General features: G+C 46.3%; 1 protein-coding gene across 4 annotated transcripts; it reads right to left on the bottom strand.

Annotated features, from left to right (window-relative positions):
• Positions 1-52,291: 52,291 nt before the first annotated feature.
• Positions 52,292-115,744, bottom strand: LOC141065415 (uncharacterized). Of its 4 annotated transcripts, XM_073557890.1 has the most exons (7): positions 115,532-115,741; positions 92,678-92,830; positions 72,154-72,330; positions 60,946-61,137; positions 60,682-60,846; positions 55,816-55,939; positions 52,292-55,350 (listed from the first exon to the last, which is right to left on the bottom strand). In XM_073557890.1, exons 1-7 carry the CDS (start codon positions 115,595-115,597, stop codon positions 53,438-53,440), a joined length of 2,790 nt encoding a protein of 929 aa, XP_073413991.1. In that variant the 5' UTR covers positions 115,598-115,741; the 3' UTR covers positions 52,292-53,437. The 4 variants fall into 4 exon arrangements, with proteins under 4 accessions (XP_073413991.1, XP_073413990.1, XP_073413992.1 ...); XM_073557889.1 differs by having other exon boundaries at positions 60,682-61,137; positions 115,532-115,742; XM_073557891.1 differs by lacking the exon at positions 115,532-115,741 and adding an exon at positions 74,469-74,612 and having other exon boundaries at positions 60,682-61,137; positions 92,678-92,798.
• Positions 115,745-116,462: the final 718 nt, after the last annotated feature.

Raw genomic sequence — 116,462 nt, forward strand, 5'->3', positions numbered from 1 at the left:
AAATGCAATCCACATTCTCAATGCGGCGACACACATGAAGGTGATGGCAGCTAGCAATAGAATCCCGCTATGTGCTGCACTCATAGTCTCTAAATACAATGTTAGAGGGAACTGCCTGGCCAAAATGAGGACAAGTAGACTATTACATCTCCATACAGTCCAGTCAAATACTGATACAAGCGGTCGCCCCGTCATCCAATGGTCAGCCATGCGGCAGAAGCGGTATGAGGAAATCCATGTGTTCCGACACTCACCTTGAAAAAGACACCTCTGAGTGTCGGAACACGTGGGTTTCCTCATACCGCTTCTGCTGCATGGCTGACCATTGGATGACGGGGCGACCGCTTGTATCGGTATTTGACTGGACTGATGTATGGTGATTAGTGTTGAGCTTTCCGATACCGCAAGTATCGGGTATCGGCCGATATTTGTCGTATCGGAATTCCGATACCGAGTACCGATACTTTTTTTCGTATCGGATACCGGAATCGGAAGTCCAAAATGCAATGAGCCACTTTTGTGGCTCTGATTGGCTGCCGAAATGACATCATGATGCGCCGTCAGTTCGGGCCTTTGGGGGGGTCTGTGCCGACTGTCCAGGGGTCTGTACCGACTGTCCGGGGGTCTGTGCCGACTATCCGGGGGTCTGTGCCGGCCTGCCGGTGGTCTGTGCAGGCATCGTCCGATGGGGCTACAAGTCCCATCGGGCGATGCCTGCTACCATGACAGTGATTGACACATTAGCCAATGATGGGACAGTAGTAGTCCCATCATCCGGCTAATGTGTTGAATGTTAAAAAAAATTTTTTACATGCTACATACATACAACATGCATACTACATATATACTACATGTAACATACATACTACATATATACTACATGTAACATACATACTACATACATGCCACATACTACATACATACTACATACATGTTACTACATACATGCTACATACTACATATATACTACATGCTACATACATACTACATACTTGCTACATACATACAACATACACTCACTGGCCACTTTATTAGGTACACCATGCTAGTAACGGGTTGGACCCCCTTTTGCCTTCAGAACTGCCTCAATTCTTCGTGGCAGAGATTCAACAAGGTGCTGGAAGCATTCCTCAGAGATTTTGGACCATATTGACATGATGGCATCACACAGTTGGCGCAGATTTGTCGGCTGCACATCCCTGATGCGAATCTCCCGTTCCACCACATCCCAAAGATGCTCTATTGGATTGAGATCTGGTGACTGAGGAGGCCATTTGAGTACAGTAAACTCATTGTCATGTTCAAGAAACCAATCTGAGATGATTCGAGCTTTATGACATGGCGCATTATCCTGCTGAAAGTAGCCATCAGATGTTGGGTACATTGTGGTCATAAAGGGATGGACATGGTCAGCAACAATACTCAGGTAGGCTGTGGCGTTGCAACGATGCTCAATTGGTACCAAGGGGCCCAAAGAGTGCCAAGAAAAAATTCCCCACACCATGACACCACCACCACCAGCCTGAACCGTTGATACAAGGCAGGATGGATCCATGCTTTCATGTTGTTTACGCCAAATTCTGACCCTACCATCCGAATGTCGCAGCAGAAATCGAGACTCATCAGACCAGGCAACGTTTTTCCAATCTTCTACTGTCCAATTTCGATGAGCTTGTGCAAATTGTAGCCTCAGTTTCCTGTTCTTAGCTGAGAGGAGTGGTACCCAGTGTGGTCTTCTGCTGCTGTAGCCCATCTGCCTCAAAGTTCGACGCACTGTGCGTTCAGAGATGCTCTTCTGCCTACCTTGGTTGTAACGGGTGGCAATTTGAGTCACTGTTGCCTTTCTATCAGCTCGAACCAGTATGCCCATTCTCCTCTGACCTCTGGCATCAACAAGGCATTTCCGGCCACAGAACTGCCGCTCACTGGTTTTTTTTTTCTTTTTCGGACCATTCTCTGTAAACCCTAGAGATGGTTGTGCGTGAAAATCCCAGTAGATCAGCAGTTTCTGAAATACTCAGACCAGCCCTTCTGGCACCAACAATCATGCCACGTTCAAAGGCACTCAAATCACCTTTCTTCCCCATACTGATGCTCGGTTTGAACTGCAGGAGATTGTCTTGACCATGTCTACATGCCTAAATGCACTGAGTTGCCGCCATGTGATTGGCTGATTAGAAATTAAGTCTTAACACACAGTTGGACAGGTGTACCTAATAAAGTGGCCAGTGAGTGTATATACTACATGCATGCAACATGCATACTACATATATACTATATATACTACATGTAACACATACTACATATATACTACATGCTACATACATGCAACATACACACTACATGCTACATACTACATGCATACTACATACATGCTACATATATACCACATGCATGCAACATGCATACTACATATATACTGCATATATACTACATGCATGTAACATACATATATACTACATACAATACATACATATAGACATACAGTACATATAACAGAGTACATACTCACCGTCACTTGTCACTTTGATCCCCGAAGCCATTGTCGTCTGAGGAATAAATATCAAAATAAAAAACCACCAATATACTTACCCCGATCCGCAGAAGTCCACGAGGGTCCCACGTCGATCTTGCGTGGAGAACAGCAGCATCAGCTGATGCTACCGTTCTCTACCAGCTCCAGGAATACAATGATGGAAGGTAGGTATCCTTCCGCACTGTATTCCTCCACCACTGTAAATAAAAAAGTCCCTAGTCTCACTTTATGCCATTGCTGCGTGGGAAATTCATGTTGCATGTATGTAGCATGTAGTATATATGTAGTATGTATGTTACATGCAGTATATATGTAGTATGCATGTTGCATGCATGTGGTATATATGATGTATGTTGCATGTACGTAGTATATATGTAGTATGTATGTAGGATGTATGTTGCATGTATGTAGCATGTAGTATGTATGTAGCATGTATGTTGCATGTAGTATATATGTAGTATGTATGTTACATGTAGTATACAGTGCCTACAAGTAGTATTCAACCCCCTGCAGATTTAGCAGGTTTGATAAGATGCAAATAAGTTAGAGCCTTCAAACTTCACACAAGAGCAGGATTTATTAACAGATGCATAAATCTTACAAACCAAAAAGTTATGTTGCTCAGTTAAATTTTAATAAATTTTCAACATAAAAGTGTGGGTCAATTATTATTCAACCCCTAGGTTTAATATTTTGTGGAATAACCCTTGTTTGCAATTACAGCTAATAATCGTCTTTTATAAGACCTGATCAGGCCGGCACAGGTCTCTGGAGTTATCTTGGCCCACTCCTCCATGCAGATCTTCTCCAAGTTATCTAGGTTCTTTGGGTGTCTCATGTGGACTTTAATCTTGAGCTCCTTCCACAAGTTTTCAATTGGGTTAAGGTCAGGAGACTGACTAGGCCACTCCAACACCTTGATTTTTTGCCTCTTGAACCAGGCCTTGGTTTTGTTGGCTGTGTGCTTTGGGTCGTTGTCTTGTTGGAAGATGAAATGACGACCCATCTTAAGATCCTTGATGGAGGAGCGGAGGTTCTTGGCCAAAATCTCCAGGTAGGCCGTGCTATCCATCTTCCCATGGATGCGGACCAGATGGCCAGGCCCCTTGGCTGAGAAACAGCCCCACAGCATGATACTGCCACCACCATGCTTGACTGTAGGGATGGTATTCTTGGGGTCGTATGCAGTGCCATCCAGTCTCCAAACGTCACGTGTGTGGTTGGCACCAAAGATCTCGATCTTGGTCTCATCAGACCAGAGAACCTTGAACCAGTCTGTCTCAGAGTCCTCCAAGTGATCATGAGCAAACTGTAGATGAGCCTTGACATGACGCTTTGAAAGTAAAGGTACCTTATGGGCTCGTCTGGAACGGAGACCATTGTGGTGGAGTACGTTACTTATGGTATTGACTGAAACCAATGTCCCCACTGCCATGAGATCTTCCCGGAGCTCCTTCCTTGTTGTCCTTGGGTTAGCCTTGACTCTTCGGACAAGCCTGGCCTCGGCACGGGAGGAAACTTTCAAAGGCTGTCCAGGCCGTGGAAGGCTAACAGTAGTTCCATAAGCCTTCCACTTCCGGATGATGCTCCCAACAGTGGAGACAGGTAGGCCCAACTCCTTGGAAAGGGTTTTGTACCCCTTGCCAGCCTTGTGACCCTCCATGATCTTGTCTCTGATGGCCTTGGAATGCTCCTTTGTCTTTCCCATGTTGACCATGTATGAGTGCTGTTCACAAGTTTGGGGAGGGTCTTAAATAGTCAGAAAAGGCTGGAAAAAGAGATAATTTAATCCAAACATGTGAAGCTCATTGTTCTTTGTGCCTGAAATACTTCTTAATACTTTAGGGGAACCAAACAGAATTGTGGTGGTTTGAGGGGTTGAATAATAAATGACCCTCTGAATAAACTTTTCACAATTTAAAAAAAAATTAAACAAAGAAATAACATTCTTTTTTGCTGCAGTGCATTTCACACTTCCAGGCTGATCTACAGTCCAAATGTCACAATGCCAAGTTAATTCCGAATGTGTAAACCTGCTAAATCTGCAGGGGGTTGAATACTACTTGTAGGCACTGTATATGTAGTATGCATGTTGCATGTATGTAGCATGTATTTATTTTTTTTTACATTCAACACATTAGCCGGATGATGGGACTACTACCGTCCCATCATTGGCTAATGTGTCAATCGTTGTCATGGTAGCAGGCATCGCCCGATGGGACTTGTAGTCCCATCGGACGATGCCTGCACAGACCCCCGGCAGGCCGGCACAGACCCCCGGCAGGCCGGCACAGACCCCCGGGCAGTCGGCACAGACCCCCGGGCAGTCAGCACAGACCCCCGGGCAGTCGGCACAGACCCCCGGCAGGCCGGCACAGACCCCCGAAAGGCCCATACAGACCCCAGAGAGGCTGTACAAGGCAAAAATAGGGTTTTTCTTATGCCGATACCGGAAGTCCCATAGACTTGAATGGGACTTCCGGTATCGGAATCGGCGATACCCGATATTTTTTTTAGATCGGCCGATCCATTCCGATCCGATACTTTTAAGTATCGGACGGTATCGCTCAACACTAATGGTGATGTAATAGTCTACTTGTCCTCATCCTCATTTTTCACAGTCTTCTACTAGGCATTGCTCCTACTGGCCAGTTTCCTACTCCACACTGATGAGGGGCAATACCCCGAAACAGCTGTCTGTGGATGGATACCATGTTTTGACATAGGTGGTTTCCTTCATTGGAGACTGCCCTTTCTGTGGTTGTTCCTTCCCGGGGAAAGACCTGGCTAGTCATTGCTTGCGTTGAGAAACATGTGATGGTGTCTCCGCGGCTTGTGTTTTGCATATTCTCTGAAAGCGAGGCCGAGTCGTTGCCGCCACATAGACCCTTTGACTGCGCTATCGAGTTAGTCCCGGGGGCTAAATTGCCTAAAGCCCGTCTGTTTAATTTGTCTGTCCCTGAGCGCTTGGCCATGAAAGAACTCCTTTTGGATAAATATTTAGGCTTACTGTGCGCTGCTGAGACCAGGATAAAGTCACCACATGAGAATCTTTTAACTCTTTATTCCCAACGCGTTTCAAAGTGAAAAGCCACTTCAGGGGAAGTCATCCCCTGAAGAAGAAGTGGCTTTTCACTTTGAAACGCGTTGGGAATAAAGAGTTAAAAGATTCTCATGTGGTGACTTTATCCTGGTCTCAGCAGCGCACAGTAAGCCTAAATATTTATCCAAAAGGAGTTATATTGGCGGTCACGGTTGTGAACCTCGGGCATGCAGCAGGCTGACATTGATTTACATGCTTTTATTCGTTCTGGGAAAGGTGAGTAGATTCCATTTGAATTTATTCTATCTTCCACTCAGATAAGACCCTATTGCGCTCTTTCCTTCCTAGTTTTATCCTGGCCATGAAAGATTACATTGCTGAGAGTCTTCGCAAAGGACACATACGTCCCTCAGTCTCACCTGTGGCGGCAGGGGGTTTTTTTGTAAAGAAAAAAGATGGTGGTTTATGTCCCTGCCTCGATTTTCGTGAGCTCAACAAGATTACTGTACGATATACGTACTCCCGTTGATTCCCGATTTGTGTAACCAACTTTCAGGGGCAAAATGGTTCTCCAAACTGGATCTTTGGGGGGCATATAATTTGATAAGGGTCCGGGAGGGGGATGAATGGAAAACCGCATTCCTCACGACCGAGGGACTGTTTGAAAATTTAATCATGCCGTTTGGTCTTACCAATGCCCCAGCCATATTTCAAAATTTCATCAACGTGGTATTCTCGAATCTCATTGGTCATTTTGTTATCATTTACTTAGACGATATTCTGATATACTCTCCCGACAGTCAATCTCATCTGAATCATGTACAAACCGTTCTCCAAAGACTGAGGGAAAATCATCTATATGCCAAATTGGAGAAATGTGTTTTTTGTTCAAGAATTGTCTTTTTTGGGATTAATTGTGTCCTGTGAGGGTTTTCGCATGGACCCCAAGAAGGTGCAGGTCATTGCGGATTGGATGCAACCCTGAGACCTTAAGGGTCTTCAGCACTTCTTGGGGTTCGCCAATTATTACCGCAAATTTATTCGGGGGTTTTCACAGGTGGTCAAACCACTCACAGATCTTACATGTAAAGGTGTGGATGTGAGAAACTGGTCCACGCTCGCAAAGAGGCCTTTGCCACCCTGAAAAGAAGCTTTTTGTCTGCTCCCGTGTTAGTACAGCCAGATCCCTCCAAACCATTCGTCGTGGACGTGGACGCCTCCGAGGTGGGGGCGGTGTTGTCCCAAGGGCCTGCCACTCTAACCAACCTCAGGCCATGTGCTTTCTTTTCCAAGAAGTTCTCTGCTGCGGAAAGAAATTACAACGTAGGCAATAGAGAGCTTCTTGTGGTCAAATTGGCGTTTGAAGAATGGAGGCACGTTTTGGAGGGGGCCAGTCACCCGGTTACGGTGATCACGGATCACAAAAATTTGTCATACATTGAGTCTTCTAAAAGACTAACGGCCAGACAGGCCCGTTGGTCACTTTTTTTTTCCGTTTTCAGTTTACTATTAATTTCGTCCAGGGTCTAAGAATGTCAAGGCTGATGCCTTATCGCGCAGATTTCAGCCGGTGTCTCCCCCTGAGCCACCGTCCTCCATTCTTCACCCTGGGGTTGTGATAGCAGAGGTCTCGTCTGAATTGGAACGGGAGATTCAGGGGGCCCAGAGCAACTTCACCTGAAACTCTTGCAGGAGTTCCATGAATCCAAGCTGAGTGCTCACCCTGGTATTTCAGCCACGTGTCTGGCGGTGGCTAGGATCTTTTGGTGGCCTACCCTTGGTTCGGACATAAAAAAAATTCATTGCTGGGTGTGGGGTCTGTGCTCGCTCTAAAAGCTCCCATAGCCAGCCGGCAGGGGAGCTGATGCCCTTGGCAGTGCCCGAAAGACCATGGACTCACTTATCCATAGATTTTGTTACCAATCTCCCTCCATCGAAGGGTAATACAGTGGTATGGGTAGTGGTGGACAGGTCTTCTAAGCAGGCTCATTTTGTACCCCTGTCCGCACTACCGTCATCTGAGACTATGGCCAGGTTGTTTGTGCAGCATGTGATCCGGTTGCATGGGGTACCCCTGAATGTGGTGTCTGATCGTGGTGTGCAGTTTGTGGCTAAGTTTTGGCGTGCGTTCTGCAAAAAATTAGGGATGTCTCTGTCCTTTTTGTCTGCATACCATCCCGAGAGCAATGGTCAGACGGAACGCACTAATCAGTCCCTGGAACAGATCCTCAGGTGTCTAACTTCTGCTAGACAGAATGACTGGTGCGATGCACTGCCGTTGGCTGAATTTACCTTCAATAGTCGGGTGAGTCAATCCACGGGTATGACTCCTTTCTTGATCAATTATGGGTTCAGTCCTCATTTTGGTGAGTTTTCTCGTCTGGACTCGGGGTGTCCCGGGGCTGAGGGCTCTGTTCAGCGATTACAGAATACGTGGGCAGAAGTCCAGCGGAGTATATCTAGGTCTCAGGGCAGGTATAAGTTTTTCGCTGACAGGAAACAAACACCAGGGCCCACGTTTCAGGTTGGAGACAAGGTTTGGCTCTCCACGCAAAACATTAAGTTGAAGGTTCCTTCAGCCAAGTTGGGGCCCAAATTCATTGGCCCATACAAGATTGTGGAAAAAATCAATCCAGTGGCGTATAGGCTGTGCCTTCCACTCTCTTTCAAGATCCCTAACGTCTTCCACAAATCTCTAATGAAACCTTTTGAAGCAGTCCGGGGAGACTCCGAGTCCGCTGCTCCTCCTGTTTTGGTCGAGGGGCAGGTGGAGTACGAGAGTGGTCATATCGTAGATTCCAGGTTGGTACGGCGGGCGGTCGGTGCAGTACCTGGTTCATTGGAAGGGGTATGGACCGGAAGACAGGTCCTGGGTACCGGCCCGGTTGATGCATGCTGATCGCCTGGTGCAGGCTTTCCATACTAAGTACCCGGGCATGCCTGGGGGTCCAGAGGCCCCCCGTTGAGAGGGGGGTAGTCATGATCTCAGTGAGGGTTTGACTCGCACATGTGGGGTTAATGTCTGGAACCAGTGCTGATGACTGGCATTTCTGGGGTTAAAGGTTGTGATCCCAGTGCAGGCTTACCTGCACACCTGGGGCTTATGATTGTGGCCTCTCCCTGGTTCTGGGAAAGGCTTCTTATAGCCTCAGGAAGCTCCTATCCACATCAGTTATACTTTCGCGTTTGGCAGTGTGGTGACCCCTGAGGGTGTTTGTGCTGTGTTCTTGTTTATCTGATACTCTGTGTACTCGGTCTGTTCTCTGGATATTGCTTGTTAGATTCTGCTTAGTACCTTCTTTGTCTTTTTGGCTTTGACCACTGCCTGGCCCCGACTCTCCGTTCTGTCTCATCCCTGGTACTTTACTGTTATCTCTGTGTATGACCCGGTTTGTCTGACTTTGAGAATTCCTGTATTAGTGATCTGCCTATCTCTGATAACAGGACGCTAAGCCCCGCCTCCTTGTAGTCACATGACCATAGGTCCTTCACTGCTCACTGACTTTAGCTTCTCCAGGTCCTGTTTGCCTGAACTATCCGGCCGTGTCTGACCCCGGGCCCCTCTGCAGTGTGGGTGAGTCCTTGCTCAGAGGTGGCTGCAAGCCGACCTTAACAGGACCGTGACAAATAGGAGTCTGTGAATCATTGATGGTCTTGATGCATGACCATTCACCGTAAGCCGACTCCTTGGAAACTCCTAAACCCCCTGGAAGGAAGGGGATGCTGGGATGGAAGAAGGCCCTAGAGTCATCATTTGTGTTGAAGTTAGAGGTTCTTAAGTATTAGCTACCCCACTTGTCATGAGGCTTCACAAAGTAATAGGAATCGGCAATACCGAAATAGTAGAGTCCGTTCCTACCATACCATAATTGAAATGCACATCCAATAGTTAATAATTTCTTATAATTTTTTTGATAGTCCATTTGGTCATGAAAAACTGGATGAGTCATAGTCTCTATTGAGCCCTTTGGCTCCAAAGTCTGCAAAGTGAATATCCAGTATGCTTCTCTCCTTTTGAGGATCTTTTGTCTTGGCCTCTCCTGTTCGGGTCAACCTACTCCAAAACTTGATGAAACCTAAGTTGTGCTATGTTATGACCTTGCTCTTGGAAATGATAAGGAAGGGGAAGGTGAACGTTCTTTCATCTAATGTTTGATTTGTCTTGAGATATTCTGTTTCTAACAGCCTGTGCTGTTTCCCCTACGTAGGCTAAAGGCACTCAATAGAGACTATGACACATCCAGCTTTTTATGATCCTATTCTTCATGATCCAGTTTTTCATGACCAAATGGACTATCAAAAAAAAAATTATATTTTTTTTAATGAACTATTGGATGTGCATTTCATTTATGGTATGCTTGTGTATATACTGTATTGTAAATAATATTTCTCTCCTATCTCCAAAAGAATCTAGTTCTTCTCTTTCATTCGCTGGGGCACCCCGTCTATATATGGTAGAGTATATACTGTACACTTGCTAAACTGATATTTCATAATAGTTCACTATGTAATGGCGTGTACTAATATAATACCATATCTACATAATAACTTATTTTCCTTATATGATTTAATAACATGTAGTATTACGGAAGTGCATGGAGCGATTAAACCATTCCATATCTTGCCAAAGATATCCATCATGCCCCGCTATGCCTAGGATATACTGCTCTTCCGCGTAAACCATGTAAATAAATGCAGGTGTCCACTGCGCACTCTGGATCCTCATGACCGCGATGACGCGGCTACAACATGTGACAAGGACCTTGCCGGGTCTTAAACCCTGTAGCGCTCACCTGACACCGCGCTCATCCCCAAGGGCGGCAAACGCTCGCCGCAGACACGCGGATCAACTCATACAGGTAAAGCGAGGCACTATCTGCAATTTCCAGTATGAATATTGCTATTATGAGTGGATAATCAATTTCATATTATATATCCAGCGCACAACCAAATTGGTCGCAAGCATCAGACGCGCTGACGTCGCATTGTTAAAAATACTTATTTTCGTATATTTATTTAATTCAGTACTTGTTACCAGATGTGATACTCGAAAGAAAATGTCACGATGTTTCTTATAAAAAAAAAAAATAGTGGTTTACTGGATTTCATTACAGCAAAACATGAAATTAGGTAAATTAGTTACATTGTCCATTTCAAAGTGTGTACGCTTCTTTCCTGAGATCCTGAATGGTAAATGACGTCTGTCTCTGTTAAAATTATCTCTGGAAGCAACACATGGTTAATTTCCATATCAGCTGTCCATTCAAGGTAGTGTCAGCGCAAGGAGTGTAGAAGAGACCCCGCTCCTCCTGTGGGTCCTGTGTTATATACATCCCACAAAGCACGTGGTCTCGATATGGGGTTGACATTTACTATGAACTAAATTTACAGAAGCAACATCTGTAGTGTCAGCGAGAGTGTAATAAGAATAAATCCATAACCAATCATTAATATTTAACACGTATATACAGTATTATTCCACCGCATCCAGGTTAAAGGATGAGGGCACAAGATGGGGTTAATGGTAGCCACTTTTTAAATAATATACTCACCATAATAATATGGTTATTCAAATGTCTTGTGTGTACTATATAGAAAGTACAGTATATATATTTCATGTAGATCTCACTTGCATATATCTAATATATAAAGCTCATAGTGTGTGTATGTGTGTGTGTATGTCCGGGATTGGCATCCGCACCGTCGCAGCTACAGCCACAACATTTGGCACAGTCACACGTCTGGACCCCGAGAGCGTCCTAGGCTATGTTGTGAGGCGAAATTTTAACCCCGCGCGTTCCAATTCACCAAACAATTTTGCCCCTATATACATACTGGAGAAAAAGTGTGTGCGCGTCAAGCCCCGCCCCTCATTATGATGTCACAATGGTTGACTATGGGATGGAGGATATGTATGATGGGTATATGGGCATGGGATGGAGGATATGTATGATGGGTATATGGGCATGGGATGGAGGATATGTATGATGGGTATATGGGCACTGGACTATGGGATGGAGGATATGTATGATGGGTATATGGGCATGGGACTATGGGATGGATGATATGTATGATGGGTATATGGGCACTGGACTATGGGATGGAGGATATGTATGATGGGTATATGGGCATGGGACTATGGGATGGATGATATGTATGATGGGTATATGGGCACTGGACTATGGGATGGAGGATATGTATGATGGGTATATGGGCACTGGACTATGGGATGGAGGATATGTATGATGGGTATATGGGCACTGGACTATGGGATGGCAGATATGTATGATGGGTATATGGGCATGGGACTATGGGATGGAGGATATGTATGATGGGTATATGGGCATGGGACTATGGGATGGAGGATATGTATGATGGGTATATGGGCACTGGACTATGGGATGGCAGATATGTATGATGGGTATATGGGCATGGGACTATGGGATGGATGATATGTATGATGGGTATATGGGCATGGGACTATGGGATGGAGGATATGTATGATGGGTATATGGGCACTGGACTATGGGATGGAGGATATGTATGATGGGTATATGGGCACTGGACTATGGGATGGAGGATATGTATGATGGGTATATGGGCACTGGACTATGGGATGGAGAATATGTATGATGGGTATATGGGCACTGGACTATGGGATGGAGGATATGTATGATGGGTATATGGGCACGGGACTATGGGATGGAGGATATGTGTGATGGGTATATGGACACGGGACTATGGGATGGCGGATATGTATGATGGGTATATGGGCACGGGACTATGGGATGGAGGATATGTGTGATGGGTATATGGACACAGGACTATGGGTTGGAGGATATGTATGATGGGTATATGGGCACGGGACTGTCACGGCACCGCCAGACTCAGGGCCTGCTGTCCCGGCCTCGGCCAGTAGGAGGCGCCGGACTATCACATCACCGCCGGACTCAGGGCCTGCTGTCCCGGCCTCGGCCAGTAGGAGGCGCCGGACTATCACATCACCGTCAGACTCAGGGCCTGCTGTTCCGGCCTCGACCACTAGGAGGCGCCGGACTGTCCTATCACCGTCTGACTCGTGGCCTGCAGTCTCGGCCTTGGTCTCTGGGAGGAGTTGTGCTTCAACCCCGAGTGGTGGCGGCGATAGTCATGAGGCTCCTGCGCAGGCGTCCGCTGGACGCAGGCTTCGCTCCTCGGTCAGTCATGAAGGGGCTGGTGCATTACCATCCAGCCTGGTCCTGGGGGCAGTCCGGATGACATCATCGGGCCACGGGCCTGTAAGGGATGACCTGATCCCTCAAATACCTTGGGACTGCTCTTGCAGGCCGCCGGATATATTCTTGGTTCCCCTGCGTGTTACTGTGTGAATTGCTGTTTGACTGACTGACTTTTGCCTGGACTTCTGACTTTGCTTCTGCCTAACGATTCTGTACCTCTGCGACTCTCCTGGTTTATGACACTGACTTCGGCCTGGATTCTGACTCTGCTTCTGCCTAACGACTTTGTACCTCTGCTGCCCTCCTGGTTTATGACTCTTACTTTGGCCTGGATTCTGACTCTGCTTTTGCCTAACGATTCTGTACCTCTGCTGCCCTCCCGGTTTATGACTCTGGCTTCGACCTGGAATCTGACTCTGCTACTGTCTACTGTTTTTATACCATTTCTGCCTGACTGGTTTAGTCTCGGATATCATTGCCTCTGTGTCCTGTATTGGAACACCTTTCTGGCGACCGTCCTGCTCTGGTCATTGCTCCTATTCAGACAGCGCCTCCTGGGCTCTGCTATAAATCCAGATCCCTGTATAGGGGTAAAGGGTCTCAGTGTTTCTCGGGGTGCTGTCTGGCTGCAGTCCAGACCGCAGGCAGACGTCACATTATATCCGGCCATAAAAATAAAACGGCTTTTTGTGTCTATACTTAACACAGATAAAAGCAGTTTTCCTCACCTTTTTTTTTCCTTCCTCTTGACTGAGCTGATTCTTGGCCCAAACACCTGTTACATTGCTCAGCCTGGGAAGTCACTCTAAGGCTCAAACATGCTGCAGCCTGGAAGCTTCAAGGAAAATGCTGGCTGTTGGAAATCCACATTCCTGGACCATCACCCCCTGGACAGCGTTGGGGGTCAGGTATTGCCCGCAAATGCGGCCAAACTGTTGTTACCAGTTTCCCTTTCTTTTGCTAAGAAACGTCTGTGTGTGAAGGCTTATGTGGATTGTGGTGCTGCCGTCAACCTTATGGATTTTTTATGTGCTAAGAGCCTTGGTGTACCTCTGTCAAGGCTTAAAGCGCCTATTCAGACTACTGCTATTAATGGTACATCTATATTCCAAGGAGGCGTGGAATTCGTTACTGCCGAAATTTCTATGTCAGTGGGGACGTTACATAACGAACAAATGTCATTTTTTGTTATATACAATTTGTCAGATCCAGTGGTGTTAGGCATGCCATGGTTGCACCAACATAATCCGATTATTGACTGGCGCATAGGTGACGTTGTGCGCTGGAGTCCACGGTGTCAGAGTAACTGTATGTCTTTTTCAGTGAACCAGATTAAAATTAAAACACCTTCTATTCCATATGCGTTTAGGGATTATGAAGATGTTTTCTCTATAGTGGAGTCGGAGAAACTACCTCCTCACAGAGAATACGATTGTCCTATCGAATTGGTCCCTGGTGCCCGTCTCCCTAAGGGGAGAATATTCAACCTCTCTGGTCCGGAGCGTGTAGCCATGAAGGAATACATTGCAGACAGCCTTCGAAAAGGCTTCATTAGACCTTCCACCTCACCTGTAGGAGCTTTGTTTTTCTTTGTAGAGAAAAAAGATGGTGGACTCAGACCATGCATTGACTACCGTGAGCTGAACGCCATAACGGTAAAGAATCAATACCCGCTGCCACTCATTCCTGATCTGTTTAATCAGTTACTGGGAGCTCGCTGGTTTACTAAGCTTGACCTCCGGGGGGCATATAACCTGGTCCGCATAAGAGATGGGGACGAATGGAAAACGGCCTTTAATACACCCCTTGGCCATTTTGAGTACCTGGTAATGCCCTTCGGACTCAGTAACGCTCCTGCAGTCTTCCAGCACTTCGTCAATGATATTTTTAGAGATATTTGTGGGGTGTATGTCGTCGTATATCTGGACGACATTTTGATTTATTCTGCTGATCCTGTGACTCATGCTCAACACGTCCGTTCAGTACTGCAAAGACTGCGCGAAAACTCTTTGTTCGCGAAATTTGAAAAATGTGTTTTTTTTTGCCGAAGAGGTGCAGTTCTTAGGATACATGGTCTCAGGCAAGGGGTTCCGCATGGATCCCGCCAAGATTCAACCCATTAAGGATTGGGTACAACCCAAATCGCTGAAAGCACTCCAGCGATTTTTGGGATTTGCGAATTATTATCGCAAATTCATCAGGGGATTCTCAGAGATTGCCAAGCCACTCACGGACCTTACCCGGAAAGGGGCGGACGTGACTAATTGGAATCCTGAGGCAACCAGGGCTTTTTCCACACTAAAAGGGTGCTTCGTGGCCAACCCGGTGTTGATTCAACCAAACTTGGACCACCCGTTTATTGTGGAGGTGGATGCCTCCGAAGTCGGAGTGGGAGCAGTGCTCTCACAAGGCTCTGCATCCCTCACTCAGCTTCGTCCATGTGCCTTTTTCTCCCGCAAATTCTCTGCCACGGAGAGAAACTATGACATCGGCAACCGAGAATTATTGGCAATTAAGTGGGCCTTCGAGGAATGGCGCCACTTCCTCGAAGGCGCCAAACACAAAATTACTGTTATTACCGATCACAAAAACCTAACCTACCTAGAGTCGGCTAAAAGACTAAACCCTAGGCAGGCCAGGTGGGCCTTGTTTTTCTCCAGGTTCGATTTTTTAATCACCTTTCGCCCCGGAACCAAAAATGTGAGGGCAGATGCCCTCTCCCGCAGCTTTTGTCACACACACACCGAGGACTATGAACCAGCTCCCATATTGGCAAATGGCATTGTTGTGTCGGCAGTATCTCTGGACCTTCTGGAGGAGATCCGTAGGTCATCAGAACAAGTTCCTGACTCTACGCCCCCCAAAAAATTATTCGTCCCAGCTACTTTTCGCTTACGAGTGTTAAAAGAATCTCACGACTCCGTCCTGGCAGGCCACCCTGGTCTTAATAATACCACTAGGCTGGTAACCAGGAACTTTTGGTGGCCAACGGTGGCCAAGGACTGCAAGGAGTACGTCTCAGCGTGTGAAGTCTGTGCCCGCGCCAAGTCCCCCCATAACCGTCCTGCCGGCTGGCTTCAGCCCTTGCCCACCCCTGAAAGTCCATGGACCCACATCTCCATGGACTTCATTACAGACCTGCCACCTTCCAAGGGGAAAACTTGTATTTGGGTGGTGGTGGACAGGTTCAGTAAACAGTCTCACTTTGTTCCCCTGTCCGGCTTACCCAACTCTGAAACCTTAAGCAAGTTGTTTGTTCTTCACGTTGTACGTCTGCACGGCGTTCCGGCAAATATCGTATCCGACAGGGGTACCCAGTTCGTCTCGAAGTTCTGGAGGGCGTTCTGTAGACGTATTGGTGTTGAGTTGTCTTTTTTTCCTCGGCATACCATCCCGAGACGAATGGTCAAACTGAGCGTGCCAACCAAACGCTGGAGCAATACCTCCGCTGCTATGTCTCAGCACATCAGTCAGATTGGGTGGAACATTTGCCATTGGCAGAGTTCGCTCTCAATAATAGATACCAAGACTCCATCAAAACCACCCCCTTCTTCTGTAACCTCGGTCTACATCCGCGCTTTGGATCATTTTCGGCCAAGATGTCGGAAATCCCAGGGGTTGAGCAAAGTATACATCGTCTAAAGACTATTTGGTCCGAAGTAAACTCTAATTTAAAAGGGGCTCAAATTAGACAGACTTCGGCAGCCAATAGACGACGATCCCAGGGGCCGCACCTGGGAGTTGGTGACAAGGTTTGGCTCTCTACAAGAAACATCAAACTTAAGGTACCGTCAGCCAAACTGGGTCCCAGGTTCATCGGACCATATGAAATATTAGAGGTAATTAACCCAGTAGCGTTTCGGTTAAAACTCCCGCAGTCTTTTAAAATTCCTAACGTTTTTCATAAGTCCCTCCTCAAGGTATACCGCTCCCCAATTCGTCCCGTCCGGTCCCCTCCTCCAGTTTTGGTCAAGGGCGCCTTAGAGTACGAGGTCCAAGGCATATTTGATTCCCGTCTAGTGAGAAACTCGGTACAATACTTGGTGCATTGGAAGGGCTACGGCCCAGAGGAGAGGTCCTGGGTCCCCGCTAGTGACATTCGTGCAAAGCGGTTGATTAGCAGGTTTCACCTCCTCCACCCTGACAAACCGGGTTTTGAGGGTCCGGAGGCCCCTCTTAGAGGGGGGGGTACTGTCACGGCACCGCCAGACTCAGGGCCTGCTGTCCCGGCCTCGGCCAGTAGGAGGCGCCGGACTATCACATCACCGCCGGACTCAGGGCCTGCTGTCCCGGCCTCGGCCAGTAGGAGGCGCCGGACTATCACATCACCGTCAGACTCAGGGCCTGCTGTTCCGGCCTCGACCACTAGGAGGCGCCGGACTGTCCTATCACCGTCTGACCCGTGGCCTGCAGTCTCGGCCTTGGTCTCTGGGAGGCGTGCTTCAACCCCGAGTGGTGGCGGCGATAGTCATGAGGCTCCTGCGCAGGCGTCCGCTGGACGCAGGCTTCGCTCCTCGGTCAGTCATGAAGGGGCTGGTGCATTACCATCCAGCCTGGTCCTGGGGGCAGTCCGGATGACATCATCGGGCCACGGGCCTGTAAGGGATGACCTGATCCCTCAAATACCTTGGGACTGCTCTTGCAGGCCGCCGGATATATTCTTGGTTCCCCTGCGTGTTACTGTGTGAATTGCTGTTTGACTGACTCTGACTTTTGCCTGGACTTCTGACTTTGCTTCTGCCTAACGATTCTGTACCTCTGCGACTCTCCTGGTTTATGACACTGACTTCGGCCTGGATTCTGACTCTGCTTCTGCCTAACGACTTTGTACCTCTGCTGCCCTCCTGGTTTATGACTCTTACTTTGGCCTGGATTCTGACTCTGCTTTTGCCTAACGATTCTGTACCTCTGCTGCCCTCCCGGTTTATGACTCTGGCTTCGACCTGGAATCTGACTCTGCTACTGTCTACTGTTTTTATACCATTTCTGCCTGACTGGTTTAGTCTCGGATATCATTGCCTCTGTGTCCTGTATTGGAACACCTTTCTGGCGACCGTCCTGCTCTGGTCATTGCTCCTATTCAGACAGCGCCTCCTGGGCTCTGCTATAAATCCAGATCCCTGTATAGGGGTAAAGGGTCTCAGTGTTTCTCGGGGTGCTGTCTGGCTGCAGTCCAGACCGCAGGCAGACGTCACAGGGACTATGGGATGGAGAATATGTATGATGGGTATATGGGCATGGGACTATGGGATGGAGGATGTGTGATGGGTATATGGGCACTGGACTATGGGATGGAGAATATGTATGATGGGTATATGGGCATGGGACTATGGGATGGAGGATGTGTGATGGGTATATGGGCACTGGACTATGGGATGGAGAATATGTATGATGGGTATATGGGCATGGGACTATGGGATGGAGGATGTGTGATGGGTATATGGGCACTGGACTATGAGATGGAGAATATGTATGATGGGTATATGGGCATGGGACTATGGGATGGAGGATGTGTGATGGGTATATGGGCACTGGACTATGGGATGGAGGATGTGTGATGGGTATATGGGCATGGGACTATGGGATGGAGGATATGTATGATGGGTATATGGGCATGGGACTGGGATGGAGGATATGTATGATGGGTATATGGGCATGGGACTATGGGATGGAGGATGTGTATGATGGGTATATGGGCACAGGACTATGGGATGGAGGATATGTATGATGGGTATATGGGCACGGGACTATGGGCTGGTGGATATGTATGATGGGTATATGGGCATGGGACTATGGGATGGAGGATATGTATGATGGGTATATGGGCATGGGACTATGGGATGGAGAATATGTATGATGGGTATATGGGCATGGGACTATGGGATGGAGGATGTGTGATGGGTATATGGGCACTGGACTATGGGATGGAGGATGTGTGATGGGTATATGGGCACTGGACTATGGGATGGAGGATATGTATGATGGATATATGGGCATGGGACTATGGGATGGAGGATATGTATGATGGGTATATGGGCATGGGACTGGGATGGAGGATATGTATGATGGGTATATGGGCATGGGACTATGGGATGGAGGATGTGTATGATGGGTATATGGGCACGGGACTATGGGCTGGTGGATATGTATGATGGGTATATGGGCACGGGACTATGGGCTGGTGGATATGTATGATGGGTATATGGGCATGGGACTATGGGATGGAGGATATGTATGATGGGTATATGGGCACGGGACTATGGGATGGAGGATATGTATGATGGGTATATGGACATTGGACTATGGGATGGAGGATATGTATGATGGGTATATGGGCACGGGACTATGGGATGGAGGATATGTATGACGGGTATATAGGCACGGGACTATGAGATGGAGGATATGTATGATGGGTATATGGGCACGGGACTATGAGATGAAGGATATGTGTGATGGGTATATGGGCATGGGACTATGGGATGGAGAATATGTATGATGGGTATATAGGCACGGGACTATGGGATGGAGGATAATTATAATTTGTTATAACTAACCACAGTTAGTTACTATGCCCGGGCCGCGCCGGGCTCTTCAGCTAGTGCTCATACATAATCACAGCTAATATATACACTATAATCCACTGCTTTAACCCCTTAAGCCCCAAGGGTGGTTTGCACATTCATGACCGGGCCAATTTTTACAATTCTGACCACTGTCCCTTTATGAGGTAATAACTCTGGAGCTTCCATGGATCTCGGTGATTCTGACATTGTTTTCTCGTGACATATTGTACTTCATGTTAGTGGTAAAATTTCATTCAAATAACTTGTGATTATTTGTGAAAAAAACGGAAATTTGGTGAAAATTTTGAAAATTTCGCAATTTTCCAAATTTGAATTTTTATGCCCTTAAATCACAGAGATACGGCACACAAAAAACTTGATAACTAACATTTCCCACATGTTTACTTTACATCAGCACAATTTGGGAACCAAAATTATTTTTTGTTAGGAAGTTAAGGGTTAAAATTTGACCAGCGATTTCTCATTTTTACAACACCATTTTATTTTTACGGACCACATCACATTTGAAGCCACTTTGAGGGGTCTATATGATAGAAAATACCCAAAAGTGAGACCATTCTAAAAACTGCACCCCTTAAGGTGCTCAAAACCACATTCAAGAAGTTTATTAACCCTTCAGGTGCGTCACAGGAATTTTTTGAATATTTAAAAAAAAAAAAAAAGACTTAACTTTTTTTCACAAAAAAAATACTTCAAGTTCAATTTTTTTTATTTTACCAAGGGTAACAGGAGAAATTGGACTGCAAAAGTTATTGTGCATTTTGTTCTGAGTACGCTGATACCTGATATGTGGGGGGGAACCACTGGTTCGGCGCATGGCAGAGCTCAGAAGGGAAGGAGCGCCGTTTGACTTTTTCAATGCAAAATTGGCTGGAATTCAGATCGGACGCCATGTCACGTTTGGAGAGCCCCTGATGTACCTAAACAGTGGAAACCCCCCACCAGTGACCCCATTTTGGAAACTAGACCACCCAAGGAACTTATCTAGATATGTGATGAGAACTTTGAACCCACAAGGGCTTCACAGAAGTTTATAACGTACAGCGGTACAATTAAAAAATCATATTTTTTCCACAAAAATCTTTTCACCCCCAATTTTTATTTTCCCAAGGGTAACAGGACCCTAAAAGTTATTGTGCAATTTGTCCTGAGTACGCTGATACCCCACATGTGGGGGTAAACCACTATTTGGGCGCATGGCAGAGCTCGGAAGGGAAGCAGCGCCATTTGACGTTTTTGGATGGAATTGAGATTGGACACCATGTCGCGTTTGGAGAGCCCCTGATGTACCAAAACAGTGGAAACCCCCCACAAATGACACCATTTTGGACACTAGACCCCCCAAGGAACTTATCTAGGTGTGTGGTGAGCACTTTGACCCCTCCAGTGCTTCACAGAAGTTTATAACGCCCGGGCGTGAAAATAAAAAAAATCGTATTTGTTCCACAAACATGATCTTTTAATCACCAATTTTATAATTTTCCCAAGGGTACCAGGAGAAATTGGACCCCAAAAGTTGTTGTCCAATTTGTCCTGAGTGCGCTGATACCCCATATGTGGGAGAAAACTACTGTATGGGCACACGTCGGGTCTCGGAAGGGAAGTAGTGACGTTTTGGAATGCAGACTTTGATGGAATGGTCTGCGGGTGTCATGTGCGTTTGGAGAGCCCCTGATGTGCCTAAACTGTGGAAACCCCCCATAAGTGACCCCATTTTGGACACTAGACCCCCCACGGAACTTATCTAGATGTGTGGTGAGCACTTTGAACCCCCAAGTGCTTCACAGACGTTTATAACGCCCTGGCGTGAAAATAAAAAATCATTTTTTTTCCACAAAAATGATATTTTTGCCCCCAATTTTATTTTCCCAAGGGTAACAGGAGAAAATGGACCCCAAAAGTTGTTTTGCAATTTGTTCTGAGTAGGCTGATACCCTACATATGGGGGTAAAACACTGTTTGGGTGCATGGCAGAGCTTGGAAGGGAAGGAGCACCGTTTGACTTATTCAGTGCAGAATTGGTTGGAATTGAGATCAGACGCCATGTTGCATTTGGAGAGCACCTGATGTGCCCAAACAGTGGAAACCCCCCCAATTCTAACTCCAACCCTAACCGCAACACACCCCTAGCCCTAATCTCAGCCCTAACCCTAGCCCTAACCATAACCCTAGCCCTAACCCCAATGGGAAAATGGAAATAAATACATTTTTTTAATTTTATTATTTTTCCCTAACTAAGGGGGTGATAACGGGGGGTTTGATTTACTATTTATGGCGGTTTTTATTTTTGGCAGCTGTCACACGCTAAAAGACGCTTTTTATTGTAAAAATAGTTTTTGCATCACCACATATTGAGAGCTATAATTTTTCCGTATTTTGACCCACCGAGTCGTGGGGTCTTATTTTTTGCGGGATGAGTTGACGTTTTTATTGGTACCATTTTCGGGCACGTGACATTTTTTGATCGCTTTTATTCCGATTTTTGGGACGCAGAATGAACAAAAACCAGCGTTTCAGTAATTTCTTTTGGGGGGGCGTTAACACCGTTCCGCGTGCGGTAAAATTGATAAAGCGGTTTTATTCTTCGGGTCAGTACGGTTACAGCGATACCTCATTTAGGTCGTTTTTTTATGTTTTGGCGCTTTTATGCAATGAAAACTATTTTATATAAAAAATTATTTTTGCATCGCTTTATTCTGCGAGCTATAACTTTTTTATTTTTTCGCTGATGATGCTGTGTGGTGGCTTGTTTTTTGCGGGACAAGATGACGTTTTCAGCGGTACCATGGATATTTATATGCGTCTTTTTGATCGCGCGTTATTGCACTTTTTGTTTGGCGGTATGATAATCATTTTTTGCTTCGTTTTTTTTTTAAGGCGTTCGCTAAAGGGGTTAACTAATGGGACAGTTTTATAGGGCAGGTCGTTACGGACGCGGCGATACCTAATATGTGTTCTTTTATTGTTTTTTTTTTTATTTCCAAAAAATGAATTTATTGGGGGAATATTTTTTTTTTTTTCTAATTTATTTGGCGATTTTTTTTTTTAATTATTCTAACACTTTGTTTTTGTTTTAACTTTATTACATTGTCCCAGGTGGGACATCACTGTCCTGTGACAGATCGCTGATCTGTCACATCACAGATCACTGTAACAGATCAGCGATCTGTCACAGGGAGTGCAGCAGGCTTCCTCGTGCCTGCGCTTTGCAGGCACTGAGGAAGCTGGCTCCCTGCAGGCCCCCGAAGGTCCCCGTCGCCATCTTGGATTCGGGGGCCTGCAGGGAAGGAGCCCCCCGCAGCAGCGCTGCACATTGCACTGCTGTGGGGGGCTCAGGGAAGCACGGAGGGAGCCCCCTCCCTGCCGATGCTTCCCTTTAATCCCCGGTACACCGCGATCGTGTTTGATCGCGGTTTGCAAGGGGTTAACGTGTCGGGGCGGTCTGTGAACGCCCCTGACACATTGTGCCGGGTGTCAGCTATGATAATCAGCTGATACCCGGCCGCGATCAGCGGCGCTCACCACGTGGGCGCCGCTGATCGCTATGACGTACTATCCCGTCCCAGGGAATTAAGTCCCAGGGCACATGGACGGGATAGTACGTCATATGGGATTAAGGGGTTAAAATGGCTGCCATGAACCAGACAGCTCTTTGGGGCTTTCCAAGATAAGAAAAGAGGAACAACACAAGATGTGCTGAAGTGATGAGTAGATGTCTCAACTTTGTCCTGGTTCCAAAAGGCGACAGTTAGACTTTAGTTACTTAATCAGCATCTTGCCCTGCATTAATCACGATACATTACATACATATATTTAGATCGCCAACAACAAAGGAGCTTGACCATATGGTAACTAACCACCCCTTCCTATACGCAATTATAAAACAATGTATGTGCAATAAACCATCAGTATTGGTGGAATGTTATTCTGTCACCTTGGTGTACAGTGTCATTCTTAATTCTTGAGCACTCAAAATACTCAGTTAATTGGGGTCGGCAGCAGCACAGATGGATAGATTTATCTTAACCAAATTTCCATAACATCTGGCACCTGCACACGGGGCAATTGGCAAAATGCACGGGGACCCTGCTGACCAGAGACGGGGGTGCCGATCACGGCCTTGGCTCACGGGACTGAGACTGTGCAGCTCCATACGTAAGGTAAGAAATTCTTGTCATCTTACCTGAATGTCCCCTGTGCCCAGTCCGGGTCTATACCTCTTGCTGGTCAGGTGTGGTCACGACCGCATTCCCAGGTAGTGTAAAAAGCCCACGCCCTTATCCAAACCCTGAGATATAAGCCAAGGTGTCTGCTGCGTGCCGTGTATGTGTTTTATGTCTGTGTAGATCCGGGAGCTAGTTGGAACAGTGACTGATTTTGCTTGTGGTTGCTGGGAAACCGATAACAGGAAGTCAAATCACTCGATAAGTTATCACAGATTCCCATGCACCGGAGGGAGAGGCGCTCCCAGATTTCCAGGCACGGATGGTGATAACTTAGAGGGAAATCACAGATTCCCGTAGCCAGTGAGCCAGGCAGGACTGGAGCGGAGAGTGATACTCCAGGCACCTGAGTGCCCTGTGGGATTGGCAGTTGTCGGTTGCCAGAATGGCTTGCACGCGTCACAGAATAATATAGAGGGCGTCAATTTATGTTTGTTCATGTTTGTAATGTAATGTACGTACTGTCGCTTTAAATTTTAGAGTTATAACAGAATGCATTTTTTGCACTTCCCCTTGGCTGATAGCACTGTCACATCTGTTTTTTGCTTTACTTACTGTTTTTGTATTCTGAGATTTTTAGCTGTAGTATAGTGTAGAAACTTTGAGGAAGTGAAACTGAGCTGTACCCGTGACTGTGCTGTGTGCTACCTGTTTTTAGATACATGACTTTAGTGACTATAAATACACCAGCAGTGAAAAAAGGGGATGTGCCAGCAGTGAAAAAAAAGGAAGCGAGTGCGTCCGAGCACAGACGAAGTGTAGTTAGAAGGTGTATCAACTTTTTTGAAGTTTTTGCAATAGGCACAGTAGGTGAATAAGAAGTGTGAAGAATTTTAGACGGTTGATTTAAGCATGTGGATTTACAGGCAAGGCAGTCTTCAAGCTGCAGAATGGCATTATGTATTGAAAAGGAAAAAAGGAAAGTTAGTTTGATGTTAAGTTGCTGACTGAGGCAAATGCATGGTATAGAGTAGCTGTTACGGTGGCGGAACACGCATAAAAAAATATAAATAAACCGTGTTCGCCACCCGGGGTCCACCGTGCGGCAGGTGTAATAACCGCTGCTAAATAGGCAGAGCACAAGGACGGTAATGTGCACAGGGAAGAACTGCACCTGGTGCACAAAAGCAAACTCTGTTAAAAGACTCACAGAGCTGCACACAAGAACACAAACACAAAAACGCTGGGTCTGCATTAAGTTCACAGACACTCAGCGGCACACGTGCGGTAGCCAAAGATCAGAGTAGTTATAGACATCACTACAGCCGAGAGGACTTACCGTGACTGGACGTGTGCTCGGCGTCGCGACTGCGGACGCCAAAACGACTGCAGGTGCAAGGTAGCAGGCGCAATGCAAGACGCTGGCTGCTGTAACAGGTGGAGCTTGAGCGCACTGGCGCCAGCGCGCACACTGGCTGTATCCCAATCACTCACACAATCGTATTATCAGAGGGAAGGGGTTTCATAATAAGTCATTCACCAGTCCAAGCATCCATCACCACACAGCATCAAGTATGGAAAATTCTAGCGCATGGCAGAACAGCCATGCGCACTTTTTATAGCGTACGGGACCTGCCGGAAATCTCCAGAGCCCCAAGCATAACCAATCAAATCAGGAGCAGTACCTGAGCACCTGACTCCTGAACTCCAATGAGAGCTAGTCATAGAATCATAGAATCGTAGAGTTGGAAGGGACCTCCTGGGCCATCTGGTCCAACCCCCTGCTCAAAGCAGGATTCGCTAAATCATCCCAGTCAGATGTCTGTCCAGCCTCTGTTTGAAGACTTCCATTGAAGGAGAACTCACCACTTCTCGTGGCAGCTTGTTCCGTTCCACTCATTGATCACTCTGTCAAAAAGTTTTTTCTAATATCTAATCTGTGTCTCCTCCCATTCAGTTTCATCCCATTGTTTCTAGTCTTTCCTTGTGCAAATGAGAATAAAGATGATCCTTCTACAATGTGACAGCCCTTTAGATATTTGTAGACAGCTATTAAGTCTCCTCTCAGTCTTCGCTTTTGCAAACTAAACAATCCCAAATCCTGCAACCTTTCCTCATAAGACAGGGTTTGCAGACCGGTCACCATTCTGGTCGCTCTTTTCTGAACTTGCTCCAGTTTGTTGATGTCTTTTTTAAAATGTGGTGCCCAAAACTGGACACAATATTCCAGATGAGGTCTGACCAAAGAGGAGTAGAGGGAAATAATGACTTCACGTGATCTAGACTGTATGCTTCTGTTAATACATCCTAGAATTGCATTTGCCTTTTTTGCTGCTGCATCACACTGTTGACTCATATTCAGTCTGTGATCTATTAGTATACCCAAGTCTTTTTCACATGTGCTGTTACTTAGCCCTATTCCTCCCATTCTATATATGCTTTTTTCATTTTTATTGCCCAGATGTAGTACTTTGCATTTTTCCCTGTTAAAAACCATTCTGTTAGTTGCTGCCAACTTCTCCAGTTTATTTATATCTTTTTGAATCCTCTCTCTGTCTTCTCTAGTATTAGCTATCCCTCCTAGCTTTGTGTCATCAGCAAATTTAATCAGTTTACCCTCAATTCCTTCATCTAAATCATTGATAAAGATGTTGAACAATACAGGGCCCAGGACAGAGCCCTGTGGTACCCCACTTGAGACATTCTTCCAACTGGATGTGCAGCCATTTACGACCACTCTTTGGGTCTGATCACTAAGCCAGTTATAAATCCACCTAACAGTTGCCTTGTCCATTTCATACTTAGTCATTTTTTCAATAAGGATTGTATGAGATACTTTGTCAAATGCTTTGCTGAAGTCAAGATATACTATATCTACAGCATTTCCTTGATCCACCCAATCAGTGATTCCGTCATAGAAGGAAATTAAGTTAGTCTGACATGACTTATTAGTTACAAACCCATGCTGACTCTGTTTAATCACTTCATTCTTATCCAGGTACTGACATACATGTTGTTTAAGAATTTGTTCAAAGATCTTTCCTGGTATAGAAGTCAGACTCACAGGCCTATAGTTGCCTGGGTCCACCTTCTTCCCCTTTTTGAAGATAGGAACAACATTTGCTCTTCTCCAGTCTTCTGGGACCTCCTGTTCTCCAAGAATTTTCATAGATTATGGAGAGGGGTTCAAAAATTTCTTCTGCTATCTCCTTCAGTACTCTGGGGTGTAATTCATCTGGACCTGGAGACTTGAATTCATTTAGGTTAGCTAAGTGTTTCCTCACTATCTTTCTGTTTATAGATATCCTGGATTCTTCTATTCCTTTAATAGGACAGTGAAGAACAGTTGATGTTTCATTTCCTTTCTGAGAGAAAACAGATGCAAAATAGGAATTTAAAAGTTCGGCCTTCTCAACGTCCTGTCTTACCATTTCATCATTTTCATCCTGTAAAAATCCTATAGCATCTTTGACTTTTCTTTTACTTTTGACATATCCCCAAAATCCTTTATTATTGCTTTTGACATCTCTTGCAAGCCTCAATTCATTGTCAGCGTTAGATAATCTGATTTGTGCCCTGCGGGTTCTGCAGACAGCATTATATTCTCCTTTAGATATGCCTCCCTCTTTCCATTTTATAAACATCTTTTTCTTCCTTTTTAGCATGTGCTTAAGTTCTGTGTTCATCCATCCTGGCTTCCTTAAATGCTTCCTATTCTTCCCTCTTTTCGGAATTGTTAACAATTGTGCTTTGAGAATTTCATTTTTCAAGATTTCCCATCCTTCCTGGACATTTTTGTCTTTAAGGATATCCAGCCATTGGATCCCTCCAATTCTCTTTCTGAATCCCTTAAAATCTGCCTTTCTGAAATCTAACCTTGACGTCTGAGTCTTCACAGGTCTTCCTCCTCTAGTTATCCAAAATTCTAAAATAGCATGGTCGCTACCTGCTAGGGTCCCAGCCACTTTTACCTCCTCAACCATTTCCTCCCTGTTTATAAGGATTAGATCCAAGGTAGCAGTTCCCCTTGTTTTCTCCCCTACCTTTTGGAAGATAAAGTTGTCAGCAAGAGAGGATAAGAATTTCCTTGACCTGTTAGTTTTGCCTGAGAGAGATTCCCAACAAATGTCTGGATAGTTGAAATCTCCCATGACAACTATGTCATATTTTTTGGAGAACTTGGCCATTTGATGCATAAAGAGTTCATCCATATCTTCAGCTTGCACAGGCGGCCTGTAGTAAATGCCTACAATGGTGTCCTTTCCATTGTTCTGTCCTTGTATTCTTACCCAAACTGTTTCCACAGAACTCCCAGTCTCTGAAGCTTCAATCTCTGTGCAGATATACGCGTTTCTAACATACAATGCGACACCTCCTCCTCGTTTATCAAGTCTGTTTCTTGCAAATAAGTTGTATCCTTCTAGTCTTGTATTCCAATCATGTGTATCGTCCCACCAAGTTTCAGTGATTCCAATGGCATCATATTTCTTTTCCTGTGTTAGTAGTTCCAATTCTCCTTGTTTGTTGCCCACGCTTTGTGCATTAGTATAGAAACATTTTAGTTTGTGATTGGTTTCTCTTTCTCCAATATTTTTATTAATTAGATTCTTTCGTCTTTGTTCTTCCTTTCCACTTCTAATAGCAGAGTTCTCAATAGCATTTGTCAGGTGTTTGGCTTTTTCTGTTTTTTTGCTTCCCTTCCCACATTGTTCTAGTTTAAAGCTCTCCTTACAAGTGTAGCAAGGCGACTTCCAAATACATGCTTTCCAGTCTTCGTAAGGTGCACCCCATCTCTAGCAAGTAGTCCATCGTATAAGTAATTCACTCCGTGATCCAGAAATCCAAATCGTTGCTGACGGCACCATCGACGTAACCAGTTGTTCACCTGCAGAATCTTATTCCACCTCCTTGTTCCATGGCCATCCACTGGGAGGATGGAAGAGAAGGGCGGTGCGGCGGAAGGGTCTCCGCCGCCTTCTTGGAGAAAACGTCTGCATACTGCTGGTAAGGCTTGGGAAGCGAGGAGAGATCTGTGGGAACCTCAGAGGTAGCGACCTGTATGCAGTCCCTCAAACACTTACCCTCGCAGGACTTGCTCCAACCGAGGATTTTTCCCGAGGACCACTATGTGAGGAGAGTGAGCTCGTAACAAGGGAACTTCTAGGAGGACCTGGTCGATAACTTCAGGCATGACCAGAAGAGACAGCATCTCCTGATGGGAAGGAGACAGTGAGAGTCTCAGTGGAGCCGTCTGGTGGGTGATTTGGGACGGAAGTATCGCACCATTCACCACTCTGATAGAATCATAGAATCGTAGAGTTGGAAGGGACCTCCTGGGCCATCTGGTCCAACCCCCTGCTCAAAGCAGGATTCGCTAAATCATCCCAGTCAGATGTCCAGCCTCTAACATAGTAACATAGTTATTAAGGTTGAAGGGAGACTTTAAGTCCATCTAGTTCAACCCATATCCTATCCTAACTTGCCCTAACATGTTGCCCTAACATGTTGATCCAGAGGAAGGCAAAAAAAACCCATGTGGCAACAGTAAGCTTCACATTGGGGAAAAAAATTCCTTCCCGACTCCACATACGGCAATCAGACTAGCTCCCTGGATCAACGCAATATTAAGGAGACTAGTGTATATACCCTGTAATATTATACTTTTCAAGAAAGGCATCCAGTCCCTTCTTAAATTTAGTAGTGAATCACTCATTACAACATCACATGGCAGAGAGTTCCATAGTCTCACTGCTCTTACAGTAAAGAATCCGTGTCTGTGAGTATGCTTAAACCTTCTTTCCTCCAGACATAGAGGATGCCCCCTTGTCCCCGTCACAGGTCTAAGAGTAAAAAGATCATTAGAAAGGTCTTTGTATTGTCCCCACATATATTTATACATTGTAATAAGATCACCCCTAAGCCTTCGATTCTCCAAACTAAATAACCCCAAGTGTAATAACCTGTCTTGGTATTGCAGACCCCCCAGTTCCCTAATAACCTTGGTCGCTCTTCTCTGCACCCGCTCCAGTTCAGCTATGTCTTTCTTATACACCGGAGACCAGAACTGTACACAGTATTCTAAGTGTGGTCGCACTAGTGATTTATATAGAGGTAAAATTATGTTCTCCTCATGAGCATCTATGCCTCTTTAATGCATCCCATTATTTTATTTGCCTTTGCAGCAGCTGCTTGACTCTGGCCACTAAATGTGAGTTTGTCGTCCACCCATACACCCAGGTCTTTTTCAGTGACTGTTTTGCCCAGTGTTTTACAATTAGGCACATAATTATACAACTTGTTCGTTCTACCCAAGTGCATGACCTTACATTTATCCCCATTAAAGCTCATTTGCCATTTATCAGCCCAAGCTTCTAGTTTACATAAATCCTCCTGTAATATAAAATTGTCCTCCTCTGTATTAATTACCCTGCAGAGTTTAGTGTCATCTGCAAATATTGAAATTCTACTCTCTATGCCCCCTACAAGGCTAACCGTGACCCAGTCCGAGTGTGCTCCATTAATAACCACCCTTTGTTTCCTATCCCTGAGCCAGCTCTTAACCCACCTACACATATTTTCCCCTATCCCCATTGTTCTCATTTTATGTATCAACCTTTTGTGTGGCACCGTATCAAAAGCTTTTGAAAAGTCCATGTACACCACGTCCACTGCATTCCCTTGGTCCAGTCCGGAACTTACCTCTTCATAAAAGCTTATCAGATTAGTCTGACAGGAATGGTCCCTTGTAAACCCATGTTGATATTGGGTCATGAGGTTATTCTTCTTCAGATACTCCAGTATAGTATCTCTTAGAAAACCCTCCAGAATTTTACCCACAGTTGAGGTTAAACTTACTGGCCTATAATTTCCAAGTTCAGTTTTTGTCCCCTTTTTGAATATTGGCACCACATTTGCTATACGCCAGTCCTGTGGTACAGACCCTGTTATTATGGAATCTTTAAAGATTAAAAATAGTGGTCTATCTATGACTGTGCTTAATTCCTGCAGTACTCGTGGGTGTATCCCATCCGGGCCCGGGGATTTGTCAATTTTAGTGATTTGTAGATGCCGCCGTACTTCCTGCTGGGTTAAGCAGGTGACATTTAATGGAGAATTTTTATCCCTGATCATGTTATCCGTCATGGGATTTTCTTGTGTAAATACTGTTGAAAAAAAGTCATTTAGCATATTGGCTTTTTCCTCATCCACCATTTCACCCAGACTATTTTTAAGGGGACCAACACTATCATTTTTTAGCTTCTTACTATTTATGTAGTTAAAGAATATTTTGGGATTATTTTTACTTTCTCTGGCAATGAGTCTCTCTGTCTCAATCTTTGCTGTCTTGATTTGCTTTTTACAGAATTTATTTAATCTTCTGTATTTAGTTAATGCCTCATCACTACCTACTTGCCTTAGTTCTCTAAATGCTTTATTTTTATCTCTTATTGCGCCCCTTACAGCTCTATTTAGCCATAGTGGTCTCCTCCTATTTCTCACATGTTTATTCCCATACGGTATATATTGTGCACAGGTCCTATTCAGGATGCTAATAAACGTCTCCCATTGTCTTTGTGTATTTTTATGTCTCAGGATATCGTCCCAGTTAATTGCACCAAGATCATCTCTCATCCGTTGGAAATTTGCCTTCCTGAAGTTTAGTGTCCTTGTAACCCCTCTACTACACATCTTATTACAGGACACATGAAAACTTATTATCCTGTGATCACTATTCCCCCAGTGACCCCCAACCCTTATATCTGATCTGCGGTCTGGCCTGTTGGTTAATATTGGGTCTAGCAGTGCCCCCCCTCTTGTTGGGTCCTGGACCAGTGGTGAAAGGTGATTGTCTCTCATAGTGGTCAGACACCTATCACCTTTGCTGAACTGCAGGTTTCGGTTCCCCAATGTATTTCAGGGTAGTTGAAGTCCCCCATAATAATGACTTCTCCTTGAGTCGCTGCTTCATCTATTTGCTTTATGAGGATATTCTCTGTAGCTTCCATTATTTTTGGAGACTTATAACAAACCCCTATCAGTAATTTATTATTTCCCCCCCCTCCCCTTATCTCTACCCACAGGGACTCTACATTTTCATTAGATTCATATATATTATCACGAAGGATGGGTTTTAAGGATGATTTTACATATAAACACACGCCCCCCCCTCGCTTATTTGTTCGGTCATTTCTGAACAGACTATAGCCCTGTAAATTAACCGCCCGGTCACGGCTCTCGTCCGGCCATGTCTCAGATATCCCCACCATGTCAGAATCATGTTCCAACAACATTAACTCCAATTCCTCCATGTTCTTGGCGAGGCTTCTGGCATTAGTATACATGCACTTTATGTATCTCTCTGTACCTCTATTCTTTCTTAAATTATTACCTGTTCTAACCCCACCCCCCATGCCACCTCCACCCCCAATGTCATTATTTGTGCCCAGGTCTCTAGCTGCACTGTCTTCCCCTCCTATAAAAGGAATACCCTCCCCCCGTCCCTAGTTTAAACACAACCTTCTAGCCATTTTCTCCCCCAGCACAGCTGCACCCTCCCCATTGAGGTGCAGCCCGTCCCTAGCGTAGAACCTGTAGCCAACTGAGAAGTCGGCCCAGTTCTGCAGGAACCCAAACCCTCCTTCCTACACCAATTCCTGAGCCACTTATTAACCTCCCTAATCTCCCGTTGCCTCTCTGGCGTGGCACGTGGTACAGGAAGTATTTCCGAAAATACCACCTTGGAGGTCCTTGCTTTAAGCTTGCAGCCTAATTCCCTGAAATCATCTTTAAGGACCTTCCACCTACCTCTAACTTTGTCATTTGTGCCAATGTGCACCATGACTGCTGGATCCTCACCAGCCCCTCCCAGTAATCTGTCAGCCCGATCAGCGATGTGTCGGACTCGAGCGCCAGGTAGGCAGCACACCGTTCAACGATCCCTGTCTTTGTGACAGATTGCCCTATCTGTTCCCCTAATAATTGAGTCTCCCACTACCAGAACCTGTCTGGCCTGCCCTGCTCTCCTATTTCCCCCCTTACTGGAGCAGACACTCCTCCGGCTTTCAGAGGACATGCCTTGCTGCAGCAGTGCTACTCCTGCACTAACACTCCCCTCATCTGCCAACTTATTGGGGTGTGCCAGATCAGGACTAGCCCCCCTGGTGCTCTTCCCTCTACCACACCTTCTAACTGTCACCCAGCTAGCTGCTTCATTGTCCTGCAGCTCCAACCTAGCATCCCCCCCCTCATCTATCCCATTGAGCGTCTGCTCAGTGAGCAGAAGACTCCTTTCCATATTGTCTATGGATCTCAGTGTTGCCAGCTGCACATTTAGATCCAGAATCTGGGCTTCCAAATGCACAACGTGCTCACATCCCGCACAGCAGTATGCACCCTCGACCGGCTGTTCAAGGATTTCATACATGCGGCAAGACGTGCACTGGATGGCATTGGCAATAGTGGAGCACATCCTAATGGGGATTGCACCAGACAATAAGATAAGTTTGAAGACTTCCATTGAAGGAGAACTCACCACTTCTCGTGGCAGCTTGTTCCACTCATTGATCACTCTGTCAAAAAGCTTTTTCTAATATCTAATGTGTCTCCTCCCATTCAGTTTCATCCCATTGTTTCTAGTCTTTCCTTGTGCAAATGAGAATAAAATTGATCCTTCTACAATGTGACAGCCCTTTAGATATTTGTAGACAGCTATTAAGCCTCCTCTCAGTCTTCTCTTTTGCAAACTAAACATTCCCAAATCCTGCAACCTTTCCTCATAAGACAGGGTTTGCAGACCGGTCACGATTCTGGTCGCTCTTTTCTGAACTTGCTCCAGTTTGTTGATGTCTTTTTTAAAATGTGGTGCCCAAAACTGGACACAATATTCCAGATGAGGTCTGACCAAAGAGGAGTAGAGGGAAATAATGACTTCACGTGATCTAGACTGTATGCTTCTGTTAATACATCCTAGAATTGCATTTGCCTTTTTTGCTGCTGCATCACACTGTTGACTCATATTCAGTCTGTGATCTATTAGTATACCCAAGTCTTTTTCACATGTGCTGTTGCTTAGCCCTATTCCTCCCATTGTGACTGGCTGAGGTAGCAGGACCAGGGGGAGTGCGTGTTGTAGGGCAAAGGCAGATGACATGAAATTGCCCTCCGCTCCAGAGTCCACACAAACCTCCACCACCAGAGTGGAAGAATTAAATTCTAACATCCCTTTAAACAGGAGCTTGGAGGAGAAAGTCACTGTGTCTAGTAGGCCCCCTCCGATCACCACTAGACGGGAGTGTTTCCCGGGCGCTGTAGGCACTGGTTAGCAGGTGCCCAGTCTGCCGACAACGGAAGCAAACTGAAGGTACCCGCGCGGATCGGGCCCTGGACCCCGTGCGAGACACCTCCATGGCCTCTGGAGGCTCAGGCGGCTGACTGAGGGGTTTTAGCGGCCTAACAAAGTTTGGAGCCAAACTATAATGTTGGCGGCACTTGGAGCGCTCTAGCCCTCGCACAGTGAAGCGAATATTTATCTGGGTGGAGACCATAATGAGCTCCTCCAAGGTGGTGGGCACCTCCCTGGTGGCCAGCGGGTCTTTGACATGATCAACCAGGCCTCTCCAGAAAATGGGTATGAGAACCTTATCCGATCACTCATCTGAGGCCAGCGTTCTGAAGAGGATGGCATACTGACTGACCAGAGACGAACCCTGGGTTAGGGCCAGCAACTGCAGTGCGGTGTCGTGCGTGACCCGAGGCCCCAGGAACACCTGCTTCAAAGTGACCAGAAAATGGGTGGCACTCTGTACCAGGGGATCCCCATGCTCCCACAGCGGGGTGGCCCACTCCAAGGCCCTGCCCGACAGAAGGGAGATGATAAATCCCACCTTGGCCCGCTCAGAGGGAAATCGTGTGGCCAGCAACTCCAGGTGAATGGAGCACTGACTCACGAAACCCCTGCATGAAGCACTATCACCTGCAAACTTTTCGGGCAGCGGGAGGCGAGACAAGGTCGGGGCGGGACTAGCTGTGAAGACACGGGCGACAGCCTCTCTAGCTGCTTGAACAGCGACCGAAGTAACATCCGCAGCTGAGGTGGAACGCTCTAGCGCTGCCAACCTACCCTCCAGCTGCTTGATGTATCTATGCAGTCGTTCGTCCGCCATTATGAGCCAGACCCTGGCGCTAGGATGTTAGGGCTGGCGGAACGCACCAAATTATAAAATAATAGTAGGTGCGTTCGCAGCCCGGGGTCCACCGTGCAGAGGTGGTACACTGCTGCTAAGTAATGGCGGAAGAATTAAGCAGTGTGAAACCAGTCACATAAGGGTTACGTCACCCAATGTGAACAGGGGCGAACTCTGTTAATGCACAGAGCCGCACAACCGCTGAACGTAGATGCTGGAGCCTGTTAAGCTCACAGAGCCCGGCCAAAAGAGCGCACAGTACGGCCACAGAACTCTACCCCAATGACACGGGGTTAGAGTCCTTCTAGGCCCACTGAATGCGCGGTGTCGCTGCCGCGAATGCCGCTATAGATGCTGGCTATGGAGCACGTCCACTGAAGCGTGCCGAGTCCCTGGTGAGGACTGATGCCTCACTCAACCTCTGTCCTACCTATGCCTAAGCCTGGGCGCTAGTAGGCTAGGCTGCACAACACATGCGTACCAAGTGTAGGAGTTTCTTAATTAGTCATTCACCAGAGACATTCATGCGTGCATACATCACTCACTCCACATAGTCTGTAAATACAGTCTTATCCTAGCGCATGGCCGAGGGGCCATGCGAACCTTTTATAGCCGCGAGCGTCCGGGACCTTCCTGGCTTCTCGGATGGGCCAATCCGAACAGGAGCAGGACCTGAGCACGTGACCTTCGATCTCCAATGGGAGATCACACCACGGGTATTCTCAGTGGCCCAATATGGGGACTTAGTCCCTGGTGAATCTCGCTGCTGAGCAGCATGTATTGTCATAGCTGCGCCAAAGGTAGCAACAGCAAGCAAACCCACGTAGCTGGTCTGGGCAGAGCGCCTGGACCGACGAGTTTGCTGAGCAACCTCCTCTGCAGCTGGAGAGGAATGGGAGGCCGCTGGAAGTAAGGCTCGGGATTCTCGCTGTGCAGCGACAGAAATCTGACGTCTAACAGATGCATCCTATACCATTTTACCGAAGAATGCAGCAGAAACAGCGAACATATGCAACAACCAGGAATGATCTTTGGGCTGTAATGGAAATAAAAGCAGGTGATGCATTCTGGCCAATCATGAAGAAACACTTCAAACTTTCAGCAGAACTAGATGTACATGCTTGGGAGTCAGGACCAAAGCTAATTGAGCAGCTCAGAGAGGGGGCCAAAGGCAGATTGGCAGAGCAAGCTCTCAGCTTACATGACATGAGCCGAGACAAGATAGAGTCTGTGGAGAAGTTTCATGGCAGAGTAATGCAAGTTTTCCAAGACTTAGGCTACTTTCACACATCAGTTTTTTGCCGTCAGGCAGGATCCGGCTATTTTTAGAAAACACGGATCCGGCATAAATTTTGGAGAACTGTAGAAACGGATCCGTTTTTCTGCTGGATCCGTCTAGCAGGTTATATCTGTTTCCAGGGGGCTGGCCAATTGGATCTGAGCATGCGCAGACTTAAAAAAACGGATCTGGTGGCTGGATCCGTCTTTTTCTGGATCCGGCGCATTCCAGCGCCCATAGACTTTCATTGTGGCAAAAAGCCGGAAGCGTCGGATACGGCGCTTCCGGCTTTTTCGCCGGAGACAAAAAACGTTACAGTAGCCGTTTTTTCCAGACGCCGGAATGAGACAAGTAGCCGGATCCGGCAAAAAACGGATGAAACGCAATGCCATCCGGCGCTAATGCAAGTCAATGGAGAAAAGCTGGATCCGGCATTGCATTTCGCCCGATCCGGTTTTACAAAAAAAAGCCGGATCGCGCCTGACGGCGAAAAGCTGATGTGTGAAAGAGACCTTAGGCTTCACTATTCCTGATTAGATACAGAGACAAATGTTGGCACAGGTCTTTGTGTATGGACTAAGAGAATCAATTAGGAAACCACTGATAGTGGCCAGACCGGACCGGAGTACAGGTCAATAGCAGTGGACACCTGTTGTGAGTTCATTTTCCCCTTCACCATTGAGGTCTGATGAACTCCCTCTTCTGGTGAAGGAAGGTAGTGAGGCTGATTACCAAGCACCTGGGCAGGATGATGATGACTGGGTGATGGGAATTACTGACTGGATATAAGGCAGCTGACGCCCTTCTGCCTTGCTGGTGATCTCTCTGAGGGATTCTAGACCAGTCTGATTCCTGCTCCTCAAAAGCTAAGTTTTCTGCTCTACTTTTTGCATTTGTGTTTTGGTTTTGTTTTGCATTGTTTTCCTTGATTTCTGCCATTCCCTGCTGGGGTGAGCTGAATTCCTTTTTGCTCTGTCTTCAGAAAAATACCTGAGTACTGATATAGTCTTTTTGAAGCCTAGCATCTTCAGGGCTTTTTTCCCTATCAGCTGTTGGCTCTTGTTTTGATAGGGTTTTGGCGGATTACAGACAGCAGCTTTTCTATCCTGTCCTATCTAGTTAGCTTGGGCCCCATCATTTGCTCAGCCTATCTTTCTATCTGTGTGAGTGTTTTTTCATCTTGCTTCACCGGCATTATATGTTGGGGGCTGCCTATTGCGTTGGGGTCTGCTCTGGGGCAGTTTAGATTTCCCTTTCTGTCTTTAGGCTATGTAGTTCTCTGGCTGTGATCGAGGGGTCTAGGGCACCGTAGGAACCCCCCACGGCTACTGCTAGTTGTTGTTGATAGGTTCAGGGGTCTGCAATCCGATAGCTGCCAACTTCTCTGGTTTTCTGGACTTAACTAGTATTTCTGTTTTTGCCTCCTACGGTGACTCATTCATAACAGAATCACCAGCCATAAACAGAATCACCAGCCATACCGCAGATCCTAGGGTACTCAACAGCAGGAAAAATTGAAAAAAAAAAAGTGTATATTTTTTCCTCTATATCTCTGAGGCCGTAGGGGGAATTTTTTTTTCTCTCAATGGAGATAAAGCAATTGTCTGATCGTGTGGAGCAGCTCGCTGCAGAAGTGCGGGGAATTTCCGCCTATCTTGCTCATTCACACGCTGCTGAACCAAAGATCCCTACTCCTGATGTGTTTTTTGGGGATCGGTCTAAATTTTTGAATTTCAAAAATAATTGTAAATTATTTTTTGCCTTGAAGCCTAACTCGTCAGGGAGCTCTGCGCAGCAGGTTAAAATTGTCATCTCTTTGCTGCGTGGCGATCCCCAGGATTGGGCGTTTTCTTTGAAACCAGATGATCCTATTCTGACTAATGTGAACGCATTTTTTCAAGCCTTGGGGTTGTTGTATGACGAACCTAATGCTATTGATCAGGCTGAAAAGACCCTGTTGGCATTAAGCCAGGGTCGAGATTCTGCAGAATTATACTGTCAAAAATTCCGAAAGTGGGCGGTCTTTACTACCTGGAATGATAATGCCTTGGCAGCTCTCTTTCGGAAGGGTTTGTCAGAAGCCGTAAAAGATACTATGGTGGGATTTCCTGTTCTCTCTGGTCTTGACGATTCTATGTCATTAGCCATTCAGGTTGATCGGCGTTTACGTGAACGCAGGACTGCACGAGAGGTGTTGCCACCTGTTGAACAAGTGTCTGAACCTATGCAATGTGATAGAGTTTTGTCCAGGGAGCAACGTCAGGAGTTCAGAAGGCGTAATAAGCTGTGTTTTTTTTTTTGTGGAGATGCCTCGCATATTATTTCTGTCTGTCCTAAACGAGAGAAACGTTTTGCACACACGTTTTCTGTGGGTGGTGTTCAACCTAAGTTTCTTCTGGCAAATACTCTGATCTCTCCCTGTCCATATTTTCCGCCAAGGCTTTTGTGGATTCGGGAGCAGCCCTGAACCTAATGGACTTGGATTTTGCTAAACTTTGTGGATTTCCTATGACACCTCTGCGGACGCCTGTCCCTTTGAGGGAGATTGATGCTACTCCTTTGGCGAAAAATAAACCTCAGTTTTGGACCCAGGTGGCAATGCAGGTCGCCCCAGACCATCAAGAAAATTGCAGATTTTTGGTGTTGCATAATTTGCATGATACCATTGTTCTGGGGTTTCCCTGGTTGCAAATTCATAATCCAGTTTTGGATTGGAAATCTGTGTCTGTGGTGAGTTGGGGTTGTCGGTGTGCCCTTAGTGAGGCTCCGTTTTTTTCCACCTCTCCTCAGTCGCATGATGTTCCTGACTATTTGGCGGATTTTTATGATGTATTTAGTGAGAATGAGTCTGCGTCTTTGCCTCCTCATAGGAGTTATGACTGTGCAATTGAACTGAGCCCGGGGTGTAAATTTCCCAAGGGTCGGCTCTTCAATTTATCTGTACCCGAGCACGAGGCTATGCGATCCTATATTAAGGAGGCGTTGGAGAAGGGTCATATTAGACCATCCTCTTCTCCCTTAGGTGCTGGTTTTTTTTTCGTGGCCAAAAAGGATGGTTCATTAAGGCCTTGTATTGAATATCGTGCCCTCAACAAAATTACTATTAAATATCAGTATCCGTTACCCCTGATTTCGGATCTATTCTCCAGAGTTAAAGGTGCTTGCTGGTTTACCAAGCTTGACCTCAGGGGGGCGTATAATCTTATCCGCATTAAGCATGGGGATGAATGGAAGTAGGCGTTTAATACTCCGGAGGGACATTTTGAGTACCTGGTGATGCCTTTTGGGCTCACTAATGCCCCTTCTGTCTTCCAGTGCTTCATGAACGATATTTTCTGAGACTTTGTGGATACATTTTTGATTATCTATCTGGATGATATTTTGATCTTCTCCAAGGATTGGGATTCTCATGTGGAACATGTTCGGACTGTGTTCTGGATCTTGAGGGAGAATTCCCTGTATGTCAAAGGATCGAAATGCCTTTTTGGGGTACAGAGGATTTCTTTTTTGGGATTTATTTTGTCTCCATCAACTATTGAAATGGACCCGGCCAAGGTACAGGCCATTTATGATTGGGTTCAGCCCACTTCTTTGAAGGCCCTCCATAAGTTTTTGTGTTTTGCTAATTTTTATCGGAAATTTATAGCAAAATTTTCTAGTATTGCCAAGCCATTGACTGATCTGACTAAGAAGGGTGCTGATGTGTTGAATTGGTCTCCGGAGGCTGTTTCTTCCTTTCAGGAGCTGAAGCGAAGATTCACTTCTGCCCCAGTTTTGCGGCAACCTGATGTCTCACTCCCGTTCCAGGTAGAGGTGGACGCTTCTGAGATTGGTGCAGGAGCTGTTTTGTCCCAAAAGGATCCTGTAACATCTAAAATGAATCCCTGTGCTTTCTTTTCCCGAAAGTTCTCTCCATCTGAACGTAACTATGATGTGGGGAATCGGGAACTGTTAGCCATGAAATGGGCATTTGAGGAGTGGAGACATTGGTTGGAGGGAGCTAAACACCAAGTCGTGGTCCTCACTGACCACAAGAATTTGATTTACCTGGAGTCAGCCAAACGCTTGAACCCTAGACAGGCTAGGCGGGCCTTGTTTTTTACACGTTTTGATTTTGTGGTCTCTTTTCTTCCTGGCACTAAGAATGTCAAGGCTGACGCTCTCTCTAGGATCTTCTTTGCGGATTCTCCTGTGGTGACCAAGCCTGCTACCATCTTAGGTGAAGGGGTAGTTCTTTCTGCCATCTCGCCCGATTTGAGACGTGCTCTGGAAGAGTTCCAGGAGGACAAACCTGAGCGTTGTCCCAGTGGAAAGTTGTATGTTCCTGACCAGTAGAAGAAGAAAGTGATGTCTGAAGTTCATTGCTCTGCATTGGCTGGTCATCCAGGTATTTTTGGTACTAGAGATCTGGTGAGTCGGTCTTTTTGGTGGCCCGCCTTGTCTCGTGATGTCAGGAATTTTGTGCAGTCCTGTGGGACTTGCTCCCGGTCTAAACCTTGTTCTCGCTCTAGTGGGTTGTTGATGCCTTTGCCGGTTCCCAGGAGGCCATGGACCCATATTTCAATGGATTTCATCTCTGATATGCCGGTCTCTCAAAGAATGACTGTTATTTGGGTGATTTGTGATAGGTTCTCTAAGATGGTTCATCTTGTATCACTCCATAAGTTGCCATCTTCCTCTGAGTTGGTGCCCCTGTTTTTGCAACAGGTGGTTCGCTTGCATGGGATTCCTGAGAACATTGTATCTGACAGAGGAGTTCAGTTTGTGTCTAGATTTTGGAGGACTTTCTGTTCCAAGCTGGGAATTCAGTTGTCCTTCTCCTCTGCTTTTCACCCTCAGACCAATGGCCAGACGGAGAGAACAAACCAGACCTTGGAGTCGTATTTGAGATGTTTTATTTCCGCTGATTAGGATGATTGGGTTTCATTTTTGCCCTTGGCCGAATTTGCTTTAAATAATAGAGCTAGTTCTGCCACTTTGATGTCACTTTTTTTTGTAACTTTGGGTTTCATCCTCGATTTTCTTCAGGGCAGGTGGAGCCTTCTGCCTGCCCAGGTGTTGACACTGTGGTGGAGAGAATGCACCAGATCTGGGACCAAGTGGTGGATAAGTTCTCTCTCTCCCAGGAAAAGGCCCAGCGGTTTTCCAACCGACATAGGACCACTGGTCCCCAGTTTAAGGTTGGTGATATGGTTTGGTTATCATCAAAAAATATCGCTATGAAGGTGGCTTCTCCTAAGTTTAAGCCTAGATTTATTGGACCTTACAAGATTTTGGAGATTATTAATCCGGTCTCTTTTCGTTTGGCTCTTCCTGTTACATTTAAAATCCATAATGTGTTTCATAAGTCCTTGTTGAAGAGGTTTGTTGAACCAGTTGTTCCTGGGGTGGCACCTCCGGACCCTGTATTGGTTGAAGGTAACATGGAATATGAGGTAGAGAAGATACTGGATTCCCATCTGGCTAGACGGAGACTCCAGTATTTGGTTAAGTGGAAGGGTTATGGTCAGGAGGATAATTCCTGGGTCTCTGCCTCTAATATTCATGCCAAAAGATTGGTGCGTGCCTTTCATCGGGCTCACCCTGATCACCCTGGTGGCGTGTATGAGGGTTCGGTGACCCCTCCTCAAGGGGGAGGTACTGTTGTGAGTTCATTTTCCCCTTCACCATTGAGGTCTGATGAACTCCCTCTTCTGGTGAAGGAAGGTAGTGAGGCTGATTACCAAGCACCTGGGCAGGATGATGATGACTGGGTGACGGGAATTACTGACTGGATATAAGGCAGCCAATGCCCTTCTGCCTTGCTGGTGATCTCTCTGAGGGATTCTAGGAGACCAGTCTGATTCCTGCTCCTCAAAAGCTAAGTATTCAGCTCTACTTTTTGCATTTGTGTTTTGGTTTTGTTTTGCATTGTTTTCCTTGATTTCTGCCATTCCCTGCTGGGGTGAGCTGAATTCCTTTTTGCTCTGTCTTCAGAAAAATACCTGAGCACTGATATAGTCTTTTTGAAGCCTAGCGTCTTCAGGGCTTTTTTCCCTATCAGCTGTTGGCTCTTGTTTTGATAGGGTTTTGGCGGATTACAGACAGCAGCTTTTCTGTCCTGTCCTATCTAGTTAGCTTGGGCCCCATCATTTGCTCAGCCTATCTTTCTATCTGTGTGTGTTTTTTCATCTTGCTTCACCGTCATTATATGTTGGGGGCTGCCTATTGCGTTGGGGTCTGCTCTGGGGCAGTTTAGATTTCCCTTTCTGTCTTTAGGCTATGTAGTTCTCCGGCTGTGATCGAGGGGTCTAGGGCACCGTAGGAACCCCCCACGGCTACTGCTAGTTGTTGTTGATAGGTCCAGGGGTCTGCAATCCGATAGCTGCCAATTTCTCTGGTTTTCTGGACTTAGCTAGTATTTCTGTTTTTGCCTCCTACGGTGACTCATTCATAACAGACACCCTTCTCACAGTACCCCAAGGGATTGAATCCCAACCAGGAGTGTGGAAGACAGCCCCTCTTATGGTGACCACTGACTTGGAAGAGCAACCACCCCACAAAGACAGAAGAAATGACAAGTGTTACAACTGTGGCAGGTTTGGCTATTTCCAGAACCAGTGCAGAGCACCCATACAACCCGAGAGCTTGCTCAGAGGAACAGGTCAAGGAAGAAACACAGAAAGCAGGGAAGAGCTCCACCCATAGGACAGGGGCAAGCCATGTCCACAAGACACCACGCTTTTAACAAGCGAAACCCCACCGGTGGGACCAATACCTCAAATTACCATGAAAGTGGATTGGGTTGTCAGCTCTTTGCTTGTGGATACTGGTGCAGCCAAAAGTGTGATGAGACATGAGGAACTCCCTGACCCCACCTGCCTATCAGAATCCTCTGTGTCTTGCGTGGAGATTGATGGTCAAGTCAGACGTTCTCAGCTTACAAAGCCCCTGAGTGTGTGAACTCAGCCAGGACACTATATTCTGTCCCAGTTTGTGGTGCCAAGGACCTGTCCTCTTAACCTGCTGGGAGCGGACCGACTAGAGAAGCTGAAGGCAACCAGGAAGATGGGACTGTGACACTTTGACCCCTGACCCAAAAAGAATCAATCATGCTGGCGGTCCTACAAGAACCTCAAACAACTGATGCAATCCTACCCAAGGAGGTACTGGACATAGTACCAGAAAGTCTATGGTCCAAGGGACCCCAAGATGTGAGAAAACTTCAAATTGCCCGAGTATGGGTGTCACTCAAGGCAGGAACCCCGTACCCTCATAAGGCCCAATATCCCCCGCTTTTCTCGGTCAAGAAAGACTGTAAAAGGAGATCCAGCCGAGTTCAGAATGATGCATGACCTGAAGGCCGTGAACGAGGCTACGGTATTTGAAACCCCAATTGTACCAAATCCACATACTCTGCTCTCAAATGTGCCAGCCACAGCAACAGTGCTCGCGGTGGTCGATCTGGCCAATGCTTTTTCAGTGTTCCCCTTCACCTGGATGACCAGTACCTGTTTGCCTTCACGCACCAGGGAGCGCAGTACACATGGACAGTGATGCCCCAGGGGGCCCAGAACAGTTCTTCACAGTTCACCAAAGCAATGTCCTCCATTCTCGTCAAATATATTGCAGAACATGCAGAGGTCACTCTTCTACAATGCGTGGTTAAGCTTCCCCTTTGTGCAGCTGATGTCAATACCTGTGCAGCCCATTCCTTGTCTCTCCTACTCTACCTGGTGGAGTAGCAATGCAAGGCCTCGAAAACCAAAGTCCAGTGGTGTCAGAAGCGAGTTACATTCCTGGGACACTATATTGCTCATCAGACGAAACACCTGACAGATGACCGGAAGACCACTGTGGAGAAGATGGCTCTCCCAACAACGCCAAAGACACTGCAGGCCTTCCTTAGCCTAGTTTTGTATTGCAGAACTTGGATCCCTGAAGCCTCGGTCTTAAGGCAGCCTTCAACTTGTTCAGGAAACTGAAAGACTCCATAGTCTCCAGCACTAGGCCTATCTGACTAGGAGGAGCCATTTCATCTATACCCGATGGAAAAAGGCCATGCCACTGGAGTCCTGACGCAGATTTATGGGAGAAAGCAGAGACCTCTAGGCTACTTTTCAGATTGCCTGGATCCAGTTGCAAGAGGGCAGTATTTGGAGCGCATACCCCCTGGACAAGACTGCTGACATCGTTCTTGGACATCCGCTGGAGATCCTGGCTCTGCACGACATCTCGACAATCCTCCAAAAACATCTCTCCACCGCCCGGCATCTTCGCCTCCAGTGCTCTCTACTCTTGCCTGACAATGTCACCATCTCCAGATGCACGGACCTCAACCCGGCCACTTTACTCCCACTCCCAAGGGTGATTTGGACTCTTCAGAACAAAATCTGCAAGATACCTTTAACAAGGATCTGGACTTGCTCCATACTGATGACAATGATTGTTTCAGCATCATGCAACAGGATACAGCAGGATTACCCAGTGTGGTGGCCACTGACCAACCCAGAGATGATCCTCTAGGTAGATGGCTCCAGATTTGCAGATGATGAAGGAAGATTCCACACGGGATGTCCAGTGACCAGCAATCAAGAAATCCTATGGTCCAGAAGTCTGCCGCCTAGCCTGTCAGCCCAGGAAGCAGAACTGATAGCGCTGACAAAGGCCTGCCAGATTGCAAAAGGCAAAGCTGCAAACATTTATACCAATTCCAGATACTCGCATGACAGCACACGACTTTGGACCCATCTGGGCTGCAAGGGACTTCATGACAACAAGAGGGACAACCGTGAAGCATCATGGAGCCATCAGAGACCTGCTGGATGCACTCCAACTTCCAAAAGTGGTGGCAATATTAAAAGTCAAAGCGCATGGAAAACTGAATACAATAGAGGCACTGGGCAATAACATGGCGGACATGGTAGCCAAAGAAGCAGCCAAAGGAAGACAATATGAAGAGGTGGGAGAGGTTATAGAGCCGAACGGCTACTACATGATGACTGAAGACAAGAAACCTGACAAAATGACGTCCTGGGATCTGTTCAAGAAGTTGCAAGATGAGGCTCCGAAGAAGGAAAGCTGGATGTGGAAGGGAGCAACACATGAAGAAAGGGTATACAAAATGGACTCCAAGCCCTGTCTGCCTAGAAACATGTACCCTATGGTGGCTTATTTTATATTGGTTTGTGGCTGACCACTTCTTGCCGTGCGCACTGGGTTATGCACACCATTCTTTCTGTCTTTATTGTGATTGATCTCGGCTGCTGTACACACATACAGCAGCCCTACCCTCCCTCAGGATCTATCTGATTATACACCTGTGTCTGGGCCTGTTTCACCCTTCATCTATGGTTGCTGGATTGGCAGTGTGGAGGTCAGATCTGAAATGTCCATGTACGGACCTGGTCGGCCTTTATCTGCACTCGCCTATCTGGTGCCATGGGAGTGATTCAGAAATGCTTCATGTACATTTGGCATTTAAAACATCCAAATAAAAAATGAAGACAGCGCCTCAAAAGCGGGTGAAAAATTCTTTCAGCTTCTTTATTCTGCCATCTGTGGCAACATTTTGATCTTACATAATCTTTTTCAAGCACAGCACATGTCACAATAACCTCATTTAAATAGTCTCCAAAACCAAAACCACCCCTCAATTAGCAATAACCAATCACCAGCAAACATTAACAATTACATATCAACAATACACTTAAAAACATCCCAACACATCAGGGGATCATAAGAGCATGAATGCAGCGTCAGAAGCGGCCCCCTGATCCTTCCTCACACTCATATACATTAATATTTATGCCCCAAACACACACATAGAGGCTGGTGTCACTCCACCAATCAATCTGTAACCTGTAGTGATCATCCATTGTGGAGCCAATATCTGATTTATCTAACTGATCTTTTAAATTTCAACCTCTCCTAAAGGAAAATAATGGTGGTAACTTGAATTCTTCAACATTCGTATGACCTTTACTCAACAACGGCCAATGTCTCACAATAATCCCCGTAATTCTCCTATTGAAGTTGTTATAGGTCGTTACAAGAGGTATCCCTGATGTGTTGGAATGTTTTTAAGTCTATTAACTGTATTGTTGATATGTAATTGTTAATGTTTGCTGGTGATTGGTTATTGCTAATCGAGGGGTGGGTTTGGAGACTATTTAAATGAGGTTATTGTGACATGTGCTGTGCTTGAAAAGGTCATGTAAGATCGAAACGTCGCCACAGAGGGCAGAATAAAGAAACGGAAAGAATTTTTCACCAACTTTTGAGGCGCTGTCTTCATTTTCTATTTGGCTGTCTGGATATTTTCCGGGAAGGACTCTCTGGAATTGGCGTGCGCCTCTATTGTGGGTACAGTTGACCCTATTGCTATGAGGTGCGGTGGATTTTTTATTATTTGATTAGCATTTAAAACAGTCTTGCTTTTAATACATTTAGGAGGCCATAATGGCACAGCGAATATGAAAAACGGACAGTAGGACTGCCCCATATGAGAATGCCGTGATGTAGCGGCTCAAAGAATTGATCAATTCTTTGCTAAATGTCTCATTTTAAAGTACAGTTAGAAATCAATATGTGCATATGCACTTTATGTATTGCGTTCTCACCATAGGCAGCGCTGGCTTCCCCCCTTTTTTATTATGTCACTATGGTGGTTCAGTGAGCACATGAGCCCACACACAATTCGAAGAGACAGATGAATGATCTGCTTGGTACTTACTGGTTCGCTCCGGGGATTTCCACCCTAACAGCTAAATTCAAATGTAATCCTGGACGAGTGAAAAAAAAGCTCCCCCACATCATCTGGCCTGACCACTGTACCCCTTCCAGAGGATACAGATAGACCACATCCAGATGCCACGAAGTGGAGGATTTGAATATACCCTTGTGGTCATAGATGTGTTCTCAGGATGGCCAGAAGCTTTCCCAGTGAGAAGCCAGTCGGCGAAGACTACTGCAAAGAAGCTGCTCTCAGAGATCGTGTGAAGATACAGGACTCCAAAAGTGAGAGAGTGAGCAGGGACCCGCATACACAGCAAACCTGACACGAGAGATTTGGTCAGCAGTAGGGTCAGATTTAGGCCTACACACTCCCTACCATCCCCAAAGTAGCAGGAAAACAGAAAGACTAAATGGGGCACTTAAGAAAAAGTTGTTGAAAGTTGCCTAAGAGATAAACCATGGCATGAGACAATCCCAGTCACACTGTTTAGTGTAAGGCACACTCACTCCCAGAGGCCCAGAAAAGCTGTCACCATATGAAATTTTGTTTGGGTCTAGTCCCAGGTTAGGGGTATCCTTCCCTCAGCAGCTGACTATGCAATATAATACCTTGTCTGCTTATGTAATTGAACTCACCAAGAAACTTGCTAATGTCCATTCTTGAGGTTTTTTTTTCATTGCCAGATCCAGATTTGGTACCTGGTACGCACTCCCTGAAGCCAGGAGACTGGATGTTGGTGAAAAAGTTTGTAAGAACACTCGATCCCAGATTTGATGGTCCTTTCCAAGTGCTGCTGACAACACCATCCTCGGTGAAACTAGAGGAAAGACCCACTTGCATCCAGGCATCGCATTGCAAGAACGCTCCCATACCAGAAGATACACCTAGGATAGAATGATGCTGTGGATGCCCTGCCTGACCGGATAGATGACCTACCTCATGAAGAACACACACTGCTGACTACGCAGGCTGTTGACTAAGAGACTATGATTGCAATGCCATGAACCCCTGTTAGGGACAGATCTCCTGACCGCCCATTTGCGAAAGTCTGTACGGAGGGGGTGTATGTACTAGGCATGCGTCAGCCCACCGACAGCACAAAAGAGTTGCAGCGCTTTGGGACAGGAGGTTAGGATTAGGGCAAGTGATACCCAAGGGGGGATTGTGATGGAAATATATATATATATATATGTATTTCATGTAGATCTCACTTGCATATATACTCATATATAATCACAGCTAATATATACACTATAATCCACTGCTTTAAAATGGCTGCCATGAACCAGACAGCTCTTTGGGACTTTCCAAGGTAAGATAAGAGGAACAACACCAGATGTGCTGAAGTGATGAGTAGATGTCTCAACTTTGTCCTGGTTCCAAAAGGCGACAGTTACACTTTAGTTACTTAATCAGCATCTTGCCCTGCATTAATCACGATACATTACATACATATATTTAGATCGCCAATAACAAATGAGCTTGACCATATGGTAATTAACTAACCACCCCTTCCTATACGCAATTATAAAACAATGTATGTACAATAACCATCAGTATTGGTGGAATGTTATTCTGTCACCTTGGTGTACAGTGTCATTCTTGATTCTTGAGCGCTAAATATACTCAGTTTAATTGGGATCGGCCGCAGCACAGAGGGATAGATTTATCCTAACCAAATTTCCATAACACCCTAATTCCAACCCCAACGGGAAAATGGAAATAAATACTTTTTTTAAATTTTATTATTTTCCCTAACTAAGGGGGTGATAACGGGGGGTTTGATTTACTATTTATGGCGGTTTTTATGTTTGGCAGCTGTCACACACTAAAAGACGCTTTTTATTGGAAAAAATAGTTTTTGCATCACCACATATTGAGAGCTATAAATTTTCCATATCTTGACCCACCGAGTCATATGAGGTGTTTTTCGTGGGACGAGTTGACGTTTTTATTGGTACCATTTTCAGGCACGTGACATTTTTCGAACGCTTTTTATTCTGATTTTTGGGAGGCAGAATGAACAAAAACCAGCATTTCATGAATTTCTTTTGGGGGGGTGCCCTTACACCGTTCCGCATGTGGTGGAATTGATAAAGCTGTTTTATTCTTCTGATCAGTATGATTACAGCGATACCTCATTTATATCTTTTTTTATGTTTTGGCACTTTTATACAATAAAAACTCTTATAGTTCTGCAAAAATAATTTTTTATACAATTTTTTTTGCTGACGACGCTGTATGGGGGCTTGTTTTTTGCGAGACAAGATGACGGTTTCAGCAGTACCATGTTTATTTATATCCGTCGTTTTGATCGCGTTATTCCACTTTTTGTTCGGCGGTATGATGATAAAGCATTGTTTTTTGGGCTTTTTTAATGGTTTTCACTAAATGAGTTAAGTAGTGAGACAGTTTTATAGGTCGGGGCATTACGGACGCGGGAATACCAAATGTGTACTTTTGTTTAGATTTTTTTAATTCAAAAATTTATTTATTGCTGGAATAAATATTGATTTTTTTAAATTATTTTTAAAAAATATTTTTACAATTACCGTATATACTCGAGTATAAGCTGACCCGAGTAGAAGCCGAGGCCCCTAATTTTGCCACAAAAAATGGGGAAAACTTATTGACTCGAGTATAAGCCTAGGGTGTAACCAATAAAAGTAAAATTAATTGAGACATCAGTAGGATAAATGTTTTTGAATATCCAAATTGAATCAGGAGCCCCATATAATGCTCCATACAGTTCATGATGGCTCCATACAAAATACGCCCCATATAATGCTGCACAAAGGTTAATAATGGCCCCATAAGATGCTCCATAGATATATATGCCCCATATGCTGCTCCATAAAGGTTGATGGCCCCATAGGATGCCCCATATAATGCATTAAGGTTATGGCCCCATAAGATGCTCCATAAAATATGCCCCATATATTTTGATGGCCCCATAAGATGCTCCATAGAATATGCCCCATATGCTGCTCCATAAAGGTTTATGGCCCCATAAGATGCCCCATGTAATGCATAAAGGTTATGGCTCCATAAGATGCTCAATAGAATTTGCCCCATATGCTGCTCCATATATCTTGATGGCCCCATAAGATGCTCCATAGAATATACCCCATATGCTTCTCCATAAAGGTTATGGCCACATAAGATGCCCTATAGATACATATGCCTCATATGCTGCTGCGATTAAAAATAAAAAATGACATACTAACCTCTTGTCGCTGGTGGCCAGGTGCCGGTGTCCTGAGCAGGCAGGGACACCAGTACGCTATGGGGGCCAGGTGCCGGTGTCACCACTGGCTCAAGGCCCCAGCACCTGCGATATTCACCTGTCCCCGTTCCACCACCGCGCACTGCTCTGTATTCCGGGTCTCTGCAGTGACTGTTCAGGCAGAGGGTGAGAACTAACCACGTCATCGCTCCCTCTGACCTGAACGTCACAACCAGAGGACGCAGAAGACAGAGCGGCACGCGGCGGTGGAACGGGGACAGGTGAATATCGCATGGCTCCCCCTGGCATCCCAGTCATGCTCACTCCCTCCTGGAGCAGTCTCCTGTGAAAAAGCGGAACGCGCATCGGGACTCCAGTGATTCTATGGACAGGCGATATAAATGGGTATGTGTTAACAATGATTTGGCTACCGGCACATTTTCTTTATGGCACTTTGCACTTTAATGACCATTATGGGTCGGTTTGGATACATGCTGATATGCTGGTGCATTTATTAACATCACACATTCCCATAACCTGTACCTATTCCCTTAATCTTGTTTGTGTGCACTTTACTTGGGTCTAAATTCCTTTCCTCTTTAATGTGCATGTTGTTAATTCATGATTTGGATATTTTATATGAATTATATTCAAATAAAGTTTATCACTTTTCTAATACACTCTTTTTTGTGAGTAGTGTGCTTACGATACGCTGTATACATCCGTTTGGTAACTATAGACATACACGCCCCCATACTTTATGCATGCTGGGAATTCCTCTATGGTGAAGGTCCCTTTATAATTGCAGTAGTATGTTTTTGGACATTTTTGTACTTCTCTCTCCCTCCAAGTAGCAGTCATATACCGTCCCCCAGGCTCTCCCACCCACTTCCTTGAGCATTTTTTCTGCCTTCCTGCCGCACTTCATGTCCTCAGAATTGACAACCCTTATCTTGGGAGACTTCACAGCTCCACCTCCCCAACTACATCCCAGCTTTTATCTCTAGCCAATTCTCCTGGTCTCTCACAACTTTCAAACTCTGAGACACAAAGACTGTAACACCCCTTGATCTGGATTTGGCATGGCTCAGTTCAATCTCCTACCTAGATGACTCACTTCTTACCATTTCTGCCCCATGAAGTTAGGAGTATAATTACAACTTAGACATTTTTAGGCGCTCCCTAAAAACACATCTGTTTATGGCGGCCGATCACGATCCCGATCCCTAATCAAAGCCCTTTTCAAATATATATAGCCTATTCTCTACTTCTCTGAAAATAATTCGCCATCAAACTCAACCGTACCCTAAAGCCTCACGCAACATCATTGTAAACAAGCACCTGTAATTGGTGTCACCTCCATCTCACTGTAGACTGAAAGCTCTAAAGAGCGGGGTCATCATTAGTTTTGCTTTGCTTTGATTATCTTGGTAAGTTTTGACTGTTTTATATGAACTGGTGCCTTGTAAAGCTATGCTGAATGTGTTTGCTATATATAATAATGGTTATTTTTATTATATTGAAGATGGTGAAGTTCAAGCTGTTAGGTTTGCCATGTGTAGGAGAATCTTTTACATGACCACAACTGCACAAACGAGGGCTGGTTGCTATGCTGACACAGGGTGTAGGATGAACAAGACAAGCTGCTGGACTGTGAGAGAGGTGCAGGCAGGGATGTTATGGTGGATTGAAAACTATATGACGTGATCGGTGTCTGAGATTGGTCAAAAACAGCAGCCAATCCCACCCATATTGGACAGCTAGAAAACCCGGCCCTGGACACGCACTATATGTACTAGAGTCTGATTACATCACTGAGGCTATCAGCCTCGATGATACATATCTCCCCTCGAGGACCTGTCCAGTGACCATCTTACAACAGCGATTCTGCATTAATGAAATGCGGATAGAAGTTATATATACTCCTGAACAGAGTAGACTTTATTCGAAAAGCCAAGCAACTGTTTTCTGGGAATTAGACATAAATCTGGGTAGGTGTCTGGGTTTGATTCAGTTTCTCAGGCACTTGGAATGTGTAGAGGGATCTGTGTAGAGATGTTGCGTAATGGATTTAGAGCATAAAATGGAGACTGACTTCCCACAATACATACACACGTTTGTCCGGAATGCCTACTACAATTTAGTTTTTACTTAAACGATTGGTTCATGTGGAGAATCTGCCATGTGTACCGGCACACCGGCTCTTCACGGTGCACAGGAACAGCACCGGTACCTATAGAGCGCTCATCTGAACGAGCCACACGGAAACTAATCACGGAGCCGTCGGGAGGACGGACACTCGACTTATTACAGAGGAAGAAGACAGATTGCAGCAGACATGGAGAAAGTCTTCAATGCTTTATTCTATAATGATTACAATATTGTTCTAATATCCGCGATGGTGAGTGGGAAGGCTCACCCTGACGCGTTTCTGGCGGACCGCCCTTAGTCACAGAGTGTATCAGGGAATCATGGGATATACCATTTAAAGCAACCAACCACCAATCATGAGAACCGCAGAAAACCACGTGGACATAGAAATTATAAGAATAAATGTAACAAAATGCAATTAATACAGCGCTATATGGAATACGGACAAACTCCTAATTAGAGAACACTATCAATACTACAGGTCAGTAATTACACACAGTGTCATTTCTATAAGTCATTCCTATGGGTGCTTCGTGTCCAACCTAATCCCGGACGCCTTCCTCAATAACACTTTTCCCACCAGTCTCCTCCTCTATCTGGACGATTAACTCTCTCAATTCCAAAGAATGTGAGACTTTGGCTGTTCCCATTATCTGTCTCCAAAAAAATGTCTGGTTACCCCCGAATGTGTCCTGTTGTTACTGGTAATGTTTGTAGATGTTCCAATACTCTGTTTTCGGCTCGTACATCCCACATATTTAAGGTTACATGAATTGCATTGTACAGTACACAACATAACTGGTGTTACCATTAATAAGGGAATTCAGATTCCAGATGTCATTGATGTTCTGTGTCTTATGTGGAAATTGACCCGTTACATTTAGTGCCTGCAGACTTGAGAAACCTTTGATGGAAAGCCAAGCTGTTCTAAACTGCTCCCGATACATACCGGGGGACGGCATATTACCGAGGGGACGCCCTCTATTAGACACTCACTAAATCAACAGGAAGGGAGAGCAGCGGCTGGCCGACCACTTCCTGTTATTTACTTATGTCCGAAGGCGGGGACAGTGAAGCTGGCGCTGATTGGGCGCAGAGCTCATGTGACATAACCTCACGTGAACACCGGGACGACGAGTGCAGACACCGCTGAAGTGTTGCCAACACGTGAGGTGAGTATAAGGGTTATTTTAAAGGGGACAAACATTCAAATTAAAATGGGGTTGTCCTAGCAGTGGACCCCTTTCATACATATAACATTTTTGACTAGCAGAACAAAAAAATATGTTTATCCTTTGTAAAATTGGAAAAATTGTTGTAAATATCTGTAACAATGTTTCATACTAAACAGCTCCCCCCCTGTGTGTGACTTCTCTGATGACTATAAAGTTTGTCTTTGCTAATAAAGCTTTTTCCGCATTCGGAGCACGAGTACGGCTTCTCTACTGTGTAACTTCTCTGATGTTTAACCTGAAAGGATTCTTTTAAAGAAACATTTTCCACGCTCTGAACATGAATTTTCTTATGTCTGAGAAGACTTGATTCATATATAAAAGAGATCCCACATTCGCTACATGTAACTGGATTCTCTCCAGTGTGATCTATTTGATGAGAACTTAGCTGAGCTTCAGTATTAAAACATTTCCCACATTCTGAGCATGAATACGACTTTTCTCCTGTGTGCATTTTCACATGAGTAATAAGATTTGATTTACTCATAAAGAATTTTCCACATTCTGAACATGTATACGCATTTCCTGTGTGAATTCTCTCATGTGCAGTAAGACTTGGTTTACATCTAAAAACTTTCTGACATTTTGAACATGAATACGGCTTCTCTCCTGTGTGATTTAACCTACGAGCAATAATATCTGATTTTTCTCTAAAACATTTCCCATATTCTGAAAAAGAATACGACTTCTCTTCTGTGTGAATTTTCTCATGCGTAATAAGATTGGATTTATGTGTAAAACTTTTCTGACAAACTGAACATGAATAAGGCGTCTCTCCTGTGTGAACTTTCTCATGCGCAATAAGACTTGATTTATATGTAAAACTTTTCTGACATATTGAACATGAATATGGCTTTTCTCCTGTATGAATTCTCTGATGTATAACAAGACTTGATTTTAAAGTAAAACATTTCCCACATTCTGAACATGAATACGGCTTCTCTCCTGTGTGAATTAACCTATGTGTAACAATATGTGATTTTTTTTTATAACATTTCCCACATTCTGAACATGAATACGGCTTCTCTCCTGTGTGAAAACTCTTATGCTTATTAAGAGTTGATTTATGTAGAAAACATTTCCCACATTCTGAACAAGAATGCGGTTTTACTCCCGTGTGAATTCTCTCATGTGAAATAAGACTTGATTTATATGTAAAATTTTTCTGACATACCGAACATGAATATGGCTTCTCTCCTGTGTGAATTCTCTCATGTTTAACAAGATATGATTTTATAATAAAACATTTTCCACAAACTGAACACGAGTAAGGCTTCTCTCCTGTGTGAATTCTCTGATGTGTAGCAAGATGTGATTTCATAATAAAACATTTCCCACATTCTGAACATGAATATGGCTTCACTTTATGTATTTTCTCATGTTTAGTATGATCTGATTTATCTATAAAACATTTTCCACATGCTGAACATGAAAATGGCCTTTCTCCTGTATGAATTCTCTGATGTCTAACAAGAAGAACTTTGAGTGAAAAACATTTTTCACATTCTGAACATGAATACGGCTTCTCTCCTGTGTGAATTCTCTCATGTCTAACAAGATCCGATTTACCTATAAAACATTTTTCACATTCCGAACATGAAAACGGCCTTTTTCCTTTGTGAATTATCTTATGTTTAAGAAGGTTAGATTTTTGGGAAAAACATTTCCCACAGTCTGAACATGAATACGGCATCTCAATTTTGTGACTTTTCTCATGTGAAACAAGATTTGATTTGCTTATAAAATTCTTCCCACATTCTGAACATGAGTATGGCTTCTCTCCTGTATGTATTCTCTGATGTCTAGTAAGATGATATTTGTCTGGAAAGCATTTCTTACATTCTGAACATGAATATGGCTTCTCTCTTGTGTGACTTCTCTTACATTTAACAAGATGTTCTCGATGTACATTAAGGGTAGTAGCATTTTCTCTTGAGGACTGATAAATGATATCTTCATCTTTCACGTTATATGCTAGAGATAACATGACATTTTCTCCAGGACGATCACTTGCACTTTCTGTTGGAAACAAAAATAGTTTTCTTTTTTAAATCACAACTTTAAACGTAAAGGCCCATCCATGTCCCACCTCTGATCAAGGATGGAGGATCTAGAAGAAATGTTATGGAATTCAATGGACATTAATGGTGAATCAGGTGGTCACCAGGGAAACAGAAGATGCAGAATATGGGATCCTACAATGGTTCTTGCTTCCTCAAAAACTGTGTCTGAGATGTTTTCATCAATCATTAGGTGTAGCACATAGGAGACCTTGGACTTCCAGACCAAGAGGAGACTTGCTCCTCTTCCATGATCATCAGTGCACATTCAGACACGGGCAAAATCATATTACAACCAAATAATTATACAAATGGTAATTATAGACACGAGTATGCATGGCCTTGGACAGTAGTGAGGATGTATTATATCTGCCAGTGTCAACCATGGCACAGCCACAAACTAATGACTGAGGTCTCCTCTTACCTGGTGACACAAGAGGCCGGTGCTCCTCCACCACAACGTCCTTATACTGATCCCAGTGTCCTTCTACATAATCCCACTCCTCCATGGAGAAATAGAGAGCGACGTCCTGACACCGGAGAGGAACCTGACAACCAACGAGAGAGACATCACCCAGAATCCTCCAGTGTACACTGTATAATCTCCCAGCAGTCTCCTCTCCTCACCCAGAATCCTCCAGTGTATACTGTATAATCTCCCAGCAGTCTCCTCTCATCACCCAGAATCCTCCAGTGTATACTGTATAATCTCCCAGCAGTCTCCTCTCATCCCCCAGAATCCTCCAGTGTATACTGTATAATCTCCCAGCAGTCTCCTCTCATCACCCAGAATCCTCCAGTGTATACTGTATAATCTCCCAGAAGTCTCCTCTCCTCACCCAGAATCCTCCAGTGTATACTGAATAATCTCCCAGCAGTCTCCTCTCCTCACCCAGAATCCTCCAGTGTACACTGAATAATCTCCCAGCAGTCTCCTCTCATCACCCAGAATCCCCCAGAATCCCCCATTGTATACTGTATAATCTCCCAGCAGTCTCCTCTCCTCACCCAGAATCCTCCAGTGTACACTGTATAATCTCCCAGCAGTCTCCTCTCATCACCCAGAATCCTCCAGTGTATACTGTATAATCCCCCAGCAGTCTCCTCTCATCACCCAGAATCCTCCAGTGTATACTGTATAATCTCCCAGCAGTCTCCTCTCATCACCCAGAATCCTCCACTGTATACTGTATAATCTCCCAGAAGTCTCCTCTCCTCACCCAGAATCCTCCAGTGTATACTGAATAATCTCCCAGCAGTCTCCTCTCCTCACCCAGAATCCTCCAGTGTACACTGAATAATCTCCCAGCAGTCTCCTCTCATCACCCAGAATCCCCCATTGTATACTGTATAATCTCCCAGCAGTCTCCTCTCCTCACCCAGAATCCTCCAGTGTACACTGTATAATCTCCCAGCAGTCTCCTCTCATCACCCAGAATCCTCCAGTGTATACTGTATAATCTCCCAGCAGTCTCCTCTCATCACCCAGAATCCTCCAGTGTATACTGTATAATCTCCCAGCAGTCTCCTCTCATCACCCAGAATCCTCCAGTGTATACTGTATAATCTCCCAGCAGTCTCCTCTCATCACCCAGAATCCTCCAGTGTATACTGTATAATCTCCCAGAAGTCTCCTCTCCTCACCCAGAATCCTCCAGTGTATACTGAATAATCTCCCAGCAGTCTCCTCTCCTCACCCAGAATCCTCCAGTGTACACTGAATAATCTCCCAGCAGTCTCCTCTCATCACCCAGAATCCCCCAGAATCCCCCATTGTATACTGTATAATCTCCCAGCAGTCTCCTCTCCTCACCCAGAATCCTCCAGTGTACACTGTATAATCTCCCAGCAGTCTCCTCTCATCACCCAGAATCCTCCAGTGTATACTGTATAATCTCCCAGCAGTCTCCTCTCATCACCCAGAATCCTCCAGTGTATACTGTATAATCTCCCAGCAGTTTCCTCTCCTCACCCAGAATCCACCAGTGTACACTGTATAATCTCCCAGCAGTCACCTCTCATCACCCAGAATCCTCCAGTGTATACTGTATAATCTCCCAGCAGTTTCCTCTCCTCACCCAGAATCCTCCAGTGTACACTGTATAATCTCCCAGCAGTCTCCTCTCATCACCCAGAATCCTCCAGTGTATACTGTATAATCTCCCAGCAGTCTCCTCTCATCACCCAGAATCCTCCAGTGTATACTGTATAATCTCCCAGCAGTTTCCTCTCATCACCCAGAATCCTCCAGTGTACACTGTATAATCTCCCAGCAGTCTCCTCTCATCACCCAGAATCCTCCAGTGTATACTGTATAATCTCCCAGCAGTCTCCTCTCCTCACCCAGAATCCTCCAGTGTACACTGTATAATCTCCCAGCAGTCTCCTCTCATCACCCAGAATCCTCCAGTGTATTCTGTATAATCTCCCAGCAGTCTCCTCATCACCCAGAATCCTCCAGTGTATACTGTATAATCTCCCAGCAGTCTCCTCATCACCCAGAATCCTCAAGTGTATACTGTATAATCTCCCAGCAGTCTCCTCTCATCACCCAGAATCCTCCAGTGTACACTGTATAATCTCCCAGCAGTCTCCTCTCCTCTCATCACCCAGAATCCTCCAGTGTATACTGTATAATCTCCCAGCAGTCTCCTCTCATCACCCAGAATCCTCCAGTGTACACTGTATAATCTCCCAGCAGTCTCCTCTCCTCTCATCACCCAGAATCCTCCAGTGTACACTGTATAATCTCCCAGCAGTCTCCTCTCATCACCCAGAATCCTCCAGTGTACACTGTATAATCTCCCAGCAGTCTCCTCTCCTCTCATCACCCAGAATCCTCCAGTGTATACTGTATAATCTCCCAGCAGTCTCCTCTCATCACCCAGAATCCTCCAGTGTATACTGTAAAATCTCCCAGCAGTCTCCTCTCATCACCCAGAATCCTCCAGTGTATACTGTATAATCTCCCAGCAGTCTCCTCTCCTCTCATCACCCAGAATCCTCCAGTGTATACTGTATAATCTCCCAGCAGTCTCCTCTCATCACCCAGAATCCTCCAGTGTACATTGTATAATCTCCCAGCAGTCTCCTCTCATCACCCAGAATCCTCCAGTGTACACTGTATAATCTCCCAGCAGTCTCCTCTCATCACCCAGAATCCTCCAGTGTACACTATATAATCTCCCAGCAGTCTCCTCTCATCACCCAGAATCCTCCAGTGTACACTGTATAATCTCCCAGCAGTCTCCTCTCATCACCCAGAATCCTCCAGTGTATATTGTATAATCTCCCAGCAGTCTCCTCTCATCACCCAGAATCCTCCAGTGTATATTGTATAATCTCCCAGCAGTCTCCTCTCATCACCCAGAATCCTCCAGTGTATACTGTATAATCTCCCAGCAGTCTCCTCTCCTCTCATCACCCAGAATCCTCCAGTGTACACTATATAATCTCCCAGCAGTCTCCTCTCATCCCCCAGAATCCTCCAGTGTACACTGTATAATCTCCCAGCAGTCTCCTCTCATCCCCCAGAATCCTCCAGTGTATACTGTATAATCTCCCAGCAGTCTCCGCTCATCACCCAGAATCCTCCAGTGTATACTGTATAATCTCCCAGCAGTCTCCTCTCATCCCCCAGAATCCTCCAGTGTATACTGTATAATCTCCCAGCAGTCTCCTCTCATCCCCCAGAATCCTCCAGTGTATACTGTATAATCTCCCAGCAGTCTCCTCTCATCCCCCAGAATCCTCCAGTGTATACTGTATAATCTCCCAGCAGTCTCCTCTCATCACCCAGAATCCTCCAGTGTATACTGTATAATCTCCCAGCAGTCTCCTCTCATCACCCAGAATCCTCCAGTGTATACTGTATAATCTCCCAGCAGTCTCCTCTCATCACCCAGAATCCTCCAGTGTATACTGTATAATCTCCCAGCAGTCTCCTCTCATCACCCAGAATCCTCCAGTGTATACTGTATAATCTCCCAGCAGTCTCCTCTCATCACCCAGAATCCTCCAGTGTATACTGTATAATCTCCCAGCAGTCTCCTCTCATCACTCAGAATCCTCCAGTGTACACTGTATAATCTCCCAGCAGTCTCCTCTCATCACCCAGAATCCTCCAGTGTATACTGTATAATCTCCCAGCAGTCTCCTCTCATCACCCAGAATCCTCCAGTGTATACTGTATAATCTCCCAGCAGTCTCCTCTCATCACCCAGAATCCCCCAGTGTATACTGTATAATCTCCCAGCAGTCTCCTCTCATCACCCAGAATCCTCCAGTGTATACTGTATAATCTCCCAGCAGTCTCCTCTCATCACCCAGAATCCTCCAGTGTATACTGTATAATCTCCCAGCAGTCTCCTCTCATCACCCAGAATCCTCCAGTGTATACTGTATAATCTCCCAGCAGTCTCCTCTCATCACCCAGAATCCTCCAGTGTAAACTGTATAATCTCCCAGCAGTCTCCTCTCATCACCCAGAATCCTCCAGTGTATACTGTATAATCTCCCAGCAGTCTCCTCTCATCACCCAGAATCCTCCAGTGTATACTGTATAATCTCCCAGCAGTCTCCTCTCATCACCCAGAATCCTCCAGTGCATACTGTATAATCTCCCAGCAGTCTCCTCTCATCACCCAGAATCCTCCAGTGTATACTGTATAATCTCCCAGCAGTCTCCGCTCATCACCCAGAATCCTCCAGTGTACACTGTATAGTCTCCCAGCAGTCTCCTCTTCTCTCATCACCCAGAATCCCCCAGTGTAGTCTCCTCTCATCACCCAGAATCCCCCAGTGTAGTCTCCTCTCATCACCCAGAATCCTCCAGTGTATACTGTATAATCTCCCAGCAGTCTCCTCTCATCACCCAGAATCCTCCAGTGTACACTGTATAGTCTCCCAGCAGTCTCCTCTTCTCTCATCACCCAGAATCCCCCAGTGTAGTCTCCTCTCATCACCCAGAATCCCCCAGTGTAGTCTCCTCTCATCACCCAGAATCCCCCAGTGTAGTCTCCCAGCAGTCTCCTCTCATCACCCAGAATCCCCCAGTGTAGTCTCCCAGCAGTCTCCTCTCATCACCCAGAATCCCCCAGTGTAGTCTCCCAGCAGTCTCCTCTCCTCTCCCAGAATCCCCCAGTGTAGTCTCCCAGCAGTCTCCTCTCCTCTCCCAGAATCCCCCAGTGTAGTCTCCCAGCAGTCTCCTCTCCTCTCCCAGAATCCCCCAGTGCAGTCTCCCAGCAGTCTCCTCTCCCAGAATCCCCCAGTGCAGTCTCCCAGCAGTCACCTCTCCGGTCAGCAGCTCGGTGATCTTGTTGGCCAGTTCTAGGACCTTCTTCTCTGGTGTCGGGCAGTGCAGGGGTTCTGTGATGGGGCTCGGGATCTTGCTCCGCCCTCCGGACATACAGGGAGTCACACGGTCCCCGGACGTCTTCTTCACCACCGTGTGCTCCTGTGTACAGTGACAGACGCCGATCACCACAGATTCTATCCATCTTTTCAGTCCTGTTCTATTAATAGAGATCAGAGTGATCTCATGGGAGACTCTCACCTTTCCCTTTAACAAGTCCATTATCTCCAGGGCGAGGAGTAATACTCTTGCCGTCATGTTGCTTTTGTCCTGGTCGATCCTCGTTGGGTCATTTTTCCTCCTGACGTCCTGGTCCTGATCCTTCTGTCCTTCCATGTACTCCCACTCCTCCATGGAGAAATAGACAGCGGCATCCTGACACCTGACAGGAACCTGACAGACAAACAGTTAGGTGCAGAAATCATTGGCCAGGGATGAGTCCTCGTGATTTCACCTCTGCAGGTCGCTAGTTAGGATGTAAAATGAAACAACAGATGAAATTGAAGAGGATGACTAAAAATCTCTTGTGAAACGTTTAGGAATTGCAGCCATTTTTCTTCAAATCATCTTCATTTCAGGGGCTCAAAAGGAATTGGACAAATAAATTTCCCATAAATAAAATGTTCATTTTTAATTCTTTGTAGAGAATCCTTTGCAGCAATGACGGCCTGAAGTCTGGAGGCCATGGACGTCACCATCGCTGGTCTCCTCCTGTGTGAGGCTTTGCCGCCTTTCCTGCAGAGACTTCAGTTGTCGCTTGTTTGTGGCTCTTTCTGCCTTCAGTTTTGTCTTCAGTCTGTGAAATGCGGCTCGATGGGTTGAGATCTGGTGATGACTCGGCTGTTGGAGAATATTCCATCTCTTTGCTTTCGCAGGATGCTTTGGGTCATTGTCCGTCTTTCCTGTGAAGCGTCGTCCAATCGTCCTTGCTACATTTGAATGAATCTCAGCAGAAAGTGTCGCCCTGTACACACAGAATTAATACGGCTGCTTCTGTCTTAATTCACATCATCAATAACCACTAGTGCCCCGGGGCTATCGGAAGCCATGCAAGCCGGCGCCATCACACCACTTCGACCATGTGTTACAGAGAACGTGCTGCGCTTTGGATCAGGAGCCACTCCAAGCCTTCTCCATACTTTCTTATATCCATCATTGTGGTATAGGCTGATGTTAGTTTTATCTGCCCCAAGAATGCTTTTCCCGAACTGGGCAGCTTCTTTAGTTGTTTTTGGCAAAGTCTAATCTGGCCAATTTTCAAGCAGATTAATGGTTTGCACCTTGTGGTGACCCCTCCGGATTTACTCTTATGAAGTCTTTTCTTTATGGTAAACTTAGATACTGATTCACCAACTTTTTTAGAGAGCACTTTTCACTTGGGTGGTTGTTGTAAAGGATTTTTTCTTCAACATGGGAAGGATTCTGCCATCATCCACCAATGTTGTCTACCGTGGCCATCCAGAACTTTTTGAGTCCTTGGGCTCACCAGTGCGCTCCTTTTTGCAGAATGTACAAGCTGTTGATTTGTACGCTGCTAACATTTCTGCTATCGCTCTGATTTTTTTTTTTCAGCCTAATGATGATCTGCTTCACTTCCATTAAGAGCTCTTTTGACCTCATGTTGTGGGTTCACAGCAACAGAATCCAAATTCCATACCAGGAATCAGCTCCAGACCTTTTACCTGCTTCACTGATAATGGATTGACGAGGGTAAAATCCCATGCAGCCCATTACAGAGCTACTGAGATAATTGTCCAATTACTTTTGGTCCCTTGAAAAAGAAGGAACTACATACTAAAGAGCTATAAATCCTAAACCTTTCCTCCAATTAAGATATGAATCCAGTCAAATTAAAGCCGAGATTAAACACTGTAAGCCCAGATTGATTGCATTGATATAAATGCATCTTATAAATGTCAAAATTTGTGTCACTGACCAAAGAATTCTGGATCTATCTGTATACCATCACCACCGAGAATCTTCCACTGTTTTTCTGCAGAATCTCCCAGCAGTCTCCTCTCATCACCCAGAATCCTCCAGTGTATACTGTATAATCTCCCAGCAGTCTCCTCTCCTCATCACCCAGAATCCTCCAGTGTATACTGTATAATCTCCCAGCAGTCTCCTCTCATCACCCAGAATCCTCCAGTGTATACTGTATAATCTCCCAGCAGTCTCCTCTCATCACCCAGAATCCTCCAGTGTATACTGTATAATCTCCCAGCAGTCTCCTCTCCTCATCACCCAGAATCCTCCAGTATATACTGTATAATCTCCCAGCAGTCTCCTCTCATCACCCAGAATCCTCCAGTGTATACTGTATAATCTCCCAGCAGTCTCCTCTCATCACCCAGAATCCTCCAGTGTATACTGTATAATCTCCCAGCAGTCTCCTCTCCTCATCACCCAGAATCCTCCAGTGTATACTGTATAATCTCCCAGCAGTCTCCTCTCATCACCCAGAATCCTCCAGTGTATACTGTATAATCTCCCAGCAGTCTCCTCTCATCACCCAGAATCCTCCAGTGTATACTGTATAATCTCCCAGCAGTCGCCTCTCATCACCCAGAATCCTCCAGTGTATACTGTATAATCTCCCAGCATTCTCCTCTCATCACCCAGAATCCCCCAGTGTACACTGTATAATCTCCCAGCAGTCTCCTCTCATCACCCAGAATCCTCCAGTGTACACTGTATAATCTCCCAGCAGTCTCCTCTCATCACCCAGAATCCCCCAGTGTACACTGTATAATCTCCCAGCAGTCTCCTCTCATCACCCAGAATCCCCCAGTGTATACTGTATAATCTCCCAGCAGTCTCCTCTCATCACCAAGAATCCCCCAGTGTACACTGTATAATCTCCCAGCAGTCTCCTCTCATCACCCAGAATCCTCCAGTGTACACTGTATAATCTCCCAGCAGTCTCCTCTCCTCACCCAGAATCCTCCAGTGTACACTGTATAATCTCCCAGCAGTCACCTCTCATCACTCAGAATCCTCCAGTGTACACTGTATAATCTCCCAGCAATCTCCTCTCATCACCCAGAATCCTCCAGTGTATACTGTATAATCTCCCAGCAGTCTCCTCTCATCACCCAGAATCCTCCAGTGTACACTGTATAATCTCCCAGCAGTCTCCTCTCCTCACCCAGAATCCTCCAGTGTACACTGTATAATCTCCCAGCAGTCTCCTCTCATCACCCAGAATCCCCCAGTGTATACAGTATAATCTCCCAGCAGTCTCCTCTCATCACTCAGAATCCTCCAGTGTACACTGTATAATCTCCCAGCAGTCTCCTCTCATCACCCAGAATCCCCCAGTGTACACTGTATAATCTCCCAGCAGTCTCCTCTCATCACCCAGAATCCTCCAGTGTATACTGTATAATCTCCCAGCAGTCTCCTCTCATCACCCAGAATCCTCCAGTGTATACTGTATAATCTCCCAGCAGTCTCCTCTCCTCATCACCCAGAATCCTCCAGTATATACTGTATAATCTCCCAGCAGTCTCCTCTCATCACCCAGAATCCTCCAGTGTATACTGTATAATCTCCCAGCAGTCTCCTCTCATCACCCAGAATCCCCCAGTGTACACTGTATAATCTCCCAGCAGTCTCCTCTCATCACCCAGAATCCTCCAGTGTACACTGTATAATCTCCCAGCAGTCTCCTCTCATCACCCAGAATCCCCCAGTGTACACTGTATAATCTCCCAGCAGTCTCCTCTCATCACACAGAATCCCCCAGTGTACACTGTATAATCTCCCAGCAGTCTCCTCTCATCACCCAGAATCCCCCAGTGTATACTGTATAATCTCCCAGCAGTCTCCTCTCATCACCCAGAATCCTCCAGTGTACACTGTATAATCTCCCAGCAGTCTCCTCTCATCACCCAGAATCCCCCAGTGTACACTGTATAATCTCCCAGCAGTCTCCTCTCATCACACAGAATCCCCCAGTGTACACTGTATAATCTCCCAGCAGTCTCCTCTCATCACCCAGAATCCCCCAGTGTATACTGTATAATCTCCCAGCAGTCTCCTCTCATCACCCAGAATCCTCCAGTGTACACTGTATAATCTCCCAGCAGTCTCCTCTCATCACCCAGAATCCCCCAGTGTACACTGTATAATCTCCCAGCAGTCTCCTCTCATCACTCAGAATCCTCCAGTGTACACTGTATAATCTCCCAGCAGTCTCCTCTCATCACCCAGAATCCTCCAGTGTATACTGTATAATCTCCCAGCAGTCTCCTCTCATCACCCAGAATCCCCCAGTGTACACTGTATAATCTCCCAGCAGTCTCCTCTCATCACCTAGAATCCCCCAGTGTATACTGTATAATCTCCCAGCAGTCTCCTCTCATCACCCAGAATCCCCCAGTGTATACTGTATAATCTCCCAGCAGTCTCCTCTCATCACCCAGAATCCTCCAGTGTATACTGTATAATCTCCCAGCAGTCTCCTCTCATCACTCAGAATCCTCCAGTGTACACTGTATAATCTCCCAGCAGTCTCCTCTCACCACCCAGAATCCTCCAGTGTATACTGTATAATCTCCCAGCAGTCTCCTCTCATCACTCAGAATCCTCCAGTGTACACTGTATAATCTCCCAGCAGTCTCCTCTCACCACCCAGAATCCTCCAGTGTACACTGTATAATCTCCCAGCAATCTCCTCTCATCACCCAGAATCCTCCAGTGTATACTGTATAATCTCCCAGCAGTCTCCTCTCATCACCCAGAATCCCCCAGTGTATACTGTATAATCTCCCAGCAGTCTCCTCTCATCACCCAGAATCCTCCAGTGTATACTGTATAATCTCCCAGCAGTCTCCTCTCATCACTCAGAATCCTCCAGTGTATACTGTATAATCTCCCAGCAATCTCCTCTCACCACCCAGAATCCTCCAGTGTACACTGTATAATCTCCCAGCAGTCTCCTCTCATCACCCAGAATCCTCCAGTGTATACTGTATAATCTCCCAGCAGTCTCCTCTCCTCACCCAGAATCCTCCAGTGTACACTGTATAATCTCCCAGCAGTCTCCTCTCATCACCCAGAATCCCCCAGTGTATACAGTATAATCTCCCAGCAGTCTCCTCTCATCACTCAGAATCCTCCAGTGTACACTTTATAATCTCCCAGCAGTCTCCTCTCATCACCCAGAATCCCCCAGTGTATACAGTATAATCTCCCAGCAGTCTCCTCTCATCACCCAGAATCCTCCAGTGTATACAGTATAATCTCCCAGCAGTCTCCTCTCATCACCCAGAATCCCCCAGTGTATACAGTATAATCTCCCAGCAGTCTCCTCTCATCACTCAGAATTCTCCAGTGTACACTGTATAATCTCCCAGCAGTCTCCTCTCATCACCCAGAATCCTCCAGTGTATACTGTATAATCTCCCAGCAGTCTCCTCTCATCACCCAGAATCCTCCAGTGTATACTGTATAATCTCCCAGCAGTCTCCTCTCATCACCCAGAATCCTCCAGTGTACACTGTATAATCTCCCAGCAGTCTCCTCTCATCACCCAGAATCCTCCAGTGTACACTGTATAATCTCCCAGCAGTCTCCTCTCATCACCCAGAATCCTCCAGTGTACACTGTATAATCTCCCAGCAGTCTCCTCTCATCACCCAGAATCCTCCAGTGTATACTGTATAATCTCCCAGCAGTCTCCTCTCATCACCCAGAATCCTCCAGTGTATACTGTATAATCTCCCAGCAGTCTCCTCTCATCACCCAGAATCCTCCAGTGTATACTGTATAATCTCCCAGCAGTCTCCTCTCATCACCCAGAATCCTCCAGTGTACACTGTATAATCTCCCAACAGTCTCCTCTCATCACCCAGAATCCTCCAGTGTACACTGTATAATCTCACAGCAGTCTCCTCTCATCACCCAGAATCCTCCAGTGTACACTGTATAATCTCCCAGCAGTCTCCTCTCATCACCCAGAATCCTCCAGTGTATACTGTATAATCTCCCAGCAGTCTCCTCTCATCACCCAGAATCCTCCAGTGTATACTGTATAATCTCCCAGCAGTCTCCTCTCATCACCCAGAATCCTCCAGTGTACACTGTATAATCTCCCAGCAGTCTCCTCTCATCACCCAGAATCCTCCAGTGTACACTGTATAATCTCTCTGCAGTCTCCTCTCATCCCCCAGAATCCTCCAGTGTATACTGTATAATCTCCCAGCAGTCTCCTCTCATCCCCCAGAATCCTCCAGTGTATACTGTATAATCTCCCAGCAGTCTCCTCTCATCACCCAGAATCCTCCAGTGTATACTGTATAATCTCCCAGCAGTCTCCTCTCATCCCCCAGAATCCTCCAGTGTATACTGTATAATCTCCCAGCAGTCTCCTCTCATCACCCAGAATCCTCCAGTGTATACTGTATAATCTCCCAGCAGTCTCCTCTCATCCCCCAGAATCCTCCAGTGTACACTGTATAATCTCCCAGCAGTCTCCTCTCATCACCCAGAATCCTCCAGTGTATACTGTATAATCTCCCAGCAGTCTCCTCTCATCACCCAGAATCCTCCAGTGTACACTGTATAATCTCCCAGCAGTCTCCTCTCATCACCCAGAATCCTCCAGTGTACACTGTATAATCTCCCAGCAGTCTCCTCTCATCACCCAGAATCCTCCAGTGTATACTGTATAATCTCCCAGCAGTCTCCTCTCATCCCCCAGAATCCTCCAGTGTATACTGTATAATCTCCCAGCAGTCTCCTCTCATCACCCAGAATCCTCCAGTGTACACTGTATAATCTCCCAGCAGTCTCCTCTCATCACCCAGAATCCTCCAGTGTATACTGTATAATCTCCCAGCAGTCTCCTCTCATCCCCCAGAATCCTCCAGTGTATACTGTATAATCTCCCAGCAGTCTCCTCTCATCCCCCAGAATCCTCCAGTGTGCACTGTATAATCTCCCAGCAGTCTCCTCTCATCACCCAGAATCCTCCAGTGTATACTGTATAATCTCCCAGCAGTCTCCTCTCATCACCCAGAATCCTCCAGTGTACACTGTATAATCTCCCAGCAGTCTCCTCTCATCACCCAGAATCCTCCAGTGTACACTGTATAATCTCCCAGCAGTCTCCTCTCATCACCCAGAATCCTCCAGTGTATACTGTATAATCTCCCAGCAGTCTCCTCTCATCACCCAGAATCCCCCAGTGTACACTGTATAATCTCCCAGCAGTCTCCTCTCATCACCCAGAATCCTCCAGTGTACACTGTATAATCTCCCAGCAGTCTCCTCTCATCACCCAGAATCCTCCAGTGTATACTGTATAATCTCCCAGCAGTCTCCTCTCATCACCCAGAATCCTCCAGTGTATACTGTATAATCTCCCAGCAGTCTCCTCTCATCACCCAGAATCCTTCAGTGTATACTGTGTAATCTCCCAGCAGTCTCCTCTCATCACCCAGAATCCTCCAGTGTACACTGTATAATCTCCCAGCAGTCTCCTCTCATCACCCAGAATCCCCCAGTGTATACTGTATAATCTACCAGCAGTCTCCTCTCATCACCCAGAATCCTCCAGTGTATACTGTATAATCTCCCAGCAGTCTCCTCTCATCACCCAGAATCCCCCACTATATACTGTATAATCTCCCAGCAGTCTCCTCTCATCACCCAGAATCCCCCAGTGTATACTGTATAATCTCCCAGCAGTCTCCTCTCATCACCCAGAATCCTCCAGTGTACACTGTATAATCTCCCAGCAGTCTCCTCTCATCACCCAGAATCCTCCAGTGTACACTTTATAATCTCCCAGCAGTCTCCTCTCATCACCCAGAATCCCCCAGTGTATACTGTATAATCTCCCAGCAGTCTCCTCTCATCACCCAGAATCCCCCAGTGTACACTGTATAATCTCCCAGCAGTCTCCTCTCATCACCCAGAATCCTCCAGTGTACACTGTATAATCTCCCAGCAGTCTCCTCTCATCACCCAGAATCCTCCAGTGTATACTGTATAATCTCCCAGCAGTCTCCTCTCATCACCCAGAATCCTCCAGTGTATACTGTATAATCTCCCAGCAGTCTCCTCTCATCACCCAGAATCCTTCAGTGTATACTGTGTAATCTCCCAGCAGTCTCCTCTCATCACCCAGAATCCTCCAGTGTACACTGTATAATCTCCCAGCAGTCTCCTCTCATCACCCAGAATCCCCCAGTGTATACTGTATAATCTCCCAGCAGTCTCCTCTCATCACCCAGAATCCCCCAGTGTATACTGTATAATCTCCCAGCAGTCTCCTCTCATCACCCAGAATCCCCCAGTGTACACTGTATAATCTCCCAGCAGTCTCCTCTCATCACCCAGATTCCTCCAGTGTACACTGTATAATCTCCCAGCAGTCTCCTCTCATCACCCAGATTCCTCCAGTGTACACTGTATAATCTCCCAGCAGTCTCCTCTCATCACCCAGAATCCCCCAGTGTATACTGTATAATCTCCCAGCAGTCTCCTCTCATCACCCAGAATCCCCCAGTGTACACTGTATAATCTCCCAGCAGTCTCCTCTCATCACCCAGAATCCTCCAGTGTACACTGTATAATCTCCCAGCAGTCTCCTCTCATCACCCAGAATCCTCCAGTGTACACTTTATAATCTCCCAGCAGTCTCCTCTCATCACCCAGAATCCTCCAGTGTATACTGTATAATCTCCCAGCAGTCTCCTCTCATCACCCAGAATCCTCCAGTGTACACTGTATAATCTCCCAGCAGTCTCCTCTCATCACCCAGAATCCTCCAGTGTATACAGTATAATCTCCCAGCAGTCTCCTCTCATCACCCAGAATCCCCCAGTGTACACTGTATAATCTCCCAGCAGTCACCTCTCATCACCCAGAATCCCCCAGTGTACACTGTATAATCTCCCAGCAGTCTCCTCTCATCACCCAGAATCCTCCAGTGTACACTGTATAATCTCCCAGCAGTCTCCTCTCATCACCCAGAATCCCCCAGTGTACACTGTATAATCTCCCAGCAGTCTCCTCTCATCACCCAGAATCCCCCAGTGTACACTGTATAATCTCCCAGCAGTCTCCTCTCATCACCCAGAATCCCCCAGTGTACACTGTATAATCTCCCAGCAGTCTCCTCTCATCACCCAGAATCCCCCAGTGTACACTGTATAATCTCCCAGCAGTCTCCTCTCATCACCCAGAATCCTCCAGTGTACACTTTATAATCTCCCAGCAGTCTCCTCTCATCACCCAGAATCCCCCAGTGTATACTGTATAATCTCCCAGCAGTCTCCTCTCATCACCCAGAATCCCCCAGTGTACACTGTATAATCTCCCAGCAGTCTCCTCTCATCACCCAGAATCCTCCAGTGTACACTGTATAATCTCCCAGCAGTCTCCTCTCATCACCCAGAATCCTCCAGTGTACACTGTATAATCTCCCAGCAGTCTCCTCTCATCACCCAGATTCCTCCAGTGTACACTGTATAATCTCCCAGCAGTCTCCTCTCATCACCCAGAATCCTCCAGTGTATACAGTATAATCTCCCAGCAGTCTCCTCTCATCACCCAGATTCCTCCAGTGTATACTGTATAATCTCCCAGCAGTCTCCTCTCATCACCCAGAATCCCCCAGTGTACACTGTATAATCTCCCAGCAGTCTCCTCTCATCACCCAGAATCCTCCAGTGTACACTGTATAATCTCCCAGCAGTCTCCTCTCATCACCCAGAATCCTCCAGTGTACACTGTATAATCTCCCAGCAGTCTCCTCTCATCACCCAGATTCCTCCAGTGTACACTGTATAATCTCCCAGCAGTCTCCTCTCATCACCCAGAATCCTCCAGTGTATACAGTATAATCTCCCAGCAGTCTCCTCTCATCACCCAGATTCCTCCAGTGTATACTGTATAATCTCCCAGCAGTCTCCTCTCATCACCCAGAATCCTCCAGTGTACACTGTATAATCTCCCAGCAGTCTCCTCTCATCACCCAGATTCCTCCAGTGTATACTGTATAATCTCCCAGCAGTCTCCTCTCATCACCCAGAATCCTCCAGTGTATACAGTATAATCTCCCAGCAGTCTCCTCTCATCACCCAGATTCCTCCAGTGTATACTGTATAATCTCCCAGCAGTCTCCTCTCATCACCCAGAATCCTCCAGTGTACACTGTATAATCTCCCAGCAGTCTCCTCTCATCACCCAGAATCCTCCAGTGTATACTGTATAATCTCCCAGCAGTCTCCTCTCATCACCCAGAATCCCCCAGTGTACACTGTATAATCTCCCAGCAGTCTCCTCTCATCACCCAGAATCCCCCAGTGTACACTGTATAATCTCCCAGCAGTCTCCTCTCATCACCCAGAATCCTCCAGTGTATACTGTATAATCTCCCAGCAGTCTCCTCTCATCACCCAGAATCCCCCAGTGTACACTGTATAATCTCCCAGCAGTCTCCTCTCATCACCCAGAATCCCCCAGTGTACACTGTATAATCTCCCAGCAGTCTCCTCTCATCACCCAGAATCCTCCAGTGTATACTGTATAATCTCCCAGCAGTCTCCTCTCATCACCCAGAATCCTCCAGTGTACACTGTATAATCTCCCAGCAGTCTCCTCTCATCACCCAGAATCCCCCAGTGTACACTGTATAATCTCCCAGCAGTCTCCTCTCATCACCCAGAATCCTCCAGTGTACACTGTATAATCTCCCAGCAGTCTCCTCTCATCACCCAGAATCCCCCAGTGTACACTGTATAATCTCCCAGCAGTCTCCTCTCATCACCCAGAATCCTCCAGTGTATACTGTATAATCTCCCAGCAGTCTCCTCTCATCACCCAGAATCCTCCAGTGTATACTGTATAATCTCCCAGCAGTCTCCTCTCATCACCCAGAATCCTCCAGTGTACACTGTATAATCTCCCAGCAGTCTCCTCTCATCACCCAGAATCCTCCAGTGTATACAGTATAATCTCCCAGCAGTCTCCTCTCATCACCCAGAATCCCCCAGTGTACACTGTATAATCTCCCAGCAGTCTCCTCTCATCACCCAGAATCCCCCAGTGTACACTGTATAATCTCCCAGCAGTCTCCTCTCCTCACCCAGAATCCTCCAGTGTACACTGTATAATCTCCCAGCAGTCTCCTCTCATCACCCAGAATCCCCCAGTGTACACTGTATAATCTCCCAGCAGTCTCCTCTCATCACCCAGAATCCCCCAGTGTACACTGTATAATCTCCCAGCAGTCTCCTCTCATCACCCAGAATCCTCCAGTGTACACTGTATAATCTCCCAGCAGTCTCCTCTCATCACCCAGAATCCCCCAGTGTACACTGTATAATCTCCCAGCAGTCTCCTCTCATCACCCAGAATCCCCCAGTGTACACTGTATAATCTCCCAGCAGTCACCTCTCCAGTCAGCAGCTCTGTGATCTCGGTGGTGAGATCTAGGATCTTCTTCTCAGGCATCGGGGAGTGTGGGGCTTCTGTGATGGGGCTCTCATTGCTGCTCCCTCCTCCGGATACATGGAGATGGATGATGGGAGTCACACAGTCACCTGATGTCTTCTTCTCTATTGTGTAATCCTGTATAAGGAGAGATGATGATGAATATTACACATAAGGAAACATAAGACAGTTTGTGTGTTGTCTCGGCAGCTGCCCATCCATCTCAACAGGTGAGCTCATGTGGCCCCGACTACCTGGTTTCCCAATAATAGGAAAGAGGATGAAGGGGGTTGGTGATGAGGAATCCTTTTTGTAGAAGATCAGGTTTCTTCTCTGCTAAAGGAATTTAGTTTTCTGTAGACCGGGAAAGTAACCGATTTGTAAGATCAATGTACACGACCGAACATTAGATGTAGAGATCTTCTTGCGGGCCGGGAAGGTCAGGACTATATGATGATAATCTCAGGACTGTATGGGAGGAACACATTATCCCTGTCTATATGAATTACATGACGGAGTTAGGAGGAGACATTACTTTGCTACATGTGAGGGGATGGATTCAGGAAAGTGATTGCTGGATAGATTTGTTTAAATTCAGCTTTAGGCTGAATTTAGGGACATGAAGCAGGTAGTTTGGGATATCAAAGGTTTAAACAAAAATTAAAAACAATGGAAATATTTTATCAAAACACAAATGACTACAGAATCTACTGAGGTCGCTCAGATCCTTGCAGCTTAGATCCAGAGATGCCAGCTCTGCCAGATGGTTAGAGGCAAAACACACTTGTCCCTCACACCATGATCGTTAGGTGCTAAAGGGCTGCAATGGCAACTAGAGCCTAACAATATCCACTAGGTCTGACATGTACAGAAGCCTGAAGGGTCTAATATGCATCCAGTGTGTGACAATTCAGAGGAGACATATCACCGATGCAGCTGCACTAAGGCCCAGAGATGGACCCTTACAGGAAGGGGTGTACTGCCGTAGCAGCAGACCACGGAGTTACTATAAGGGCCCTCAGTCATGTGACCCTGTGACAACAAAGCATTTTATCTTAATTATCCAGACGTCTATTTTCAGCAAGCCAGGAGGCATAAACTTATCTATATGTTCACTTTTGAATTTATATGCTTCTTTTTTTAATTGGTCAAGAGTCTGAAATGTTGACTCTTCTTAATGGACCCTGGTGCAAGCGGTTTCAGACTAGCGGACCAGAGAACCCACTGACCTCCGTGCCTATATATAGAACTTTTTATGTATAAAGAAGAGTCCCAGCAAATACCACAAGTTGGTGCAAAATTACAGTCTCACCCTTCCGCTGAGTTGCCGAGATAAGAGCAGCTGTGACTTCAGAGCTCACAGGTCTGACTACCACCACCTGTTGTATGCGGAGAGAGGAGGCAACGAGAAGATTAGAAAGCTTAAAGTGTCTTGAGATACAAGGCCAGATGACCGGAGGGTCATAACCTGGCTTCTTCGAACAACTCAATGGAGCCAGGTGACCGGTGGTTCCCAATCCTGGCTTTTCCAAATGTATCCATGGGTTCAGTGGTGGTCAATGAAGCAGATCTGTATATTTCAGGTGGGGCCATGGTCCCTTAAGCTGGCATCCTGTAGAATGTCAAATCTGTGCCCCTCGTGATGGAGTCATGATGTCTTGGCTGCTTGTAGAGTGTTCCTGACTGTGATTTTGTAAAGAGTCTCTGGTTCATTTGGATATATCTTGCTAAAGAGGCATATCCCCTTTTTATAGTTCACAACTGTTCTTCAAGCCATTCTTCACAGTTCAAGGGGAAAAGGTGAGGAGATTAACATTGATTATTTAGTTTATCCTTCAATGTTTGCAAGACAACAAACTGCATGGTCAGGTATAATGTGTAGTCAACATATAAGCAAACATCATTGTTCAGTGACCCTGCATCCCAGTTTTGCAAAGATAACAGTGCAATAAACTGTAGGAGCTGAAATAAGAGGTAACTAACAACCATTCATCAATTTCCAAATACAATTTAACCTACAAGAGTCAACATTTCAGACTCTTGACCAACCAAAGAAACAAAAACAAATTCAAAAGTCAACATATAGATAACAGTCTATTCCTCCTTATCTTACAGAAAATAGATGTCTGGAAAATTAAGATAAAATTTTGTGACGTCACATTGCTTCCCCATCTTAATTAGCCAGACGTGATAGGTTTCCGATAATATTTCCCCACTTATCGGGGACAGTCTATCAGCATGTCTTTTAGCACAGACAGGAATGTAAGAGTTCTCACCTAAACGACAACAAAACTTTTTATCATCCAGTTTCCTCAGTGTATATTCCATGTCTTCCTTGCAAATTCTCTTCACACGTAATTGACAAGAACCGACTCGTATCCACTGCGTCCACACATGGCATCCTTCGCACCCTGGAGGACCTGGATTAAATTAGATAAGAGTGTCGGTGGCCTGGTATTCAATACGTCGAAGCTGGCACAGTTCCTGTAGTTGCCGTTTCTTGGTGCGGTTATACATCCACTCTGGTGTTCTTCCTACGGCAGAGTTGATGGGAATGGACATAGTGGCATCGAAAATCTGCCGTGCATGCCTCAATGGTCAGCTGGGTCGGTCCGTATACCTCCCTGGTTGTGCAGCCCTGGAAGGTGTGAGAACACAAGTCCCCTCCAGCTTCCCCAAGCTGAGTAGTATCACACCACCGCCATCAAAATTTGAAGACAAGGGGGGGCAGCAGGTGCTCTAGCCGGCTAGCCAGAAACCGCATGGACCAGAGCTCATCTCATTGAACGCCTGTTCTCCTTTTACAGTGGGCATATTACTACTCACACAATAGAGGGTTAACGTAAGACAGTGTGGAAACAATTTATTGAACCACAAACAAACAATAACATACAATAACATACAGAAAATTCCCTGCAAATACACCAGATGGTGCAAAATTACAAAGTCTCACCCTTCCGCTGACTCGCCAGGATAACAGCAGCTGTGACTTCAGAGATTCCAGGGCTGACTACCCCGCACCTGTGGCATGCACAGAGAGGAGGCAACTATAAGCTTAGGAAACGGACAGTCCATTAAGGGACAAGGCCAGGTGACGGGAGGTGTGAAGTACAGTATTCAGATGTACGGGACATCTTGTTGTCAAAGACACCATTTTTGTGCTTGGACCGCCATTTTGTTGTTTACCAGATAAATTCTGTAACTAGGGTAAAGTTCACGGTTGTAATAAAACCAGATTGTTCCAGTCTGAACAAGATATAACATATGAGACCCTGATGAATGTGCTATTGTTCTATTCTCTATGCCACGTAACTAGGGACATAAATGTAGTTTCCGGTTTTCTTGCAATACTATTGGCTTATAAAGTAAATGTGTTACAACGATGCTATTGGTAGCTGTGTGCTTTGCATAACTAAGCAGAAATCTATGTAATGTGTGACTCAATAAACGGGGTTAGCGATCTGCCTTGATCCTCCCATACAGAGACTCATCTCTGTCTTGTCATTCTCAGTTGCTAGCAACGCCCTGTAGATTAATTTGTAATTCACTTGGTTAACCATGAAGGGTCAATTCAGATCCTCCCTCGAAAGAGGGTCATAACCTTGCTTGTCTGAATATCTTAATGGAGCCAGGTGACTGGTGGGTCCCAAACCTGGCTTTCCCTAACGTATCCAAGGAGAATGTGGTAACCGGTGGGTCCAAATCCTGGCTACACCAAATATATCCATGGGCTCAGGGATGGTCAATGGAGCAGGTCTGCATTCTTTAAGCAGGGGCCGTGGTCTCCTAAGCTTGCATCGTGTAGAATGTCATATCTGTGTCCTTCTTGACGGAGCCATGATATTGGCTGTGGTCTTGTATAGTGTTTGTGGTTGTGCCTTCGTAAAGAATCTTTGGATCTCTGGATGTATCTTGTTACAGAGGCATATACCCTTTTTTATTGCTCACAACTGGTCTTAAAGCAATTATTCACAGGTCAAGGGGAAGGGATGATGACATTAACGTACATTGTTTGATTATTTAGCTTATCCTTCAATGTGTGTAAGTCAACAAACTGCTTGGCCTGGTATAATGTGTAATCACCTTATCAGCAAATATCTTTGCTCAGGGACCTTGCATCCCTGTTTTGCAAAGATAACAGTGCAATAAACTGTAGGAGCTGATATAAGAGCAACTAACAGAATGGTTTTTAACAGGGAGAAATGCAAAGTACTACATCTGGGCAATAAAAATGAAAAAAGCATATATAGAATGGGAGGAATAGGGCTAAGTGACAGCACATGTGAAAAAGACTTGGGTATACTAATAGATCACAGACTGAATATGAGTCAACAGTGTGATGCAGCAGCAAAAAAGGCAAATGCAATTCTAGGATGTATTAACAGAAGCATACAGTCTAGATCACGTGAAGTCATTATTTCCCTCTACTCCTCTTTGGTCAGACCTCATCTGGAATTTTGTGTCCAGTTTTGGGTGCCACATTTTAAAAAAGACATCAACAAACTGGAGCAAGTTCAGAAAAGAGCGACCAGAATGGTGACCGGTCTGCAAACCCTGTCTTATGAGGAAAGGTTGCAGGATTTGGGAATGTTTAGTTTGCAAAAGAGAAGACTGAGAGGAGACTTAATAGCTGTCTACAAATATCTAAAGGGCTGTCACATTGTAGAAGGATCAACTTTATTCTCATTTGCACAAGGAAAGACTAGAAGCAATGGGATGAAACTGAATGGGAAGAGACACAGATTAGATATTAGAAAAAACTTTTTGACAGTTAGAGTGATCAATGAGTGGAACAGGCTGCCACGAGAAGTGGTGAGTTCTCCTTCAATGGAAGTCTTCAAACAGAGGCTGGACAGACATCTGACTGGGATGATTTAGCGAATCCTGCTTTGAGCAGGGGGTTGGACCAGATGGCCCAGGAGGTCCCTTCCAACTCTACGATTCTATGATTCTATGATTCTAAGAGGTAAATAACAACCATTCATCAATTTACAAATATCAATACAACCTACAAGAAGAGTTAACAATGATAAAAGTCTATGACTCCATGCTTACTGAAAATAGAAGTCTGGATAATTAAGATAAAATGATGTGTCGTCACAGGCCTGGTGATGCTTGACACCTGACGGCTCCCACTCCCACCAGTCCAGGCACTGAAAAGGAGGGGGTGTCAATCAGGAAGAGAGGATGCTGGCCAAAGGTAATTTCCTCATCAGACAGATGAGAGCACTCACTGGTTGGTGTTTCTGTCCTCCTGCACGGCACCACAATGGTGAGTGTTCATAAAATTATGAGGACGGCCGCACAGCACACAAGGTACCATAGTGGAGGACGTGCAGAAGAACTTACAGTGTATTTGCTGTGCCACGCACCGTTGCCTTCCCTGCATCACTGTCAAAGAGAAGAGGTCAAAAGGAGGAGAGCGGACAGCATAGGACATCAACGAAGGAGCAAGTGGGTTCTCCAGCCTCTTCCGGCTGATGTCTGACCTATATTCAGGTGAACGTCTGATATATCTGTGTCATGTATGTTTGTTTCTGTCATGTTTTTTGGACCACAAGACGAACCAAGGTTTTAGAAGAGGAGAATAGAAAAAAGTTGAACGTAAAAAATGTGGTCATGACACAATTATGGGGGCAGGATCAACTGCTGACACTGCTATAGGGGTAATACAAGAGTTTACCTCTCCTCCCAACAGATAATAGAAATATAGAAGAGTTTACCTCTCCACTCAGCAGATAATAATAGAAATATAGAAGAGTTTACCTCTCCACTCAGCAGATAATAATAGAAATATAGAAGAGTTTACCTCTCCACTCAGCAGATAATAGAAATATAGAAGAGTTTACCTCTCCACTCAGCAGATAATAGAAATATAGAAGAGTTTACCTCTCCACTCAGCAGATAATAGAAATATAGAAGAGTTTACCTCTCCACTCAGCAGATAATAATAGAAATATAGAAGAGTTTACCTCTCCACTCAGCAGATAATAATAGAAATATAGAAGAGTTTACCTCTCCACTCAGCAGATAACAGAAATATAGAAGAGTTTACCTCTCCACTCAGCAGATAATAGAAATATAGAAGAGTTTACCTCTCCACTCAGCAGATAATAGAAATATAGAAGAGTTTACCTCTCCGCTCAGCAGATAATAGAAATATAGAAGAGTTTACCTCTCCGCTCAGCAGATAATAGAAATATAGAAGAGTTTACCTCTCCGCTCAGCAGATAATAGAAATATAGAAGAGTTTACCTCTCCGCTCAGCAGATAATAGAAATATAGAAGAGTTTACCTCTCCACTCAGCAGATAATAGAAATATAGAAGAGTTTACCTCTCCACTCAGCAGATAATAGAAATATAGAAGAGTTTACCTCTCCACTCAGCAGATAATAGAAATATAGAAGAGTTTACCTCTCCACTCAGCAGATAATAGAAATATAGAGGAGTTTACCTCTCCACTCAGCAGATAATAGAAATATAGAAGAGTTTACCTCTCCGCTCAGCAGATAATAGAAATATAGAAGAGTTTACCTCTCCGCTCAGCAGATAATAGAAATATAGAAGAGTTTACCTCTCCACTCAGCAGATAATAGAAATATAGAAGAGTTTACCTCTCCACTCAGCAGATAATAGAAATATAGAAGAGTTTACCTCTCCCCTCAGCAGATAATAGAAATATAGAAGAGTTTACCTCTCCCCTCAGCAGATAATAGAAATATAGAAGAGTTTACCTCTCCACTCAGCAGATAATAGAAATATAGAAGAGTTTACCTCTCCACTCAGCAGATAATAGAAATATAGAAGAGTTTACCTCTCCACTCAGCAGATAATAGAAATATAGAAGAGTTTACCTCTCCACTCAGCAGATAATAGAAATATAGAAGAGTTTACCTCTCCACTCAGCAGATAATAGAAATATAGAGGAGTTTACCTCTCCACTCAGCAGATAATAGAAATATAGAAGAGTTTACCTCTCCACTCAGCAGATAATAATAGAAATATAGAAGAGTTTACCTCTCCACTCAGCAGATAATAGAAATATAGAAGAGTTTACCTCTCCACTCAGCAGATAATAGAAATATAGAAGAGTTTACCTCTCCACTCAGCAGATAAAGGGAATTAGACCTACCGGTAATTCTGTTTCCTGTAGTCCCTCAGGACAGCACCATGGAGGACATCCTTCCTTGCCCTATAGTGGGACAGGATCAGAGAGAGGTTAAAAGGCCCCTCCCACCTCCACCCTCCAGTGTTTTTTCAAAGTACCACCGAGGATGGATGGAAATGGTCTAAACACGCCCTTACAAACGCATCTGTAAGACCCTTTAGCGGCTCCATCCCCATCTCGAGCCACGATGATCTGATGGATGAACAATCTGCCGATCGATTCCATGCAAGCCTAAAGACAAACATAAGGGAGGGAACTAAGGGTGCTGTCCTGAGGGACTACAGGAAACAGAATTACCGGTAGGTCTAATTCCCTTTTTCCCTTACGTCCCTCCGGACAGCACCATGGAGAATACCAAAGCAAAGGTCTCAGGGTGGGTACAGAAGCCCCCAGATCAAAGTTCTAGGTAAGAACCAGGCTAGATCTAGACATTATCTATAAGATGAGAAGAAATATAGATATCGAAAGGGATCTACAAAGGTAATCACCGCAGTGAGTGTCTGATATATGTCTATAATGGCCAATTTCAGTATGAATGTGGCAAACAAGATTTGCAGTGGAACAACCTGTTGCACCCCAATACCACTAATGAACCGCAGTGAATTACCGTTATTGTGATAGATACTTATGAACACCGCAGTCACAGAAATAGGATTAAAACCTTATTGCCCAGCAAAAGGTATGGTGATAACCACAGCCATAATACAAAGAAGACTGTACAGACCGTTAATTCGCTGTATGTGCTTATAACACAGGATAGTTCCTTCATCGGTCCTCCTGGGCTCGGCTTAAACCTTGGCTGGAGACCACCTTACCATCCTACAAGGAAACCTGCAGGCCAGAGACTCTGCTCCGATGGCAGATCAGAGCAATAACAGTACATGGAAAATAGCGGAGTATTGAGACGTATGTACCCTACTCATCCAGGAGGTCCTGTGTATTCTGAATCCTTTACATGTCTAAACCTCAAGAAAGGGTTGGCTATTATTTAAGACTAAGGAAATACTCCATCTGGCAGGTAACTACTCCTGCCACTACCAACATTGGCTTTTCCTTAGAAGCATTGAAAGGGAAATGTGGATCCTCACGCCTGTTTTACTGATGTTAGACACGGGAGTCTGGACTTTGGAACTGAGGAGAGTAAAGGGGGTTTTACACTAAGCGATATCGCTAGCAATATCGCCAAAACGTCACTGGTTTTGTGACGCTATAGCGATATTGCCAGCGATATCGCCATGCGTGATACTTACCAGCCACCGGCTCCCCCGCTGTCCATCGCTGATCGCGCGAGAATGTCCGGCTCCATTTCTCGTCGGGCGCTTCCTGCTGAGACTTCCTGCTGTGACGACGAGCGACGCTGGACGCGGGCGGGCGGACGCAGGATCGCTGTGTGTGAAAGGTAAGTATCGTGCGCTGCGTCGCTGCTGCATCGCTGTGAGATCTTTCTGTATGAAAGCTCACTAGCGATCATTTAGCGATCATTTAGCGATGCACCAGCGATCCTGACCGGGTCGGATCGCTGGTTGGATCGCTGGTGCATCGCTAAATGTAAAAGGGCCTTAAGTGTGTGCTTCTATACAAGTCACTGACACTGTAAATGTGTCAACCTATTCATATGTTATATCCTAAAAGGCAATCTTCTTAGAGATATTTATACCCCTGACTGCTATGGTGCGAGGAACCACACTCTTTAGCTAGAGGGAAGTAGGTTTCCTCCCATCGCAGAGGGGATTGACTACTGCGAGGCAGATGGGCTATGGGTTCTCGACTGCAAGAGTCATGGATACCGCTTCTTTAACTTAGGAGCCCTGACTCCCGTAAGAGCAGCGAGTATGGGATCCTCTGCTATCAAGGAAACCAGTCCGACTGCTCTATGTGGAGTCGGGAAGAATTGTTTCCTCCCACCTTATGGGATTTTCTGCACCCAGACTATGTCCACTTAAAGGATGAACCCCAAAGACGTATGTCTCCCTTTAAAAGTTACCTATGAGAGGGACCTGCCTTTAGCCCTCAAGACAGTAACTCACTTTAGAGTTCTGTTCCAAATAGAAGAAATGCTAAGTTACAAGGCCAATTCAAGCATAACTGTTCCTCTGGCTAAGTCCAGTTGCCAAGAATGAAGCAACAGAAACTGGGTCTAGGCCCGAAACACAAAGACCAGAGTTGGGGCCTGAGACAAAATGTGAAGTGGTAGGCCAACCATACAAGGTGTGGCCCACAAAAATGCCCAAGTCAGAAGGTCTAAGCCAGAGGCCCAAAGCCACAGCACCCGAGGTATTATGAAGCACAGAGGTATTAGGACCCATAAATGACCCCCTGAGGCGCTGGGGTACCAAAGCCCTATGACGCCATATGATGCACAGAAGCCTTATGCTGTACAGAAGCGCCATGACGCCATATGATGTGCCAAGACACTATGGGGCGCTATGAAGCAATATGATGCATATAGCCACTATGAAGGCTTATGATGCAATATGATGCACCAAGGGACTATGAAGCTATATGATGCAGTATGACGCACAGACACTATAGAGCTCTATGTTGCAGCACAAAGGCACTATGAAGCCACATAGTGGAATACGCTGCACAGAGGTCCCATGATGCCGCATGTTGAACAGAGGCACTATGCAGCCCCCTGATGCAGTCTGATGCACAAGGGAACTATGAAGCCACATGATGTACAAAGGCACTATGAAGTCATATGATGACGTATGATGTACCAAAGTACTATGACGCCATATGATGCACAGAGGTACTATGAAGCACAATGATGCAACCTGAAGCACAATGATGCCACGTGAAGCGCAATGATGCAATATCAAGCGCAATGATGCAATATGAGGCACACTGGTGCAATATGAGGCACACTGGTGCAATATGATGCACCATGATACAATATGATGCACCATGATACGATATGATGCACAATGATACGATATGATGCACAATGATACGATATGATGCACAGTGATACGATATGATGCAGTGATGCGATATGATGCACCGTGATGCGATATGATGCACAGTGATGCGATATGATGCACAGTGATGCGATATGAAGCACAATGATGCGATATGAAGCACAATGATGAAATATGAAGCACAATGATGCAATATGAGGCACAATGATGCAATATGAGGCACAATGATACGATATGATGCACAATGATACGATATGATGCACAATGATACGATATGATGCACAATGATACAATATGAAGCACAATGATACAATATGAGGCACAATGATGCAATATGAGGCACAATGATGCAATATGAGGCACAATGATGCACAGAGGCCGTATGATGCACAACGGCCGTATAGTGCACGGCGGCAACATATCGTGCACGGCAGCAGCGGCCGTGTATCGTGCGCAGCGGCCGTGTATCGTGCGCAGCGGCCGTGTATCGTGCACAACGGCCATATGTCGTGCACAGCGGCCCGATGTTCAGCGGCGATACGATGCACAGAGACAAAACGATGCCCCTATGATGTAATATGATGCACAGATTACGGCCCTGCTTGAAGGCCACCATGTGTCCAGCCATAAGGCTCTGTGCAGACCTGGTCTGCAACTAACTGAGGTCCCATTATGAGATGTAGCTTGGACAAATGGCCTTACTATAGCCTAGAGGTCCAAGGCCTAGCTGCTTATATGTGGAGCATATCTCAGCACATGAGGCTTTAGGCCCAGCTTTGGCACCAAGGCCTGAGGCTAGTATTAACCCAGAGGCCAGGCCCTGAACACAACATTCCAGCGTGCACTCACCTGTGCTGGCTCCACACCTGCTAGAAAGACAGGGGGAGCTGGTAACGCCGAGAGCCTACCATGGAGGGAAGTGGCTTTTGGTCAGGAATGTTGTATTACTGCCAGTGATTTCCTTTCCAGTGCCCCACGAGATCCAAGAAACTAGGCTGTTGCCTGTCTCGTTCTGCACTTCCGCGTTCTGCCGTGGAACGCACGCCGACCTTATGCTGACGTTGCCGGAGGCGCGGCGGCCTTCTCCACCGCATGTTTTCCGGAATTAGCCATGTTTTGCCGGGCCGGCGTCCGAGCCGAGAGCCTCCCACCGGGAGGAGCGGCTCAACCCAGGAGCACGTCCGCTCGACTGGTCTCTGGGGCAGAGGGACTCCCCACCGGGGAGTGTCGGCCCTGGGCCCCTTGGCAGGGGGAAGGATTGGACGCGCCGCACGATCCCCCTGAGCCCATCATGCAGGCTGGCTGAGGAACTTCTCCAAGAGGTGTCAGCCACGGTCCACTTGACAGCGGGGAAGAGAGGGCTGAGACCCCCAATCCCATCTGGTACAACGAATGACGGCTGAGGGACCTCTCCCAGAGAGGAATCAGCCACAGACCACCTGCCAGGGGAATGGAAAGCAATAAATGTCCACAGGCTATCTTCGCTCTAAGAGCAACCTCTCATACAACCGTCCCCTGCCGGGACAGGAAAAACACTGGAGGGTGGAGGTGGGAGGGGCCTTTTAACCTCTCTCTGATCCTGTCCCACTATAGGGCAAGGAAGGACGTCCTCCATGGTGCTGTCCGGAGGGACGTAAGGGAAAATAGAAATATAGAGGAGTTTACCTCTCCACTCAGCAGATAATAGAAATATAGAGGAGTTTACCTCTCCACTCAGCAGATAATAGAAATATAGAAGAGTTTACCTCTCCGCTCAGCAGATAATAGAAATATAGAAGAGTTTACCTCTCCACTCAGCAGATAATAGAAATATAGAAGAGTTTACCTCTCCACTCAGCAGATAATAGAAATATAGAAGAGTTTACCTCTCCCCTCAGCAGATAATAGAAATATAGAAGAGTTTACCTCTCCGCTCAGCAGATAATAGAAATATAGAAGAGTTTACCTCTCCGCTCAGCAGATAATAGAAATATAGAAGAGTTTACCTCTCCCCTCAGCAGATAATAGAAATATAGAAGAGTTTACCTCTCCGCTCAGCAGATAATAGAAATATAGAAGAGTTTACCTCTCCCCTCAGCAGATAATAGAAATATAGAAGAGTTTACCTCTCCACTCAGCAGATAATAGAAATATAGAAGAGTTTACCTCTCCACTCAGCAGATAATAGAAATATAGAAGAGTTTACCTCTCCCCTCAGCAGATAATAGAAATATAGAAGAGTTTACCTCTCCGCTCAGCAGATAATAGAAATATAGAAGAGTTTACCTCTCCACTCAGCAGATAATAGAAATATAGAAGAGTTTACCTCTCCACTCAGCAGATAATAGAAATATAGAAGAGTTTACCTCTCCCCTCAGCAGATAATAGAAATATAGAAGAGTTTACCTCTCCACTCAGCAGATAATAGAAATATAGAAGAGTTTACCTCTCCACTCAGCAGATAATAGAAATATAGAAGAGTTTACCTCTCCCCTCAGCAGATAATAGAAATATAGAAGAGTTTACCTCTCCGCTCAGCAGATAATAGAAATATAGAAGAGTTTACCTCTCCACTCAGCAGATAATAGAAATATAGAAGAGTTTACCTCTCCACTCAGCAGATAATAGAAATAGAGAAGAGTTTACCTCTCCACTCAGCAGATAATAGAAATATAGAAGAGTTTACCTCTCCACTCAGCAGATAATAGAAATATAGAAGAGTTTACCTCTCCACTCAGCAGATAATAGAAATAGAGAAGAGTTTACCTCTCCACTCAGCAGATAATAGAAATATAGAGGAGTTTACCTCTCCACTCAGCAGATAATAGAAATATAGAAGAGTTTACCTCTCCACTCAGCAGATAATAGAAATAGAGAAGAGTTTACCTCTCCACTCAGCAGATAATAGAAATATAGAAGAGTTTACCTCTCCGCTCAGCAGATAATAGAAATATAGAAGAGTTTACCTCTCCACTCAGCAGATAATAGAAATATAGAGGAGTTTACCTCTCCACTCAGCAGATAATAGAAATATAGAAGAGTTTACCTCTCCACTCAGCAGATAATAGAAATATAGAAGAGTTTACCTCTCCGCTCAGCAGATAATAGAAATATAGAAGAGTTTACCTCTCCGCTCAGCAGATAATAGAAATATAGAAGAGTTTACCTCTCCGCTCAGCAGATAATAGAAATATAGAAGAGTTTACCTCTCCGCTCAGCAGATAATAGAAATATAGAAGAGTTTACCTCTCCACTCAGCAGATAATAATAGAAATATAGAAGAGTTTACCTCTCCACTCAGCAGATAATAGAAATATAGAAGAGTTTACCTCTCCGCTCAGCAGATAATAGAAATATAGAAGAGTTTACCTCTCCACTCAGCAGATAATAGAAATATAGAAGAGTTTACCTCTCCACTCAGCAGATAATAGAAATATAGAGGAGTTTACCTCTCCACTCAGCAGATAATAATAGAAATATAGAAGAGTTTACCTCTCCGCTCAGCAGATAATAGAAATATAGAAGAGTTTACCTCTCCACTCAGCAGATAATAGAAATATAGAGGAGTTTACCTCTCCACTCAGCAGATAATAATAGAAATATAGAAGAGTTTACCTCTCCACTCAGCAGATAATAGAAATATAGAAGAGTTTACCGCTCCACTCAGCAGATAATAATAGAAATATAGAAGAGTTTACCTCTCCACTCAGCAGATAATAATAGAAATATAGAAGAGTTTACCTCTCCACTCAGCAGATAATAGAAATAGAGAAGAGTTTACCTCTCCACTCAGCAGATAATAGAAATATAGAAGAGTTTACCTCTCCACTCAGCAGATAATAGAAATATAGAAGAGTTTACCTCTCCACTCAGCAGATAATAGAAATATAGAAGAGTTTACCTCTCCACTCAGCAGATAATAATAGAAATATAGAAGAGTTTACCTCTCCACTCAGCAGATAATAGAAATATAGAAGAGTTTACTTCTCCGCTCAGCAGATAATAGAAATATAGAAGAGTTTACCTCTCCACTCAGCAGATAATAGAAATATAGAAGAGTTTACCTCTCCACTCAGCAGATAATAGAAATATAGAAGAGTTTACTGTTGTGAATTCGTTTTCTGGCTTACCTCTGGTTACTAGTGAAGATAGTGAAACTGGTTATATTGACAGAGGGGTCGTGAGTTCTCTTTCTGGGCTCCCTCTGGTGGTTACTGGAGGTAATGGAGCTGATCTGATTAACAGAGTTTCTGACTGTATTTAAGACAGCTGACTCCCTCTATCCCTGCTGGTGATTTTTTCCTGCCTCCTGAGGTCTTAGTTTCCAGCTCAGTCCCTGCATGCTCAGCTACGTGTTCTTTTGCTATTGTTCACATTTGATCTGATTTTGTCTATTTCAGTTTTGTGTGGTCAGCCAGCTCCGGCTGGAGCTGTGCTGAATTTCCATCCATATGTTACTGCCTGTGCCAGTTTGCTTTTGTCCCTTATTAGATTGGTATATTCTGAAAGCAGAGCAAAAAGAGGCCCGAGTGCTGATATAGTGGACGAAGTCGTGTGACTTCAGTATTTTTCTATCAGACGTGTTGGGCATTTTTTGCAGGTTTTTTGGCGTGATTGCAGACAGTGACTTTCCTTTCCTGTCTAGTTAGTTTGGGCCCCATCATTTGCTCAGTCTATTTTCCTGCCTGCGTTTGTGTTTTCATCTTTTCTCACAGACAATATATGTTTGGGGGCTATCTATTCCTTTGGGGTCTGCTCTGGGGCAGTTAGTTTTCCCTTTTCTTGCTTTAGGCTTATTTAGTCCTCCAGCCATGACGAGGCGTCTAGGATCATCGTAGGTACGCTCCACGGCTGCCGTTAGTTGTGTCGTTAGGATCAGGGGTCTGCAATCTGCTTAGTTACCAACCTCTCTGGTTTTCTGTGGCTTAGCTTTGTCTTTCTTTCCTCCTCGGTGACTCAATCATAACAGAATCACCAGCCTAAACCGCAGATTCTAGGGTACTCAAAGGAAGGAAAGAATTGTAAAAGAAAAAAAAGTGTCAGAATTTTTTATATTATATATATATTATATTATATATATATATATATATATATATATATATATATATATATATATATATTTAATGGAGATTAAGCAATTGTCTGATCGTGTTGAGCAGCTCGCTGAAATTCCGCCTATTTCGCTCAATCATCTGCTGTTGAACCAAAAATCCCTACTCCTGATGTGTTTTCTGGGGATTGGTCTAAATTTTTGAATTTTAAGAATAATTGTAAACTATTTCTTGCCTTGAAGCCTAACTCATCGGGGAGCTCTGTGCAGCAGGTTAAAATTGTCATCTCCTTGCTGCGCGGCGATCCTCAGGATTGGGCTTTTTCTCTGACACCTGAAAATCCTATTCTGACCAATGTGGACGCATTTTTTCAAGCCTTCGGGTTGTTGTATGATGAACCTAATGCTACTGATCAAGCTGAGAACACCTTATTGGCACTGAACCAGGGTCAGGATTCTGCAGAGTTATACTGTCAAAAATTCCAAAATTGGGCGGTCCTTACTACATGGAATGATAGTGCATTGGCAGCTCTCTTTCGGAGGAGTTTATCAGAGACCGTAAAAGATGTTATGGTGGGATTTCCTGTTCCCTCTGGTCTGGATGATTCTATGTCATTAGCCTTTCAAGTTGATCGGCGTTTACGTGAACGTAGAACTACACGAGAGGCGTTGCCGCCTTTTGAACGAACTTCTGAACCCATGAAATGTGATAGGGTTTTGTCTCGGGCGCAACGCCAAGAGTTCAGAAGGCGTAATAAGCTGTGTTTTTTCTGTGGAGATGCCTCTCATACTATTTCTGTCTGCCCTAAATGAGAAAAGCATTTTGCGCACACATTTGCTGTGGGCAGTGTACAACCTAAGTTCCTTTTGGCAATTACTCTGATCTGCCCCTTGTTTGTAGGTCCATAATCCTGTTTTGGATTGGAAATCTGTGTCTGTGGTGAGTTGGGGTTGACAGTGTGTTCTTAGTGACGCTCCTGTTTTCTCCACCTCTCCCCAGTCTCATGATATTCCTGATTACTTGGCTGATTTTTCAGATTTATTTTTTTAGTGAGAGTAAGTCTGCGTCTTTGCCTCCTCATAGGAGTTATGACTGTGCAATTGAGTTGATGCCTGGATGTAAATTTCCCAAGGGTCGGCTTTTCAACTTAGCGGTTCCCGAACATGATGCTATGCGATCTTATATCAAGGAGTCATTGGAGAAGGGTCATATTAGACCATCCTCGTCACCTTTAGGTGCTGTTTTTTTTGTGGCCAAGAAAGATGGTTCATTAAGACCGTGTATTGATTATTGTTCCCTTAACAAAATCACTGTTAAATATCAGTACCCGTTACCCCTGATTTCTGATTTATTTTCCAGCGTTAAAAGTGCCTGCTGGTTTACCAAGCTTGACCTCAGGGGGGCATATAATCTTATTCGCATCAAGCACGGGGATGAATGGAAGATGGCGTTTAATACTCCGGAGGGACATTTTGAGTACCTGGTGATGCCATTTGGGCTCACTAATGCCCCTTCTGTCTTCCAATCCTTCATGAATGATATTTTCCGGGACTTTGTGGATAAGCTTTTGATCATTTATCTGGATGATATTTTGATCTTTTCCAGTGATTGGGACTCTCATGGGGAACATGTCCGGACTGTGTTCCAGATTTTGAGGGAAAATTCACTCTATGTTAAAGGGATCGAAGTGCCTCTTTGGTGTACAGAGGATTTCACTTTTGGGATTCAATTTGTCCCCGTCTGCTATTGAAATGGACCCGGCCAAGGTACAGGCCATTTATGATTGGGTTCAGCCCACTTCTTTGAAGGCTCTCCAGAAGTTTTTGGGTTTTGCTAATTTCTATCGTAAATTTATAAGTAATTTTTCTGGTATTGTCAAACCACTGACTGATCTGACCAAAAAAGGCGCTGATGTGGTGAACTGGTCTCCAGAGGCAGTCTCGGCATTTCAGGAGTTTAAGCGGAGATTCACTTCTGCTACGGTTCTACGGCAACCTGATGTCTCACTCCCATTTCAGGTGGAGGTAGATGCTTCTGAGATTGGTGCAGGAGCCGTTTTGTCCCAAAAAGATCCGGTGACTTCTAAAATGAATCCCTGTGCCTGCTTTTCTCGAAAATTCTCCCCATCTGAACGTAACTATGATGTGGGGAATCGGGAATTGTTGGCCATGAAATAGGCATTTGAAGAGTGGAGACATTGGTTGGAGGGAGCTAGACATCAAGTTGTGGTCCTCACCGACCACAAGAATTTTTTATTTATCTTGAATCAGCCAAACGCGTGAATCCTAGGCTTGTTTTTCACGCGTTTAAATTTTGTGATCTCTTTTCTTTCGGGCACTAAGAATGTTAAGGTGGATGCACTTTCTAGGAGTTTCTTTGCGGATTCTCTTATTGTGACCGAGCCTACTACCATTCTAAATGAGGGGGTAGTTCTTTCCGCCATCTCACCCGATTTGAGACGTGCCCTGGAGGAATTTCAGAAGGATAAACCTGAGCGTTGTCCTATGGGAAAATTGTATGTTCCTGACCAGTGGAGGAAGAGAGTAATATCTGAAATTCATTGCTCCGCGTTGGCTGGTCATCCAGGTATTTTTGGTACCAGAGATTTGGTGAGTCGGTCATTTTGGTGTCCTGCCTTATCTCGTGATGTCAGGAATTTTGTGCAGTCCTGTGGGACTTGTTCTCGGTCTAAACCCTGTTCTTGTTCTAGTGGGTTGTTGATGCCCCTGCTGGTGCCCAGGAGGCCATGGACCCATATGTCAATGGATTTTATTTCCGATCTTCCTGTCTCTCAGAGAATGACTTATCTAGGTGATTTGTGATAGATTTTCTAAGATGATCCATCTTGTACCACTCCCAAAGTTGCCATCTTCTTCAGAGTTGGTGCCCTTGTTTTTACAACAGGTGGTTCGGTTGCATGGGATTCCTGAGAACATTATGTCGGACAGAGGAGTCCAGTTTGTTTCCAGATTTTGGAGTGCTTTTTGTTCCAAAACTGGGAATTCAGTTGTCCTTCTCCTCTGCATTTCACCCTCAGACCAATGGGCAGACAGAGAACAAACCAGACTTTGGAGTCCTATTTGAGATGTTTTATATCTGCTGATCAGGATGACTGGGTCTCATTTTTGCCCTTGGCCGAATTCGCGCTAAACAATAGAGCTAGTTCTGCCACTTTGATGTCGCCCTTTTTCTGTGACTTTGGGTTTCATCCTCGATTTTCTTCAGGGCAAGTGGAATCTTCGACCTGCCCAAGTGTGGACACTGTGGTAGAGAGAATGCAGCAGATTTGGGACCAAGTGGTGGATAAGTTGTCCCTCTCAGGAAAAAGCCCAACGATTTTCCAACCGGCATAGGACCATTGGTCCCCGGTTTAAAGTGGGTGATATGGTTTGGTTGTCGTCAAAGAATATTCCTATGAAGGTTGCCTCTCCAAAGTTCAAACCAAGATTCATTGGACCTTATAAGATTTTGGAGATTCGTAATCCTGTTTCTTTTCGATTGGCTCTTCCAGTTACGTTTAAGATTCATAACGTGTTTCATAAATCTCTGTTGAAGAGGTTTGTGGAGCCAGTAGTTCCTATGGCGGTGCCTCCTGACCCTGTATTGGTTAAAGGCAATGTGGAATATGAGGTAGAGAAAATATTGGATTTTCGTTTGGCTAGACGGAGACTCCAGTACTTGGTCAAATGGAAGGATTATGGCCAGGAGGATAATTCTTGGGTCTCTGCTTCTGACATTCATGCCGAAAGATTGGTTCGTGCTTTTCACCGGGCCCATCCTGATCGGCTTGGTGGCGTGGATGAGGGTTCGGAGACCCCTCCTCAAGGGGGCGGTACTGTTGTTAATTTGCTTTCTGGCCTACCTCTGGTTACTAGTGAAGGTAGTGGAGCTGGTTATATAGACAGAGGGGTCGCGAGTTCTCTTTCTGTGCTCCCTCTGGTGATTACTGGAGGTAATGGAGCTGATCTCATTAACAGAGGCTTGCCACCTGATAATTATTATTATTTATTTATATAGCACCATTGATTCCATGGTGATGTACATGAGAAGGGGTTACATACAAATTACAGATATCACTTACAGTAAACAAACAATGATAGACTGATACAGAGGGGAGAGAGGACCCTGCCCTTTCAGCTTTACATGCTACAGGATGGTGGGGAAGGAGACAGTAGGTTGGGGGGTTGCAGCAGTTCCGGTGTTGGTTGAGGTGATATCACCGGTAGAGGTGAGAGAGAAGGAGGTAGCGGGGTCATTACAGGCTGTAGGCTTTCTTGAAGAGGTGGGTTTTCAGGTTCCGTCTGAAGGATCCAAATGTGGTTGATAGTCGGACTTGTTGGGGCAAAGAATTCCAAAGAATAGGGGCTATTCGGGAGAAGTCTTGGAGGCGGTTGGGTGAGGAGCGAATAAGTGTGGAGGAGAGAAGGAGGTCTTGGGAGGACCGGAGATTACGTGAGGGAAGGTATCGGGAGATTAGTTCAGAGACATATGGGGGAGACAGGTTATAGATGGCCTTGTAGGTCAGTATTAGTAATTTGAACTGGATACGCTGAGGGAATGGGAGCCAGTGAAGATATTTGCAGAGGGGAGAAGCAGAGGAGTAGCGAGGAGAGAGATGAATTAGTCGGGCGGCAAAGTTAAGGATGGACTGGAGAGGTGCGAGGGTGTTAGCAGGGGGACCACAGAAAAGGATGTTGCAGTAGTCGAGGCGGGAGATGATGAGGGTGTGCAAAAGCATTTTAGTAGATTGAGGGTTGAGGAAAGGACGGATTCTGGAAATATTTTTGAGCTTGAGGCGACAGGAGGTAGAAAGAGCTTGGATGTGCGGAGTTTACCTCTCCACTCAGAAGATAATAGAAATATAGAAGAGTTTACCTCTCCGCTCAGCAGATAATAGAAATATAGAAGAGTTTACCTCTCCACTCAGCAGAAAATAGAAATATAGGTGGTTTACCTCTCCACTCAGCAGATAATAGAAATATAGAAGAGTTTACCTCTCCACTCAGCAGATAATAAAAATATAGAGGAGTTTACCTCTCCACTCAGCAGATAATAATAGAAATATAGAAGAGTTTACCTCTCCACTCAGCAGATAATAGAAATATAGAAGAGTTTACCTCTCCGCTCAGCAGATAATAATAGAAATATAGAAGAGTTTACCTCTCCACTCAGCAGATAATAACAGAAATATAGAGGAGTTTACCTCTCCACTCAGCAGATAATAGAAATATAGAAGAGTTTACCTCTCCACTCAGCAGATAATAATAGAAATATAGAAGAGTTTACCTCTCCACTCAGCAGAAAATAGAAATATAGGTGGTTTACCTCTCCACTCAGCAGATAATAGAAATATAGAAGAGTTTACCTCTCCACTCAGCAGGGAGATGATCTCTAAGGTTAAGTCTATGATTCTTCTGGAAATGTTGCTCTCGTCTTCGTCCATGTCTGGTTCGTCACTCGGGGAGAAATCTGGGTGGTGTGAAGGGATCTGGGTCTTCAGGGTCTTTATGATAGGAGGCTGTAAATCATACAAGGACATCACCGTCAGTCACATACAGATCTGATCTCATTGCGCAGTGACATTTACAGATTTTTCAAGTCTCTTTGACATCTCACGTAATGATTCGTCCCTGTGCCCGGAGCCTATTTCACCAGGGACAGATTATTACGGCATTGTGGTTGCCCGCGCATACGGTCTGTGAACCGACGATCGCCTCCGGGTGTCAGCTGACACCAAGCACTCAGTGCCAGGATCGGTAACGCACCGCTCCCAGCACTTTAATGCGATTGCAGCAGTCCGTGTGTCAGCAGAGGGATGACAGCTCTTCTGCCTTTGGATTGGAGACCCCGTGGCGTGTTGTGGGTTCCCGAACGCTGTCAGGGTGACCCAGTGCCATCATGACAACATCCGGTTCACCAGAGCTAGTAAAGTAGATCATGCGCAGTGTCTGATCAGCAACTCTGTCAGCGCAGATAAGCGCAGCTTGCATAGTATTGGGATGTTGCTTCATCCTCATGCTGTACAAGTGATCAGCCTGCTGTCCCTGTCCCTGCTGTCCCATAGTGGGACAAAGTAAAAGGTTAAAAACAAATAAAAATTTTATTTTAAATAATTGTACAAAGATTAAAAAAATACTCCCTCAGCAATGTGTGTGCGATTCCAGCCCCCTCCTTTTCGCCTGCTACACAACTGTAACGTGAGAGTCGTTTTATGACCCCCCAAACTGGTAGAAAATAGTCTGAGGCACATGGGACGCTCTTTGTCTAAGACTGGGTCATTAAAGATAAAACAAAAGGGCCCCGATTATTGATGTAGGTGTGAATCTCACATTTTCGGCATTCTACATCGGTAAAATCACCACCCAGTGAGTTTTCTAAGCTCCAGCACCAGTAGAATCCGAGAAATTGATTTCTGCCTATTCGGGTCATACGTCCACTTCATGTTTGGACTTAATAGAAAACTAATTCCAGAACAAGAATAATGATAGTCCCACCGTCGCTCTACGAGGTTTCCCGCCAGAGATATGGAATTACTAAGAGTTTGGTAACTTCTGAAAACGGGAGTACATTCCATAGCTCCGCTCACTCAGTGAGGTCATGAACAGATGGTATAACATTAGGGAGCCCAGTTAGGAGGGTGTATTTTGCCCAGGGAACTAGCCACGAGAGGCTATGCACGTTGACCTGATGAATTGGGACGGTTCCCTCCCCCTTACCAACCATCTCCACATGGCTTGCCAGTAACTGAAACATGTAAGCTAATCTTTAATCCATCTTTATTTTGTAATCATTTGTACATATTGTAATTTCCACGTTTGTAACAGCTTTCATATTTTTTTGTAAACACTGCCTATTTCTTTTTGGAGTAAAAGCTATAATATTTATGTTAGCGTGGGTGGTCTGAAGCCGGAATCTCCTGGAGTGGACCCTCTGGACCGTGGCACCGAGGGGCCCCGGGCGAGCTGCCAGGTGGAACCGATCCCTATACAGGGACCGTTAGGAGCAGGCCCAGGGGTTCGAGTACCACGGTAGCCGGTACCGAGAGGGGCAGCTCAGGATGGACTGGAGTAGGACTATGGGACTGAAGTGTAGATGACAGAACAGGGCTGGCACACAGGAGACAGGAATGGAGTAAGACTATAGACTGGAACGTGGAGGGACTGAAGTGTAGATGACAGGACAGAGTTGGAACACAGGAGACAGGAGTAAAGGAGGATGGAAGGACTGGAGCAAGATGGAACGGGAACACTGGAGGCAGGACTGGAGTAGGACGGCAGGACTGAAACAAGATGGAACAGGAACACCGGAGGCAGGACTGGAGGAAGGCAGGACTGGAACAGGAACACCGAAGGCAGGACTGGAGTAGCACGGCAGGACTGGAACAGGATGGAACAGGAACACCGGAGGCAGGACTGGAGAAGGATGGCAGGACTGGAACAGGAACACCGGAGGCAGGACTGGAGTAGGACGGCAGGACTGGAACAGGAACACCGGAGGCAGGACTGGAGTAGGATGGCAGGACTGGAACAGGAATGGATCAGGAACACTGGAGGCAGGAGACGGAGGAAACAGGAATACTGGGGCAGGACTGAGAAACACCGGAGGCAGGAGACGGAGGAAACAGGAACACTGGAGCAGGACTGAGAATAACTGTTAGCGAACACGGAAGTCAGGCTGCGAGGCTGCTGCAGGAAACACTGAGGACAGCATCGAGAGACTGTAGAGAGCACAGGAGGAAGCAGGGCTCAGTGTGCAAGGTAACACAACGATCAGGCGCCTCTCTCAGGGGGAAGCGGCCTGATATAGCCCCGTCTGGTCTGCCATTGGTCCGAAGGTGCTTCCGGGTCAGGGCACAGGCACAGCCAGAGCACAAGAAGCAGCAGGGAGTCGCGGCCACGGCCTATGGCGCATGCGCATTGCATGCAGGAATGGCGTCGGCCGCGAGCCCGTCAGAGGTGACCGCCGTGGCCGTCGGGTGGAGAGAGGCTGCGGCGTGGGAGCGGAGGCCGGCTGCGGCGTGGGAGCGGAGGCCAGGTGAGTATGACGGAGCGGTGTAACAATTTACTAATTTAGTTTTCCTTGCTCTCATAACTTATTGCCACGACCTCCAAACTAAGTCAATGCTGCTGATTGGGTTGGCTCCTGACCCATTATTAATCATAAAATCAGGAGCTGGTGGCAGCGAAGTGTTCTGGGCTTTTGGGGAGACTCTGGCAGTGACGGACAGAGATTTATTATTATTATTATGCATTTATATAGCGCCATTTATTCCATGGCGCTTTACATGTGAAAAGGGGAAATATAGACAAGTATAATAAACGTGTAAGACAAGGGACACACAACTACATAAGGAGAGAGAACCCTGCCCGCGAGGGCTCACAGTCTACACTGATAAGTCTATTTCCCGCCTGAGAGTGGGGATAGTTATATCATCCTCACTGCAGCGTACCCAATAGCCAGTACACAGCAAGGCGGCCCTTCTGGCAACTACTAGTGATGAGTGAGTATACTTGTTGCTCGGGTGATCGAGTATTTTGGCGCGCTCGGAGATTTAGTTTCTGTCGTCTCAGCTGCATGATTTATGGCTGCTGGACAGCCTGAATACACGTGGGAACTCCCTAACAAACAGGCATTCCACACATGTATTCCGGCTGTCCAGCAGCCACAAATCAGGCAGCTGCATCGACAGAAACTTAATCTCCGAGCACGCCAAAATACAGAGGCCACCAACGAGTATACTCGCTCATCACTAGCGACTACTTATCCTAGGTGTAGTTCCCTGACTGGTCTCAGGGTAAGGGGGGCGCCAGATAGATGCAAGTTCCAAACCGGAACTGGAAAGTGGGAAATAATAAATCCCCCTGAAGAACTCGGAGCAATCAAACAGCCCCTGTTCATGACACCGCCGAACAAAAAGTGGAATAAAACACGAAAAGAAAAATGGATATAAACATGGTACCGCTGAAAACATCATTTTGTCCCGCAAAAAACGAGCCCCATACAGCTCCATCACTGGAAAAATAAAATAGTTATAGCTCTCAGAATAAAGCGATGCAAAAATAATTATTTTTTCTATACAGGAAAGATGTATAGCTTTGTACCGTGTTAGCCAGTAGATAGAAGAATATTCAGGATTGAGAGTCCTCAGTGGTTGATGCCTTTTAATGGCTAACTGAAAAGATGGTAACACTTTGCAGCTTTCGGGACTACTCAGGTCTCTTCATCAGGCAAAGACTAAAACAACTTCAGATTTTTTATTAGTTTTTGCCTGATGAAGAGACCTGAGTATTCCCGAAAGCTGCAATGTGTCACCATCTTTTCAGTTAGCCATTAAAAGGTATCAACCACTGAGGACTCTCAATCCTGAATATTTTTTCTATAAAATACTTATTGTAGAAAAGCTCCAAAGCATAAAAAAAGATAAATGAGGTATCTCCGTAATCATACTGACCCAAAGAATAAAGCTGTCTTATCAATCTTACCAGACACGGAACAGCATAACCCCCCCACCCATCAAAAAAAAAAAAAACACATCCTGAATTGCTGGTTGTTGTACATTCTACCTCCCAAAAATCGGAATAGAAAGCGATCAAAAAATGTCACGTGCCCGAAAATGGTACCAATAAAAACGTCAACTCGTCCCGAAAAAAACAAGCCTTAACATGACTCTGTCGGCCAAAATATGGAAAAATTATAGCTCTCAAAATGTGGTGATGCAAAAACTAGTATTCACAATAAAAAGCGTCTTTTAGTGTGCGACTGCCGCCAAACATAAAAACCCGCTATAAATCTCGTATCGCTGTAATCGCACCGACTCGAAGAATAAAGTCGCCTAATCACTTATACCGCATGAGGAACGGCATAAAAAATAAATAAATTCAATTCTACAAATGCTGTTGATTTTTCCATTCTGCCTCCCAAAGATCACAGTAAGGCTCGGTGCACATTTATCCTGCACTCTGCACTGAGCTCTCAACACTGGGGTGTCCGTGTAAATCTCTGAAATATGTGATTCAGACGGAACCTCAGGCGGAAGATTCCCTATAATGAGGCAGAAGGAGGCACTGTGGACGCAGACTGACCCATGATCCGGCAGTATCTGTCTTTTTAGTATTGCATAAAACTGCAGTCGGTCACAGTTTTGTGCAATTCTGAAAAGGAGGACACCACTGATAGAGGCCAGATGGAATCCAGAGTAACTCTGCTGCCTTATGATAGTGAATGGATCCCTCGGGGGTTTCATCTGAATCACTACAGTCTGAGATTTATTTGGAAACCCAGATGTAAGTGCTCAGAGTAGAGCGACGGATAAATCATAAACATTATGTAAAATGTTCCCAATAAAAGCTTCAATTCAATCCACAAAAAAGGCAAGTCCCCATTCAGGTCTGTCATCTGTTAATGGAAATTTAAGGGCTTCCACGTTAGTGGTAGAAAAAAGCTCTGGAAAAGCAAAATGGCTCCTCGCCCCCCAATAGAAATTCAGCAAATTCTGCGCTCACAAATAAAAATGCCCCCTCCCTTCCAAGCCACACAATGTACCTAAACCACGTGTAACGTCCACATGTTTGGCATTTCTGTAGTGATGAGAGCCCGACTGACTTCAGGGTGCATGTCTCCAGAAGCTCGGGTTGGGCATAACATAATAGTCACTATAATGTACTGGTCACTACAACGTCAGCATGCAATTTTCACTTGGCAACAGTCATTGCTGCTTGTTTCTGGAAAATACACACAGAGTCAAATCTACAATACACCTGTAGATAAATTCCCACAGGGGTATAATTTCAAAAATGGGGTCACCTTAGGGGGGGGGGATTCTGCTCTTCTAGCACTTACGAGCTCTGTATATGGAGTCCTCAAACTGTTCTAGGAAAATCTGCGCTCCAGGAGGCAAATAGTGCTCCGTCCCTCAGTATGACTAAGTAGCACTGTACGGCCACATATGGGGTATTGCCACGTTCAGTAGAAATTGTAGGACAAATGTTGGTGCTGTCATGATTCCTCTGCTCAGAGTGTCTGGGACTCCGTGATGGACAGCTCTGTCATCCAATCCTGTGCTGGGGCGTGCTGAGCTATCGGTGCTGTGATTGACAGCTCGGTTGACCTATCTGACTGGGAGGTGCAGAGGTTTCCACAGGTGCTCCCTGTTATTGATAATTGCCCTGCTATTTAGGCGAGCTGTCTGGCCCAGATCACTGCCAGTCAAAAGCTTGTGCTCCCTGGTGTGTTCGCCTGTACTCTGTGCTGTAAGTTCTCACCTTCTGCTGCTGACCTTTGGACCATGTTCTGACTACCCGTTTGTTATTGCCCATTTGCTTATCCGCTATTTCTCTGACATTCTGACCCTGGCATGTGACCTGATTACGACTTTGTATTTTCCCTTGGTTCACTACTTGCTCTTTTGGTATTGACCCCGGAACATCTGACTTCGCTGACTCATGGCTTGTCTGTGAGTTGTGACTAGCATCACACGTGTCATTTTTACCCACTTCCCTTGTGAAAAGGTAAAATTTGGGGCTAAAACAAAATTTTGTAGGTAAAAATGTTATTTTTTCTTCACTGCCCAATGGTATGAAATTCTGTGACACACCCGTGTCATAGGGGGCTCTACCAATGAGACATGGCACCCTCAGACCATTCCAGCAAAATCTGAACTCCAATATGGCGCCTCGTCCCTTCTGAGCTTTGCACTGTGCCTCAAAAGTAGTATTTCCCCACATATGGGGTATCGGCGTACTCAGGAGAAATTACACAAAAAATTTGGGGTCCATTTTTTCCTGTTACCCTTGTCAAAAATAAGAAAAAAATTGTATCTGAAGTAAATTTTTTGTGTAAAAAAAAAAAAAAATAATTATTATTTTTTTTTAAACATTCCCAAAATTCCTGTGAAGCGCCTCAAGGGTTAATAAACCTCTTGAATGTGGTTCTGAGCATCGTGAGGGGTGCAGTTTTTAGAATGGTGTCACTTTTTAAGTATCTTGTATCATATAGACCCCTCAAAATCACTTCACATGTGATGTGGACCCAAAGAAAGAAAAAAAAAATTGAAAATTTTGATGGAAAAATGAGAAATCGCTGGTCAAATTTTAACCCTTACAACTTCCTAACAAACTGTTGATTACAAAAATGTGCTGATGCAAAGTAAACATGTGGGAAATGTTATTAAGTATTATGTGTGACATCTCTGTGATATAAGGGCATGAAAATTCTAAGTTGGAAAATTGCAACATTTTCGCCACATTTAGTTGTTTTTTTTTGTTTTGTTTTTTACAAATAAGCACAAGTCATATCGAAGAAATGTTCCCACTATCATAAAGGACAATATGTCATGAGGGAACAATGTCAGAATCACCGGGATCCATGGAAGCTCCAGAGCTATCACCTCATAAAGGGACAGTGGTCAGAATTGTAAAAATTGGCCCGGGCATTAATGTGCAAACCACCGGGGGTGAAGGGGTCCTGCTAGGACCAGGCTTGTGCTTTCCAACATCCTATGAAGACATCTGAAGCCTCGGTTCCTTATGGCCTTCATGAATCTCGGAGGTCCGTGTAGAAGTTTAGGGGCCTCTAATATGATGGCACACAGCAGAATCCATATCTGTGTAACTAGTAAAGTCTCTCCCTGTATCAGCTCGGCTTCATCACATCCCTCAGTCTTGGCCTCTAGAGAACCTGTGCACTTGGAGAACACTATTTCTGCCAATTCAGGGGTGAGCTGAGATTCACACTTTCTTTTTTTTTTTTTTAAACCAGTTATTTTTATTTAGGTTTCAAAAGATTTTAAGCAATAAACAGTGGATATCAATATACATGTAACAATTCACATATCTTGTAGTAATACAATCAAAGCCCTCCCCCAATACTCCTTATGCCGGGTATACTTGAGAGTCTTAGCAATCATATCACCGCCATCCAGGCGGACCATATTTTTTCGAAAGTTCTTTCACCATGCCTTCGCCTGTAAATGCTTTCCTCTAAATGCATTACCGTACGTGTCTGAGCAATAAATTCCCTCCTAGTGGGGGGTTCCGAATCCTTCCATTTCCGTGCTATTAGTTTGCGTGCCACATACAGCAACCTCGCTATTGCCACCTTGTAATGTTCTGAGACAGGTATCTCATCCACCTCCCCCAAAACACACAGCACCGGATTCCTGTCGAGCGTACATGCATAAGCTCTCTCAATTTTGTTGATAACGACCAGCCAGTATGCCACCAGCCGCGGACACGACCATAGCATATGTAACAGTCCGGCCTGGTCTGTGCCACATCTAGGGCAGCTAGAGTCTCCCCTCAAGCCCGCCTTGAATAGGACCAGCGGTGTTTTGTATGTTCTATGTATTACATATAATTGGGAGAGCCGAGCCTGCTCACTTAGAGAGATCTTCGGGACATATTCAAGAATAGCCTCCCATTGTTCTGTTGTGAGGGTACCCACCTCCCTCTCCCATTTACTCTTTGCAGTGAGGTGATTGTCCCCCAGATAGGAGTGTAGTAGATCATGATATATGCTCGATATAACTCCCCTTGTCCCTCCCTTCATACACACAAAGTCTAGTACAATGTCGCCCTGAACCGTCATGGCTCCCAATCTGCACTGTGCCCTCCAAGCATGTCGAAGCATATAGTATTGAAACCCCCATACCGAAGGCAAATCACATTCCTCTCTCAATGTCTCAAAGGTCTTCAGGTCCGTTCCACTCTGCAGCTGGCACACATATCTCACTCCTTTCGCCTTCCAATTGCCCATTTGACGCAGCTTATTAAGTTCCGGCAGATGCTCATTGTCCCACACCGGTGAGTACCTAGTCAGCTCATCCACCCCTCTGATCCTTTTAATGGTGTCCCATACCTTCTGAATCATGCCTATGGTAGGATATGGTGCTCCCAGTTTCTTAAAGGTACCATCCTCTAGACCCTGGACAAGTGGGCGTCTCCCCGTCACATGTACCAGCACCCGGTGAGCTGCTCCTCCACAATCGAGCTCTCTCCATCCCCTGACATGCTGGCCCTGTACTGCCAAGAAATAGACCCATGGATTTGGTGCGGCCAGTCCTCCCTCTTCCTTTCCTTTTTGCAGAGTTCCAAATTTAATCCGTGCCTGCTTCTTGCCCCATATCAAGGATCTGAAGATAGAATTAATGCCCCGAAACCGTTTTTTTGGTAGCCATATCGGCGAATTGTGCAAAACGTACATTAGTTGTGGCATAAGGACCATCTTAATCAGGTTAGTTCTACCCGTTACCGTTAAAGCCAATTTGCACCATGCACCTATTTTCCCTTTGAGATTCACACTTTGTGCTCCTCATGATTACAGGTATTGTGTTCCCTTTGCTCCTCCATATACGAGTGCAGGACAGAAACACGCGGCAACGACCCAACTATGTGACTCACGAAAGGTCCTGGAGTATACAGCTTGTGTGTGACCGCTGTCCCTCCAGATGCCCCAGTGCTGACCCTCCCCTGATGTCTGTTCTCTAACCCCCAGAACGATATCGAACAGAACTACAAGCCCGCCATGTTATGTGCTGCATATCCTAACTTTAAAGTAGTGACGGTGTATCCCCATGTCTGGGAGGATTACGTATAGGACATTACAGTAGTGATGGCGGTGTATCCCCGTGTCTGGGAGGATCACGTATAGGACATTACAGTAGTGATGGCGGTGTATCCCCGTGTCTGGGAGGATTACGTATAGGACATTACAGTAGTGACGGCGGTGTATCCCCGTGTCTGGGAGGATCACGTATAGTACATTACAGTATTGATGGCGGTGTATCCCCGTGTCTGGGGGGATTACATATAGGACATTACAGTAGTGATGGCGGTGTATCCCCGTGTCTGGGGGGATCACGTATAGTACATTACAGTAGTGACGGCGGTGTATCCCCGTGTCTGGGAGGATTACGTATAGGACATTACAGTAGTGATGGCGGTGTATCCTCGTGTCTGGGAGGATTACGTATAGGACATTACAGTAGTGATGGCGGTGTATCCCCGTGTCTGGGGGGAGATTACGTATAGGACATTACAGTAGTGATGGGGGTGTATCCCCGTGTCTGGGGGGGGATTACGTATAGGACATTACAGTAGTGATGGCGGTGTATCCTCGTGTCTGGGGGGAGATTACGTATAGGACATTACAGTAGTGATGGCGGTGTATCCTCGTGTCTGGGGGGACTACGTATAGGACATTACAGTAGTGATGGCGGTGTATCCCCGTGTCTGGGGGGAGATTACGTATAGGACATTACAGTAGTGATGGCGGTGTATCCCCGTGTCTGGGGGGGGATTACGTATAGGACATTACAGTAGTGATGGCGGTGTATCCTCGTGTCTGGGGGGATCACGTATAGGACATTACAGTAGTGATGGCGGTGTATCCTCGTGTCTGGGGGGGGATTACGTATAGGACATTACAGTAGTGATGGGGGTGTATCCCCGTGTCTGGGAGGATTACGTATAGGACATTACAGCAGTGATGGCGGTGTATCCCCGTGTCTGGGAGGATCACGTATAGGAATTTACAGTAGTGATGGCGGTGTATCCCCGTGTCTGGGGGGATTACGTATAGGACATTACAGTAGTGATGGCGGTGTATCCTCGTGTCTGGGGGGATCACGTATAGGACATTACAGTAGTGATGGCGGTGTATCCCCGTGTCTGGGGGGGATTACGTATAGGACATTACAGTAGTGATGGGGGTGTATCCCCGTGTCTGGGAGGATTACAAATAGGACATTACAGTAGTGATGGCGGTGTATCCCCGTGTCTGGGAGGATTACGTATAGGACATTACAGTAGTGATGGCGGTGTATCCCCGTGTCTGGGAGGATCACGTATAGGAATTTACAGTAGTGATGGCGGTGTATCCCCGTGTCTGGGGGGATTACGTATAGGACATTACAGTAGTGATGGCGGTGTATCCCCGTGTCTGGGAGGATTACGTATAGGACATTACTGCAGTGATGGCGGTGTATCCCCGTGTCTGGGGGGGATTACGTATAGGACATTACAGTAGTGATGGCGGTGTATCCTCGTGTCTGGGAGGATTACATATAGGACATTACAGTAGTGATGGCGGTGTATCCTCGTGTCTGGGAGGATTACGTATAGGACATTACAGTAGTGATGGCGGTGTATCCCCGTGTCTGGGGGGATTACGTATAGGACATTACAGTAGTGATGGCGGTGTATCCTCGTGTCTGGGGGGATTACGTATAGGACATTACAGTAGTGATGGCGGTGTATCCCCGTGTCTGGGGGGATTACATATAGGACATTACAGTAGTGATGGCGGTGTATCCTCGTGTCTGGGAGGATTACATATAGGACATTACAGTAGTGATGGCGGTGTATCCCCGTGTCTGGGAGGATTACGTATAGGACATTACAGTAGTGATGGCGGTGTATCCCCGTGTCTGGGGGGATTACGTATAGGACATTACAGTAGTGATGGCGGTGTATCCTCGTGTCTGGGAGGATTACATATAGGACATTACAGTAGTGATGGCGGTGTATCCTCGTGTCTGGGAGGATTACGTATAGGACATTACTGCAGTGATGGCGGTGTATCCTCGTGTCTGGGAGGATTACACATAGGACATTACAGTAGTGATGGCGGTGTATCCTCGTGTCTGGGGGGATTACGTATAGGACATTACAGTAGTGATGGCGGTGTATCCCCGTGTCTGGGGGGATTACGTATAGGACATTACAGTAGTGATGGCGGTGTATCCTCGTGTCTGGGGGGATTACGTATAGGACATTACAGTAGTGATGGGGGTGTATCCCCGTGTCCGGGGGGATTACGTATAGGACATTACAGTAGTGATGGCGGTGTATCCCCGTGTCTGGGAGGATTACGTATAGGACATTACAGTAGTGATGGCGGTGTATCCCCGTGTCTGGGAGGATCACGTATAGTACATTACAGTAGTGATGGCGGTGTATCCTCGTGTCTGGGGGGATTACGTATAGGACATTACAGTAGTGATGGGGGTGTATCCCCGTGTCTGGGAGGATTACGTATAGGACATTACAGCAGTGATGGCGGTGTATCCCCGTGTCTGGGAGGATCACGTATAGTACATTACAGCAGTGATGGCGGTGTATCCCCGTGTCTGGGAGGATTACGTATAGGACATTACAGTAGTGATGGCGGTGTATCCCCGTGTCTGGGAGGATTACGTATAGGACATTACAGCAGTGATGGCGGTGTATCCCCGTGTCTGGGAGGATCACGTATAGTACATTACAGTAGTGATGGCGGTGTATCCTCGTGTCTGGGGGGATTACGTATAGGACATTACAGTAGTGATGGGGGTGTATCCCCGTGTCCGGGGGGATTACGTATAGGACATTACAGTAGTGATGGCGGTGTATCCCCGTGTCTGGGGGGATTACGTATAGGACATTACAGTAGTGATGGCGGTGTATCCCCGTGTCTGGGAGGATTACGTATAGGACATTACAGCAGTGATGGGGGTGTATCCCCGTGTCTGGGGGGATTACGTATAGGACATTACAGTAGTGATGGCGGTGTATCCCCGTGTCTGGGGGGATTACGTATAGGACATTACAGCAGTGATGGCGGTGTATCCCCGTGTCTGGGGGGGATTACGTATAGGACATTACAGCAGTGATGGGGGTGTATCCCCGTGTCTGGGGGGATTACGTATAGGACATTACAGTAGTGATGGCGGTGTAGGATTACGTATAGGACATTACAGTAGTGATGGGGGTGTATCCCCGTGTCTGGGGGGATTACGTATAGGACATTACAGTAGTGATGGCGGTGTATCACAGTGTCTGGGGGGATTACGTATAGGACATTACAGCAGTGATGGGGGTGTATCCCCGTGTCTGGGGGGATTACGTATAGGACATTACAGTAGTGATGGCGGTGTAAGATTACGTATAGGACATTACAGTAGTGATGGGGGTGTATCCCCGTGTCTGGGGGGATTACGTATAGGACATTACAGTAGTGATGGGGGTGTATCCTCGTGTCTGGGGGGATTACGTATAGGACATTACAGTAGTGATGGGGGTGTATCCTCGTGTCTGGGGGGATTACGTATAGGACATTACAGTAGTGATGGGGGTGTATCCTCGTGTCTGGGGGGATTACGTATAGGACATTACAGTAGTGATGGCGGTGTATCCCCGTGTCTGGGGGGATTACGTATAGGACATTACAGTAGTGATGGGGGTGTATCCTCGTGTCTGGGGGGATTACGTATAGGACATTACAGTAGTGATGGCGGTGTAGGATTACGTATAGGACATTACAGTAGTGATGGCGGTGTATCCCCGTGTCTGGGGGGATTACGTATAGGACATTACAGTAGTGATGGCGGTGTATCCCCGTGTCTGGGGGGATTACGTATAGGACATTACAGTAGTGATGGCGGTGTATCTCCGTGTCTGGGGGGATTACGTATAGGACATTACAGTAGTGATGGCGGTGTATCCCCGTGTCTGGGAGGATTACGTATAGGACATTACAGCAGTGATGGGGGTGTATCCCCGTGTCTGGGGGGATTACGTATAGGACATTACAGTAGTGATGGCGGTGTATCCCCGTGTCTGGGAGGATTACGTATAGGACATTACAGCAGTGACGGTGGTGTATCCCCGTGTCTGGGGGGATTACGTATAGGACATTACAGTAGTGATGGCGGTGTATCCCCGTGTCTGGGGGGATTACGTATAGGACATTACAGTAGTGATGGCGGTGTATCCCCGTGTCTGGGAGGATTACGTATAGGACATTACAGTAGTGATGGCGGTGTATCCCCGTGTCTGGGAGGATTACGTATAGGACATTACAGTAGTGATGGCGGTGTATCCCCGTGTCTGGGGGGATTACGTATAGGACATTACAGTAGTGATGGCGGTGTATCCTCGTGTCTGGGGGGATTACGTATAGGACATTACAGTAGTGATGGCGGTGTATCCTCGTGTCTGGGAGGATTACGTATAGGACATTACAGTAGTGATGGCGGTGTATCCCCGTGTCTGGGAGGATTACGTATAGGACATTACAGTAGTGATGGCGGTGTATCCCCGTGTCTGGGGGGATTACGTATAGGACATTACAGTAGTGATGGCGGTGTATCCTCGTGTCTGGGAGGATTACGTATAGGACATTACAGTAGTGATGGCGGTGTATCCCCGTGTCTGGGGGGATTACGTACAGGACATTACAGTAGTGACGGCGGTGTATCCCCGTGTCTGGGGGGATTACGTATAGGACATTACAGTAGTGATGGCGGTGTATCCTCGTGTCTGGGGGGGATTACGTATAGGACATTACAGTAGTGATGGCGGTGTATCCCCGTGTCTGGGGGGGATTACGTATAGGACATTACAGTAGTGATGGGGGTGTATCCCCGTGTCTGGGGGGATCACGTATAGGACATTACAGTAGTGATGGCGGTGTATCCTCGTGTCTGGGGGGATTACGTATAGGACATTACAGTATTGATGGCGGTGTATCCCCGTGTCTGGGGGGATTACGTATAGGACATTACAGTATTGATGGCGGTGTATCCCCGTGTCTGGGAGGATTACGTATAGGACATTACAGTAGTGATGGCGGTGTATCCCCGTGTCTGGGGGGATCACGTATAGGACATTACAGTAGTGATGGCGGTGTATCCCCGTGTCTGGGGGGATTACGTATAGGACATTACAGTAGTGATGGCGGTGTATCCCCGTGTCTGGGGGGATTACGTATAGGACATTACAGTATTGATGGCGGTGTATCCCCGTGTCTGGGAGGATTACGTATAGGACATTACAGTATTGATGGCGGTGTATCCTCGTGTCTGGGGGGATTACGTATAGGACATTACAGTAGTGATGGCGGTGTATCCCCGTGTCTGGGAGGATTACGTATAGGACATTACAGTATTGATGGCGGTGTATCCCCGTGTCTGGGGGGATCACGTATAGGACATTACAGTAGTGATGGCGGTGTATCCCCGTGTCTGGGAGGATTACGTATAGGACATTACAGTATTGATGGCGGTGTATCCTCGTGTCTGGGGGGGATTACGTATAGGACATTACAGTAGTGATGGCGGTGTATCCCCGTGTCTGGGGGGATTACGTATAGGACATTACAGTAGTGATGGCGGTGTATCCCCGTGTCTGGGAGGATTACGTATAGGACATTACAGTATTGATGGCGGTGTATCCCCGTGTCTGGGGGGATCACGTATAGGACATTACAGTAGTGATGGCGGTGTATCCCCGTGTCTGGGAGGATTACGTATAGGACATTACAGTATTGATGGCGGTGTATCCTCGTGTCTGGGGGGGATTACGTATAGGACATTACAGTAGTGATGGCGGTGTATCCCCGTGTCTGGGGGGATTACGTATAGGACATTACAGTAGTGACGGCGGTGTATCCCCGTGTCTGGGAGGACATTACAGTAGTGATGGCGGTGTATCCCCGTGTCTGGGGGGGATTACGTATAGGACATTACAGTAGTGATGGCGGTGTATCCCCGTGTCTGGGAGGATTACGTATAGGACATTACAGTAGTGATGGCGGTGTATCCCCGTGTCTGGGAGGATTATGTATAGGACATTACAGTAGTGATGGCGGTGTATCCTCGTGTCTGGGGGGGATTACGTATAGGACATTACAGTAGTGATGGCGGTGTATCCCCGTGTCTGGGAGGATTACGTATAGGACATTACAGTATTGATGGCGGTGTATCCTCGTGTCTGGGGGGGATTACGTATAGGACATTACAGTAGTGATGGCGGTGTATCCCCGTGTCTGGGGGGATTACGTATAGGACATTACAGTAGTGATGGCGGTGTATCCCCGTGTCTGGGAGGATTATGTATAGGACATTACAGTAGTGACGGCGGTGTATCCCCGTGTCTGGGGGGGATTACGTATAGGACATTACAGTAGTGATGGCGGTGTATCCCCGTGTCTGGGAGGATCACGTATAGGACATTACAGTAGTGATGGCGGTGTATCCTCGTGTCTGGGAGGATTACGTATAGGACATTACAGTAGTGATGGCGGTGTATCCCCGTGTCTGGGAGGATTATGTATAGGACATTACAGTAGTGATGGCGGTGTATCCTCGTGTCTGGGGGGGATTACGTATAGGACATTACAGTAGTGACGGCGGTGTATCCCCGTGTCTGGGAGGATTATGTATAGGACATTACAGTAGTGATGGCGGTGTATCCTCGTGTCTGGGAGGATTACGTATAGGACATTACAGTAGTGATGGCGGTGTATCCCCGTGTCTGGGAGGATTACGTATAGGACATTACAGTAGTGACGGCGGTGTATCCCCGTGTCTGGGGGGATTACGTATAGGACATTACAGTAGTGATGGCGGTGTATCCTCGTGTCTGGGAGGATTATGTATAGGACATTACAGTAGTGATGGCGGTGTATCCCCGTGTCTGGGGGGATCACGTATAGGACATTACAGTAGTGATGGCGGTGTATCCTCGTGTCTGGGAGGATTATGTATAGGACATTACAGTAGTGACGGCGGTGTATCCCCGTGTCTGGGAGGATTATGTATAGGACATTACAGTAGTGACGGCGGTGTATCCCCGTGTCTGGGGGGATTACGTATAGGACATTACAGCAGTGATGGCGGTGTATCCTCGTGTCTGGGAGGATTACGTATAGGACATTACAGTAGTGATGGCGGTGTATCCCCGTGTCTGGGAGGATTATGTATAGGACATTACAGTAGTGATGGCGGTGTATCCCCGTGTCTGGGGGGATCACGTATAGGACATTACAGTAGTGATGGCGGTGTATCCTCGTGTCTGGGGGGATTACGTATAGGACATTACAGTAGTGATGGGGGTGTATCCCCGTGTCTGGGGGGATCACGTATAGGACATTACAGTAGTGATGGCGGTGTATCCCCGTGTCTGGGGGGATTACGTATAGAACATTACAGTAGTGATGGCGGTGTATCCTCGTGTCTGGGGGGATTACGTATAGAACATTACAGTAGTGATGGCGGTGTATCCCCGTGTCTGGGGGGATTACGTATAGAACATTACAGTAGTGATGGCGGTGTATCCTCGTGTCTGGGGGGATTACGTATAGGACATTACAGTAGTGATGGCGGTGTATCCTCGTGTCTGGGGGGATTACGTATAGGACATTACAGTAGTGATGGCGGTGTATCCCCGTGTCTGGGGGGATTACGTATAGGACATTACAGTAGTGATGGCGGTGTATCCCCGTGTCTGGGGGGATTACGTATAGGACATTACAGTAGTGATGGCGGTGTATCCTCGTGTCTGGGGGGGATCACGTATAGGACATTACAGTAGTGATGGGGGTGTATCCTCGTGTCTGGGAGGATTACGTATAGGACATTACAGTAGTGATGGCGGTGTATCCTCGTGTCTGGGAGGATTACGTATAGGACATTACAGTAGTGATGGCGGTGTATCCTCGTGTCTGGGGGGATTACGTATAGGACATTACAGTAGTGATGGCGGTGTATCCTCGTGTCTGGGAGGATCACGTATAGGACATTACAGTAGTGATGGCGGTGTATCCCCGTGTCTGGGGGGATTACGTATAGGACATTACAGTAGTGATGGCGGTGTATCCCCGTGTCTGGGGGGATTACGTATAGGACATTACAGTAGTGATGGCGGTGTATCCCCGTGTCTGGGGGGATTACGTATAGGACATTACAGTAGTGATGGCGGTGTATCCTCGTGTCTGGGGGGATCACGTATAGGACATTACAGTAGTGATGGGGGTGTATCCTCGTGTCTGGGAGGATTACGTATAGGACATTACAGTAGTGATGGCGGTGTATCCTCGTGTCTGGGAGGATTACGTATAGGACATTACAGTAGTGATGGCGGTGTATCCTCGTGTCTGGGAGGATCACGTATAGGACATTACAGTAGTGATGGCGGTGTATCCTCGTGTCTGGGGGGATTACGTATAGGACATTACAGTAGTGATGGCGGTGTATCCTCGTGTCTGGGAGGATCACGTATAGGACATTACAGTAGTGATGGCGGTGTATCCTCGTGTCTGGGGGGATTACGTATAGGACATTACAGTAGTGATGGCGGTGTATCCCCGTGTCTGGGGGGATTACGTATAGGACATTACAGTAGTGATGGCGGTGTATCCTCGTGTCTGGGGGGATTACGTATAGGACATTACAGTAGTGATGGCGATGTATCCCCGTGTCTGGGGGGATTACGTATAGGACATTACAGTAGTGATGGCGGTGTATCCTCGTGTCTGGGGGGATTACGTATAGGTCATTACAGTAGTGATGGCGATGTATCCCCGTGTCTGGGGGGATTACGTATAGGACATTACAGTAGTGATGGCGGTGTATCCCCGTGTCTGGGGGGATCACGTATAGGACATTACAGTAGTGATGGCGGTGTATCCCCGTGTCTGGGGGGATTACGTATAGGACATTACAGTAGTGATGGCGGTGTATCCCCTTGTCTGGGGGGATTACGTATAGGACATTACAGTAGTGATGGCGGTGTATCCCCGTGTCTGGGAGGATTACGTATAGGACATTACAGCAGTGATGGCGGTGTATCCCCGTGTCTGGGGGGATTACGTATAGGACATTACAGTAGTGATGGCGGTGTATCCCCGTGTCTGGGAGGATTACGTATAGGACATTACAGTAGTGATGGCGGTGTATCCCCGTGTCTGGGAGGATTACGTATAGGACATTACAGTAGTGATGGCGGTGCATCCCCGTGTCTGGGGGGACATTACAGTAGTGACGGCGGTGTATCCTCGTGTCTGGGGGGATTACGTATAGGACATTACAGCAGTGATGGCGGTGTATCCTCGTGTCTGGGGGGATTACGTATAGGACATTACAGCAGTGATGGCGGTGTATCCCCGTGTCTGGGGGGATTACGTATAGGACATTACAGTAGTGATGGCGGTGTATCCCCGTGTCTGGGAGGATTACGTATAGGACATTACAGTAGTGATGGCGGTGTATCCTCGTGTCTGGGAGGATCACGTATAGGACATTACAGTAGTGATGGCGGTGTATCCTCGTGTCTGGGGGGATTACGTATAGGACATTACAGCAGTGATGGCGGTGTATCCTCGTGTCTGGGGGGATTACGTATAGGACATTACAGTAGTGATGGCGGTGTATCCTCGTGTCTGGGGGGATTACGTATAGGACATTACAGCAGTGATGGCGGTGTATCTCCGTGTCTGGGAGGATTACGTATAGGACATTACAGCAGTGATGGCGGTGTATCCCCGTGTCTGGGAGGATTACGTATAGGACATTACAGCAGTGATGACGGTGTATCCTCGTGTCTGGGAGGATTACGTATAGGACATTACAGTAGTGATGACGGTGTATCCCCGTGTCTGGGAGGATTACGTATAGGACATTACAGTAGTGATGACGGTGTATCCTCGTGTCTGGGAGGATTACGTATAGGACATTACAGTAGTGATGACGGTGTATCCCCGTGTCTGGGAGGATTACGTATAGGACATTACAGTAGTGATGACGGTGTATCCTCGTGTCTGGGAGGATTACGTATAGGACATTACAGTAGTGATGGCGGTGTATCCTCGTGTCTGGGGGGATTACGTATAGGACATTACAGCAGTGATGGCGGTGTATCCCCGTGTCTGGGGGGATTACGTATAGGACATTACAGCAGTGATGGCGGTGTATCCCCGTGTCTGGGGGGATTACGTATAGGACATTACAGCAGTGATGGCGGTGTATCCCCGTGTCTGGGGGGATTACGTATAGGACATTACAGCAGTGATGGCGGTGTATCCCCGTGTCTGGGAGGATTACGTATAGGACATTACAGTAGTGACGGCGGTGTATCCTCGTGTCTGGGGGGATTACGTATAGGACATTACAGCAGTGATGGCGGTGTATCCCCGTGTCTGGGGGGATTACGTATAGGACATTACAGTAGTGATGGCGGTGTATCCCCGTGTCTGGGAGGATTACGTATAGGACATTACAGTAGTGATGGCGGTGTATCCTCGTGTCTGGGGGGATTATGTATAGGACATTACAGCAGTGATGGCGGTGTATCTCCGTGTCTGGGGGGGATTACGTATAGGACATTACAGTAGTGATGGCGGTGTATCCCCGTGTCTGGGAGGATTACGTATAGGACATTACAGTAGTGATGGCGGTGTATCCTCGTGTCTGGGGGGGATTACGTATAGGAGATTACAGTAGTGATGGCGGTGTATCCCCGTGTCTGGGGGGATTACGTATAGGACATTACAGTAGTGATGGCGGTGTATCCTCGTGTCTGGGTGGATTACGTATAGGACATTACAGTAGTGATGGCGGTGTATCCCCGTGTCTGGGGGGATTACGTATAGGACATTACAGTAGTGATGGCGGTGTATCCTCGTGTCTGGGGGGATTACGTATAGGACATTACAGTAGTGATGGCGGTGCATCCCCGTGTCTGGGAGGATTACGTATAGGACATTACAGTAGTGATGGCGGTGTATCCCCGTGTCTGGGAGGATCACGTATAGGACATTACAGTAGTGATGGCGGTGTATCCCTGTGTCTGGGAGGATTACGTATAGGACATTACAGTAGTGATGGCGGTGTATCCCCGTGTCTGGGAGGATCACGTATAGGACATTACAGTAGTGATGGCGGTGTATCCCCGTGTCTGGGGGGATTACGTATAGGACATTACAGTAGTGATGGCGGTGTATCCCCGTGTCTGGGGGGATTACGTATAGGACATTACAGTAGTGATGGCGGTGCATCCCCGTGTCTGGGAGGATTACGTATAGGACATTACAGTAGTGATGGCGGTGTATCCCCGTGTCTGGGAGGATCACGTATAGGACATTACAGTAGTGATGGCGGTGTATCCCCGTGTCTGGGGGGATTACGTATAGGACATTACAGTAGTGATGGCGGTGCATCCCCGTGTCTGGGTGGATTACGTATAGGACATTACAGTAGTGATGGCGGTGCATCCCCGTGTCTGGGAGGATTACGTATAGGACATTACAGTAGTGATGGCGGTGTATCCCCGTGTCTGGGGGGATTACGTATAGGACATTACAGTAGTGATGGCGGTGTATCCCCGTGTCTGGGGGGATTACGTATAGGACATTACAGTAGTGATGGCGGTGTATCCCCGTGTCTGGGAGGATCACGTATAGGACATTACAGTAGTGATGGCGGTGTATCCCCGTGTCTGGGGGGATTACGTATAGGACATTACAGTAGTGATGGCGGTGTATCCCCGTGTCTGGGAGGATTACGTATAGGACATTACAGTAGTGATGGCGGTGCATCCCCGTGTCTGGGTGGATTACGTATAGGACATTACAGTAGTGATGGCGGTGTATCCCCGTGTCTGGGAGGATCACGTATAGGACATTACAGTAGTGATGGCGGTGTATCCCCGTGTCTGGGAGGATCACGTATAGGACATTACAGTAGTGATGGCGGTGTATCCCCGTGTCTGGGGGGATTACGTATAGGACATTACAGTAGTGATGGCGGTGCATCCCCGTGTCTGGGTGGATTACGTATAGGACATTACAGTAGTGATGGCGGTGCATCCCCGTGTCTGGGAGGATTACGTATAGGACATTACAGTAGTGATGGCGGTGTATCCCCGTGTCTGGGGGGATTACGTATAGGACATTACAGTAGTGATGGCGGTGTATCCCCGTGTCTGGGGGGATTACGTATAGGACATTACAGTAGTGATGGCGGTGTATCCCCGTGTCTGGGAGGATCACGTATAGGACATTACAGTAGTGATGGCGGTGTATCCCCGTGTCTGGGAGGATTACGTATAGGACATTACAGTAGTGATGGCGGTGTATCCCCGTGTCTGGGAGGATTACGTATAGGACATTACAGTAGTGATGGCGGTGTATCCCCGTGTCTGGGAGGATCACGTATAGGACATTACAGTAGTGATGGCGGTGTATCCCCGTGTCTGGGAGGGATCACGTATAGGACATTACAGTAGTGATGGCGGTGTATCCCCGTGTCTGGGGGGATTACGTATAGGACATTACAGTAGTGACGGCGGTGTATCCCCGTGTCTGGGGGGATTACGTATAGGACATTACAGTAGTGATGGCGGTGTATCCCCGTGTCTGGGGGGATTACGTATAGGACATTACAGTAGTGATGGCGGTGCATCCCCGTGTCTGGGAGGATTACGTATAGGACATTACAGTAGTGATGGCGGTGTATCCCCGTGTCTGGGAGGATCACGTATAGGACATTACAGTAGTGATGGCGGTGTATCCCCGTGTCTGGGGGGATTACGTATAGGACATTACAGTAGTGATGGCGGTGTATCCTCGTGTCTGGGGGGATTACGTATAGGACATTACAGTAGTGATGGCGGTGTATCCCCGTGTCTGGGGGGATTACGTATAGGACATTACAGTAGTGATGGCGGTGTATCCTCGTGTCTGGGGGGATTACGTATAGGACATTACAGTAGTGATGGCGGTGTATCCTCGTGTCTGGGGGGATTACGTATAGGACATTACAGTAGTGATGGCGGTGTACCATCCCCAGAGGAGACAAGGGGGCGGTCCCTCCATCCCCAGAGGAGACAAGGGGGCGGTCCCTCCATCCCCAGAGGAGACAAGGGGGCGGTCCCTCCATCCCCAGAGGAGACAAGGGGGCGGTCCCTCCATCCCCAGAGGAGACAAGGGGGCGGTCCCTCCATCCCCAGAGGAGACAGGGGGGCGGTCCCTCCATCCCCAGAGGAGACAAGGGGGCGGTCCCTCCATCCCCAGAGGAGACAAGGGGGCGGTCCCTCCATCCCCAGAGGAGACAAGGGGGCGGTCCCTCCATCCCCAGAGGAGACAAGGGGGCGGTCCCTCCATCCCCAGAGGAGACAAGGGGGCGGTCCCTCCATCCCCAGAGGAGACAGGGGGGCGGTCCCTCCATCCCCAGAGGAGACAGGGGGGCGGTCCCTCCATCCCCAGAGGAGACAGGGGGGCGGTCCCTCCATCCCCAGAGGAGACAAGGGGGCGGTCCCTCCGTGCTGACAGTGTGCGGCCGCGGGGAGGACACAGAGGCTGCAGGGAGTGAGCAGAACACCGGCAGCTCTGTCACTAGGAGAGAGGCAGCCATGACTGCACAGACTGTGTGAGAGCTGCGCCCGAGTCCTGGCCGCTGTCACCTCACCTGACACCGCAGAGAGCCGCAGCCGGGGGAAGACGTCCTGGGGGCGGACACCACACAACATAACATGCAGGACCTGCGGTGACGTCAGCACCACGTGACTTAATGTCCCCTTAGTGGGCGGAGCCTGATTCTGGCCACTCAGCAGTGAAGGATATGACCACACCCCGTGATCAGCAGGCCCCGCCCAATCTCCTGTTGGCTCTGGTGTCTCCGCATCTTCAGCACCAACCCGGCTTCCGTCTACAATACAGGAGGAGGCCCCTCCCTTTCCGGGTAAATCAACCAATCGTGAGGTCACAATGATATGACGTCACCACAGGTCCTTTCCCCCACTTGGATATAGTGTCCGCCGTGCATGTTATGGTGAGTGGTGTCAGCCCCGCCCACAGGACGTCTTCACACGGCTGAGAACTGCAGGACCTGCGATGACGTCACATCATGTGATCAGTGTAGTGACCCAGCCTCCGGCGCTCAGTGCAGACGGGAGCGGCCGCGGTCACCAGATACAGGAGGAGCGAGGGCCGCGGTCACCAGATACAGGAGGAGCGAGGGCCCCGATCACCAGATACAGGAGGAGCAGCGAGGGCCCCGATCACCAGATACAGGAGGAGCGAGGGCCCCGATCACCAGATACAGGAGGAGCAGCGAGGGCCCCGATCACCAGATACAGGAGGAGCAGCGAGGGCCCCGATCACCAGATACAGGAGGAGCGAGGGCCCCGATCACCAGATACAGGAGGAGCGAGGGCCCCGATCACCAGATACAGGAGGAGCGAGGGCCCCGATCACCAGATACAGGAGGGGCGAGGGCCCCGATCACCAGATACAGGAGGGGCGAGGGCCCCGATCACCAGATACAGGAGGGGCGAGGGCCCCGATCACCAGATACAGGAGGAGCGAGGGCCCCGATCACCAGATACAGGAGGAGCGAG

The sequence above is a fragment of the Dendrobates tinctorius genome, unplaced genomic scaffold (assembly GCF_039654945.1).
Source record: "Dendrobates tinctorius isolate UK_male_01 unplaced genomic scaffold, ASM3965494v1 ptg000251l, whole genome shotgun sequence".
NCBI lineage: Eukaryota > Metazoa > Chordata > Amphibia > Anura > Dendrobatidae > Dendrobates > Dendrobates tinctorius.

What these genes read in the sequence shown, in the direction of transcription:
- LOC141065415 (XM_073557889.1), bottom strand. Translation starts at nt 115,597, where the DNA reads ATGTTATGTTGTGTGGTGTCCGCCCCCAGGACGTCTTCCCCCGGCTGC. An exon ending in GCGGCTCTCTGCGGTGTCAG is followed by an intron (nt 92,831 to 115,531) that starts GTGAGGTGACAG and finishes TATGATTTACAG; the next exon opens with CCTCCTATCATAAAGACCCT. An exon ending in TCTCCCTGCTGAGTGGAGAG is followed by an intron (nt 72,331 to 92,677) that starts GTAAACTCTTCT and finishes CTCCTTATACAG; the next exon opens with GATTACACAATAGAGAAGAA.